The 123263-nt window shown below is 37.2% G+C and overlaps 2 protein-coding genes and 3 long non-coding RNA genes across 11 annotated transcripts; 2 read left to right on the plus strand and 3 right to left on the minus strand.

Annotated features, from left to right (window-relative positions):
- Positions 1-252: 252 nt before the first annotated feature.
- CEP55 (centrosomal protein 55) lies at positions 253-11783 on the minus strand. The gene is made up of 8 exons (XM_068197663.1): positions 11437-11783; positions 9339-9626; positions 7042-7086; positions 6145-6283; positions 3941-4254; positions 2839-2910; positions 2057-2182; positions 253-1596 (listed from the first exon to the last, which is right to left on the minus strand). The coding sequence occupies exons 1-8, from the start codon at positions 11617-11619 to the stop codon at positions 1390-1392; spliced, it is 1374 nt and encodes a 457-aa protein (XP_068053764.1). The 5' UTR covers positions 11620-11783; the 3' UTR covers positions 253-1389.
- A 1255-nt stretch (positions 11784-13038) lies between these two features.
- Positions 13039-75826, plus strand: MYOF (myoferlin). Of its 7 annotated transcripts, XM_068197664.1 has the most exons (54): positions 13052-13321; positions 19141-19196; positions 20056-20147; positions 26436-26544; positions 27809-27893; positions 29988-30148; positions 30641-30769; positions 32043-32105; positions 32218-32268; positions 33770-33800; positions 34243-34358; positions 35476-35602; positions 36072-36175; positions 37089-37157; positions 37282-37325; positions 37706-37788; positions 39986-40024; positions 41716-41840; positions 42312-42428; positions 42792-42969; positions 43837-43961; positions 44473-44579; positions 46858-47050; positions 48101-48256; positions 49248-49379; positions 50663-50826; positions 52468-52582; positions 52699-52804; positions 54335-54477; positions 54803-54976; positions 56174-56285; positions 57545-57622; positions 59381-59562; positions 59655-59813; positions 59963-60061; positions 60349-60510; positions 61021-61186; positions 61797-61873; positions 65231-65242; positions 66037-66135; positions 66763-66888; positions 67662-67817; positions 67928-68019; positions 68971-69141; positions 69661-69809; positions 70027-70166; positions 70442-70530; positions 70612-70707; positions 71289-71430; positions 71743-71842; positions 72719-72912; positions 74131-74240; positions 74563-74710; positions 75161-75826. In XM_068197664.1, the coding sequence occupies exons 1-54, from the start codon at positions 13234-13236 to the stop codon at positions 75194-75196; spliced, it is 6177 nt and encodes a 2058-aa protein (XP_068053765.1). In that variant the 5' UTR covers positions 13052-13233; the 3' UTR covers positions 75197-75826. The 7 variants fall into 7 exon arrangements, 5 of the variants coding, with proteins under 5 accessions (XP_068053769.1, XP_068053765.1, XP_068053766.1 ...); XM_068197665.1 differs by lacking the exon at positions 65231-65242; XM_068197666.1 differs by lacking the exon at positions 39986-40024.
- On the minus strand, positions 55677-74674 carry LOC137478107 (uncharacterized). The gene is made up of 3 exons (XR_011001397.1): positions 74547-74674; positions 70817-70911; positions 55677-56071 (listed from the first exon to the last, which is right to left on the minus strand). It is a non-coding gene; the product is annotated as an uncharacterized lncRNA (long non-coding RNA).
- A 22603-nt stretch (positions 75827-98429) lies between the features above and the next one.
- Positions 98430-103399, plus strand: LOC137478109 (uncharacterized). The gene is made up of 2 exons (XR_011001399.1): positions 98430-99914; positions 102768-103399. It is a non-coding gene; the product is annotated as an uncharacterized lncRNA (long non-coding RNA).
- LOC137478108 (uncharacterized) lies at positions 100591-111199 on the minus strand. Its single transcript, XR_011001398.1, has 3 exons — positions 111121-111199; positions 110044-110125; positions 100591-102310 (listed from the first exon to the last, which is right to left on the minus strand). It is a non-coding gene; the product is annotated as an uncharacterized lncRNA (long non-coding RNA).
- Between the last annotated feature and the right edge of the window lie 12064 nt (positions 111200-123263).

Below are 123263 nucleotides of genomic sequence, written 5' to 3' on the forward strand. Positions count from 1 at the left end.
AGAATAACATCACTTGATACTATCAGTTATTTTCAATAACTTGGAAAACACCTTTATATTTAAGAATAAGATTTAACCATCAGGGATTAAGGTGAACATTATGGGTAAAAGTGCAGTTTTGCAGCAAAGCACAATGGAGAAAGCTGACACCAGCTAGCAATCAGAACCAGCAGGCCAGAAAAAGAGACACCTTGGGCTCCTGTGTGTCCTCAGCAAACCACAAACTTGAAAAATGCGCAAATTTATTCTTAACTAGTGTATTTTTGTAAAATTTCCCCATTTTAATAATTGCAACAGAAGTAACTTCTTGTTGGGACTTCACTACATATGCAAGGAACAAAACACTCACAACACATTCAAGTTTACAGTAAGTGCTAGAGAAAAATAACACTGCAATTGCAAATCCATTAGGGATTTTTTTTTTGCCAGTTTCTAATTTGTTGCCAGAATTTGTCATTAACTCGTGTTTTGTATTAATACCAAAATACAGTGACACTTCAAATACACTGGAGCAATTTGTTAAAAACTGCACTGTGGGACATTTGTCAAATCTAAGGTTGAATAACTGACATTGCCCATTTTTAACCTCTAAAATACAGAAGCAAAACAAGTTTAATTCAGCGTAATTCTATATGCAAAATTCAAAAATGACATCTGATGTGGTCTGAAATATAAACTTTCTTCATCACCAAAGAAGTTTTTGTTTGCTAGGAAGTTGGTTTTTCTGAGGTTAAACCTTGGTCAGCATTTTAGTCACTCCTGATGATGGTTCAGGATAATCAGCTACTTAAGATTGATGGTTTGAACATCAATCTTAAGCAGCAAAGATCTAACATGGCCCTCCTGAGTTTTTATGTATCAAGATGTTGATATATTCCACATATATATGATATATAATATATGTATGTATATACTATACACACTACACATATATACACGCACCATGTATAAATAAATATATATATATAGTGCACCTATGAGGGCCAAAAATCTTTTGCAGCTATTCTTGTCAGTTAAGGTACAAGCACAATCATCAGGATTCAACAACCAAGAACTGGGTATGCCAAAACTAAAATATAGCCTGATACAATAATTGTGCTTTTACTACTCTTATATTTAATAGTGCAAAACAAAAACAAAGTCAGCAGTTTACTATTATAAATATTCCTAATTCAAAAATATTTCTGTTTGCAACTAGAAAATGCAGTAGCTGTTTTGCAAAAACATGAGGTAAAATACTGAGGCCAAATTATAATGTTAATACTGTTTTTGTGGAACTGAATTACATAATCAGCAGTCATTTATATAACTAAGAAAAAAGCTTTAAAAGACTTTTGCCAGGCATATTGGCAGCATATATGAAGCAAAGATAGGAAGTCCATTTGGAGCTCAAGCTGTACAGAAGTCAATGTGTGCTAGTAATTCTCTATGCCGGCTCGTTGGATATGGCACTTTACATCTGGGACACTCGAGAAAACTTTCATCAAGGCAGCTGGAATGTTTCAGGGGCGGACTTCTGTCATATGTGGTCAGCTTCTTGTGAAATACAGCTTGCAAATCTTCTTGTGATTCTGTATGTCCAGATTCCTGCAGTTCCTGGAAAAGGAGGAGCTTCACTGTAAGACTGGGGCATGCATGCACTGATCAAACACTGTAGGAAAATATATTAAGGCTTGATGGCAGACAAGCCTTGGGTGTGTTACAGCCCTAAGGACTGTGCCCTGTTCACTAGCAACAAGTCTGAGTGGAAGCACATTGCATCTTTGTCATGGTGCTGCAGACAAAACTGGGTCACACACTGTGATACAGAATACGGAGCGTTCCCTGCTCAGCACCCTGACTGCTCTGGAGCTCCTGCTGCAGTGCTCCTGCTCCGTGCTTGCTGGTGAGCAAAGCAGTGCCTGCCTGGCTTGCACAGGGCTCTGCGCCTTGGGGAAACAGACACAAAGGATGGAGGGACACTTACTCAGTGTTTGAAACAAGATCCCAAAGCAAGAAGATGTATGTTTATGCAAAATCCCTGACTGAATTCACCTGTGAGTTTTTCAGTACATACCAGAGGTTCCAGACGGGTTATTTTCTCCTTGGCCTTGCGCAGCTCCTTGAGAACATGGTTTAACTCATGCTTCAAGTTCTGGCGATCAAGCTTTCCATTCTCTAAGTCTGTGGTGCATATCTGGATCTGGCAGCCCAACAAAGTGAAAAATTAAAGTCAAAGTTAGTATGAATTGGGAGGAATATTTATATACATTTATATATAAACATATATAATTTATATATTTAAAGTCAGTTTTGCTCTGCAATAACATGTTAAAATGGATTAAAAGGAAAGTTTAAATGAAAAATTAAAAATTGCTGTTGCTTTCATTACAGTGAAATTCACACATGCCCAATTATTAAAATCTCCCTTAGAAGAGGTACAGTTTGAATTTATTTTGATTGGAGGGTGTTTCAATTTCAAATAAAGAAAATAGAAAATATGGCAGTGCAATTATTTATATAACTATATAAAGATATATTACAAAACTTTAATTAGGTGATTAGTTTTAGGATGTTTCTTGTGCCTTATCTGAGGCTTACCTGTTGAACAAGTGATTGTGGAGAAAACAGCATCAGGTTTGATCTGTACAAAATCTTATCAGTACAAAATTACAGATTTTCCTCCTGACACATGTCAAAATTTTGAAAGCACCAAGAGGTTATGTATGTACAGTTGAATATTCATGCCTAGCATTACTTTATTTGATATACTAATCATTGTTAAATGTGAAGTTAGTCTAGAAAGACTTTGTGCCTAACACAGATTAAATATCAGCCCTTTAGCACATAATTATGTACCTGTTGTTCCAACAAAGCTATTCTTGTGTGTTCTGCCTCCTGTCTGAGCAATGATTTACGAAGGAGTTGCACCTACAAGGCAGATGAACACTTGTAACAAACAACTTCCATATACAATAGTTAATAAGCTTAAAAAGAATTAATTTATAATGAGATGGAAGCAAACTCTTACATTCCAATGCCAACAAAAAATGTATGTCTGTTATGCAAGAAAAAAACTCAATTCAAATCACTACTTCCCCAAGGAAAACCCTAGTGAAAAATTATTATTGCATTGAGAAGGGGGAATGCAGGATGATGTTATTGTTAAAAAAGAAACCAAAAATGGAAGCCTCCTAGGTGATTGTCATGATGCTGACAAAAATATACTCACAAAACCTATGTTTGCACTAACATGGTATGATGTTAATAAAAACAAACAATGCATTTTTTTAATATAAGAGAACAACCTTAAGGGTGAGAAACTACTATATTATAATCATTAAGCAAATGCATACATTAAAATATCCTCTGCTTTCAGCATGTATCAACTTTTATGATAATGCTGTTGTTCAGCTTAAAAAAAACAAAACAAAATAAAATAAAATAAAATAAGCATATTTTAATCATCAATCAACCAGCGAGAACCAGTCTGTCTTTGGAAAGCTTAAGTGTTGTTCTGCTTTTGGCCTACTTTGGTGTCTAGAAAATTTTATTCTTGTATTTCAAATATCAGTTGTATTTTAGCTGCCAGGTGACAGCAAATATTAGTGGTATTCCATAGTTAGGAACACATGATAAAATTAATTTTTAGCTTTTTTGTTCTCATTTACTATTAGTCTTACTATTAGTTTCTTGTTCTCATTTACTATTATAGGATGAACTATATTAGAATCAATTCAGTATTTTCTCCCTTCTCTTTTGTGTCCCTTAAGACTAGGGAAATAAATGAACAAAGAAGATTCTTCTTTAAACAATTCCATTTTAACCACAAGGACACGAGTCTAGATCTATGTGAAGAATAGTTACCAGAGAGAGGGCTGGTCCATTCTGATTAACTATGAATTTTCCTATCTCTTGATTCTTTGCTAATGATCTCAAATCTCCAAATCCATCCACTTACCTGACATAAAAGATCTTGAGACTTTTCTTTTTCTTCTCTGAGCTGTTCTTTGATAGTTTCATTTTCCTGTTTTAGTCTTTGTGCTTTCTCTTTCATTTTATTTTCATTTTCTTGAGTCTTCATTTCAGCAAGCTGTTGTGACTGCAATAAGGCATTTAAACTCATCATTTCCTCTTGTGCCTCTTTGTATGTCTTTTTAAGTGTGTTAAGTTCAGATCTCAGCTGGGTTATAGTGCATCTTTCAGTCTCAGGATCACTCTTAGCAGTTAGTAACAGCTGGTCATAGTATTCTTCCTTTTCCTCTTGTAGATGACCTTCATGAGTCAGAAATAATTGAATTAGTAATGTGAAAAAAAAACCCACTTAAAAATCAGAACACTAAATCTTTAACAGCATTTTAAGGATTATTAATAGAAATCATCATAGTAGGCTATTGCACAGCTCAGATCAGAACCAAGCTTTGGTTGAAACAGCTTTCAGTATTTATAATACATTAAGTCTCCTTACCAATATACTTACTGGAAAACACAGTTCTTCTAAGGCCTCATGCATTATACTGACGCATGGGAATCTGACCCAAAGACACTGGATTCCTACTTTTATTTTTAGGCTCTTTAGCCAAACTGCTGGCATTACTCCCTCCCCAGAGATACCCTTGGGGAGGTGATAGATTCTACTTCAACCTTTTTGACCAAAGCCAGACCTTCCACTGTCTTTTGCAGACCATCTTTTCCAAAAAGTATGCCATAATTTACTTCTAAATAGTAAATAGAAAGGACTAGGATAGTTCTTTTGATTAAAAATGCTTTAGGTTAGAAAATTTCTGCTTGTTGACCCAAGAAAAGTAGGAAAAAATTAAGAGGCAGACTACAAAAATTCAGGAACAATACAAAATATATGCAGAAGCAGAATGAGGGATGCAGAATTTAATGGGCTTTGCTGATTTTTGGCACTGTAAGTTTTGTGACTTTGATACCTTTCCTATTGAAGACTTACCCTAATTATTCAAAGTGTAATTTACTAGGGAGAGTTTCCTGCTTGAATGTTCTCCCTTCTCTCAGCTATGAATTAAGCCCTATCTTCTCATTAGCAATACTCCTTTACAGGGCAGTGACATCCTCAAAGACAGGCCAATTTTTTCCCTGGAAAAGGTTTTCATATATATACTTTCAACTTGTATAGCTAGGTTCTTAGAAACTTGGATTTCTGCTACTGCCTAGCTTCTTGAAGAGAGGAACTTTCTTACACCCTGACTTCAAGTCTCTTGGTTGCTCTTGTGGCAAAGCTTTGAGTGCAGTAACTCTGCAGAACATTTTCTGGTGAGCTGAGTCTGCCTCCCTCTAAAAATACTGTCCATAGATTTCTGAACAGCAGCAAAAGGAGATTATGATGATATTTCACTGTTTTCCAGAAAGGTTCAAACAGCAATGCAGAAATCAAGCCACTGCCCATGAATTACTAATGGCAAGCCTGTGGATATGCTCTTACTCCACATGGTGCCAGTTTTGTTTAGTGAATTTACCTTGCAGGCCAGTTACAGCGTGTATGAAACCAATAATTTGGTAATAAGAAAAGCAAGTCAATGCCTTCTGGTTCTTCTGCTTAATATGATTTTAATTTTATTAATACTGAGAGGGTGTGCCTTATTGAGGAACTGCACAGCAAGGAAGTGAGCTAGAGGTGGCCAGATCCTTATTGTGAAACATTGCTTTGGAGAGGTGCCAAAACCTATCACAGGCTTTCTTGCCCTGTAACAACTGTTCAGGTGAGTAAAGAACATGGTAATCTTGAGTCATTTTTATAATATTTATTTTGAAAAAAGTAAATTTGAAAAAATCTGATCCACACCTAGCTAATAAATCCTTAATGCTTCCATTATGTCTACTGAAAGTGTACCTTGAAGGATGGGAGACGTACATCTATTTGCCTCAACACTTTCCACAAACAGAGAGGTTGCTAATAGAGTGTCAAGGCTGTTAAAACCATCTTTGAAGTGGATAAGAACAGGAAGTACTGTTGGTCAAGTAACATAGCTAGATAACAGGAAGCAGAGGAATATTATTTAACCAAGTTGTACCATTAAGCAGCTAAAGCATTGAGAACAAAGTCTTGATTTTAAGTGTGCTATAATTTGTTTTCAGAAAATTTATTCTATACATAATTATGGTTTGGGTCACTTGTGGGGGTAAAAATGAAGTTGATACCTTCTGAATTTGATTTAGATTCTTGCTTGCTAACTATTTCTGCCTTCTGTTCCAGTTCAAAAATCCTTCCAAGCAATCCCCTGACATATGCTTCCCGTTGCTGATCATACAGTAGCCACTGCTGATTTTTCTCAAGAGCCTTCATAAAAAGAAACAGAAGAACAACAAAAAAGCCTTTGGTAATTAATCAGCTTTTAAAAGTCTTTGTCTTATGTCTTCAAAATATTAGAAGTTATGTATTAGACAGTTTAAAGATAAGCTAGTTAAGTCTGCTGCAAATTGTAGTAATCTGTACAATAAACAAATAAATCCATCTTCATTTGGAAAGTTAATTCAGGATGCTGAACATAAGTTAAAACTGCAGCAATGGGAAAATTACTTAAAGAACAAAGGCTTTCATGAGTCATGCCTAGATTATGAAGAATTAACTTTTCAATCTCAAATATAAAATAAAATATAACAGACCATGAAAATGGAATAAAATAAAAGTGTATAATTACAATTTAATTTGTAAGAACGAGGACATGGATTTTCTAGCTGCTTGACTCATAGACTTATTCAGTTTGGAAGGGACCTCAAGAGGTTTCTAATCCAACCTCATGCTATCCTGGGCAGTGTCAGGTTCCTAGAGGCTTCTGAGTTGTAAGCAACCATTTTGTTCTGATGTTCCAAGCAAGGTCTTTCAAAGATGATGGAAATCTTAATTTTTTTCTTTTGCAGGTTTTTGAGTTTTTAAATTTAAATTATTGCCTTGTCACAAAATCATTTTAGAGATTACATTTTAGAGAGCAACATACCCTCTGAGGTCCCATACTACCCCAAAATGTACATGATGATAATACATTCTTCTGCATCTCAATACAGATGGTATGTGCTTGAAATTTACAGGAAACTTACATCTTTCAATTGTCTTTCAATTTCAGTGCTGTTTGTTGCAGCTTCCTGTGGACATAGAACAACTTGTTAGTGTTGTTTAAAACAGATGGCTGAAACAGCAAAGCTACTCCTGTACAGCTATTAGTCTTACATGAAGAGCATAAGAATATTTTAAAAATTAAATCAGACACATTTAAAAATTAAAACAGATGTGCCTTTTGTGTTTAAAGATCTTTATATTTGGTTGCTGGGGTTTTTTTTGAAGGATCCAGGTTATGTAGAAAGCCATTTCATATATTTAAAATAGACTCTTCTGCAAAATATGGGACAAAGATTTACATGGAATTTATTCCATAAGTCTGTAACTCATAGTTACATTAAATATTTCCTAAGGAACCCATAATGTATTTTCTGCTGAACTGCTGTCTTGGAAGTCCTGAAGGGTGTTTTACAAAGAGGTTTTGAAAAATGAAGATATTTAAGAGTATTATTTAAGTACACAAGGGGAGGTAAATGTTTTTTTCTATTTCTGTATCCTCATACATTTGACAATGACCCAGAGAAGCTGGGGAGAAGCCAGAGACCTCAATGCTTCCCTGGGATAACAGGAAGACTGTAAACATCTGGGAAATCGTGCAGGCCTATCTGCAGGCACAAGGACAAACTGCCTGATTTTCAGAGCCTGATCCCCAGTACAGCGAGTATGACTTAGGCACTTGTAGGAGACTTCTTGAGACCCATCTAAAACTGGAGAGCAGTTAGGCAGTCATGTTTCTCCCACTCTGACATGTATCTTCTCTGCAGGGTACAAAGTGGTTATGAAATTGTGTAGATATAAGTCAGAGGGAACTTCAATGAGAAAAAAAAAAAAAAGTAGATTATTACCCAAATCCAAACTACATTTTTTCCAACATTTTTCTATGGATCTTGGAATATGATTTATAACAGAATTTATAGCTGAAAAATACAGAATTTTGAATATAATTATTAAACTTAAACACTTCCTAATAAAAATAGGATTTAGAGACACTGAACTTGTTTCTATGAACATCAGAGTCCTGCCTCAGTAAAAATTTTCTCAAAATTGTGTCATAAAAGTGTTGTTTCCATTTCAGAGCTAGTATGCCACCTAGCAGTTTCAAGCAGCATTGCTAGACTTGTTTTCAAGTTCTCCAAGACATCCAGTAAAACATCATTGTCCTCTGTTGATAAATCAGTTAAAATTTTAAAAGAAAACTATGGTTTTAAACTAATACATATTTTGGTGGTTTATTGACAAAAATATAATGAAAACCTGTTGACTTAATACACATTTTAACACCTCTAATGAAGTTCAAAGTGTCTTAAAATTTAAAATAAATATGTTGTATTAAAAGTGGTATTTCTCAATAAACTGCATTATTAGAAGTACTATATATACCTGTGTTACCATTCAAAAATAGTAGATGAAGATATTCTGTTATGTATTTGGCTATAGCAGAATTTCTAGAAATTGCTTAACTCCCTTGTAGAGTGTAGGGAACCAGCACCATCTGCAGGTCAAAGGCTGGAAAAGAAAGACTTACAGCCACCTATTTTTAGGCACCTGTACCTAAACAACTTCCCTGTGCCCCTCATAGAGATATTACTGCATTTTCCAAAGAACATTAGAACGGGGCAGGGGTGGAAAAACAACTGTAGAATCCTAAATGGACTTGTAAACACTGTCAAGGATTGGCACCATACCTATTGACCACTTCACATGAGAGGAGAAACTCATCATTCCTGTCCTATCCTATGCCACACTGAAGAATTTAGCATGTGTGATGCCATAGAAAATAAAGACAATTAGTTTTAACAGCTGAGACACAAATGAGGATTCATAAGAGCAGAGAGAAGAAAGATACTCTCATGACAGAAGCTGAATTAGGTGAGGAGCTTAGTTTGTCTTTATTAGTGCCCCACATCACTGCTTATCACTGCTGCCTTCTCACTCTGTCTAATCACTGAGCATGCAAATCTGAGAAGGGCACAGTGCCTGCCTAAGCAACGGTGTATCCCAGTAGTATCACAGGTCACATTACCTGATGTAATGTGAACTAGGGACCTTGCAATACAGCAGGAGAGAATTCCCTCCCCAGCTATGTTGCCTGAAGTGTGCTCTCTAACTGTTCCTCATTTAGAGTTCAATCTGGATACCATCTCGCTTCATACAAGAATACTTCAGCATGCAACACAGCTTGTAAGAAAATTTAAAAACCATCCTATTTTATAACAGGCATTGGTGCTTAGTGAGCACAAATTCCAATTTGCAATTGCCGTATTTCTTCAGTGCTTACCTGGGATGCCAGAGAAGTACTACTGGCTCCATTCTCAAGATCAGAGCATTTTGCCATGACTGCAGATAAATTACATTTTAACCTTTTAATTTCTTCTGATAGAGAACAAAGTAACTGTTCTCTCCTTTCTGCTTCCTTTGTTTTTTCCTCTAGTTGATTTTGTAGTAAGTACACTTCATTATTCTTGGTTTTGGACCTAAGTTTGTCATTCAGGTTTTGGATTTCTCTGTCCTTCTCTCCAAGAAGATGGTTGTATTTTTCTTTTTCTTTCTCAAGCAAAAGTATTTTCTAAATGAAACAGAATAAAGAGTAGGTGTTAGTCTATGCATCAAATGCAGTAGCAAGTTTACAGTAGTTTGAGATGATCTGAGCAGCAGGGTCTAGTGGAATGTGTCCTTGCCCATGGCAGGTGGGTTAGAACTAGGTGATCTTTAAGGTCTCTTTCTACCCAACCCATTTTATGACCTTATGATTCTATGATGATCACTTTCAAAGCTCTCTCTTAGCCTTTAATTAGCTGAGAAAATGAGTTTTAACTCCAAAAAGACAATACTGGAGTGATCATCTGAAATATTTCAAGTGATAGTAAAACCAGTCTGAAATAGATGAAACAAGGAGAGAATGCAAAGAACCAAGTTTCACAGGATTGGTAGGTACTCAGCTTTGCCTATGAATAAAGACCACTACAGTATATGAGCCTTAAAACAAAAGCAGTACAAGAACTCCAAAACACTTCCAGCAAAGAGGTTGGTGCTACATTTCTTAGTATATTTCTTAGCATATTTGGTAGCTTTTGGGAAGCAGCAGAGCCTTCTTGCAAACTACATGACAGTGAGTTACAGAAGAGTTATAATAAAGCATTCAGGAGAAGGATCCTGTTTTTCCATGTTATCTGTCCCTGTAGTTTCAAAATATGCTTTAGTAGATATTTTCAACGTGCACTCTTTTTCCAGTAGGCCTCCAGCACAGGTAATCATTACACACAATTAGCACTGCATTTAAGATGCCATGGGGCTCTGCATGAACTTCAGACATGACAGCATTTAATTCTGCTGAGAAAGGCTGATGTTGGAATCCTGCATGTTGACATCAAGTCATTAGAAAGAGAAGCTGAAAGTGAATTTGGGAGAGCCTCAGTTAGGGAGTGGTTGAACACCACTGCTCACTAAAATTAAAATAGTGACAGCAAAGAGTATCCGATGTATCAAACACGATGGTCATTTTGCACCTGTTTTTTCTAGTTCATAGGAAAACGGTATTAAGTAACCAACACCATGCAACCACCAACAGACTCAGCAAATACACTAAGAAATCTAGCCAAAACTGCGTGAGCTGCTCAGCCATAGCTCATCCTTGGCTTAGGACTTCTCAGCTGGCTTTGTGGCACAGACACATGACCTTTTGTTAAAAAAAGTGGCCTAACAATATTAGTATGCTAGTCCACATTAGTTGTATCCTTTTCTAGTGTCCATCTGGGAATCCCCGTCCTTCTGGGAATCCTGACAGGCTGTGACTAGGTCACCTATTAAGTCTTGAACATCTCTCTCTGCAACCACAGGTTTACCTCGAGTGGAACAGTCATATAGACATACAGATGCTTCAATACCTTGCAGTGTCTTAGTTTCTGCTCTTATCTGCAATGGAAGAATAATGTAACGACCCAATTGCAGTTTCATTTACCTATAGCTGAGTGGGAGCTTGACAATTCAATTCAAACAAACACTGCACTTTTTGGCACGTTCTTAATCAAATGTTTTCAAATGTTAAGTTCTTTGCAGGAAGTGCTTAAAATACTTCTCTGAGACGTGTTCTGTTGGACACATGAGGACAGGTCTCAATGGACTAACTGGCACCTCTGACCTCAAGTCTTTGTATTTACCAGCCTTGTCAGATGAGCGTGATTTTATTAGCTCAGCTGTCATTGAAAAATATCTGAGAATGAAAGCGTGAAACGAAAAGTTTGTCTGGACTGTCTAACACTAGTAAACCAGTTGTGACATCAAAAGTTTTGAGAGGAAAGGTGGGGCTCCTGATCCCGAGGCCGAGTGCCGTATCCGTGGGACCGGGCCCGCGCTGGCTCGGGGAGAGCCCGGCTCACCTGTAGGAGCTCGCTCCTCTCCGGGTCCGTCATTTTGCCTTTGCCTGTGGCCACTTCCTCCATGGATTTCCGCGGGGCAGCGCCCTCCCTCTTACCCTTCTCGAGCCCACTGTCAGCTCTGGAGATGCCCGACTTCAGGCCCCCCTTGCCAATAATTCGATCTATGGCGGTCTTGGCGTTCATCGTCAGTCGCCGCACAAACCGAACGAGGCGCAACGGAACAGCGATCCCTTCTAGCGGGCAGGACAAGGCTTCCGACAGCTGGAGGCGAGCGCGGGCGGCGCGGGCCTTCCCGGACCCCGCGGGGCTCAGAGGGGCCCGGTGCGAGGCACGGCCCGGTGCGGGGCACGGCCCGGTGCGGGGCACGGCCCGGTGCGGGGCACGGCCCGGTGCGGGGCACGGCCCGGCGGCGGCTCCGTCCGGCCCCGGCCCGTGCCGCTTCCGGGAGTTTGAATGCCGCGGCTCCGGGCCGTCACTTCCGGGCTTTCCGGATGGTCCCTGCGGGGCGGTGGCGGCAGGGGCGGTGGCCCCTCGTGTCGCCGCCCCCTCGTGTCGCCGCCCGGCCGGTGCCGTCCCTGCCCTCCGCTGCCGGGGCTCCCCGCCGCGTGTGGGCGGCGGTGCCTGGCCAGCAGCGGGGTGCCGGAGGGGGGTGCGGGGCGCCGTGGTGCTCGGGTCGAGTCCGCAGGGCCCGCTCAGTGCTGTCTCTTCCGTGTCCGTGTCCTCGTTCCTCCCTGAACACGTGGGGTTTTTCTTCTCCAGAAATCCTCTCCAGCTACCCCAAATCTAGTAATTTTAGAAATTACAAAGTAAGTTAGGATAGGTCTCATGTGACCGTGTAAAAACTAGGCTGACCTTGTGGCTCCTTTTGCTCCCTCTTGCTGGCTTCCCCTCTCCTCTGTCCTTGGGGACGCGGGGACATGCGTGGCAGTGGCAGCCTGAACCTCTCGTGTTTTTACTTGTGCTCACAGCTGAGAATAAGCCTGAGCGCGGGGGAGCTCAGAGCTCTTTCTTCTCATGTAAGTGTTACCTAGTTCTTGTTACCGGAGTGCTTGTGCGCGTGTTTAAGACAAAGCTGTCATAAGCCTCCAAACTAAAAAGAGAGTCTTGTCACTTTTAATTTCCTTTTTGCATGCATTTCCTTAATGCTTTTTAATTTTAGTTGTGGATACATAATTCAATAATTCTACTATAAATCTCTAGCCAAGGTGTTCCATGAGGAAGCTGCAGTGTCGTTCCAGAATGCAACAGGAGGGGGAGGACTTAAACTGTTTTTTGGGATCATCGCCAGTTTCTGACTAGGCTGGCACGGAGACGAACCAAAAGCATTTGCGAACAATGAAGTTCTAAAAATTAGGGGGAAAAAATATAAGCCATCGTGAAAGTTCATACCTTGGTATACCGAGAGGCAGATGTGGTTTAGATCGAGTTCTAGAGTCGTGCTCAATCTTCATGTTGCTTAACGCTTATTCTTGCCTTGGTTTCTGACGAGAAATTTATCACGCAGCTTAATAAAAGCAGCAGCAAGAAACCTGCGTTTTGCAGCGTGCCCCAGGATTTCACTAGCGAGAGCTCTTTCTGTGCAGCAAGACAGAACCTGGTGTCAATTTACAGGGCTGTTGTTTTCGCAGAGCTTTGAGCAGCTAGTCCGTCATAGATCCACCCATAGACCTCCTTTGCTGTAAAGCAGTAATTCCCTGCCTCCTCTTCCTGCTAGCAGTTCAGTCCAGAAGTTAAGGACTGTGAATCTGAGGATTTAATTCCTTCGGTAGTAGTCAACATTTAGGCAAGAGGGAAACAATGCTTCGGGTGATTGTGGAATCTGCTACCAATATCCCTAAAACCAAGTTTGGGAAACCAGATCCTATCGTTTCTGTTTTTTTTAAAGGTAAGCAAAACTGTCATAAATGTAGCCAGGGAAGAAGTTTTGTAAAAGATAGTGTCTATGTAAGTGTCTGAAAATCCTGGAAATCATGTTTTCCTGGAATTACATTTGATGTAATTTTAGGGAAGACTTTTTAATTAGAGACAGGAGTTACCTGAATGAAGTTTGAACTGGGTGAAGCACATTGGTCTGTTCTGAGCAGCTGTTCTTCTGTTTCAGGATCCACATTTTACAAGTTTTTCCAAAGGAGTAACCTGTTTCTTTAAAAACAAATCTAATTGCGTAAATGAACCCACTTTTAATTCTGATATTGAAGATTACCTTGTTTTCCATCTGAAAAATCATTCCTGTCTTGATTACTTTGAGTAGGCACTGCTGACTGTCACACACATACAATAAAAATGTGATTTATTGTTGTTACAAGTAGTATATTGAAAAACGATAGTACTATTTCTGAAGGTGCTTGGTTTTGTTTTAGTTTGGTTTGGAGGTTTTTTTGTTGCTTTTTTGTTTTTTTTTCCCACAAACAGAATTGCACATCAAATTTTTGCCTATTGAGATTATTTAATTACAGGATTTTGGAAGGAAACTGTATTTTTCACTTTTATTGCTTATCAGTTATATATGGGAGAAGGAGAAGACTGTGATAAAATTAGCATTTCTATGTTATATATATAAGCTAAGTATATTTTAGAGTGTACTTTACCTGTTGCCAACATTACCCCACTTGGCTAGTCTAGAGGAACTTGATTTCTCATATTGATTTATCTTTAAGGTGCCAAAACCTTTAAGCAATTTTGGATCATGTAATACATCAAACCAAACTGTGACAAACAGGCGTCTTATCTCCTGGTGACCTGGTTTCCTAACTGTGCACTGAATTCCAAATGGTATTTTAAAGTGTGAAAAGTCCTTGCAGGAGTTTGTCACCTTTAGAAACCAAATCTGAAATAATGACAGCTGTAGGCTGAAAAAGGACAAGGCACTGCACATGCAGAATCTTAACTTGCAAAGTAACAAGTTTTCAGATGCATTTATTTCAGCATCAGAAAGATGTGAAATCATTCTATTTCCTTTAGTCTCCTCCTTTTTTTAAAGGTTTGTCTTTTTTTTTTAACCACCATGTGTGTTAGAAGTGGCAGAACCTGTCTCAGTACCTTTTGAACTTCATAATTCTTAAAATATTATTTTACTTGCCCTGCAAAAAGTGAATGTACTGTCATTTCTCTGGTTTGTTTCACATTCTGCTAGTTCTTAAGTATCCATTTTCTCTTTCCAGTTCCTTGTCTCTCTTTGCTTTCCTGCCAGTTTTGCCTTTCTGTGTTGCCTCTGTTCCTGCAGTTTCAGACTCCAGAGCTGGTTTATGCCTTCCCTTCTTTATGCTTAAGTGTCTGTTTAATCCTTCCTTGTAACCTTTTCTTCCTTCTATGTGCTCTAAAGCAGTTCACTTTTACCTAGTAAAGAGAAGTTACAGGTTTTTTTTTTTCTTCATTGCTTGATTTGTTTTTCAGTCCTTCAGTTATCCAAACACAGGAATTGGACAACAGATGTTAAAGGAATGAATTTATATTTATCCTTTATGTACTAGAATAGGGATTTTTAAATGTTCCCAAACATGCTTAACCAGTGTCAGCTCCATGATTGTGACAGGTTTTTAGTGGGATATTTAATTTTTCATTATCCTGCCACTTCTATTTATGTGATTTTCCTACATTCCAACAGTCTGATTTTTTGCTTCCCATCCATAGTGATTCAAGTGGGACAGAAAATACCAGGCTTTTACCAGCTATTAGCAGCTCTGATTTAATATGTGAGTGAGTGCCTGGTTACCAAGTGCAAGGACAGAGTCATATCTGAAATATGTTTGACTTCTAGCTGTTTATGTTTACAGATGTTTTTTTATATACACTGCTGGTTCCCCCCTCACCCTTTTAATGTGTAGAGATAGGAAACCAGTCTTATTTTGGGAAGAATGTGTCAAAGGGCATTCCTCTTTACCTTTAGTCCCTACCCAGTGTAAATCCTGGGGGACATAAAAAACACATTTGGGAGTGCATGTTCTAGACTGGGAAAAACTTAAGCATTTGCAGGACTATGGCCATGGTCCTACAGGACATTTTCATGTTCTTGTTTGGCTCTGGAGTATTCTTGGTGAAGCCTTTGTGAACTGCACTCACTTGACAGAAAACTGCCGTGGAAGGTGGAAGTTGGCATTTCATTAGAACAGTATTTGGTCAAATTTTAATTTACAGGGCCTTTACTGATGTCAGGTTCAGTAAATTTAAGCCTCCCATGAAAACAGTCTTTCAGTCTCAGACATTTACACTCTCAGACCTTTACAGCCATGCTGTGAATAAAAAACTCATAATCCTGCAAATGTTAGTATAAAAGGACTGCAAGTGTTTTATATGTTAAGACATGTATGTTAATATGGTTTAATCTATGAATAGAATAGGTTTAATCCAAATTTTTAAACTAAGCTGGTTACAAACTAGGCAGTTAATATAATTGTTACAGTGATATATATTAGCTGCATACTAGGAGGAAATAGGCAGCTGTTTCTGTTCTGATATAGCAGAACAGTTTTGTGCAAGCATTTCCCTTTTTTTTTAACACATTTATGTCCAGTCCAATGGGATGGAACTTCTATTTACTTTAAGAAAAGCTCACAGTTCAAAGAGAACTACACCCTGAGAGTAAACGAATATTGCTATCTGGAACTGGGTGCTGTTCTTGCAGAATTCTGAGTTTGTCACTCAATTTGAGACAATTCATTGTCAAATTAATATTAAAAAAAACAGTTGCCATTTGCTAAATCGGCACTAGGTGATGATTAAATCAGTATAATCATTCTGGTTTGTTAGATTCTCGTCTCAGTGTGTAAAAATTGATTCAATTGCTTATATGTGCAGTCAATGCTAGGCTATTTAGTGATTTGACCATTTGTTTTGGCTGCCTCATTCCACTTTATGCAGTAAAAACTGAGGTGAAATGGCATTTAATTTGATTAATCCAACTTGATTCCATTTGTGCTTAATCTAAGAGCTTTCCAGCAGGCCTGCAGACCTGCAGTAATTCAAAGCTATTTTAGTTTATATTTCAGTGTGTGAAAGAAAATAGTTTTAGAGTGTAATTATTTACAGGATTTAAATTTTCTGTTTTGCAGAGAGTTAAATTATCTAAATTTAATTTCCAGGGTTTTGGAGGTCTGCCCATTTGATCCTGCAGTTGCTGCCATCATGCAATCTTAATTCTCCTTTGACAGAAGTTTTATGGGACACTTAGTTAACTGAAATGTGATACTGTCTAAATCTTAGACTTAGGACTGTTGTAAAAGATAATGTTTGCTTCTGCTATTCCCCACATGCTCACGTTGATTAAAATGCTAGTTATAATAGAAAAAAAAATTAAGATGGAAACATTAAGGGTTTTGCTATACTGTGGTCTTTTAAATGATCAACAGTTATAGTTTAAACAGCTCATCTTAATTTTTTTGGACACTGAGCAATTAAATTCTTATTACAGTCATTTCCGCCTAAGAATATTAACTAGCATGTTATAATATAAGGTAGTGTGGTGCCTCCATCAAGATAAAGCAAATAGTGATTTCTTCTACAGTACCACAGTTACTCTAGTTAGTTTTTAAAGAAACAAGTTTAGAGTGTTTATCTGTATCCTCTATAATTTCTTATTTCATGGTAGGGCCACAAAAAAATGGTGACTGGCCCTATTGCACAGTTTATCCTGATGTGGTTTAGTCTTGGTTGCTATAGCTGCAGTCATTACCAGCAGAGGAAAACAGCCCGAGGAGCTGAAACTTTTGTGAGCTCCTGGAATAACTGAGCAGTCCACCTCACCCGGCTTGGCAACAGGGGTTTTTGATTGGAAGAAGAAAGAGCTTTGCCAAGAGCTTAAAAACAAATACTGCCACCACCTAGTGCATTAAAATACTGATAAAAGTGTAATAAAAAGGAAGTCAGTAAAGAGATGAGAATATATGCAAAATATTTCCTTGAGGAATGGGAATGTTGTACTCTGACTAAAATTACAACTAAAACCCAAGGTAAGCTGAGCTTCCCAGTGTTTTTTCATCCAGCTTTCACACAGATGCATAACAGAAAGAGGTTTTATTCTCAGTGTAAATTAGAATATGCATATTAGTGGAAACATAAGTCTTGCTTTTGTGAAAATGGATAATTCAGAGTGGAAAATTTAGCACCTTGTCAAGAGTGGTTCTGACTGTCGTTCAAGCCGGACTCACCTTAGAGAGTTACATTTTAGCTTTGGCAGGGATCACAGGACTTTATCCATTAGTTCCATCAGAACTGGGTGTGTAATTTACTATCCTCTTTACAAACAGCTGTAACTGTTCTTTTTTTTCACGGGCAGTGAAAACATCTTTTCATCTCCCATCTTCAAGAGGGACTTGGAGTATCAGTGCCAACCCCAGATATTCTGGGATACCCAGTTTTGAAAATGCTTTGTCTCCTATTAGATAGCATAAAGTTGAATTTGTCTCACTAGCTTGGTAATTAATGCTTTGTTCTGCAAAATGTCAGGCCACAGTATGGTATGTTATGAAAGCTCTTTCCTTTGTCCTACAACGTGAGTCAATATCCTGTATGAATTGTAGACAATTCCTGTTACATAAATGGGAGTCAGTTCTTGTAATTTGCAGCATGGGCTGATTTTTTCAGTACATCCCACTCTCATCCAATAAAAAGAGCCACCACAGTCAGCAAGCCTGACTAGTGGGTATATGAACTTGCCCATTTGGCATATCTTTACTCTTCCTTCCCAGGCTAAGTACAGTCATAACTTCAAATATCAAAAATGCAATTATCTTTACTGGAGTCGTTAAAGATGTGGAGTGTGTCTAAAGCTTGGACTTCTTGTGGTGGCTGAGCACTTTGGAGATCAACAGCTGCTTTACACCCTGTACTTGAATATGCTTGTTTGTTATCACTAAAATATGCAGTCTCTGTTTATAGAGCTGTGTGTTTTTCTGTGCTCTTTTGTGCTTCTGAGTGTCAAAAGACTTGTCCTCCATTGGAGCTAGGTATTGTAACTGAACAGGAAAAATAATGCCAGGCTATGTTTAATTTGCACCACAACCCACATTCTCACGATTTGCAGTTTGCCCAAGTTTTACCAAGCCAAATTTTACCATGAAGTATGGAAAATTTGCAATTTTTGTAATTTTTAGGCTACAGTAAGTTCAGTGAAGTCATATCTACATAACCTCTGGAAACCATTTTTTCGGGAAGGATTTCCTCTTACATGGTTGTGTATTTCTTCTAATATTTGCTCATTTAAACCAGACAGTGCTGTAAGCACATCTGTAGCACATCTCATAAGATTTTTTTCAATGTGATTTTATTCCAGAGCTAAACATTCAAAAATATTTTGTAACTCAAATATGGTAAATATGTAACACATTTTTTCTGCTACTTTCAAAAGTAGTGCTTTACTTCTATCACTTAAAGGTTACTGTTTGGTTTGAGATCTCCAAGTCTTTTAGTCTGTATTTTTTCATCATTATTGAAGGTGAAGCTAAGGGTCATAAAAGGTTGTGAAACCTAAATATTTATTTTGTTTTTTGGAAATACAACTAGCTATGCTTAAACAAAACAATAAAAAGCCTCAACTACTAAAATTGCCCAGGGGACTTCTTGATTGTAAAACCTACAACTTCTGGAAGAGGTAAAAAGAATTGAAATATTTGGTTTAAAGTTCAAGCCTTCTTTACAAAAGTGAAAGGAAAAAATATTTTTGTAGTGCTTTAGCAAAAACAAGTAATCACGCTTTCTTTGTATTTGCAGATGAAAAAAAGAAAACAAAGAAGATTGAAAATGAACTCAATCCTGTTTGGAATGAGGTAATTTTTTAAAAAATAAATCCTTGGTCATTTTAAGACAATGCTTGTAGAGTCGTTAATTCAGTTTCAGCAGCTGAGCATGTTGTTGGAAAGGGGATCTAGTGCTATGTGTTCTTCCAAGGTCTCAGTAAATGCAGGTGAATGGATCCATCTTGCACCGTATATTACAATTTATTAGCAATGTGTTACTGTAAAACTAGATGGATAACTGATGAGTTTGTGGCCTGGTTTTGTTCCCACTTTCTTTCGATCAAAATGATACTCAGCCATGGGAACCTAATGGGATAATTTATTATGTACCAGGAAGAACCATACAGAATTAAAAGAAATTATGTATTGGAAGTCCTCATGGTTTATTTGTAGGCCTAGTCTTATGTTGCATCTTCAGGAATATTTTTCTTGGGGAAAATGTTTTCTTGGCAGTGTTTTTTCACAATGATAAATGAAAGTTAAAGATTTTTCTTATACTTTGTAATTAGAATTATAAAGAAAGGGAAAACACAACTATTTGTTTAAATTCAATAGCAACTGAGTTCAGCCAGTATTGGAGTGGATTAATATCAGATATTATAAATGACAAGACAATATGTATGCTAGTGTGAGGAAGTGGAAATGTAAAAGAAATTATGGTTCACTATGAAACAATTTACTTGTGCTATTGTTGCTAGTAATTAGCTAATCAAATACATGCTATGAGCATTTTTTACTTTACTTGTGCAAATGTAAGCTGGATTTGGTCTCTCACTAAATGCAAAATTTATTTCTGAATAATTTTGTTGTATCTGCTACTCTGCTGTTAATTTTTACATAACTTGTCATTATATTTTGGGTTTGGTCTATTTTTTTTTTTTTTGTTCAGATTGTTGAATTTGACTTGAAAGGAATTGCTCTGGATAGTTCGTCTTCCCTAACAATTATTGTGAAGGATTTTGAAACAATTGGACAAAACAAGTATGTTCCTTCTTTCCCTCTCCCTACCCACTCCCACCCCAGTATTAAACACAACTTTCAATGCAGAAGTACAGGGGGAAAATGGAACTGATAGCTGATGTTTGCTGTGCTCTCTCTTCTCTGTCAATTACTTTTCAAGTACTTCTGCCAAGTGGTGTTCTCTGTTGCTAATCTGAAAGGAAGTATGATCATGTCATCTTTTCTTTTTATTTCATGGCAGATTTCATGTGGCTTAGGCAAACATTCATGTTTACTCATAGTAGCCCAATTCCATTGTTAGCTTTTCTTTACTGCTCTCTGCCTCCTCCCAATATGTGGATTCTGGTTTTCACAATACTCTAACAGCTCTGTCATAAAATCACTGTGAGTCAAGACAGTGCCCTCAGGTCTCTCATTCTTGAGATTCCTGCAGGTCAGTTAGGCAGGAATATATTGCATGCCTCTGACTTTAGGAAGATCTCGAAACTTGAGATAGGAAAGCTTATCAGTAGTCAGAGTTTTGTAATGGACTTTATAATGCATCAGAAAATAAAGGAAGGTGATTATCTGAAGCACCTAAAATGTTTCATTCTGTACATGGATTCAAAGTTAAGCAGTCATGTGGTTGGTTTTCTTCAAATTGTATTTTAAAATATCATCTAAACTCATATTTGTAACACTTAACCCCCAGCTTGTGCAAATGCCTGTTTGTTTTGCTTGGGTTTATGCACAGAAAGTTTTTCACATCAAAGGCAGAGTAACACCTTCAAAGTAATGCTCTTTGAAAATAGACCCTCAATAACATCCTCATATTTGCAATGTGTGATGTGTTTGGAAGGGATATTGGCAGGGAAACAGGAGAAGGGGGTGAGAAGTGAGAAACACATGAGCAGGCATTCTGATTTTAACATGGTAATAGGAAATAGCATCTTGTAGTTCTTTTAAGGACACAAAGCACTGTAACAACAAGAGATTTGATATTTATGAACATTTACATTTAGATGAAAGGAGGGAGTGTGGAATAAGTTTCTCACCTACCAATTGCATGTATGCATAACCTGTATTTCTGTAGAGTTACTGATTCTGTTTCCTGAGTTGGGAGAGATTTAGGACTACCATATCATAGATTTGCTACTTTTTCATGGTATCCTCTTCTAATACTTAAGAAAAAGTTTATAGTTAGATACATGTCTGAAGAGCTGTAGCATTTCAAAACAGTGCTCAGTGGAAGAGTGTGCAAATAACACTCCCATGGTTTGTCTGCATGCTAGTTCAGGATTGAAAGGTGGAGCACAATGCCTATCTAAGGTCCTTACTAGAGAGAGCTATTCTAATAACAGTTTAAGAAACCCAGTTTTTGCTTCTGACATTCACAAGTAGACCCATTAACTTGGGAGGTGTATTAGGTGTCTAAGCTAAGTGGGATTTGAGTTGAAATCAACAGTCTTCCCTTTAGAGATTCATGGTTTTATATATTTTATTTTAAAATCTAGATTTAATTTGGATTTAGTTTTTGAGTATAAAGAGGATGTCTAGGGGGCTCTGTTGCCTGAGAATGAGGAATAAGAAGCTGCTACACCATGTCTTTGGCTCTATTTTCTTTCTTCTGGAGGAAAATAAGCAGTGGGGATTGCTGTTGTTACATTCAAGGTAGTGACACCTCTTGCTCAAATGTTCTGCTACTGTCTCTCCATAGGCCAGAAGCAGAGCCCTGTGTTCCTCAGGCCAGCCTCCCTCTCTGGCTGCTCGCTCACAAAGCTCCTGGCCAGCACACACTCTGCTGGTCCATGCACTCTGAGTCCTGACTGAGTTGCAGACACCTGGTCTGTCGCTATGCCCGATACAGAACCTGTAGAGCAACAGAGCAGAAGATTGCTATATAAGACATGATTTGTTCCTGTTCCTAAAAGCCGATGTAACTGTTCATCCAGTCTGTTTTTAAACATGCTGGAGGAGGAGTACAGTGGATGTTATTCTGCTTTTGCACTGTGCCAAGGCACTGAACTCATTGCTTTGGCATGTTTCTGTAAATTAAGCCTGAAAGAACATTTGGATATTTTTCCATTTCTTTGTTTTCCAAAAGAGGAAATTTACTGCTTCATTTACAGGATCACTAAACTTTTGTAGATAGGTTAATGAGTGCTCTTCATGGAGAAAAGTCACAATCACTGGAAAAGATAAATAAAGCAAACCAATGTATACAGACAGAACATCATAGGAATAAAGCAGAGGACTCGTATGATTCATGCTTAGTTAGATTTTCTGGCATAAAGATGTTTGAAAAGAGAACACATCTGTTATCTATTACATCTAATACTGTTAGTAGAAAGATTTCAAATTCTCAGAACACAAATCTTTCTGCAGTTAAAAAGTCCCAAAAACCTCACAGTAATGTCAGTTGTCCCTGTGAAAGTTAAGAAAATGAGCTGGGATTATGTGTTTCCCCATGTCCTTTGTGTAGTTAGTAACCTAGTGAGACAGGAAAAACAGATTGGGCACACCCTTTGCTCTAACAGAAAAATGCAGCTACGAATGAGCAGTGCAGCAAATTATTTAATCATTACTAAGGATTTCTCATCGTTAAATAATTTCCAGATTGTTTAAATCCTCCTACAGCTGTACCCTTTTGTGTGGATTATTTTCCACATCAGTGTGACTGTACATAGTTGCAGGATTGCCTTGCATCCATTGTATGGAAGATCTAGACAGCTTAAGACTCAGTTTTGGGCTTTTCTTCCTTGTTCAAAACAGTATCCGTGTTTTGGAAGATCTAGACAGCTTAAGACTCAGTTTTGGGCTTTTCTTCCTTGTTCAAAACAGTATCCATGTTTTGTTTCTTTTTTAAAGTTTGTTCTTGCAAAGAGTATTATCAAATAAGTAAAGATCAAATAGAGGGTTTTCTCAATAAAAATATGGAAACATAGCAGGAATAACAGAAGGTGGGTGTTGGGTCTTGTAGCATACTCTATAATGAAATATACACACTGAGAAAGATAGGTTGAGTTTAGTAATTGTAACTGCAGCATAGAATCAAGTTGCTGATGAGAATAATAAATATAAACCTCTGCCAAAATATACCCTTAAAGATAGATGAAAATAATTTAAATGCTTGACTCTTCAGTAATTTAAACCTTGGGGCTTCCTGTAGAAGTGGCATGTAAGCAGCTAGAGGACATGATAGGCTAAAGAATTTACTATATATTGCTACCTTCAAACCAAGAGGAATAATAAAATGGTTGGAACTGTGAGTTAGCACTTCCTGATCCAGACATGGGTGTGAAGTTTCACTTCACTTGGTTTTTTAGGCAGCTAACAGGAAGTTCTAACCACAGCACTAACGGATTAATTAGCTTTGGCACAAATGCAACTCAGTGTTTAGTAGTTGGTCATCAGTAGTTCATTGATTTCATGCTTATAAACTAGGTGTTTTCCTTTTATCAGCATGGGGAAGCTGTTGTAGGCCTGCTAAGGTTCAAAATGAGCTTCTGATTAGGGATTTTGCATTTAATTTTGGTGTCGTCTCCAGTGGTAGGCCAGAATGTTTAAACTGCTTGTAGAACAGGGTTTTTGCTTTACTCCTGCAAAACTGAAAAAGTTTAAGAGACCAGACTGATTGGGCATTATACCTGTGGAAGTCTTAGGAATAGCCAAAAACATTAAAGAAACAATACTAATTTACTTTGGTCTTCTACTAAAACAGCTGATGAAGAAAGGTCAGAGGATGCATTAAGCTATTCCAGTAGCAGAAGCTGTCACACTTGATGGTGTCACAAGACTAGTGTGACCTGGAATTAAATGGGCAAATGTTGATCTGCTCAGGCAAGAGGATGAAAGCTGGAATAGGTCCAGCAAAGAACAGTGTCCTTTGATGATGTACAGGCGGTAGAAAGTCTTTTCAGCTGTGCTGGAAAGAAAGGATTCCTTGTCATCTTGTAAATCATGGCTTCAGATGGAGGTCACATACAATCCTGCGTGAAGGTAAAAACTCTTCAGAGTTCAGAGGAGCCCAGCAATTTCACAGTAGCCGTGCAGAGAACTGGGGTCTAGTTACCTGTCAGAGGGAAGTATAGGAGCAGACCTTGCAGTACTGCACTGAACATCAGTGAACTGGTGATGGACATAATCTCGCAACAGCTCCTGAGATCTGATGCAGCTGACTTAGCCCAAAGATTAGAGACCTGACAGAAACATGTCAGAAAAAAGTCTTTCTCTAAGACTTGTACAAAAGTGACAAAGATGAGACCTACAGACGACTTTGAGGCATTCCTTGGCACTTTGGAATGTATTACTTCAGTTGTTGAGTAGCTGTATGCTCAAAACCAGACTGGACACAGTCATGGGTAACCTGTTCTAGCTGACTAACCTTGAGCAGAGGCACTGGACTAGATGATCATGAGTAATTCCTTCCAACATCATCAGTTCTGTGCTTCTGATAAGGGAGGGGTGAAACATCCCAAATCCAGTGAGCGGGACAACTTTTGGAAAGGCAGAATAGTGTCCAAAGCTTAAAATTTGGCTAAAGTCTAGAAGTGGACTAAGAGAGTTTATAGATTGAATATTAAATTTCTCAGTCTTGTTAGAGTGGAAAAAGACTGGAGACTGTTGTTGCCCAACCTGCTAAAGGGGGGGAAATAAAGGCATGTAGTTAGAGAGGCAATATATAGAGGCAACTGGTTGCAAGCAAGAAGTCTGTGTAACTGATTCCCTCTTCAATCTGCTGAAGGTGATCACTGTTTTAAAAATGGCTACTGTGCATTCAAATGTGTGCAGTTATCATTTGTGCAGGGCAGATGAGGATGTAGAAATGGAAATGTACAGTGGAAAATTTGAAAAGCTCTACAGGTGAATGGCAATTCTTGAGTTAATGTCACCAGATAGGAGGGTGTGGTTGCTCAAACATTCATCCTGCTGATTTGAGATTACTTTGGGTGGCTTCTGAATTGTTTTGAAGTCACTTCATAAGCTCCAGTGCTTATATCAAATCAGAAGGTCAAGTCTATATAAATTTTCTACGAATGTGCATAGAAAAATATTTTGTTTCTCTTTTTTCCCCTTCTATGTCATCTCAAAACATATAAGTTTCTGCAGCTGAACAGAAGTTGTGATGTGTAATACCTGGAAGGTGTATTTGGAGGAAATAGATGTTTTATACTTATGTATCCTAATGCACTTTGCAAAAAAATAATTTATGTTCTCGTAACAGAGTATGCAAGAGCAGCTATAATAGTGCTCTTGCTCCATGTGAAAAGATACCCTTGCATCCTTAGCTGCTCCATGAATAAGCTCTGTAACTTCAGGGGACCTCAGGTTCTTTGTGTACAGGACTTTTTTCCTCTTTGGCAGCAAAGCTGCTATTTTATTTGTGACACATGAGCTTTGAAATATTTACAGGCTAAAATTATCTTGGTTTTTTCCATTGAAAAAAAATCACAGTTATTCCAGTAATCCACTCCAGTATGGGAGTAAACTGCTACTACATACCATGGGAATGAAACACAGTGCCAGGTATCATGAGACCAGTACCACACTCAGAAATTTTGCCTAAAAGTAATCGCTTGGGCTAAAAGTATGTGCAATTTTCATCTTTCTGGGAGAGGGTGGGAGTGACAGATGCAGTCCCAAAGTAGGCAGAAGTAGCTCAGAAGAGTCTACCACATGTCTGATCCCTCTGAAACCTTCCTTTGGTAGACTGCTCTAGAACCATTAGAAACATTCTGAGAATTTAGAAGGGAGAAGATGAACCTGTTCCAAAATGCAGAATATGAGCAAGAAGAATAATTTTGTGATTCTCTAGTAAACACATTGATTGCATTTGTTCTGTATCACTGTTTTCATTACGAAGACGTGGATTTATCTGGTTTTATGTCTCTTTCTGTGTAGTACAACAGCTGTTGTCCCTAGTCCACTACTTCTCACTTGAGAGTTTGCAAATCTGTAGGGAAAGAAATTTTTATATTCTTTAGTTTACCAATGAGAATTCAGTGGTGGAAATAAGTGACATTGCTATTGAAAGTTATACACACAGGATTATTTTCAAAAATACATGAAAAATAATTTATTTTTTTTACCTCTTTTAGGTTAAAGCTGTGGCTGCCATAAACAACGCCAACACATTTGAGTGTAATGAAGCAGAAATTAAAAATTAGCAGTACACAATCATTACATGGCGTTTGCAATGGTCTTTTGTTGTACTTTGTGTTTTCAAGTCATGGCTGGAGTTACTTGGTTGACTAACAGATGGTAGCAAAAGAAAAATGGGAACCTCTGATGTATATTTGCATTCTAATAATGATTTTTATTTTATTTCAGATTAATTGGCAGTGCATCCGTAGCACTTAAAGATCTTGTAGGTAACCAAAGCAGATCTTTTCCCTTCAAACTCATACCTCTACTGAATGACAGGGGACAAGAAACTGGAGTGAGTGACTTACATTTTCTTCTTTTACTGTATTTTTGATCAAAATGCTACAGCAATATCAGTTTAATTCTTGGAAATGTCTAGCAAAAGCTCCAGACAGAGGAAATTTATAACCAGAGATAATTAATTTTGTTTTCTCTGTATATATTATGTATTTGTATATATGTGTAATAAATATTATGCACCACAGAGTATGCATGGAAATCAGCCCGATGTTGAAAAAGTGCATTTTCCAAGTACCAGATGGAGTTCCCACATGCACCTTTTTGCCATATGCTTTGTAACAGCTACCTGTGTCATTGCACTGACTCTGGAAAGCACATGATCATGTACATGTTCACTGCCAGCTCCCTTCAGAAAGTTGCACAAGAACTTGCTTAACTTGATTTAGCACATGCTTAGATTTAAATGGTTATTAACTTAGTTATTAATTAAGTAGGTTTTAGAATCTGGGACCTTACTGTGTTTGTGCAGTGTAGCTTTTAAGGCACTTCATACTGCATTCTAGTACACTCAGTCATGGGAGACTCTAAGCGTAATTTCAGTCTCTCAGCAGCTGCAGTTTAATATCATGATTAGTTGGTCACAGGGTTGGGCTTTTTTTGCTGACTCCTCATGTTACTCTGGCAACTAGTAATAATAATGGTTTGTTCAATAATCCAAAAGCACAGTCAAGCACAAAAAAGACAATTCTATAATTAGAATGGAAAATGATGTATTGTTTTTCTTCCAGGATGGAGATATGAACAAGCAATTAGAGAAGCCAGCTAGGAAATATTACTTATGGTTCAGACTTAAGTTGTTGATGAGATAGTGTTGTTTCTCTACTGCCTTTGTTTTCTGTCTGCAAATTTAGGATGTTACCTTGTCAGCCATGAATATTGTGGAACTAAAACTAGAATTTGTAGGACATCTTACATGCTTGTATTGTGACAGATTTTTCTAAATATAAACATAGCGACTCCATTTCTTAAATATTATTTTAGAACCTAGTCCATTAGCTGAAAATTGTGTAAGCTTTATTGTTTGTGTATATATATATATATATATATATATATATATATATATTGTTTGTGTATATATATATATATATATATATATATATAGATTAATAATAGTTTATTGATTTACTAGTAGCTGAAACATTACAGATCTGTTGTGCCCATGAATAGTTAACTGTTCATGCACAGTGTTAGAGCAACGTACTGCTTTAAATCAACTGTTGTGAATACTGTAGGCTACATAAAAAACTTTTTCTCTATAGGCAACAATTGATTTGGTAGTAGGATATGAGCCACCAGCTGGACCTGCAAATCCAACTGATCCAGGAGGGACCAGTGCACAGGAAGGTATTTCATCCTTTTCTCAGAACATTTTTTGTTAAAAGCTCTAGGAGCTGTTTTAAGGTGAGGCAATAGGAAGATTCAGCAGCACTGTTCACCAGAAGCAAGCATGTCAAGACTGCCAGATAGTTATTTCAAAGAAATTAAGGATGATTCAGAAGCTAAGAAAAAAATTGGCATTTCCTGATATAAAACGGATTTTAGCATAATTTTCTCTGTTTGTTTAAAAACCTTTCAAAATTACTTTTGTTTAGGAAAGAAAGATTTTTGAATGCTCAAGGAAGAAGCAATTATCTGCTGCAATTCTAGGGCTAAGCAAAAAGCAGAGACATTCCATCTATTACTTTCAATGTCAGGGAGCTTGGTGAAAAAATTTTCTTGATTAATTAAACCTCTTTTCCCTTGTAGAACAATTAAGTTTTGGAAGACACTGTTTTATATTAGGTTGATATTTGAGTAGGCAATGAAGTACTATGATCAGTAGGGAATATTCTTTAGTCTCTCTGTATATCGTATTAACCAGGCTTTTTCTGAGAGTATTTTTGAGATCTGGTTTTCCAGACTCTTAAAAGAACTGTGAAATAACAAGCTTTTGCAGTTGATTGGAAAATAATAAACCTAATATCAAGGCTGTGTTTGTGAAGAAAGAAGGAAGTTTAATAAATGTTTTGTGGTTGAGGAGAAGTAAATCAGTTTGACCATTATTTGGTGAAAGATAGTAACATAAGAAGAAAAATATTGAAATCAGGGGTCTTCTGGAGGGAAGTTTTGATTACACTGACTTCTCTCAGAGGTGTTCTTGGAGAGTGAAAGGATAATTAATATAAACACAAAAGTTGTGTGTTAAACTACTGCATTTCGAAGTAATTTAATAGAAATGTGCACTTGAAGGCTAAAAATGCAAATTCACTTTTATGAGATTATTTGATTTTTTTTTTCAATTATAACATACAGATAATATAATAAATGGCAGTTTTTTAGCTAGCACCCAGAAACTGCATGAAAATTATTTCAGTGTGAATTATCAAACACACTTTAGTTAGTTATAGCAAATACCTATTTCCCATGAAATGAAATCACTTTCCCAAAGACAGCTGCAGCTCAAATTCAGGAATTAAAAGTTAAGTGCTAGGGTATGTAATCAGTTAGCTGCATGGATCCATTCAGGCAAATGCATTTTGAGAGATGTTAGAAATGTGGGTGGGGTCTTATGTCTATAAAATTCATAGTATGTCAGTCTCTCTGGTTTTCTACATCTCTTACAAGGACCATGACGGACTTTGTATAACGAAGTGATCATCAGCCTGTAATTTATGAAGTTAGAATACATTCTGTTAATGCCAACCACCAGAGACACAGCTCATTCTCCTTCTAAATTTTACCATAGTCACCGTCCAGTTAAGAAAAGCTGGAAACACAAGGAAGTGACCACTTTTGTGGTCTAGATATTTATGGATCCTATTTTGCAATACTGGAATCTCAGGATATGATTCAGTATTACAGTGTCATGTGGTTGTAGAACTGTCTTCCACAGAGGTATGATGATTTCAGAACTGTCAAAGAGCCTTACTGAAAATTTATTCCACACTTAAATGTTGTGGAGAAGGATTCAGTTTTATTTTGGTTGGCAGGCCCTAAATGTATTTGTGCATGCAAGGTTCTGAACTAAAAACCAGTGCTGTGCTATAGCCTAGTCTTGCTGATGGGAAACAGCAAGATTCATTGAACAGCAATGTTTATTCAGCTGGAATAAAATGAATCCCTTGTGGTGAATTGTGAACTAGTTGGAGAATGATTACAGCTCATCTTTACTTGAATTGGTTGATTTAAAAAGTGTATGGGAATTGTATTAGACACTCTGCATCCAGAATAGAGACTGAGCTAGAGTAAGTTTGGTTAGGATATAAGTTGTTCTTAAGCAGGCTAGAATGACTAGCTTTCAAAAGGAGTTGGAAGAATGTAGTTGGCAAAAACATTGTTGATGTGAGCTAATAATAGAATTTTAGTGGAACTCTTGAATATCAGACTCTTACTCCTGTAACTTCAACAGCAAGTTCTGCTATTTATTTATTAATTGCACTGGTTTTTTTGCTGTATGAGATGGAGAAGATGATGGAGATTATGAGGATGGGTTGGATGGTCCAGTTGGTGGTGTCACACCAACAGTTCCAAGTGGCACAAAGGAAGCCCAGCTAGCTAAACGCATCACCAGAGGAAAGAAAACTCGGAGAATGCTCTCTAACAAGCCACAAGATTTTCAGGTACTAGATTTATTAGATACTGCATTTTTCCTTTTTCTGCTGAGCTTAACACTCCTCCTTTTACACAGCCTGAGCATAATTTAATGTCAGCTTATCTAATGCAGCACAGAGATAATTAGCCTCTTCATTTGAAAGCCAGTATTTCAAAATTATTCCTCAAATGTTCCTGTTACTGAGATGTCTGATTTTGTACAGTTCTGACTGAAATAGGGATGAACCTTATTTACTTTATAGTTGTAAATATTTCAAACTACTGTAGCAGTTCTAAAAATAAATGGTAAAGGCAAGTGAAAAAACTCCAGCGAAATAATTAACTCTAACTTGTCTTGTAAAATTAGTTAATGTCATAATTAAGCTTGCAAAGTCTGCTTTGTATCTGTCAGCTACTTCAGATGTTGGCTAACATTTTTGGAGGTATAATAAGGAATTGTTGTGATCAGGATCACAGATAATATAGAGAATTAATTAGTACAAGTATTTGATTTTTTTCAGATTCGTGTTAGAATCATTGAAGGTCGTCAGTTACCTGGAAATAACATAAAACCAGTTGTCAAAGTTCATGTTTGTGGTCAGACACACCGGACAAGAATCAAAAGGGGAAATAACCCATTTTTTGATGAAGTAAGTGTAAGAGCACTCTAGCTGATGTGTTGAGGCTATCAAATGTTGAGAAGTAGCTAATACAGCTTTCATTATGATCAATTAATAAGAATTTACTAATATTTGTGGGTAATTATGGCTAACATACATTATGCCATTCCCAGTCCCTTTCTTTATGCATTCACATCACTAAACACATCTCTGTCACTGACAGTCTTAGCAGATAAAACTAAGTAGAAGGAAGTCAAACTTTATATGAGACATACGGAATGTTTTCTTTGGTGCAGTTGGTCTTGTGGCAGAATCACTCTGAATAGTTGTGTTCAGGTTATAAAAATCACAGAAAAATTAATTTGAAATCATTGTAGACCTCTGTGGTGTGTGCAGACAAGTGCTTAGCATGCAATGCCATAGACTGCCACAGAGTCTGGAAATGTCACTGCCTTGCTACCCATGATTTGTAAAAGCACAACTAGATTTCTCTGTCCAGACGGGGGGTGTGTGCATCAAACACACTGAAATACAGGAGAGAATTCAAAGCCACCTAAGGGGCAATAGAATGATCCCACAGCTGGAAGACTAGTGTTGCAAAACTGAAGTGTAATAGAGAGAAATCTGAGGATAACTGATTATCTGGGCATGTGTGAAAAATTCAGAAGATTATGGAATTGCATGGCAAGCATGTTTAACGCACACAGGCAAGACCAAGGAATTTATAAAAAATTGAAACTTGAACTAAGCTGTAGGTAGCAGTCAATATTTCTGAAGCCATGGAAAAAATAGGGAGGGCAGAAAGCCGGTTGTACCTTATATTGAAAAAATTCTTTGGCAGTCTCAATATCCATAGTAGTCTAAAACTGGAATAGGAATCACTTTCACCACTAACCCTAAACAAGGTTTCTTTGACTACTACAACAGAGATGGTTAGACCAGGATTTAATGTTCTGGCAAATGAACTTTATAGTTTCTGAAGTTGTTTCGCTGAGAAAAATATGAAGTGCAGAGCAAGGAGCAAAGGGCAGTGCTGGAACTTTGCAGCACAGTTATGCTGACAGTGTTTGTTCAAATGGAAGTTGTGGCTGTCCTGTCTGTGTTGTACTGAGTCAATTTACTAAATTCAGTTTTTCATTCTGCACTGTTACCACATAATATATCCAGCAAGGAGGTGGGGCAAAAGTGCTGTATCAGGCATGCTTCGCATGCCTCTTAAAATAATGCTTTTGCATTTTATTTTCAAGTAATTATGTCTTTATCATTTTAAGACAGGTTTTTTTGTTTGTTTTTACCTTGACAGATATTTTTCTACAATGTCCACATGACTCCTTTAGAGCTGCTTGATGAAACCATTAGCATTCGGGTAAGAAAAACCAGTGCATAGTCACAAGGCTGCTGGATACCTGTAGCATCCTCTGGCCATTTCACCAGGCTGTTTAGGAACATTCCTGTTTCATGCTCCTCTGTCTTTTTAGGTGTATGATTCTCACTCTCTACGAGCAGACTGTCTAATGGGTGAATTTAAGGTGGGTATGAAGAAAGTTCCATATCTGGACTAAATTAAATAAAATGGGAGAAAAATTTTAAGTACTGGTTTTAAATGTTTAAATTTATACTTATTTTTCATGGGGTCATGATGATGTCTTGCTTCTTAAGCTAGAGACCATATGCTCAAAGCACTAATAAGCAGCTTTTTGTATTTGAGTAGAAGAGTACTGTTAAAAAAATTGTGTGGTTTATATACCAAGTTCTCTAATTTGCATCCAGGTAATTTTTTCTTCTTTTGTGGTCAAGTGATTATTTGGTTTGAGGTAGAGTTTGAAGAGATAATTTTATTTGGTAGTTAATAGGCAGAATAGCGATATGTATGGTGGCATAACACATTCTCAGATATGTGGAGAGGTCTTCCTTTGGTCAGAAGTTAAGTAAAAACAATGGTGGAAAATTCATGTAGTTGAAGTAGTTTCTGTGGTGCTGATGATATTAATGAGATGGTCTTTATTTGGATTTGTTATGGTCAACTCTGGGAAGCAGACAAGAATTACCAGGGCAATTGTAATGGCTATTGGGGTCCACTGTTACAACATTTCCAGTATCAGTACTGGCTGTCTTTTCTGCTCGCTGATTTGGTACTGCATAAATCCGATAGGTCTCTAGACCAGCTTTTTACAAAAATATGCAAAGAGGGAAGAGTGCTCTTTTCTAAATGAAACACTTTCTGCCACAAAGCTGATTGCTTTTTGCTTCTCACTGCTTATTTTCTTTGTGATTTCTAGTGATTCAGTCAGTGGTGTATTGCTGTGTGGAAGACTGATTATTCACTAAGCAGGTGGCAGCACGTCACTCAGCTACTTTCTGTTCCTGCAGGCACACATTCCAACAGGAAACCACAAGGGTAATTCTGTCTAGAAAGACTTCACCTGCAAGGAATACTGGCCCCAACTGCCATGAGCAAACATACTTACATTCCTGAACATGTTTAAAATCTGATACAATGAATGAGGCAATCTTGTCCAGATTTGACACAATGGGGAAAGAAATGGTCATAATTCTTAATGAATAAGAGGAAATTATTCATTTTTTAAAAACCAAATTTCACTTCTGGAACTGAAGGATGTAATGTTGAGCAGGAAGAAGGAACAAAAGTGCTCTGAAAAGCCTATCTGAACATAAAATAATGAATGAGCTTAGGGAATTCAAAAAGCAGTAAGCCAGCCCCCTCTTGTGTCTCTGGTAAATGAAAAAGCTGGGGATCCAAGAGAAGAAGAAAATAACTACATGTGTTAGTTCTAATCATATTTTCTTGCATTTTCTTTTTCTTCTTGGCTTTTCTATCCCTTTGAAATCCCTCATTTTTCAACGTAAGGCATTTTCTCTTTTTCCTCCCAGTAATATTCTATGTAAACTGCCTTCTGTTTGTGACAAGAGAACAATGTAGTACTGCCTGTGAAAAAATGGGGGGAGTTGCTCAACCATTTTTCTGTTTTGATATTTCTTCAGAGGTAATGCCTTTGATCTTTATTTCAGATTGACATTGGCTATGTTTATGATGAGCCTGGTAAGTAATGGTTACTTCAGAACTTCTTTCCTTGAAACTACAGGTTGAAATGTTTCCTTAAATTTCTCAAGTAAAAGAAGAAACTTTACATTAAGTTATTTAAGTTTGTGGCTTTAAGTATTAATTTCAAAAAATCCAAAAATATATAACTCTTTTCAGTGAATTCACAACAAGCTCCTTTTTTATCAAAGACCTAAAATTTGAAAAACAATGCAAAAATATTTTATAACTATGTCCCTGAATTAGTATACCAAAATAGTTTAGCACCAGATTTCTTGTTTTGGATGGCACTATTGAGACCTGTCTAGGACAGGATTATTTTGTTAAATAATTCGGGTAATTTAGGATAAAGCATATTTTGAAATAGCCCACTGCTTATATGATGTCTGCCATTTTGTAATGGACATTACTGGGGCCGGTGGTGATGTTTGTTTTATTTTAGGCCACGCAGTCATGAGAAAGTGGCTTTTGCTGAGTGATCCTGAAGATACAAATTCAGGAGCCAAAGGCTATATGAAAGTCAGCATGTTTGTCCTGGGAACTGGAGATGAGCCACCAGTAAGTTTAATTTAAATGTTTTTCTTCCCCTCTCCATCCCATGTATACTTATTTGTATCCCCCCAACATTGTTTTAATACAGTGTAATTTGCTCTATGAGCAGTATTTATAAGTAAGACAGAATTTACTAGTGGTTTCGTCCTGTACTAAGTGGCTAACTCAAAGCTTGTTTTGTTATTCTGCTCAGTTAAGCAACCTCTACCATTTGTGGATGCTCCTTGACATACTGGAAGTAGAGATGTGTTAGCCTGGTTTTGCATGCAAGCTAATATGTAACTCTCCTTAGTGTAGCTAAGCAGGCAGAGTAACACGGATACCAGTTCCAGGACTAAGTCAGGAATGTCTCCACTATACTACCAAACATAGACAAGCCCATAGAGAAGCCAGAGTACCACCAAATTTTTCCTGGTGAAGATTAGACCCCTCAATCATTACAAGTCAGGCACAAGTAATTTGATGCAGATGAAAGCACAGGTAGTTTAAACAATCCAATCCTTCACTGTCTGCTGTTCAGTCAAGGTGAAGACAGGTGATTTTTTCTTGTAATGCTTTTCTTAGCAGACCATTGCCTGTAGTTTTGCTTTTCTTCCTGTCTGATATTTTTGCATACTGTTCTCCTTAGTTAAATATAATGTGGTCCTCAGAACCATGGGAGATTGCCTTTTAGTTTTGTATTATCTGTTCCTCTCTGCTATCCTCATGATTCTTGAAATCACAAGGATATGTCTAGTTATTTGTGGTGTGTTTATTTTGAAATGAGGAAGCATATCAGACTTGTAAGCCTTTTCTACTTGTAGTAATTGCCTTCTCATGAGATGAGTATGAAATTTGCATGAAGTTGGCATTGTATATATGCCAAAATCATCATTGTCTGATGATGGTGATTTTAAAAGTGTGATTGTAACGGGCTCCTGCAATTTAGTGCTTTAGAGATAAAACTGAAAATAAAATAGTTTTGCTAGAATTAAATTTTTGTGGCTTGATAATTTGATACAGTCTCATTCTTCATCATGAGACTGACACCAGTCTTTAGCTAATCAACAGTTTAGCTAATCACCCTAATTCTAATTCTGTACATTGCCTTGTCTTTTTTGTCTACAACTGTACCCCCCAACAGGTTGAAAAAAGGGAGAGAGATAATGAAAGTGATGATGTGGAGAGCAATCTTTTATTACCTGCTGGGATTGCACTTCGATGGGTCACTTTCCTTCTCAAAATCTACAGAGCTGAGGACATTCCACAAAGTCAGTAGCTTCTCCCTACTTGTCCATTGGTGTTTGAATTCTGTTAGAAATAGTTATTTGTGTTAGCTGTTCAGAAAGGAATATAGATGACTTTTTATCCCTTACTAGCATATTTTCTCACCTGTATCTATGCCAAATAGCAATGTCTTCAAATACATGTAGAATGCAGTGATGCCTTTAAATTCAGGAGCACATCAGCACTTCTTATGATGTTTGAAAAATATATATTCTTAAAATTGCTCCTAAGTCAAAATTCTCAGTTTTTATCTGCAGCATTTTGAATTTTGTTTATGAAGTTAGACTTCACCCTTCCTAGATCTGTGAGCTAGTTGATTTTGGTAGATTGCAATGGGCAATTTGTTATTTAGGAATAGTAGTAGTAGTAGTAATAATAATAATAATAATAATAATAATAATAATAATAATAATAAAAACAACTACCTTAATCTAATCTTTGACACCTCTCCAGTGGATGATGCTTTTGCACAAACTGTCAAGGAAATATTTGGAGGAGAAGCCGACAAGAAAAACCTTGTAGATCCATTTGTAGAAGTTTCTTTTGCTGGGAAAAAGGTAATTTAGTAAACATCTGTACCTTTGTATTCTAATTGTAGTCCTGAGAATAGATTTCATAAACCAACATGAATTTTTACGTTTACTGGAACTATGGAAATAAAAAAATGAAAAAATAAAGTTAACTTTGTAACATGACAAACTTCAAGGTACAAGAGAAAGGGTGTAAAACTGATGATTAATGAAAGGAATGTATGACTAAAGGGTAGAACTAACATATGCCAGATTGCTTGCCTACTAGTTGTTGCTGATTGCTTTTAGTAATTGGTGACACGGGTCTTTCTAGACAGATTAACTGCATTTGTACATTTAAATAATAATGTGTTCCTTAGAATGCCAAATTTGATCTGGAGCACAATTACACAACTTATATTCATTACTAGTCAATTTTTTGTCAGTCATTTAATGTGCTATATAGTCAGGTTACCACACCCAGTAGTGTAGAAGATCTTTAGAAGACATGACCAGCAAATTATGCAGCCTCTCCCCTACTATTCATTCTTCATCTGCCCTAAAATCTGCATAAAGAAAGCTGGAATCAAGTAATTCCTTCATCTCATTTCTCTGCAGTGATAAAAGCAGGTTAAATTGTGGCTTGTGGAAATAACAAGCTTTAATAATTTAATAATTAATAAAGCAGGATAACCCAAATCTCAAATTTAAACGCTGTTTCTACATTTTCTTTTTCTCTAAAAGTCATTAATGCTGCATATGCAGAATACTCTAACAGTAGTTATCAGTGGAAGACTCGTTGAGCATCAATGGCTCATTGCAGCATTAATCCAGGATTCATTGACTACTATCCCTAATTTTTCCAATCAGATTATGATGTGCCCTAAATCATAGCTAGTAAATATTTTTTTCTGTTTTATCTTTGATGTTCTGTTGTATATTTGATTTCATTTTTTGGCAGGTTTGCACAAATATAATTGAGAAAAATGCTAATCCGGAATGGAATCAAATTATTTACCTTCAAATCAAGGTCAGTTTTTTTACCCTTGTTTCCATAGTAAACAGCCTTTTTTTTTTTTGAACTCAGGGCATTAACATTACAGAGGTGAAAAATGTAAGGAGTTATTTTACTTTCATTGTTTTTTTTTTTTCAGTTTCCCTCGATGTGTGAGAAAATAAAACTTTCAGTTGTTGACTGGTGAGTTATGACTTTTAATCAAATTACTTAAGCTAAATGATAGTAAGCAGAGAAAAGTCTAGTTCTATAGTTGTCAGGTATTTTTACAGTGCATGAGAGTACTAAAGCAAGTGTTTAAGTACCTTTATGGTTTCTTTAGAGGGGATCTGATTAGTGTAACATGAGATTATTTTTAATTGTGTGCAGTGAGAACTGAGTACTGTAACTGATTAATGATAGTGTAAAAGTCAGGTGACTTATTCATGGTCTACAGCCCACTCTTGTAACTTAATGTTGAAGCATTTCAGATCATAGAAAATGTGTGTACTAGTAGCTTGCCACTGTATGTGATGACCAGCATTATATTTAAATAAAATCTTCTTTCTTTTCCTTTTTTGTAGGGATCGACTTACAAAAAATGATGTAGTTGGAACAACATATTTAAGTCTCTCAAAAATTGCTTCTTCTGGAGGAGAGATTGAAGGTGATTGCTTGAGCATTGTGTAACACACTGTCTTCTCTTGTGTTACACAGAATGGCAAAGATCAGTGTTCTAAGAAAGTATATATTTATCTAGAGTTTCTCAGTTCCCTGGCAACAGGATTGTCTTTTCCTTTTAAAATTTTCAAAACAATGCTCCTAGAAAACATTCCATGGGACTTTAAAAAGTAAAGTATTAAAATTTTAATGACTAAACCACATCATGGTGGAAATAGAAGTAATTCAAGATTTAGTTTTCTGTTACATATATATATATATATACACACATATTAATGAACCAAGTAAATTTATGAGTACTTTCCCAAATTCAGAAAATGATGTGATATCACAATCTACCATGTGTAAGATATGCAAGTTTACTTAGATGCATAATAAGATATTTAATTTCAAGACAATCTGGAGTCGCTGCTTCAGAACCTTTTCTTCTTTAGACACTGGAAAAAAGACTCCTTTTGCTACCTTATAAGAGTATCTGTTCTATCTTTGAGACAAGAACCTAAAAGCTGTTGAATGTTCCGGGGTAGTTAGACTAAAGAGACTCTAGAACCACATACTCATTTCCTGGACACCACTGGGCTGTTTGCAGATGCTGGGGAACTTGGGACAATCACTGCTCTGATCAGCAGCTGACTAGAAGCAGGCACTGCATCTCATTGCACAAATGCTCTGTACTCCTATTTTGTAACTCTGATTTTGACTGCACTGCTGTGATTGCAGACAATGGATTTATATGCTTCCATCAGTAGAGATGGCTGGATATGTAATTTCACACAGCTAAAACCCAAGACCAATTAACTACAAGCAAACAAGTTAAGCAAGATATGAGGTGCCTGACATGTTGTGCCCATTGGAAAATAGCTTTGTAATAAAACTCTTCTTTAAAATATTATAAGAAATACTTTTTTGCCAATATTTTGGACCATATTAGAAAAAATCCAGTTACATTTATATTCTAATACAGTCTTGTGATTATTTATCATTTCTTTGTGATCTATATCTGTAATCACCTCTTTTTGTAGCAAGATCTTTCATACAATTGGGCCAGCTCCCACACTAGGATTCTGTGTTAACTTGCCAGAAAAATTGCTTTATCTTTTTAGTGAACATGATTTGCATGTTAGTTATCCAAACAGCATTGTAAACCTCAAGGTTAAACAGGCTTAAATATGTATTTATCTGTCTACAGTAGTTTGAAGGACACTGTCTCAAAATCATTTTCACCATTGTCACAATAAGAATCTAAATTACTATTTTTTCTGTTGAATTTATAAAATCTGTATGATATGTACTTGTCTGAGACAGACCAATTTGTCTTTAGGTTGGTGGCTATATCAGATGTTTAAAACCAAAGTTAGTGGCTCCAATCCTATACTGACGTGAGTAAGGAGGCAAGAATTGGATAGAATTGTATTTTCAGTCACATAAAAGCTTATAAAGTAGTCCTCTTAGAAGGACTGCTGTTGAAGTAAGACTTCATGCAAACATTTTCTTTATATGCACAGCCAGAAGCAAAAGCAAGAGGCAATGGGAAAGCCAAGACAGAGGGGTTGGGCTGTTGGGGAGAATTCAGCTCTGGAGAGATCACTTGTACTCCCCTATGAGTGTGTATCTTGAACTGCAGCTGAGCCACAGAGCATTTACACTTCAAACCAGACACTCAGTAACTGGGGAGATTAGTTTGGTTTCTCTCTCTGCTGAGGTACTGGCATTGGAATAGCCATTTCTGTTATCTTCTCTTTAGTGCTGTGCCTGAAGCCTGTTCTGGCTTCTAAAGGATTGTGAAACTGAACTAGTCTATTGTCTTCAGTAAATGTAAATGTAGATAGTCTAAGGGGCCCTGAAATGTAGTGGGGTTTTAAAATGTCCTTAAGATTTTAAAAGTTGTTTTAAAAATAAATCTGTATTTTGTGTGGAGGAGAATTGTACAAAGCTGAAAAATAAGCACTAAAACAAGATATTTTGTCAGATACATGCTGGTTTTTTCCCCTTTGGAATTTGTGCAGGAAGAGTAATACCTTCATATATTAGCCAGAACCAAAATGCTGGCCAAATTAAATATGAAATTTATTTTCTTTCAGGTTTTCAACTTTATTTTCAAAGGAGATTGCTTTGTGGTGTGTGGGGTTTTTTTTAAGTGCTGTTGTTACTGTCATATAACTACTTCTCTTTTCATAATACAGATTTTTCATCTTCGGGAACAGGGGCTTCATCATATGAAGGTTTATCTCTTCACCTGTTACTGATTTTGTGTTCCATTGCCCAAACTGAAGAGTATTGCCTAAGATACTCCATCAGCTTAAAAATATTTTTAATAATTCTTGTTGTCTAAAAGATTTCACCATTGTGATTACAGAGTATCAAACATAACTAACTCTATAAACCAGTTTTGGCATTGGAATTGGTTTGAAAATATTTCTGTTTGGCTGGTGCTTCAAGCTGTGTGTTAGAGATGAGCATGCAGTTGCTTCAATTACAGAGTGCTTAGTCTAACAATGGCTTGAAATTTTTAACTATGAGATCACAGGTATATTTGCAACTGCAGAGCCTTGCAGAAGTAAATAACTGCCTAAAATAATTAGTGGCTGTTTTGCTTATGCTTAGCAAGCTGTATAAACAAAATCTGGAAAAAAAAAATCTGATTCTGTTACTACCTGGGGAGGTGACTTTTCCCAGACTGACATACAGCTTTGAAAGACTTTCTGGTAAATATTGAAGTAGTGAGAAAGAAATACAAGTGGAGAGCAGTTGAAAGGTGATCAGCATTCATCCACATGGTACTTCATTTACTGTCCTCCCTTCTCAATAAAGTAATGTTAAGTTAAAGGCTGAAATAATTTCTCAGAGTCACTTTCTATTATAGATATTATAGATGATCATTAGCCTTCTAAAAGTAAACAACTGAATTTTAAGTTTTAAAAATAGAAAACAAATTCTTTTTATTCCAGTTTTGGGAGGGTTTTTTGTTGTCTATATGTTTCTAAATTTATACTCTCTTTAATTTATTGGCATCAGTAAGTAGTGAATGGATTAATTTAACACATATCTGTATCTTAAACCTAGTCATACTGAGGTCTGATGTGAGCGGTTCAGTCTTAGAATTTTTTAAAAATTGGACATTATTCAAATGATTTTTTTCATTCAGTTTTTGAACTGTTTCTGATTCAGAGGTAAGGGTGTGAAAGTAGCCAGCTGCAAAATAGAGAACTGCAAATCTTTATTTTATATTGTGCAGGTTATGGGTGACTTTTTGTTGACAGCAAATTACATCATCACATTCACTTTTACAGTCCACTCGTGTCACTCAGTAGTGGCATAGCCACACAAAGCATAACCCTTTACTGCCCCTGTCTAACCTCAGCCTTCTTTTCCCCTGAGAAAGAAGTGCATCCCTCTCTGTGCTCCAGATCACTCCAGGAAATTTCGGTTGCAACGTTGACATGTTTCTCATCTCTTTTTTTGCTGCTAGAGAGTGCATCTTTTCTGTGGCTGTTTAGTTTGATCATTGGCCTGTCCATTTAAGTGATTGCAAATGTTGTTTTACTCAGTTTCATTTTTTCTAGAAAGCATATTTTCTGTTAACATAAGAACATATTACCCTTGTACATAAATCAAAGCCATATATTTGGAGTGGGACATAAATTCTCATTCTGTGGGATTTTTGCTGCATGAAGTGTTTTGCTGCATTTAGTTTAAGTGTTGTACAGTGAAGAAAGAAGTTAGGTACAAGTACAGTCAGTGGTATAATTACTTTAAATTCATATGGTATATCCAGAGAATAAAGTGTTCTTATATTACTAATACCTAACTAATATCTAACATTTCTTCTAATGGATTTGATAGTAATGTTATTTGTTTCTTTCTGGCTTAATATGGTAATTAACAAAGGTATAATGGTCATGTCTTCTGTTAGTAAATTCTGGAGAAACTGAAGTTGGCTTTTTACCAACATTTGGGCCTTGTTACCTAAACTTTTACGGAAGTCCAAGAGAATACACTGGATTCCCAGACCCATATGATGAATTAAACTTTGGAAAGGTAAGTTTCTTTATTAATTTTTTTCATAAAATAATTAATGCAATTCTTTTTAATCATTTTAACCATTCTTTTAAATTCATTTTAATGGGTTTTTTTCACACTACACACCTCTTGCTCTTTATTTTGAATAATATTTTATATTTAAGATTAATAAAGAAGATGATTGTATTTTCCATTCCTATCTGGTTTTGTTTTAAAGGTATTTTTGAAGGAGCAGCAATGATTTTGACAATTTTCACTAACTGCATCTTTGCATGCATTTTTATTTCTTCTTTCCTTGTTTGCATAAATGTGTTTTTCACTTCTAGCGTTAAGCCAACTGCTTTATTTCACTCGTTCCAATATATACATCCATGCCTCAGCAGGAGTTTTGAGAACACTTTAGTGAAGCCAGAATCATGTACAGCTAAAAAAAAATGCTTCTTTAGGGTAAATATATAAATTTTGATTTGATGTGTGTTCATGTTACAGGGAGAAGGAGTTGCGTATAGAGGGAGAATTCTGGTTGAACTATCTACATTATCTGAAAGCAAGCCTATTAATAAAAAATTAGAAATGATTCCTAATGATGACTTACTGGTTGTCGAGGTAAATCCTTGTTTTATTGTCACTGTTGGTAGCAGAGATGTGCCTTGTCTGGTTGTTTTTAGAGAGTGATCTAACTCACTAAAATCAGTACAATAGAGTTCAATCTCCAAGTTAAGAGAGGCCTTTAGTGGTGGCTGAGGATTAGTGGCTACAAAAATGTTGTTCCCTTGTAGCAAGAACTGTTAATCTGAAACATTTTATAATATCAAATACAGTAATTTATTATACACATTATATTTTTTGGTTTCGTCTCAGAAAATAGTACAAATATTGAAGTTATTATTTCCATGTAGATTTTGCTATAGTTTTTTTAATAATTGTGCATCCTGGTTTGAAGTACAACTGAAAAAGTTGTTTTGGTAGAAATACCAGCGCAGACGGAAGTTCTGCTTGGCTGCTGTGTTTCATTCTGCCACAATGCTGCAAGACACGGGAGAGCCCATCCAGTTCGAAGTGAGCATCGGCAACTACGGCAACAAGTTTGACACCACCTGCAAACCCTTGGCATCAACGACTCAGTACAGCCGCGCCGTTTTTGATGGTAAGGATGCTCTGGTTTGGGGATGAAATAATCTAAAATTGTCTTTTGGAAGTGCTATTTATGGCTTTGGAATGTCAGCCCAAACTGCACTGAACACTTCCTGAAGATATGACAGGAAGTGTGTGGCTGAAGATATGAACCCTTCCTGAAGATATGACAGAGTGTGTGGCTCTTCACAGCTTTTGAGATGAAGTTGCATGTATGGAATACATGCGGCAAGCCCCTACCGAGGTTATGAGTGAAATTTTGGCAGAATTCAGTGAAATCTTTTGACTGTGTACTAGATATTCACAAGCTTTGCCAGGAGAAGGAATCGTGATATTTTAGAGGTATCTAGAGTTAAATAGGGAAAACACACTTTTAATATTCTGATTTAGAGTAAAATAATAACTTGTTTTTAAACCATACATCTCTCAGCCTAGAAAAAAACAAATTAGCTAGATTACAGGAAAATAAATTTTAGCTATATTTTTTAATTAACTGCAAAGAGTAGTTGTTAGTTTTTTTCCTGTGTATGAAATGAAATAATCAGACTTACTCTAGAAAATTATTATTTGAATATTTTATTTCAAAGATAAAGCTATATTAATGTGCCATCTACATCAGTATGTTATGGGAAAGAATATGTTAACAGGTAATTTAGTTTTTAAAATCTGTTGTATTTTGGAACAATTTGAAACTAATGGAAGTGAACATTTACCATTCAACAGGTGCTATAGTGGCTGGAAAATATAAATCCTTTTGTGAATTTGGAGTAGCTTATATGTTCTTAATGATTTGTAGATAAATGATATGAATGTAGCAACAGTGTACAGTATGTATTCCTGCCATGAATTCTAAATCTTACATACAAATGTTTCACACCAGGTAATTACTATTACTACTTGCCATGGGCAAACACAAAGCCAGTTGTAACACTGACATCTTTTTGGGAGGACATAAGTCATAGATTAGACCCTGTGAATGTAATCCTAAGCATGGCTGAAAGACTGGTAAGACATTTTAAATCTTTCTTTTTGTGATAGGCTTTTCATTTTTACTCTTTTTCATTTAGAGGTATAATCAAAAAGTGGCATTTTAAGCACATTATGGAAATTTTGTGATACTTTCTCTCTTTTTTTCTTAGTCAAAATTAAAAGTTGCTTGGTGTAACAAATGGCACTGTTAATCATAGGCCTGTATTTTAGCAAGGCTCAATACGCTCCTGCTTGAATCCACAGGGAATTCCCACGGGAAGGGAGAGACCTCAGTGTTGGTTAGGTTAAGTCTGTGGGACTTAAGCATGTTAAGTCTGTGGGACTGTTATTTGCATGTTTTGTTAAATACACTGGGGGAGAATATCAGAATAGTCCTGTTAAATACAAATTAATTTTAAACATGAGTCCTTTTTTGGTTTGGCCTTTACACACATGAATAAATAAGATCAAAGTCTTGAAACTCCTACTGACCGTAAACCATACAGGAAGTTTATAAGTGCAAATTCTTTTCTTTTAAATTCTTCAGCAATCCAACTTAGCCACCTTAAAATCAGGAATGCAGGCTAAAGTGTCTGAAAACAGATTAGCTGAGATGTGGTTGAAGCTGATTGATGAACTTACAGAAGATATAAGGTAAAAGAACGTTTTTTATCATTCCATTGTTATCATTCCAGGCCTGCTCAGAATCTTCGTTATTGCCTCTGCTAAGTCAGAAAACAAATTCTGAGGACTATAAAACTGACTAATCCCATGAATTGACCTAAGAACTGAAATTCCAAAAGTGTCTGGAAGTAGTAAAACATCATGGATATTACCAATCAAACAATACATCTAGTTGTGTAATTCTCCATTATCTCAGGATAGTTTTATTACTGGCAGTGATAAGACAAAACAGTATCTCTTGAGAAAAATCTGAGGGAGGACTGTTCTGAAAATGGATATTAGGTCTCTCTGCTGCCTTTCTAGCATCCACCCTTCTTTAGAATTCCTCATGTACCTTTGGTTTACCTGTGTTTCAATGTTATTTCTGAATCTGAAGAGTGATGAAAGTCTAGTACTTCACTGGTAAGCCCAAAATAAAAAATTAGAAGGTATGCAGGGATTATGGGCCATGAAGGCCATATTTTTGAATAAGCTTTTAGTCAATGTGTCTGTATGTATGGGGGTGTTCAGAGAAGGCAACAGGAGTCAGCATTTAGAGTTTTGAAAGAGAATAAATTCTAAATAGAGAGGAAGGAATTTTATGAGAAAGTGACATTAAAAAAGGAGATATTGAGATGGGGAGAGTAAACAAGTGGGTAATAAAACAGCACAGGAAAAGTAAAGGAAAAATGAGAGAACAGTTATTATCTGTAAGAGGAAGTAACAAAGAACATGAAATTAGAGAACAAATTCATCATGTCGTAAAGCCAATATAAAAATAAGTAGGGAAAAAAAAAACAGTGGAGATCAGTATATACTAGCAAAGAATTACATGATAGAAAGCTTGCACAAAAATATAAACTGGTAACTTCATAGAATGCTGTGATCTGAAAGAAACAGAGAGAAAGGACTGACAGACTTGAGGAAAGTAAAATGTGAAGGGCTAACTATTGTAACATGGAGCCATCTGGTCAGTGTGGAAACTTCAGGTTGTTTTCTCATCCTGACACATATTTGCACTGTTATTAATTCAGACCATTATTTTCTAAAATATCACTCAACAATTATGGAGCAATAGCACTTTGATATAGCACCAAATGAACTCATTGTGCTCATGGGATACAATGCTCTTTTGGGGCTTCTTTCAGCAAAGTCAAAAAACTTCTGTCAAATACATAGCTCCCTGTGTTGAAATCATAGAAGATTTTTCCTTGCTATGCTAAGGTTTAAATGAGTTAGCAGTTTGAGAGAGTTTTCAGTGCACTACTTAAACCTAAAATGACTTGACTTTCTGAAGGTTCTGGTCTGGTACATGTGATTCATGTCAAAGTAGCTCCCAGGGCAGAGAGCCCTTGCATTCAGTTTAGTAGAACTCTAGTGGAAGGTGCAATAGTCTGTATCAAGGTTTTACAGAATCAAAACCCTTAGAAGTTCACAGCATGTCACCAAATGTAGGTCAAAGAAGACAAACTAGGCAGTGTCTTTGGAAATTTTTAAACTTTTTGTAAAATATCATATTAAAGGCATTTTAATGAACTCTGCTTAAGGGATACAGTCATTGGTCTTTGAAAAGCTGCCTTTTCCTCAAATCTCCTCTCATTTTTCGGACAGAATTGGACAGCACAGTCAGACACGTGTTGTGATTTTTTGGGGGTGTTCTGTGCAGAGGCAGGGCTCAATGATCCATGAGAGTCCCTTCTAACTCAGGAGTCTACGGCTTCTTGGTTCCATTGAATAGTTACTCTGCCCTCTGCTGACTCAAAAGTTCTGTGTCACAGATTTCTTCTAGAGTTCTTTGATGTTTTCTTGCCAGAGGGTTAGATAAATCTTGTCATAGCCACAAACCATATTTGTATATTGAGTTTCTGAGAATATACAGTTTCCAGTGAAGGAAAGGAACCTAATCTTGGTCTGAAGGCATTGGTTTCAGTTTTGAGATGAACATTTCGAGACGATAATTTTTTACTGTGAGTATATAGAGAAACTGATTTTCCTTGGTTTGATTGGCAGCAATTACATTAAAGCAAACACCTCAAGGTGTTCTACCTTGGTGCTTGTTATGTAAGTACAGCCTTCATCTTGTTTACTATAAATACCTTGTGAGGTGAAAATCTCTGCAGAAATAGATGTAGTAGCACTGTTCCAGTGGTTGTCAATCACAGGAAATGATAGCACTCAATCCGTTGCCTCTGTTTGCATGTCTGCATTTAGAGTGTAACTAAATAAAAGCCACTTAGATTATTAACCATAACAAATATTCTCTTTTCAGTAAACCATTTCCCCTCATTGAAGGCAAATCTAATATTACAGTCCTTGACACTCAGATAGAAAAACTGCGCCTCAAGTCTCTCAAACAGATTGGAGAAGCAGCAGCAAGGATGAGAAGTGAAGCTACTGAGGTGAAAGCTACTCTGACAGAAATTGAGGATTGGTTGGATAGATTACTGCAACTGAGTGAAGAGGTTAGTGCTTCACAGTACTGGTGTTTGGTTTAGCAGTACTGGTTAGTTTAGCAATACCTGTCTAACACAAATGGGTGTAAACTTCACTGCTGATCAAGCAATATCCACTCTCTGTAGAATAGTAATTTTAGATGCCATGAAAGTAAACATGTTCCCCTCTGTAATTGCAATTTACTTAAACAAAACTCATTTGTTAGCTGTTCTCACTGGGAATGTGTGTTGGGTAATGTGATTGGTAGAATAGACCCTATTCTGTTTAAGTGACTGTTCTGTCCTCTCCTTTCTTCCAGAGGTGTAAGTCACTTTTCTGGTTGAGGGACTGCAGGGTATATGTTAGATTTCCACAGCTTGTAGCCATAGTAATCAACTTCTAACAGAGTTCAATCTGTTTCTGTGGATTTTTTTTTTTTAATTTTCACCAATGTTTTCTGTTTTCATCTTGGCCATCTCATAACTGGTTTTCAAAACATTTTAGAGTTTTTTTTATTTTCAATTTGTTGCTTCTGCTCTGTAGAGCTACTGATTAAAAAAAAAAAAAAAGAGCAATTAATTGGCCAGATCACAGCTAGATCACAAAGGTGGGCACAGAACTCCAAAAAGGTAATAGGTGGTTTCTGTCTTCTGCTAAAAGTCTTACAGTTACATGCCCGTAATGTGGAAGCATCACAAGCACTGTAATGTGTAGCAGGTCAGTCCAAAGCACCAGAATATGGCATCCAGTCACTGTCATCACCATAAGGGAATCGAGATACAAAATGTCTCTAGAAATATTTATAAAATATTTAAGGATTTTTTTTTAAATAAAACTTACTTTGCTTTCCAAAAATCTCAATGGTAGTTTTTTATGATTCTTTAATAACTATATATTGGTTTTCTTGCAAACCAAAGCAATTCCCTCTCTTTATCATAAATTTGTTGTGATTCATGATTCTAAATGACAAATCCTTTGACATAAGCAAGACCTTATTTATGTTTCTCTTTACTCAGCTCTAGATTAGTTTATTGTTCAATTAATTACTCTTCTTAACTCTCCCCACAAATAATCCTCAGCCACAAAACAGTATGCCTGATGTAATCATATGGATGATCCGAGGGGAGAAAAGACTGGCCTATGCACGTGTTCCTGCACACCAAGTGCTTTACTCCACAACAAGCCCCGAATCATCTGGTAAATACTGTGGAAAGACCCAAACAATCTTCTTAAAGGTACTATTTTTTTCTCCTTAACAAATAATTAACTCCCTGAATTGACATGCCATCTGACATGAATATGAAACATGCAAACAAACTATGAACAATGAGGTGTCAAACTCAGGACAGATTAGAAGCTAACTGCATATAATTTCTTCAAAATATCACAGAATTTTTAAGTTTATCATAAGCCACTTAGAACCAGTATTGGCCCCTATCTCTGAGAATTTTCTAAAAGAGCTCAAAATTGTGATAGAACTTTTAAAGTGCGACTGGAGTTGATATTTGGGGATTGGACATGAATGGAAACTTTCAGAGGGAATAATAACTGTAAGTCAGAGAAGTTCCAAAAACATATTCAAAGTTTTGGATGGTTTTCTGTGAGCAATAGAGCATGTTTATACCTAGAAGTGTTCTCTCTGAATTGAGTCTTACTCTTGAATGGGAATGCCTTTCTGCATCTAAGTTGATATTGTATTCAACTGAAATAAACTTAACCAGAAAAATGGCAAACTGACAGTAAAACAAGAGCACTTATAGAGTTTGTCAGTTTAATAGTAGTTATATAAATGAATGCCTCACTGCAGACAAGCCAGTACCTTCATGGTTTTATTCAAACCCCACTGATTGTGCTTTTATTAAACCATCCCTGCTAACCTCTGCATTTCCAGAGTGTCCCAACAAGAAACTCAAATATCAACATTGAAGTTTTAAGTTATTGTCAAAACTGAAAACTCATTGCTGATTGAAACTTGGGAGAGAATATACAGGAACAGGGATGGTACTACCATTAATTTGTTTGGTTTTTACATGCCCTAGGCAGGTATCATTTAAAGAATGTTTTCCTCCTGTGCTACTTATTACTGGCTTTTGAGAAAAAGCAGTACAGGAAGAGATAAATAAATATATATTGCTACTCATAGCTCTTTGTTAATATACATCTTTTACTGAAAGCTGTGATACCTCCCTAACATAGCAAAGAATAACATTTTTGTTTGTGTGCCAGTACCCACAGGACAAGACGAAAGATGTCAAAATGCCTGCAGAGCTGCGAATTAACATTTGGCTGGGGCTCAGTGCAGTTGAAAAGAAGTTTAATAGCTTTGCAGAGGGAACATTCAGTGTTTTTGCAGAAATGGTATGTCCATCATTGCTTTCTTACTTTAAACTTGGATGTGAGTGTTGGGAATTCAATGCAGCTGGAGCTCGTTTGAATTTCTTTGCATGCTGGACAGAGAGAGAGAGAGTAGTGTTTATTATAAGGAAACAAGTAGAACCCATTCAAGGCAATTAATGATCAAGTCCATTGTGCCTACGAGATGAACTTCAGCAGACCAGATTCTGAACTGGTTAGTCAGCTACAAATCTGGTTAACTCCAGTGATTTCAGTTTATTTTAGATTTTTATTCAGTTTATTTTAGATTTTTATCAGTGTAATTAAGATTGAGATCTAAACTATTATGTTTTGGCATATGAATAATCCTTTTTTGTTAATTGCTACTTCACTTCTACAAATTATACTTGCATACAAGTGGTTTTGCTTAATAATGGTTCTTTTGTAGTAGCAGAAAATTTACTGTTGCTGACAAAATGCTGTAATACAATAACATTTCATTGAGAAGAGTTAAATTCATAATTCAAATGCTTGAAATAGTCTACCTTTTGGAGGGTAGTAGCAGGTGTGTTTTATATGCCGCATCACCTAATGGTGCATATAATGCAGAAGCTGTAAAATAGCTAATAAAAAGACATTTTTACAGTGATGTGACTGTTGCACCTGTGCTTAAATATTTAGTAGTGCTGTACTAAGTCACTTAAAGCAATGGGTGTTCAAAGCCATTATTTAAGTATACAGTTTAAGAGGCTATTGACTGTCTCTGTTGGTCTTCAACAATCCAACAATTTTACAAGAATAAGGGCAGAAAACTCAAGACCATCATAAACTACAAATAATCTCAGAAGGGGAAACAGACTGGGCTGACATCAGAATTATGGCCCTGGTAGCTACTATGATTAGATTTTGATTCAGTTCTACATGTTACAAAAGAAAAGATTTAAATAGGAGATTTGAGATAGAAACGAATGACAGAATCATGCATTTAGGGAACAGAAGGAACTTCTTTGAATAATTTAACATAATTTTATTTAACAGAGCTTTAATTTAGATAAATTTTTACTGTAGTTGTAGGGAGGCATTATATTGAGAAGATTGTTTACCAGGCAGCACAGAAGAAAATGAAAGAAAAAACTGATGATGACATTTCAGAGTAATGTGGAAAGGGAGTACTTAATTTCAGAGGAAGTAAATTTATAGTAAAGTTTTTCAGTTATAACAGTTACATAAATATGTAATTTTTTTCCTCCTAAAAGCTGTTTATTATTCCTAAATAATAATTGGATTTTTGCATTCTTCCCATACAGTATGAAAATCAGGCTCTCCTTTTTGGAAAGTGGGGTACCTCAGGACTTGTTGGTCGCCACAAGTTTTCTGATGTTACAGGAAAAATCAAACTGAAAAGAGAGTACTTTCTACCCCCAAAGGGTTGGGACTGGGAAGGAGAATGGATGGTTGATCCTGAAAGAAGGTCAGATTTTTAAAATTTTATTCAGATAGGAATAAAGACATTTGTGGTGTTGAGTAAAAGCTCCTCTCTGTTTTCTCAGACGAGAAAGGGATTTTAAGCTGAATGTTCTAGGACAGCAAAAACCAACCAATAGTCAAAGCTAGTTAATAGTGCTAAAATTAACATCACCTTTTTTAAAAAATAAAACGAAACAGGCTAGAAACTAAACGAAAGAAAGTATAAATTTCTAAGAACTAGCTTATGGTTTTGCAATCCCCATGTTATGATGGCTATACTGCTTATATTCTCTGGGTCTCAGTGCTTCATCTTTTAAAAAGGGATAATAATAGTATTTCATGCCTAGGAAGCTACTAGGTGGCTTACATGTGTCTGTGTGAGATTCACAGATCCTGCTGTGATGGTTTCAGAGAAGACCCTTGGATTGGTGGATCTTCCCTGGATAGAAACTTAACCCTGGCATCCAGTATAAATCTGCAGTTCATGCTGTGGCAACACCATTACAGCATTTGCATGGGCATTCACGAACACTGGATGGTTTTTTGTGTTTATTTCATTAAATGTTGGAAACTTCCATTGCCATCACTAAACTGACACAGCTTATTTCTCAAACTGACTCAAGGCAGACACTGATTTCAGTAGACCAAATTCATGAAGTGTCAGTCCTTCCTCAGCTCCAACAGGTTCAGTCTTGTTCTGCCAGAGGTTTTCAGCTCTGGAACTGTGCCAGTCTGACTGTGTTGCCACACTTTAAGCCAGACTGGGAACTTCATTTGTTTCATAATCAAAAACCAGCATGAGAAAGAGACTGTTTTCTTTCTTCCTAAAAGAAAATATTTGACCAATTTTAAATTCTTATGTTCTGATGGTGGAAAATATATAGAACTGTTGCTATAGAAAAACTGTGCAGGAAAAATATGTGCTATTTTAAAATTTTATCAGTTATAGGCACGAATGGATGGGATTTTTTTTATATTAAATCAATAGTTTTTATTAATAAGATGACATGAAGAAATTGCATCAAATCCTATTGAAATGCATATTTTTGCCATGCAGCTGTTTCCACTGGGAGATGATCTGTGGCTCGATTTGGCCAGCAAATGGCAGTGTGGAACACACTTTGGTGCCTTCTGAACCACAGTGAACCACTGTGCCTGATAGCAGCAAGCTTTTATCTGATTTCATGTTTTCCTGTTTATTCTACTTGCAAATTAGAAAAATATTAGCCAGTTGATTGCTTGCCTTGTCAACAGCATAAATGGAAACCAAATTAAATACATTGCCATATTTTAGTATATACGTAGATGCATGTACTTTAGAGATGCATATAATTCATACACAGTCCTTGTCTCCTACACTTAAATTTATTATGTTTTTTCTTTTTCCAAGAGGATGTATTCAAAGCAGATCCTGAATAAAACAGTAATTAAACATTCCTGCTAGTCACTCATATTTATGAGTAATGTTCCTCCTACTGCTTACTACTACTGGAGTTTCTTCAGTGTTTTTTTCTAAGTTTCCTTTGTATAGCTGGACAATGCAGAATACCCCTATGTGTGCACATTCTGTACTATGTTTCTATATGTTTTCTGTAGTGAACTAAGATGGGTTTTATTTATCATTGTATTTTTTTTGGACGTGCAGTCTGTTGACTGAAGCTGATGCTGGTCATACTGAGTTTACTGATGAAGTATATGAAAATGAGAGTCGCTATCCTGGAGGGGAATGGAAAGCATCTGAGGAGAGTTTCACAGATGTGGTGAGAGTTAAATTTTTCACTGGATAAGTAAAGGTTTAAGAGGAGTACTATGTTTTGCTGCACAGTGTATTTACCCCACTAATGCAGAAAACTGTTCTATTTCCCTTACATAAAAGAATGGAGAAAAAGCCCCACCCCCACGTGAATTCACCTGTCCTTTTGGATGGGTGTGGGATGATGATGCTTGGAAATCCGATTTAAATCGAGCGGTGGATGAACATGGTAAGATTTACTGTTTATCTGCTGATATTAGGACAACCTGCTGTAGTTCATAATGAAGGAGGACACATGTCAAAACTGTAGCAATATTCTGGGCGTGATATTGGTAGCCCTATGGAAAAATACCAAGGAAGTATTTGGATAAAGTTGCTTAAGGAGTCAGATGATACGACACTGAGAAAGTGTTCACTGTCTGCATCTATTTCCATTTTAATGGATTAGTAGCAGCAATTGAGGGGTTTTTAGAGAAGTCAGAAGGTTGAGACCTGAAACCTCTTAATTGCACCAAGAATATGTGGCAAAGCCTGGTTTGGATCTGTCTGATAATTTACCTGTGAGCCTTTAGCCATGGGATGAGACACCAAATAATTCTACAAAGTGAATCAGGAAGTCTGGGCACTAAAGGAAGTGGTGAACCAGTTTGTGTTGGTCACACACCACACAAGTGTAGGAAGGATTCCTGTTTTGCTGAGAGCAGAATAGCAGCACTGAATTTGTGGGAAGGGAGCCATGCAGGACAGATCAGGATGAAACCCTGGTTACTAGGCAATTCTGAAATGAAAAAAACCTTCAAAATCTTTCTGTGAAGAGTCAGGTGCTGCTAGACAGAGATTTTTAGATTATATATATTACTAGTATGATCAGGTTAGAAAATCCTAATATGCATATTACTTTCAATAAATTAAGACTGTTTTCATCACAGAAAGTTGTAAACAAGCTCACTAGACCATAATTTGGATTCTACAGGAACAGGAAAAAGTAGTCAATGTCTCATAGCAAAGTACAGGGCATTGGTTTGATGGTTTGAATACAAAATAAATCATTTTTACAAAAAGGGAAGATCATGGCAGTTAATGGAAAACACAAAATTTTGCAAAACTATAGGAAATTTTTGTTTTGTTCTAAACCAAATGAAAACTCTCAAATAGTTATTGCTTCTTAATAAAAAATAGCTAGCTATTAGAGTAGAAAAAAATATTTATCTAGAGTACCTGGTAGGAATCTGCAGTAAGTTTTTGATGAGATTAATTTAAATTAAAATCTGAGTCTTGGATGCTTGGCAACTGAAGTATACATAGACCAAAAATACAGTAACAGGCTTAAGCAGTTCTTAAAGTTTTATGATCAGAGTTCATGTGTTTGGTGTTCCTTTAAATGAAAAGCTGCTGGAGTCAAAAGAGTGCACAGAACATTTCATTCTTATTTAAAATTAAGAGTTAAATTTTCCTGCAGTGAAGTGTGAAAATGTGATATCAACATCTGAGAAAACAAAAATGCAAAGAAAAGAACTTGAAATTATTTTATCTGTGTTAATGTTGAGATTTTTATTGTCACATATATTACAACGCAGCATCATTATAAAATGTCGTCAGTGGCCCGCTGGCTATTAGGCTGTAAGGGTCTGCAATGCTGAATAGTCTTGTGTGATAAAGCTTCATCCTCTGTAGGTACAGTCACTCTATTACTGTGCTTTTCTTCTTTGTATCTCACTTGTGTTTCTGAAAATATACCAACTAATCAATTCTGCTTTAGGGTGGGAATATGGAATTACTATTCCTCCAGACACTAAACCCAAGTCGTGGGTTGCTGCAGAGAAAATGTACCACACACATCGACGACGACGGCTGGTGCGGAAACGTAGGAGGGAACAGTCTGAAGGAATGACAGCAGGAAGGGTAAGAAAGAGAGATGCAGTCAGGGACTCGTACATTGTAATGGTTTGAGGATTTTGGTTTGTTTGTTTTTAAAACTGCATGAGACTACTCATTACCTGAGTGAAGAAAAATTGTAATAGCAAGCAAAAAAAACCTAGAACAACCTTTTGCATCTTCATTATATTCCCTTTCTTTATCTTTTTGTATCTTTATCTTTTTGTATCTTTTTTAAACTTCTGATGTTTCTTGCTTTGGTTTATGATGGGGTTTATCGGCTAGAGGAAACGCTGCTTTTTTTCACTTCAGTTACACAACACTGTAGATAACAAGAATTTATATCTTCAAGGGAAGGTCATCATATGAAGATCAAGAAGGATGGGAATATGCTTCCTTGATTGGCTGGAAATTTCACTGGGAACAACGCAGTTCTGATACTTTCCGTCGAAGACGATGGAGAAGAAAAATGGCTCCCTCAGAGACACACGGTGCTGCAGCTATCTTTAAACTTGAAGGTGCTTTGGTAAGAGACAGAGTGTCAAACACATCTTTCAAAGGTCAACCTGTTAATTTGCAGTAAATAAACAAATATTTTGGACATTTTAGCCCCTGAATTGTTAAACTGGTGTATAACTGAGAAGTTAACACAGTGTATATTGTTTAAATTACTTAGTCAGAAAGGGATCATTAAAGTTGGGGTAGAGATTCTGTATTATTACTTCTTTTTTATATTTTTATTACATATGCAATGCTATATATCACATTATATATAATTTATTGTTTATATCTTTTTAATTTTACTTTATTTTTAAATTATTTTTATTTTTGCATTATGTGAGATTTAGCTCAAAAGCTTTACTTGTAAATAAATGAAAAGATAGCTCAAGTTTATCATGCATGTAATTTAGATGTTTTAACATCAGCACAAGAGTCAACAGGCTTGGAAAAAGTTTTCCCTGATAAACATTTGCTTGTATAAACAACCAAACACAAGAAAAGATAGCAAAAAAAAAAAAAAAACACAAGAGAATAGTGTGTTGGAGAAGCCAGAATTACATATGACGCAGACAGATGAGCAGAATGCAGTTATTCCTCAAGCTTTGAGGTTAACACAGCTTCACAAATAACCTCTATTTACCAAAATACAAACTGTAGCAAATAATGTGAGAAGGTTCCTTTGTTTTTATAAAATATATAATAATTATTAGCGTATAGCATTAACAAAACTTCACACTTTTTTCTTGGTTTGTTTCTCTTTTTCACATCAAATGTTGACCAAGGATTCACTGATAGCATTTTCTTTCTCCAGTTAATTTGGCTGCTCTGAGTAATAATTCCTATTTCAGTTTTGCTTACAGCTATAGCTCCTGGGCTAGTGCTGGGATAAAGCCTTAGAGCAGTTCTCTGCCACAGCACAGTGCAGAAGACCTGTGAGCTTTCCTCCACTGTGAGCTGCTAGGTAGCTAGTACATATCCAGAAATAAAACATTCTGGAAGTAAGATGAAATGACTGCATACGATTTCTGCAGAGCTTCAGCTGGCAACAGGAAATGACCTCTGGACATGAGCAAACATCTTGTAAAGTACATTTACTCACAGAAGTAAATTTCTCCTTGTGCTGGAAGAGAGATGGAAACCCATACATTCCCCCACATAGTGCAGTTCTGTCAAGTTCCTTGTATGTTTGTAAATAATAACTTTTCTCTATATGTAATTTCAGGGAGCAGACAATAGTGCTGATGATGGAGAAGGGAAGAGTTCAGACAAAGCCAAGGAATCAGCTACAACAGTGTTTGGTGCCAATACACCAATGGTTTCCTGCTATTTTGACAGTAGGTTCTTTAACAATTCCTTTCTCAAAAATGTTGTCTGTTTCATTTTGGTCTCAAACAGAATCATAAATCTTTGTGGTTTACCTCTAGCTTTATGTGCCTTCTGTAGTAATTACTATCAGACCCTTGACTGGATCCTGTTTAAGTTATTAAAGAAAAATTACAGTTAGTCATTTTGATATTTCAGTCTGCTGTCTCACAGGTATTTTTAAAACCTGTATAGGACAGGAATTTTAATGCTAAATTTAACTTTTTTGTTGCTTCAGGTCACTTAATCAGCTCAGTGCAGGATCAGACAATGCCTGGCCCAGAGGAAGCAGTACCATGTAGTTGAGCTGGCAAAGTGAACAGAACTGTAACTTTGCCAACCTGGATGGGTTTTAAATTCTTTGTAATCACTCTAATGTGAATCACAAAAGCAGGGATGTTGAGATGGGAGCCACCAGTGTTAGTTAACAGGAATAGAGGCCAATCCTGGGACTTAACAACCTTTTTGAGGAGCTCTGACTGGAACACTCATCTTTATTTGAACTCTGCCGAGAATGGATGCCTAAATCTTAAATATTTCAGAACCTGGGGAATATTTTAATAATGACCATAGCTGGAGGAAAATTGCACTTTTTCATGCCAGAGGTCAGAGGTTTCAGCCCAATGAGGCTATATAGTGGCTCAGATTTTTTTCAAGGGCTAGAATGGTTACACCTGACATCTTTTAAAGAAAAGCTGTAGTAACTTAGCCCCACACGGTCCTGGGTTGGGGCCACTCACATCTTCTTTTTAAGCTATTCCACCTGAGTGTTTTGGGGTTTTTTTAATATTTTAACCAAAGAGACAGAGTTGTAATTGGAATAACTTCTAGGCTAAGAACTAAAAATGTGAAGGACGCAGGACCTTGAAAGTGATGTAGTGAATACTTAAATTAAGCAAAGGAGTGCCCAGTTCTTGATTCTCTTTGGGTGAGCTAGATTATCACACTGTTTCAAACAGCAATTTTTGAGTATAAGGGTTTTTTAAACGATCGTATGGTGAAAAAAACCCAGATAGCATTCGTGATTTTTTTTCATTTCGGTTTTGTGTTGGAACAAATGTTCTCAGGTGCTAAGTCATTGGTATTAATACCCTTATCATGTGAAAAGGAAAAATGTTACTACTGAGCTTGTGTTAAAATATGTAAGGCATTTCTATAAACTAAAAATATCTTCATCACATAAAAGAAGCCTGTATAATGCAGTTGAACTGGTTTTATTTATTTGATACAGGAGTATATACTTACCACCTTCGCTGTTACATCTACCAGGCAAGAAACCTCATGGCTTTAGATAAAGACAGTTTTTCAGGTATGGAAAAATCCTTCTAAAGGTGCAGAAAGCCCACATTTGCCATGAACTTGTAGCTTGATTTATTTGGATGTGGAATATCTTAACTCCTTAAGGTCGGTGTGTAGGTCCCAGCTACTGAAACTCTGCCAAAGAAAGTCTGAGCTTTATTAGGTATGATCCGAATTTGGTTACTACTGCCCCAGAGGCTGCTGCAAACTAAGTGCTCTGTATGGCCTGTACCAGTTGCTACCAGTGAATTGTCAGGGAGGGAATTGGATTTCAGATGAGGTCTGAATGTCCCATGACCAGGCCCTTCCTTTTGCCTTGGATTCTCCTTCTAACCACAGCCTACATGCAGTTTTGTCCTGCAGGAGGCTTGCACAAAAGCAAGGATGAAGAAAGCTGGATGGTTCCTTCATTAGTTGTGTCACCAACTGCCTCTCAGTGTTCAGTGTTTTATATTAATTCATTACGGAAATGAACTTGCAGAAAAGTACACTGTGCCTTACTGATAAGCACATCTTTTATTTGTTTATACATGTTTCTTTCTAACTCTTAGCTATTCCAACAGTGTTGTGTCTGTCTGGCATCTTTGTAGTTAGGCTAATACCCAGTTTTCAAGTTTTGCTAATTCAAATCAAAATTTCACTGGAAAGTCATAGAGCAAATTGAATTTAGATTCTGTAAGAATATGACTTTACACTTCCTTTAAGGAAGTTCAGCAAAAGACAAAGCTGAAATGAATTTTCTTTCTCCATTACCCTCCGTTTGCATCCTTCTTTTTCCACCTATAACTGAGTAAGTGTCATGCCTCTGTCACAGAAGGTACAGTGCTTTACAAGTTTTAGTGATACTTTCTAAAATGAGGAGGCTTTTGTACACCTGCCTGTGTGAATTTGGTCTTATTTCAATATGCAGCATTTAAAAGCAATGCAAAGAAACAATTACAAATGCCTCTAAATTGCATTTGGATAATTCAGGACAGGCACCTCAGATGCAGTCATACATAAACTAGCTCATCTACATTTTATTTTCCTCTAAGATTAGTTTGAAGAATTAGCCAAATTTTGTAAAACTCTGATTGTGTACCTTGGCAGAATCTATTGAAACTGACCTAAAGATAACCTTTAAAATTGCCTTTAGTCCTTAGTGATTGCAATTTGTACAGGAAACATTAATGACCATCATCAGATACCTTCTACAGAGCTCTTGATGGTTTAAAGGCCTGCCAAGTACTGGGCCTAGACCACTTGAATCATTCAGCTGTTTCACAAAAACAGGTTGCTATGAATGAGCATGTTTGAAATCTAACCATGATCTGAGCAATATAGCCTGGGACAATTTGTTGTTTGGCAACTAGTCAGACCTTGAATTATTTCTTTCTATTATTTATGAGGTTGTACAGTTGTATATCAATGGAGAGAACAAAAAAGAGTTTCTACAGACAAGATTTAAGACAAGATTAGTATAAACAGTGTTTCATTTTGGTTTTCTGGTTCTCTTTCTGCTTTGCAAGATATTTTATCATTTTCATTTATTGCTTTGTTAATCAAGCCTTGTATAAAGGAAGTGATTTAGTCATCAAATGGAAGTTGCTCTATTAAATGTAAATTATGTACATGTGTTCATTTTTATTTTACAATCGCTTATAGAACTGGTAACAACAGTAGAAAAATAACATTATATTTGATAAAACATGTGCTTGTGTGTCTTATGGCTTGATGTGGTTTTGTTTGTCTGTAACTCTGTGCTTTCAATCTCTGTATGATATTTCAGATCCATATGCTCATGTTTCTTTCCTCCATCAAAGCAAAACAACTGAGATCATTCATTCAACTCTAAATCCTACATGGGACCAAACTCTCATATTTAATGAAATTGAGATCTATGGGGACCCACAGTCAATAGCCCAAAACCCACCTAATGTTGTTATTGAACTTTTTGACAGTGATCAAGTGGTAGGTGAAATCTTTTTACCATGATTGCTTTTTTATTTATTTATATTACTTGACAGTACATTTATGGTTATTTTTGCTATTTTTGTTTGCAGGGTAAAGATGAGTTCCTTGGAAGAAGTGTCTGTTCCCCCATGGTCAAGTTAATCCCAGAAGATGATATCACACCAAAACTGCTCTGGTATCCTGTAACAAATAATGGCAAAGCCAGTGGAGACATTCTTTTTGCTGCAGAACTTATTTTGAGAGACAAGGTATATATTTATTTTTTGTACATATGTGTAATATAAGATAAAGCATATATTCTTACACGGTGAGACATCATGGGAAGAACCGTCTTAGTGTTTGCAGGGTATTTAATCTAAGATGAGAGAAACTAATACTCATGTTTGTGTCTTAACAGGGTGGTACCAACCTTCCAATTCTTCCATCACAAAGGGCACCAAAGCTTTACATGGTCCCTCAAGGAATCAGACCAGTAGTTCAACTCACTGCTGTTGAGGTATGGTTGCTCTTAAACTAACTGAATACAAGTGCAGTCTTCTCATCCTCTAGACAGAAATTTTGTGAATTTACTTAAAGAAAACAAAAAAAAATCCATAGTGAGAAATACTCTTTTCTCTGTTTGTGAATTTCACCATTTCTGTAGAACTAGAACCTTGAAATTTTTTTGCCAGACACATGCTATTATTGAAAAGATTTCATTTATTCTTTCCTACTTTTTGAGTATTATATTAAACATATTGACATCCCTTCCCACTTTTGCTTATATTGGATTTTATTTTACAGATTCTGGCCTGGGGGTTGCGAAACATGAAAAACTACCAACTGGCACCTGTTATGTCTCCAAGTCTAATTGTGGAATGTGGAGGTGAAATGGTGGAATCTGTGGTGATCAAAAACCTCAAAAAGACACCGAATTTTCCATCTTCTGTTCTCTTCATGAAAGTTGTACGTTACAAAAACCTATAAGCCAGCTATCTATAGCAAAATAAGTTCCTCCATAGTTTTAAAGGTCAAGGATTTGTTCTGAGTAGAAAGACTCATGCATCCTTTTTTGATTTACCATGAGCAATTCATGAGCCTGAAAACTGTAATAAAGATCATGTAAACATGTCTGTACAGTCACTGGTAGGTTACACAATTTTATGCTCGCAATCCAGTGCAGTATATATTTTTTTATTTGAAAAGACATCAGTTTACCTATAGATGTTTGGCTCCTTTCCTGTTGCTAGGATGGGTGCTGTGCAAGAGTCAAGAAAATTCAAGATTTGGGGCAATTGTTCTTACTGATTTTTATTGACTGATAAATTTAGAAGTTTTCATTCACCATAAAGCCATAGAACATAGTAGTTCAATATTAAATAAATGAAGTAACAGCTCTAATTTAGGGGGAAAGTATTTATTCTTTCTTTTTCTTCTGTTTGCATTGTTAAAAAACCTCTACCTTTCTATTTTTAGCTTTTACCAAAAGAGGAGTTATACAGTCCATCTCTTGTTATTAAAGTAATAGACCACAGGCCATTTGGACGGAAGCCCATCGTGGGCCAATGCACCATTGATTTACTGGAAAGCTTTCGCTGTGACCCCTACACTACTAAACAGGACATTGCACCACAGCTGAAAGGTAGAAAGCTGGAAAATGAAAAGATCTGCTTTCTTCTGACATGCTAGAATTACCTGTCTGTTTACTCTGCATGCTGTACTGATGAATAGCCATCTTGTGTTGTGTACGTAGGTGGAGAAAATATTATCTGAAAGGAAAAACATCTAACAGAGAGTATTAATTAGAGTAACATTCTAACGCATAAGAGGGCATAATGCAAAGGCAAATCCATTCTTGGACTTGTGCTCATTCCCTGAAGTTCCTCTTTAGTATCAACTTGGAAGTTAACTACCTGCAGATCACCGCAGCACTAGTGCCAAAGAAATGAGGCAGTATTCCAGCAGATATGGCCTGAATACAATGGTGACATTTCCTCTACATTTTTTCAAGTTTTACTGTTACTTTTAGTTTTAATTCTACATATTTGAGAAATGCTTGCATATCCTGCACAAAAGTATTTTGTCTGTTTTTAGCAAAAAGTGGCAATGAATTGCTTTCTTTAGAGGATCAAACATATAGCCAGTGAATTATTTTACATCTTCAGTAACTGTCTGGATTTAAATCTGATGAAACTGTTTAGTAAGATATTTTTCCTACACCATATTGCCTTAATAAAACCTTTGGCTTACAGTTAGTCTGCTCTCTGCTGCACCTCGCCAGGATACAGTAATTGATATGGAAGACACACAGCCACTGCTAACAGCTCAGGTAATCTTTGAAATTTGATGCTTGACTTTGTTCTTAAGATCTCTGATTTCTGAGGAACTATCTAGACAGCAAAATTGTCAGAAACATATGCAACCCTCTGGAAAGCCAGATGGGAGAAAGTTACTTGGTGACAGGCCACAGAAAGTGAAGGAAATTTGGTATAATTTTAATCTTTGTTTTCATATAGTGAATGCCAAACTATAGCATTTTGTCCGTGGTCAAATTCACCACTAGCTTAAGAATGAATTCAGTTGTTCAATAGCTACTGAAAGTATGTGACAGAACATCACCCAGTTCCCACTGGTGGTGGTGAGGCCCACCTGATTTTGCAGAGACTGAGCAGTTTTAGATGAAGGAGTTAGAAGTAGGGGTATGCTCTGCTCCTTCAGCCCTTCCTTTTATCGCAGTCACAGCTTGGCCTCTCTTAACTTGAAGCCATCGAAACCCAGTAACACTGAAACATTTTTTTTCTGCACTAACACTTCTTTTCCTTCTCTGTTGTGCCTTGTCTCTTTACTGCTCTGATTCTTTTGGGACCACCACAATACAGTTTTACTTTCCAGGTAAAAAATAATTCTACTTACATAATTTTACTCTTGAGTTGAAACATGACTGAAGACAGATTCCAAGCAGTACATTTTTGAGGAAAAAATATTAATTCTTTTAGGACTGTAAAATGTCTCCCTTGCCTAGAAGGTGTTTTCATAGATATCTGTTTCATAGATGGCCTGTTTCATTAAAGGAAGAGGATAAATTATGCTCGTTAATATATATCAATTTTGCAGGCTCTTAATCCACAGTTTTGACTTTTGAAAATGCAAAATATTTTACATTGTTATAGCAGTCCAAAAGTGAATAATCCTGAATTTGAGCTTTTGGACTCTTACTGCTATTTGAGTATTTTAATGATTGCCTTGTTCTTCCTTCATCTCTTCTTCTTATTGTCATCATATTCAGACTCTAATTTAAGTACATAGATAGACCATGATCTTGTGATTACTGTCATCATACATGTAAATCATCACTAATATTTAATTTACAAGTCTCTAACTTTCTTCTGAAATAGGTTTTCTCTTCTAATATAAGTAATATATATTCTAATACAAGCCGGAACAGAGAACTATTATTTTCTTTAAAAATTATAAGGAAAAATATTCAGAAAATAAAGAAGATTTAGCACTTCAAAGTCACCAGTAAAATTGATTATACTTGTGCAGTTTATTTCAACTAAAAAGGGAAAAATTTAAATGCTACATAAGCAGAAATACAATTTGTTTTAGTTTGACATCACCCAAGCCAAATATAACATTAGATACAGTGAAAGCATCCGTATTAGAGGAATGGAAACTCAGAACAATCTGAATTGAAATAAGCAAAACTGTGGAAAGTCTAAGTGCTATGCAGACAACACCCTGAGCACACAAGATGCCACAATTTTATAAATTACATTCCGATTTCCAGTGTTTAAGCAGTATGTCAACAGCACTCAGCAAAATGGCTTCTCCAACAACAGTGCATGTATGTACCAAGCTGATGCATGCATGTGACCAGGATGGGCTGGGTGGGGAGGAATGTTAACCTCTGGGGCCTTGGGGGGTACTTCTCTGGGCAGCTTTGCCAGAGAGAGATTTTGGAGGAGATGATGCTCACAAGTCCTGTAGGATTAGTTATATTGAAGTACCTTTGTTCTGAAAATCTTACTATGCTTATACAATATGTATGAACTACCGAAAACTTCTTTGTGTGCCAACGTACTTAAAATCTCTGTGATAAAAGCAAAAAAATAAACAGGAATTATTTCACTGTCTTATTAATATTTAAACTTTGTTTAGAAGTCTACTTTTTGGAAAATAAAATTACAGTTTAAAAGATTCTTACTCTGACTTTTCTAGGGATTCACTTCATCTCTTAGATTTTTTTCATAATTCCATATTTTTCAAAAATATAATAGTTAAATGTTACTGTCTTGACAATTTCATGTATAACAATGTATGGTGAAGTGACTGGGTGCATTTTTAAAAGGACAGTAACATTACATTGTTTTTACCATGTGAGTATTTCACTCCAAAATCTCTAATTTATCATATGGCATTTTATTCTGTGTTTTGGCATTCTGTGAACACATCCTGATTACAACTATTAGTAACAGTAATATCTGAATGTTGAAGACTGTTATTTGCTCTGGGAATTTTTGAAGAAGATCATAAAGTTTTGATTTATTTTTCTTCTTAACTACTTCTTCCCAAAACTGCCAAGTGCATTATTTGAAGAGACATTTGGAAGTATATCAAGGGAAAAAAAATACAAACCCAAAACATAACCCCTGACTTGAACTCTGCCAACAATATGCTTTGATGAAAGAGTCAGAGTTCTACAAAGTACATTTCATGTAAAGGTTTCAAATTTGCTCTTTAAATTATGAGTAATTATGCAAGCTAACCTTTGCATTGTCAACATTATAAACCAGTATTTAAACAAAGTGAAATTTAAATATAGCAAACTATTCAAAATTACCTCATGAATTCTGCCAGTAAGTTTTGCAAATCACTAATGATGTTGTTTCCACAAAAAAATACACCCCAACTGTCTTTAGAAAATGACAGTCCCATGCTAATCTGATAAGAATATGCTGTATTTATTATTTGAAGATAGGCAAGTCTAGTAAAATATGATAGACCTGAACATCCCAACAAAATAATTACTTAAGAGAACAGAAATGGGAGTAAATGAAAATTATGTATCAGAATGATGTCCTGACCCATTGATGCATTTGGCTTGTATTCAAAAATGTTCTGCATATTTCTTCTGCTTTGCATAAAAATTCATTGCTAATGCTTTTAAATGAAAACACGAGGTATAATGTATAAAAAGTAGCAGAAATGACACTTGCTAATCATGGCTTCCAGATGGGATGCATGATGCTTGCTCTTAATGGACTAGCGGGTCATAATTACGGTATCTGTGATTTAACAGGTGAAGAATTTTGGATTGTGCACATTGTTTTTAAACTTATATGGATAAATCTATAGACAATTTTTTTGGTTATGTGAAGAACAAAGCACAGGGTAATGACGTCTTACAGTCCTTTCTAAAATGTGTGTGTATATAAATACGCATGCTCCAGTTCAATATCTAGAATATTCTGCTTTTCTAACAGCACCAAAAAAATTAAGTTAAACACATGGTATCTGAGTATTCTTCAAAAACATTTCTAAATGTTTGTAACTTACTTTGCACACTTACTATATAAAAACTCCTAAACATTTAAAGCCTATTTAACTGTATAAAATTCTACAAATCATATCCTCACCATTGATTTTATTTTGCTTTTTTTTATGACTTGATCTTCATGAGCAGCTCACAGAAAAGGTAATGTATACTACTTAAAAAACATTTTCACCAATTGAAAACCAGTATATCAATACTGCCTAAAAATAGCATTTTAAGCATGTGGATGAGAACAGTAATCTCTGAAAGTGTTTGATATAAAACCTACAGTGAACTTGTAACATGGTAAATTTAGGAAAAATATGAAAGAGTGAAATAGGAAGCCATATATATATATATAAAAAACCCCAAGAAATCCTAAATAGCCCCAACAAACCCTCACTTTTAAGGATCAGCATAATACTTCCAAGATTCTGTGTAAGTCCAAACAATCTTAAAAAAAAATTCAGATTTACACAGTGGATGAATACTATTCATTCCGTTCATTCATAGACAATGAATGCTATTTATTTAGTTTGTTTTCAGGGGCAAACAATTATATTATGCAAACCCTGTGAATACAGAAAATAGAACTTTCTTAAACAGTGATTATCAGACTTAAATAAAAATACAAAACCCCAACAGAAATACTGTATTAGTAGAATGTATAGATTGCTAGTATCTAGGTGACATGAGGCTTATTGAAATACTATTTTTAAGGGGCAAGACTCAACTACTTTTTGACTGCATTTGGTTAACAGTGAGGTAAATCTGCAACTGCCTTAATTATTCTAATTCTCTTTCAGATAAATCTTTAATATTACCTAACTGATAATAAGTTTTAGAGTATATTATTTGTTACTATGCTTAATTGTTCATTATTTCTGCTGTACAGGATGATAGGAGAGAGGCTTTATCTCCCAATAAAAGCTTTTTTTATTTGCTTTTCTTTTAAGGAGGAAGAAATTGTTGATTGGTGGAGCAAATTTTATGCTTCAATAGGAGAATATGAAAAATGTGGACAGTACATTAAAAAAGGATATGACACTTTAAAGGTATTGCTCAGGATAAAATAAGTTAACATATTTCAGAGTTTATAGGCCCAAGACCTGATCAAAACTGTCCCTTTTTTTCTTTAAACGCGTTTCAAAATGTGACTATACATGATTTTCTATGAAGGTTCTTTCCTAATTCATACAATTAAATGAAGGTTTTAAGAAGATATCTTAGTTTCTCTTTTACTTACCTACACTTACTAAGAGATGTATTAATAATTTAATCTCACCTTCAGTCAAAGGGAATTTTACTCTTGACATCTTTGGCCACCAGGCAGATCCTAAATAAACATACACATTAAGAAAGTATGAGCACAGTAAAAGAGAATCTTTTACTGTTTGTTGCTAAAATTTGAAGTGAGACTACTTTCATTTCTTATCTAATACAGCTAACAAATAAAGATAAGCTTATGACATGCTACTTAACTATGATTTTAACCAAGCATAAATGAAGCTTTATCACATGTTCTCCAAAACATTGCATTTGCTCCCACTTCGATATAAAAATAATTCCAAAAACTTTGGTTCCCTAAAATATTCCATCAAACACAAAATACTTTGCAGTGCTGCTATGGTGGATCTGATAGATATGATAATTTCTAAACTTACCTTTTTTCTTTTTTTAAGGTGTATGACTGTGAATTGGAGAAAGTACCTGAATTCAATAACTTAACAGACTTCTGTGATACCTTTAAACTATATAGAGGCAAATCTGAGGAGAGTGATGATCCATCAGTGGTCGGGGAATTCAAGGTAAATTTCAAATGATGGGCAACAAATGCTAGTTGCGGTCTTTTGAATGTAAGTGGTTTGGTTATTTAAGTAGATCTACATGCAAGCATTTCAGCTTAAATATGGGTGTGTACATTAGTAGGGGCAACAGATACTCATAGCTACTTAGCTACAGGCCCATCTTTTTCAAGGAAAGTACAGCTACACATTGCTCACACTAGATGTGCTACATGTTAATTGAAAATAAATGTAATTCCTGCTCATGTAACCTTCCCCAGTAACCATGGGACTGAACCTTCCCAGATAATCTCTCAAACAGGACTAAAATTCCAAAAAGCACATTTTTAGAATGATTTTGGAAAAGGTATTTTGTACTATTTCAGTGTTTCTGTGACTTAAACTATCTATAAATTAATTTATAGATTAAAATAATTCTAATGTGTAGATAAAACCAACCAACCAGTCAAAAAAACTCCAAACCTTAAATGATGTTTTTGGGGAGAGAAACAAAGTATTCGTTACATATTCTTAGCTGGAGCAAAACTGAGCAATTGTGTTGACATCAAAACAGCTGAATTGAGTTAAATTGGCAAAAGATATAACCTTGTCTTCTTAGTCTTATCATCCAAAACCCACTAAAATAAAACAAAACACTTCTAGGTCACTGTGGATCAGGTTATAATGTTGCTATTCCTATATAAAACTGTGTGTGTATGTGTAGGATAAATAAAAAACAGACTTAGCAGAGTGCCTTTTCTACATTCCTCTTGACAAGCCTTCACACTGTTTTTCAGGGCTCGTTCAAGATCTATGCCCTGCCGGACGATCCCGCTGTCCCAGCGCCTCCTCGGCAGTTCCGGGAGCTGCCGGACAGCGGGCCCCAGGAGTGCATTGTGAGAATCTACATCGTGCGAGCCCTGCAGCTCCAGCCCCAGGACAACAACGGGCTGGTGAGGCCGTTTGCTTTCCTCCGGCACCTAACTGCTCTCCTCTGCTTTAAATGAAGTTAGACTTGATAACTATTTCTTAACGATGTGGTTTTTTTTTTTATTTTAAATAGTGTGATCCTTATATAAAAATATCTCTAAGTAAAAAAGTAATTGAAGACAGAGATCATTATGTGCCTAATACCCTCAACCCAATCTTTGGCAGGTAACATACTGTTTTGTATTTTGAATTTACTGTATTTTACAATGTTTTCATTTTTTTTTAAGGTAAACCATTACTTGAAATATTCAGTGCTCTATTCATAGTTATATACTGACAGTTAATTGTGAGTAAAATTCCATAAGGTGATTTCCTTTGAAATCATTGGAAAACACAGATGTTTGACTAATCCACAGATTTGCTTTGTCGTGTGGGTAAATTGCACAAAGTAAAAGAATGTATATATCTTAAAACCAGCCTGTCTTAGGCGTATAAGAGAAACTAAATATGCTTATGGAATATGGAAGAAGTTTTAACTCTGAAAACTAGATGGCTCTCACAAATAATCAGCTTAGCATGTGTTCCCAGTACACTGGTCTTTCCATCAAAGGTTAATGAAGCTATTGAAATATATGAATAAAAAATACTAGTTCGGAATGAAAAGTTACACCATCTGCACAATTACTATGAAATTCTAGGTCTGGTTTAGAGTTGGAGGAGGATTTTGATAACTTAGAAGTTAGGAGGACTAGAAGGATTATAAAGGGTTTGAAAAGCATAATTTGCAATGATGCTCTACAGGTTTTCAATTGTTCAGATTATGCAAAGAAATAGACAGCAAAGATACTTGATTACAGGCACAAAGTAACCTCCTTCCTCAGTCCCAGTTCAAGCTGATGCACAGAAAACATCTAAGTGATACATTGTGCAGAAAGGAAGGAGGTAATATCCAGAGGAGTAAAAATGAAATTATTTATAAGTGCTAATAGAAATTGGAGCATGAAAGATAACTGCTGCTAGATTTATCAGCACTGGAAGCATCCTTTTAATACCTTCTAAAGGCTGTTGCTCAAAAATAAACTAGTAAGTGCTTTTTTCAATTTGTATTTTTAAGTTTAAAAATAAGAAGCATTTCTCAAAAGAGCAACAGCCTTAATGGGCAATTTTTATGTTTAGAATGTATGAACTCAGCTGCTTCTTGCCTCAAGAAAAGGATCTGAAAATTTCAGTCTATGATTACGACGCATTAACTCGTGATGAAAAAGTGGGTGAAACCATAATTGATCTGGAAAACAGATTCCTTTCTCGTTACGGATCTCACTGTGGCATCCCCCAGCAGTACTGGATGTAAGTAACTTTGTCTGTTGAAAATTTTAATCTGTAAGACCTAGTACACAATCTCTAAAAAAGCCTTCATTCTATGGTTAAAAAACAATGCTGTGGCTTCTCAAGGGTATTTCTTGTGCTTGTTCTATCATCTAAATTCCAAGTGAAGCTGTAAATCTTCAGAACAGCCTTGACTGAAAACAATGGCATCAAATATTTTAATATTTTCTTAATCCAGTAATGTATGTTATTTCTGTCCAGAGAACTCACATTTAACAGCATTTTTGACCTACTCTTGCAAGTAAATATGAAAGCATCTGAGAGTGTGAATTATTTTGATACATAAAAAAAAACACTCTGTCTTGGAAGGTAATTGAGCTGATATAAAATTATGTCACTGTATCAAACTCCAGAGCCCTCAATCTAGGCAGTTCTGCTGCTGCCCTTTCTGGGCTAGTTTAATAAATACATTTTACATGATGTGTAAATGTCCTGAATGGTGAATAATTTTAGGATATGTTTCTTTCGCTTTCATAAAAGTTCAGGTGTGAATACCTGGCGTGATCAACTAAAACCCACCCAGTTATTGCAAAATGTAGCCAGGTTTAAAGGCTATGCTCCTCCTGTCCTCTCTGAGAATGGCAGAAAGATTAACTACGGGGGTCAAGACTATACTTTGGAGGATGCTGGTGAGTTGGTTCACTTATTTTACATGTATGTCTTAAATTCACATTGATAAAATAGAAAACTTTCCAGTTATTTATGGAATACTAGAAAAATATCTTTGATTTTTCTCCAAGTTGAACACACTTTTATGCTCAATTTTAAGTATCTGGTTTTAATTTTTTTTAAGTTCAAATGCAAATTCTAGTTCATAAGCCCCTGTTTTTTCCCCATTTATTTCAGAAGCTAACAAAATCTTGCATCAACATCTTGGTCCAGGTGAAGAGCGGTTAGCCCTTCATATCCTCAGAACCCAGGGTTTGGTACCTGAACATGTGGAAACAAGAACCTTGTATAGCACTTTCCAGCCCAATATCTCCCAGGTACTGTGAACTGGCTTGGTTATGGTATCTTGAAAGCAGAAATGGAGCATTCCAGAATTTATGTCATGTTTTTAATGGTGTGGTAACTCTCAGGGGGAAGAGAGCTACAATTGCTTGACTTAAAATGTAAAGCGGGTTAGTCTAGAAACATAATAAAACACAGCTTTTTAAAGAAAGTTTCTGTAGGAATGAGAAAACCTACCTGAAAAATTACGGAGCCATGACAAACCTATATGCAACAAACAATCCCTCATCCATCTTCTTCACTGCTACAGGGAAAGCTGCAGATGTGGGTGGATGTTTTCCCCAAAAGCTTAGGACCACCAGGCCCTCCGTTCAACATCACTCCCCGAAAAGCCAAGAAGTGAGTATCCCCACATCCTACACACCCTCTGGCAGCTGTGACAAAGCAATCCACACCTGTCACCCCAAACATCTCTGTTAGGTACATCTTGCGTGTGATCATCTGGAACACCAAGGATGTCCTTCTGGATGAAAAGAGCATCACAGGAGAAGAAATGAGTGACATTTATGTGAAGGGGTAAGAGCATTCTGTCATGTAACACTTAAAATTTATAACGTTCAGAATGTCCTGGGAATACCTTGACCATGGATTTCAAATATTTAGTTCAGCCAAGTCAAATGCTAACCTCAGAGAAGTACAGAAGTGTTATGAGATAAAGCATGACCAGTTAAAATGTGTGGTGAAAAATTCCAGAATTTCATCTCTTGAGACAGACAGCAACTGAAAAGGCAGAGAGGTAGCTGCATAACTTGGATTCTTAATTTTTACATTCCCTCATCTTAATATAAAAAAAGCAATAGAAATCAGAGAAATATACTACCAGGCATATCTAATTTCTCACTAAAAAAAGAACTCAGCAACTCACCACTGAGTTCTAAGACCACAGCACTGGTCTTAGATCAGAAATTCAGTTCAGATGTTCCTATTTACAGTGCTACATTGGAACCAAACTGCAAAGGGGCTTGAAAAACTGCCAGCCCTCTGTGAGCAATTCTTACAGCTAGTCTGCAACCCCTTAATGACACAGTTCCAGTACAAACAGGCACCACTGCAGTAATCCCACTGCAAACACCAGACACATCTCTCCATATTTTCAGATGGATGCCTGGTAATGAAGAAAATAAGCAGAAAACTGATGTTCACTACCGATCATTAGATGGCGAAGGGAACTTTAACTGGAGATTTGTTTTTCCTTTTGACTATCTTCCAGCTGAGCAACTCTGTTTAGTTTCCAAAAAGGTAAGTAATCCTAAAGATTTCAATTCTTAGAATACAGATTCTAGTTAACCTGGTAATTTGTACCTACATATTGAAAGAGACTATTTGGCTCAGTTCCGTATACTTTCTCACAGTGCTGTTGTGAACAGATTAATTTTGCCTTTGGGCCAGAAACAACACACTGGCAACAACAGCACTCTGCTTTTAGCAGAGCAAGATTAGATCTCTTAATACTTCCACCAGCCCCAGAATTCACAAGTACTACCAGACTCCAGCTTTGAATTTCCATAAGTAATTTTAAAGGTGTTTGGTATTTGTTTTTTAAAATTTTAGGAACATTTTTGGAGTCTTGACAAGACAGAATTCAGAATCCCACCCAAACTGATCATTCAAATATGGGATAATGACAAGTTCTCCTTGGATGACTATCTGGGTAAGATTTTGAATGAAAAGAGTTACTGTTCTCTCAAAGCAGGATATCAAAGTGAACAAGTTTAAATTATCACATAAGGATTGCATTTACAGTGAGACACTGAGCATGGAAAGATACTCCAGCTTTCCTTCTCAGTACAGGCTCACTGAATGAATAAGTATTCACTCAGTAAAGGCCTACTGGCAGGTAAACCAAGATACTTTTCACTCAGGTAAACCCCTTCACTAGGCACATGAAATAATAATGTGCATGAAAATTTACTTTGCTTCTTTCTTTAAGTAAAATTACTTAGACAAGGGCACTTCAGTTCTAAATATGAGTATTGACAATAGCACGTAATTTAGGTTTAAGCAATCTACTTCACACTGTTATTATTCCCCCACTTTTTCTAGAGATAGTTCTCTGCACGGGATTCTCTGCCCTGTATTAAGACTGCTCCAAAGTCTTTAGCTTACATACAAACTATACAAGCCTCAAAATCTGAAAATAAGTAGTTGATTTATAACCATCAATAATGTTTGCTAAATTATGCACTTAACTGTCAGAAATTACTTATTGCATTGCTGTGTTTGGGTATCTTCCATTCAAATGTGTGGGAAAAAAAAACCCTCTATCAAAAAATCAAACAATCTTGCATTAAAGAAGGGGAGTAAAGCTTGCTAAATCAGATTTATCAACACCAGCAAGAGGGGCTTAAACACAATGTGTCCCACTTACCTGCCTCACAACGTCTTTAGACAAACAAGAATATAATGTGTCTGTTGATTGCCTTTCCTGTATTTCCTGTATGTTTCGAGATAGCAGGGTTGATGCTGAGCTGCTGTGCTGTATGGTTGGTTGTGTTATGCAGTGTTTATTTTTGTATCTGCCTTCTAGGCTTTGTGGAACTTGATTTACATAAAACAATCATTCCAGCAAAAGTTCCTGAGAAGTGTAATATAGACATGATTCCAGAATACAAGGCAGACAGTTTTCAGAAGGCTCCCAGGACTGCCTCTCTCTTTGAACAGAAATCCATGAAGGGATGGTGGCCGTGTTATGTTGAAAAGGATGGCTCACGTATTTTAGCGGTAAGGGTATTGCTTCTTTTAAAAGTACTTCAGACATGCTCACCTTTCTTTGAAATTACAAAGAAAGGCTGTAAAGAGTCTCCCACTTAGCTGTTAGCTTTCAGTGGATAGACAGAGGGGTAAATAGAACATTCCATGCACAAGTTCAGGAATTTGGTCCAGCAACAATTTTTTGTTTTAAAATGTGATTTTAATGCTTTATTTATGTAGTTTGTTGCTAACTTCGTTTAACCTGAAAGACTGTGGTGCCAGTTGAGTCATGCTATCTTGCCAAAGCAGCTGATAAAGTCGTGAATGAATGCATAGCCTCAAGCTGTGCCAGGGGAGATTTGGCTTAGACATGAAGAAAAATTTCTTCACAGAAAGGGATGTTAAGCATTGGAATGGCTGCACAGGGATGTGGTGGAATCACCATCCCTGGAGGTGTTCAGGAAAGGACTAGATGTGGCACTTAGTGCCATAGCCTGGTTGACAAGGTGGACTTGGTGATCTTAGAAGTATTTTCCAACCTATATAATTGTGTGATTCATTAATTTATCACATTATTGCTCAGAAGAACATCAGAGACATCCCAAATGCATTAAAGACGAAAGGAAAATGTTTAAATCCAAAGGATTTTTGTACAGAGCAAACAAAATCTCTGTATTGAAAATCCAGACTAGCTTTGTGATTATGTATGCCATCAGAAGACCCAAAGCATTCTAACTTGTTCTACAGGGAATATAAATGTATATTTATCATTTGCAGAATATGAAGCCTTTCAAAGGTGTCTTCTTGTTCTTCTTTCTAATGTTTTTGCCTTAAAACTTTATTACTAGAATTTAATAAATGAGGAAAAATATTCAGAAACATTTACAAGCCACAGCAATATGAAAAATTAGATGCATGGTCATTTGGAAAATACGCAGTCCTTGGGCTGCTCTTGAAAGTAGAGAAGAACTGTATTTGTTCTGCTAAATTGGAAAAAAATATTATGGCTTAGAACTATAGATGAATTAGCAGAACAACTTTATGCCCAGTGATTTGATTTTTTCTATGTGTCTTTTCCTGATACTGTTGTGACACTGTCATAGTACGGAAATCAGTGTATTTTGAGGAGCAAATCAGAAACACAGATGTACACCATGAGCTGGTCCCAGCTATTCTGTATAAGTACCAAGCAAGTCCTACTAGTGCAATTTCAGTAAGACGCTTGTCTTGTGCCACTTTTTTCTGAAGGGTAAAGTTGAAATGACATTGGAAGTTGTCAATGAAAAAGAAGCTGAGGAAAGGCCAGCTGGTAAAGGAAGAGATGAGCCCAACATGAATCCCAAATTAGATCTACCAAAGTAAGATATTTTTATCCCACTAGCTTTAGAAATACCCAGTATCTAGCTACTGTGATGCATGCAGTAATATATTAGCCATCAGTTATCCTTTGCAAAACTCCATTTATAAAAGCCAATCTTGTTTCCTCCTGCAAGCATTAGGATACAATGCAAGATTGTTTCAGTACTAATGGCACATGTTTACTGCAGCTACTGTCTTGCATTTCAAAACTGTTTTCTTCAACCTCCATGTTTTAAAGTGCTTTAAAACATGTTTTAAAGTGTTATAATCTCATGCTTAAGTTTGAGACTATAAATAATACTTACTTCTTTCAAAATGCAGCCGGCCAGATACTTCCTTCCTTTGGTTTACAAATCCCTGCAAGACCATGAAATTTATTGTGTGGCGCCGGTTTAAGTGGCTCTTCATTGGCCTCATCATCTTGCTGATTCTCCTCCTGTTTGTAGCAGTGCTTCTCTATTCCCTGCCGGTAAGAATTTCTGAATGTTACTCTTCCTCAGCTGTGGGATGAGCTTAGACAGGAGTCATCAACAGGATACACTCCTGACTCAGACAGAGTCTTTCACCTCTGTTTCAGCAGGAGATAAGGATTATAGCCTTACAGCTATAAAAAAATTGAACTGATTGGTATTGAGAAACAATTAAAATTTAGGTTAAAACTAACCTATTAACTAAAGATGGAACAAGGAACTGCTTTAGAAGAGTTAATAACCTACATAATTAAAATAGGTAATAGTTGGCCTAGAGTCTATGTTAGTCTGAAAAAAATGACCTATTTTCACTGTATTTTAATTCAAATTGCCACACCCTAAATACATTTTGGTCCATTTTAATATTTAGAATGTCTTTTTCAAAACTACGCTGCAGTATTTTGTGTACATCATTTTACCTCTCTTGTTTCTTCCTCCTCCCCCAACAGAATTATTTGTCAATGAAGATCGTGAAACCAATTTAAGGAAGATTTTTTTACCTCATCTTTTTAAATAGTGCTGAAATTTCGCCCCAGGCTGTGGACCAAAATCAGCAAGGCTCTCCATCCTTTGTATCTGCTTGTATTTAGAATGGTAAAATAGATAATTAAGACTTTCAATAAGGTTAGCCAAGGTTCAAGAGGTCATGGAAGCGGTTTTTTAAAAACAAGGAATAACCCACAACCCCCATTTTTTTTTTACTTCCGTGGTATTTATACATAGTAAAGTTCTGACTTTGCTTTTGAAGTGGATTTTTCATAAAAATCACTTAGAGGAGCTGCCTGCTTTTGCTATCTCTGGTTTTTAATGAATACTTTCTTTTGAGAATCCTTTTCATTGAGCACACATTGAAACTCTGCATTTTAAATAAAAGGAAAACAATTACTACTTACAATTATGTCTGCCGAAAAAACATCACAGTGCAACCAAAGGATCATACATTGTTTCTAGTTCCAAAGTTTTCATCATCATGCTGCTTAAAATTATTTGCCATGCTGTAGACTTGACAACACTACACATGTATCCTGACAAGTTCATAAACATAGAAATTAATTATACTTTTTTTTAGTATAATTACAAAATTTTAAATAAACTTATCCACAAGTAAAACACAAGTTTCCAGTTTTCTTTAACTATTACAAAACTACAATGTATTAGGACTTGTGTAGTGTCTATCAGAGGATATAATGTCACAGACCTGGAATTTAAGGTATTCTACTGTTATCTGCACAGTGAAGAATAAGGAAATACTTCAGCACAAAGTTCTCATTCATTTATTCATTAGTTAGGAAATTAATAAAGAAATCTGTTGACTAGTTTCACTATACTCCTTGTATTTAGAGATGATCATGAATTAAAACACAGGAGAATGCATGACCTAGAATCAATCCTGTTTGTAATCTGATCTGCACATGGGAAGTATCTCATTTTGCCTCAAACTACTCTCCCAAAGCAGAGTAAAATATAATCTGCACTAAAAATCAGGTTATAGTCTGGGATTCTATCTCACTTTTACGGAGGGCTGATGTAAAAGCACCTCTGAACATCCTCTGGTCCTTGAAAGGAAAATCTGCAGCAGAACCTGAAATCAGTATTTGGTGTGATTGTCACATTTTGACTGGATAAAGACTTCAGCTGTCTTTAAAAAGATGTCAAAAATAACTACAAAAATTAGTCTTTAAAAACTTCTGTAATTGTATTCAGTGACATACTTAACACTTTCTTATAACACAGTACTGTAAAATAATAAGCATGTAGTTTCTGGGCAAAATAAGGAACCTTAATCTGTTGGAGGAATTAGGGTAAAGGTCTAATATTAAATAGTTTCCATTATGTGAAGTCCCAGTAGCTAGAGTGGAGCAGTCACCCTGTCAAAAACATAACACCACCCTTAGTTTTTTGTTGTCAAGAAACTCTCAAGCATCTTGGCCCTTGAATGAGAGCTTAGAGCTGGAACTAATCACTATCCAGATGGATTGTCCCTCCACTAATGATGAAATAGCACTCCAGAAAAAAACAGCAATTTGCATGAGCTAATGTTTGATCATCCACTATTAAAATCTGTCTCAATCAATGCCATAAATCTGACAAACGGTAAAAATCACAGCAAACTTATTTTCATTCAAGACAAGAAAGTGTGTTGCTTCTAAGGGATGTAATTAGAAAGCATTTAACTTCAAAGGGCGTGGAGCAGAGATCCAAGCAAGCCTGTTCACAGAGCATTTGAAGAGTGGCAGGTACTGCCCTTCTGAGTGGAGTTCACCCTCTTCCAGATGCCTTTTTGTTCAAGCATGCATAGGCTTGATCGTTTCACTTCAATTAGGCAGTGCTATTAAAAACATAACTGAAAAGTCAGAGAAGCCATTCCAGCTGCCAGCCTGCCCCAGTATCAAACAAAAGACAGCACATCTTCACAAGAAAGAAAAGGTGATCATTTATATTTACATACAGTGCTAGTCAAATCTGTAATCCCTGGTGCAGCTGCTGTGCATGACTCCAACATGCAAGAGGTTTTTGTCTAGCTGGAACAGTTACCAAAGATTTAGCCCTGTGTTGGGAACAACTTGGTGCTGCTCTCACTGTGCACCGATGACTGGGATGTTCACTTTGGCCAGTACAGCTCTGAACCACTCCAATTACCAGCAGCTGAGGCAAATGGCCTGTGAGGCCACAGAAAAGAGGGCAGAATGTAGATGTTCCTGATACCACTGCTCCTTATTACAGGAAATTACTTAATCCCAGGAATTCCTCCTCCGACGAGTTTGTTTTGCCAGCCAGCTGGAACAGCCAGGAAAAGGCTAAAGCTAAACTGAAAATGCTTATAACATAAAATGGGTACCTAGCAGCAGGATGTCAGAGTCCTCCTGCCTCTGCCACCACACAGGTTCAGACACCAGTGGCTGCACTCTTTGATGCACTCAGGTATCCAAGCATTCCTATCGATGCTTGCTGTAGTCGCCACAAACCCTGACTACTGGAATGGGCTGTAAGGAAGTTAACAGCTACTGTCATGTACTTTACAAAGAGCCATCGTGTAATTCAAGATAAAATATTTGGAGAAACTTGCATCTATACCAGCTCAGTGTAAAGAGGCAGCAAACTCAGGCACACTTACAAGCTGTTCTTGCATTTCTTTGAACAACCACAAGATGACATCCCAAGTCTCGTGTGTTCACAAAGGCCTTCCAGTACTTCTGTTTTATTCCTACCCTAAATACATCTCACATATGGAGATGAACATGATACATTTAGTAATCAAGGGAAACTAGTCCCATCAAGTCCATTGCTTCTAAGTGTATTTGAAAAACACAGCTGTAAGCACCTTTGGGACCTACCTGTTACATACAAAGTGACTCCAAGCCTGGCCCTTCTTGACCTCTGCTCTTGTATCCACACCCTGAGCCTACATGCTTAAGAATCTATTTAGCAACTAGAAAGCAGTACTAAAGTGTGAAATGGTAGCATTCAGTGCTGCATCTTGTGTCAATGCTACCTCAGCTAGTAAATACCATACAGCTTTTTACATAGTACTTACATTGCTCAGAGCTGCCATGTCATGTATACAGACAGGGACATGAATTAGACAATTCTTTAATGGAAAATTATCAACTTTAAAAATTCATGTGCAAAAAAAAAAAAAAAGAAGAAAATACACATTTTATCTGTTGAATCCGACCATGCTCTGACCACAAAGTTACCCTTTGAAAATTTTATTTCCCTTGTAGCCTTTGCTGTGGCTAAGAGACTGCATTCACTAACAAGTGCAAGATGAGGAACACTGTAGGGAAAAAACACTTTCCTAAAGCCTGCAAAAACTCTGAATGCATAGCAGGTGCTGATAAAAGACTCCAAGACAGTTCTGTTCCTTTCCCAGACCTACAGCAGTCAGGACTTCCAGCAAAAAGCACCGGGGCATTGAGAACACAGCAGGAGATACACGAACACCTGGAACGAGCAGTGGGGACCAGCCAGCCACGGCACAGGCATCCCGCAGTGCCAGCACAGAAGGGAGTGGTGCTCACTGCATTTCAGAGAGCTACCCAGAAGTGGTCAGTGAGCAACACTGAGCCTGCAGCATGTGTTACACAGCACCGGGCTGCTGCAGGGGGCCAGCATGCACCGGGGATCTGCAGACCAAACCCCTCCTGTCCACTGCTTTCTGCAGCAGTGGTGCTGCCGCAGCAGCAGTGCTGGGCAGTGACCGCAGCACCACTGCTGCAGTGCTGGGCAGTGACCGCAGCACCGTGCAGTGACCGTAGTGCTGTGCAGCAGTGCTGGGCAGTGACCACAGCGCCGTGCAACAGTGCTGGGCAGTGACCACAGCACCATGCAGTGACCGCAGCGCTGTGCAGCAGTGCTGGGCAGTGACCGCAGCGCCGTGCAGCAGTGCTGGGCAGTGACCACAGCACCATGCAGTGACCGCAGCGCTGTGCAGCAGTGCTGGGCAGTGACCGCAGCGCCGTGCAACAGTGCTGGGCAGTGACCACAGCACCATGCAGTGACCGCAGCGCTGTGCAGCAGTGCTGGGCAGTGACCGCAGTGCTGTGCAGCAGTGCTGGGCAGTGACCACAGCACCATGCAGCAGTGCTGGGCAGTGACCGTAGCACCGTGCAGTGACCGCAGTGCCGTGCAGCAGTGCTGGGCAGTGACCGCATGCCATGCAGCAGTGCTGGGCAGTGACCACAGCACCATGCAGCAGTGCTGGGCAGTGACCGTAGCACCGTGCAGTGACCGCAGCGCCATGCAACAGCGCTGGGCAGTGACCGCAGAGAGGTGCAGCAGGAGCAGCCCGGCACACTCAACCAGGCACCAGATTTAGGTTTAAACCTTTTAGGCAGCGAAGTGAACCGAATCTTGGCTTCCAGTCTCCTGTGTAATTCTTGTCACTGTTAAGCAAATTCTGTAAAACGAAAGACACGCTGGGCACCACCGTCTAGGAGAAATTGTGGACAGTCAGCAGCACAGACAGTTGTATGAGTGAACCTGTCAGCCCAAGTCTTTAGAGATACTGAAACTTTTGGTCATGATGCAGGTTCAGTGCCAAGCTGGCTGCCTGTAAAAACATACACATACTTCCAGAAAGGAAAAGATGCAGAACCAGGAGAGACTGGAGAGTTTATATAAACCTGAAGTGCTGTTAGGCAGTAATGGAACAGTTACAGATTTGCACCTAAGCACCTGAACTCCCAGCAGTGCCTCTTCACACAGCTGTGTGTCTGTTGGGTCATGTCACTGCTCTGTATAAAACAGCAGTTAGGAAAATTAATGGAGTTAGATGCATCATCCAACAGGAAACAATTAATAAACCCAGGATATGTTAACAGTGTTCTATCAATCATAATCCTCTTATGTTCAAACCCTGTATTTTATTTTTCTACAGATCTCAAAAAAGGCACATTATAAATGAATAAAGATTCAAATGTGGATAATGAAAAGAATCAAAAGCAAGCAAGTAGGATAAGGCTTCCTGTCTCAAGAAAATCTTGAGACATCAGCACTAGCTTGCAAAGTGGCAGAGCAACAAGAAAATAGCAAGTGTCTAAAGTAGGCTACAGAGAGGTAGAGGACATCAATCAGGGACTATATTAAAAACATGCATATGCACACATGAAGACTCCTTCTCCCCTCTCAAAACCTCCAAACTAAAAGCCAAAAAATTTACAAAAAATTAAAAGGGTATGTTTTAGGGCAGATTTTAGGTGACTGTAGGAACATACTGGCAGAGCATATTATTTAGTTTAATAAGGACAGAGAACACCTGCAATGCCTCCCTGCATTTACATGTTAGGACAACGTTATGAAATAAGCTAGCTCTGATACTTCACTGCATCCCATTCTCACTGGAATCCCCAGAACAGTATTCCACTCTAAAATAGATAGCACTGTGCTTCTGAGAGGAGGATTATGCACTCACAGCTGTGAAAGATGTCCTTCCCCGTTGAATTCCCAAGTTTTCCAGCCTTAACTGCATACTGCTTACTATTCAGGTTATCAGATCAAATACCATGAAGACTGATCATGAGCCAGCCTCAGAGTCACTGTTCCAGTTGGGCCATGGCTTCACAATGCATTGGCACTGGTGGCATGACTAACTTCAGGTATTTATTCCCATTCACTACTGTGCTCTTGACTAACAAAATCAAAACAAAAAGAAATTACCAACCTTCCTACACCCTTTCTGAGTTTTTGTTTAGTGTGAGACAATCCTCTTATTTGCTTCCAGCCATAGTACTACGGTGTGTTGAAAGAAATCATGGGTTATGGCCTTGAGAAGGATATCTTAAGCTGATGTAGTCATCAAACAAAATCTTCTCAAACTGAGGCGTCAGCAAGTTCCTTTGCCACAAGACTCCATTTCAGGACTGCAGGCAAACTCAGGGAGAAAAGAATACATCAGCAGCACAGAAAAGACCTTCAGAAGAATTTATTTGCTCACAGGAGGACAAATATTACAAAGAAAATAAAACTAAATAAAATATAAAATTAAGGTAACAAAAAACTACTTAGCCACCAGCTCTCATAAGTATCAAAAATGAGGATGGACACTGCAAAGAGGACAATTTATCAGCTGAGATAAAGGATGCATAAGAAGGCCAAGACTTGCTCTAAATGTAAGAGACACATTAACATGCATTGAAACAATGAAGACTCCAGTTAGCAGCAAAATATTAGACATCATCTATCTACCTTGGAGAAGAGCACCAGGCTTCTACAGCAAACTACAGATTTCTTAACACTCCTTTCCATGTTTTCAAGGGGAGAAACCTTGCAGAAGTATTTTTATACGATTCTGCTCTGCTTTTACTCCCAGAAACACGAAGCCTTTGTTTTAACTGAGATAACGCCCTGGCTGAGAACTGATAGCACAGTTAATTAGCACCTTCACTGCAGCCCAAACACCTCCTGTGCAGTCTCACAGCAGCCTCCAAAGGCAACTCGCAGCCTCAGCACCTCTGGGACCAGCCATGAGCTCCTGCCCAGGAGCCCTGATGCTCCCTGGCCTGGCAGAGGAGATCCATTTCAGTGGGCTGCTTTCAAAGCTGAAGAATTCCTGTTTTGGAGTAGGAGTTAGTCAATTAAACTTTTAAAACTAATCCTGCCCACATTAGAACAGACTAGCCCCAAATCTACACATTCTTGCACCTGCATGCATCTATATGAATAACTGCTACTGTTAAAATATTAAGAAAGTTTAAAAAAATTAAAAAAAAAAAAAAACCAAACCCAAGAGACAATTATTTATGCAAGAAAGACAGGAACTGGAACACCTGGCAAGATCTTCTTCTGGTGTTGCCACACAGGGACTTTGTTACAGAGGACTTATTCCAAGTTTTTGTTATTTCTTGCCTTGAAACCTGAAACAAAATGGAATAGTCCCACTGTGCTGTGAGCTTAAACACACACACACTACGTAGACAGGTAAAAGCACTAAAAGCAATCAGTTCTGAGAAAGGATTTACTTTTACCTCAATTGCACAAGTATATGTGTGTGTGTTTTTAAATAGAAATAAGGTGTCTCCACTCATCTTGCTCTGATCCGTGCTGTGCCAAGTTAAACCCTGCCAATGCATCTGAATAGTCAAACAAACGTCTGTCCCTCCCCAAACATCCACCATTCACATTAAATAAAACACATAACAATGGAGGGAAAATAGACCTGAAAAGGGCTTATTTCCAAATGCAAAGGTCTAACCTGAGGATAGCTATTTTCATGCAAATCTCAATTCTTCTTGCTCATATACATGAACCCAGAATTATCTGTTCAGTTAACATTCTTAGCTTCTCTTATGCAATTAACAAGGAGGAGAAAATTAAAGGAAAAGGGAATGGAAATCCCCCAAAGCAATGAAAGAGAACCATAGCTGTGGTGCTCCCAACGAGCAAAAGACCCTGAAAACAAACTACTTCGCTCAGGGCAATAAGGAGGGGAAAAATGGATTGAAACCCCAAATCTCTCTTGCACAGCAAAAGCCAGGCCAGTCTGCCACATCATGGGAGGGTCCTGCTGTCAGCACCAGGTTAGTGACTGATCTGCTCCTAGTCCCTTCTGGAGCATGGGGGAAATGCCTTCAATTCAGCCAGCCTCCAAGTCAGTCTTACCTTTACAAAGGTCAGGCAGTACAGATGCTGATGCACCACTGAAACACCTTCCCACAGCAGTTGTTCAGCGTGTGGCCACCTGCTCCGTGAGACTTGCACTCTATTATACATGCCCACTGCAGCATGCCACTACTGGCTCAAAAGCTGAGTTTCCAGTTTGGAAACTGGAAATACCAAATTTCACCTCTGATTTTTTTTTTTTTTTTTGAATGCAACAAATGTTTTTGGTTTTGTTTTTTTTTTTTTTTTAATCCTGTGAAAATTTGCTGTGAAAGCAATTAAAAAGGGGTAAAGAAAAAAAATCATTGCCCATCTGTGAAAGCACACACTTTTTGGTTTTGCCATGAACAGCAGTGACAGTGAAAAGCAGGAGAAAGCTACCAGAATTGCCTATGGTAACAGAAGTGACATCTAGACAAGCTCAGGGCAATGCTGGAGCTGTGACAAGCTCTCAGAGATACAGGCCAGGTTGTAACAGACCCTGTATCTGTATAATGAACAGCACCTCAACTGAAATGTCAAGATCAATGAACTTGTGTTTTCTTTTTACACATAACGAAGTTATTTAACTTTACCTAAAGGAACTAAGAAATGCAAGTGGGGTAAGTACATGTCTCTGCAAAATGCATGTCTGACAAAGATGACCATTTTAAACTGATTTTAAAGCAAAATGGTGAATTTCAAACAAAACTCAATTCTAAACTTATTTGTCTTACCTCATAACGTAACACAGAATTACCCCATTAAAATCAATTATTTGGCATAGGATAGAATCATGAAGCAGCTGAAGGATGGATGTGTGGTTTAGAGAGGACTTGAGGAAAAGGAAGAATTTGACTAACAAGCATTTGTTAAAAGAACATTCATAAACAATGCTGCCTTTATGCTACCAGAGAAAATAAAATGAAATTAGCATTTGTAAAAAGTGTTATTAATTTCCTCCTTTTTCCCCCCCATTTATTTCACAGAACAAAATGTCTAACTCACATAAAGCTAGGCAGAAAAGGTCTAAGGAGGACATCGTTACTCCTAAGGATGTTAAGGGCAGGCACAGTCAGGGTAAGAGGAGTTAGCAGGTCCCACACCCTCCAGTTAAAACACCAGAGTGGAAGAATGAGCTGACCAGGTCCCCTCATGACCAGGCTTGTCTCAGCACCTCAGCTCCCAGGCAGCTCTGTTAATCCACAGAGCCTTCACTTCCCTACAGTCTTTGAACAACAATTCTCTTGCATTGAATGCAGAGAATAACAGAAGTAGCCCGATGTATACCCGCTGAGAACAAAGAGCTGTGTGGCTAAATTTAATCAGCATTTTCTCCAAATGTGCCAAGCAATCCTGTGCTTTCATTGTGTAAACCATCTACAGAAAGCAGTGTTACACCAGGTAAGGAATTTCTTAAATACGTTGCAAAGTTATCAGTAGATGTTACCTTTACTGTGCTAGCTGATGTTCACAACAAGCAAGGTTACTTCAAGCTCTGTGTGCTTCAGTTCACTTACCTACAGAAATTCTTCCTTCACTTCTCTGTCCTCTGACATGAAGACTGGAAGGGTCACCTTCATAATAAAACACAGCTAAATACACATTCTTGTGTAATATCTCTCAAAAGTTAAAAACACCTGAATTGTGAACTTTACTCAAATTTTTCAGGAAATAATTTTATCCCACACAACCCAAAGCCAGTGAAATTTTAGGAGACCTTCTTTTACAATGGATTACCTTGCCTCTAGAAAATTTGCAACAGAAGAGCTAAACCATGTTCATTAGTTCTCCTAGTTAGGCATCTGTTGAGTTTGGAAAGGGACTTTTTATCAATTCAGAATTCTGCCTGTGAAAGGCCTGAAAGGACTCTCAGGATCCTTTTGGTTTCATCCTGAGCTCAAACCTACAGGGAGACTGTCCCAACACCAAACTAATATTCAAGTATTTTAGCTTTTTGTCCCCAGGGCTCCATCTGCAAGCCCAGTTCCTTTAGTCTGGAAGAATGGATCACTGGACCCATTCTTATCAGTCAGGTGTTCTCTTATCACCCACCTACCTCTAGATAAAAGCCTTGCTGTTTAAAATGTAATCAGCATCCTTGTTGAGCCCAGTCTGCATTCACTAAAAAGGGTCTGAACTCTAATTAGTGCCAAAAGCAGTTTCAGACTTTCAAGTAGTTATGGCACATAAGCAAGTGCTTATCAGTGAAGATGGAACATTCAGACTGGATTCATCACCTCCTACCTCTCTGCAGTAAAATTTGTCTGCAGCCTCACCCCGAGCATGTCAGGCACAGCTCGTGATGCCTCACTAAGCACCCTGGGAAATTCTCATCAACAGCTGCCTATGGCAAGCAAAGGCTCATCTGCTAATTTTGCTCCTTCTATACAAACCTTATCTATGACTTCTGTTCCACAGGATCCACCCTGCATTCTCTGGATTTTAGAAAGCTAACAGTCATTCCATTTTGCCATGAAAGGAAAGCATCATTGTTAGATTGTGCCAAGTGCTTTGCTAACAGGTATCTGCAGGCTTGATCTCACTGTCAGTGGAAATGGGTAAGACCCTCCTAGACAGCATCAATAAATAGCTTGATATGTGTATTTTAAAACAGTATTTCCAGACACTAAGAGCACTATACTATATATAGAGAAATATATTGTGCTTAAAAATTCCATTATATGTATTTTAAGGGAAAGAAATTTCACTGCAGCAAATATACTACTAAAATGTTACTGAGGTGCAAATAACTCATCCCTGGTTCTTTCAGAAACTGCAAACAAGTAATTAGCCCTTCTGAACTCCAGAGTCTGTAGTCTGTAGCTAATGTGATGTTACTAATGCATTTATAAACATCAGGCTCCAAAGCCAACGCTGAGATATTCCATCATAATTTAGATCTCTCATTAACTTCACCACCCTGACCAACATGCTGTCACTGGCAAAGTGTTTGACAGTTTACATTACCTGCAGACATGAGTTCATGTCAATTCAATTAAGAAAGATTAATTCCAGAACTGACAATGCATAAATATTTTTAAATTACACCTGGCCTTGTTGGCACTGCTTGTTCCAATACTGACTTTAGAAAAGAGAACGTGTCTTTAGCCTCCTGGGCAGAAAGGAAAACTCAAAGGAAGGTGAAAGAAGGAATTTATTATGAATTCAGTATTCCATCATACTGTCCAATCTATCTTTTGTGAATCCCCTCCCTCTCCCCCCTACCAGTAATTAAACAAGCTTATCTCTCACTGCCTGATACAGAATGAAAGGAAACAGGAAAGATTCGATGCAAACAGGCACTGCCAGAAAATTGTCAGCGACATCTCTATGATGATCATTTGCTGACTGGTTTAGATCTAATTTGTGTACATCACTGCTTTGGAAGGCATTCAGACACCATGGTGATAGACACCATATAAGAATGTAGATAGATAATATTTGACATTTATCTTCACAAACAAAGATCTGGGTAACTCCCCACTGATTGCACTTCTGATGAGTGAAGATAAATGTCACATCAGACTAAGCCATCCAGCATTCTAGTGAAATACTCTTACTCTTGGCTCTGATGTGTAAAAATATCCAGCTTCAGTGCATGTGAACAGGTTTAATTAGGTAAGCATCAAGCACACAATGATAAAATTATTGGCTCACCGTTATCAAACTGGTCACGATCCCCAGTAGCCAAATTTATTAAATTCTGGCCAAAGGTTTAATCTACTAGAAGAAGCTTTCTCTGAGATTTCAATGTAACAATTGCACAGCCATTGCCTGAAAAGTGCATTTCAATAAAAAAAACTCTCCTGCTCTAGTCAAATCTGTGCCATGCCCAAATAAACAAACCATTAAGAAAGCAAGCAGTCCCTCATGAGCATCACGAGGATCCTGCTTTAGGGACCAGAGCCTTGTACTAAATTATGCTGAACCATGCAGACACACCAACTCCAGTGCTATTGTATTGGCTGATGCTAAACAAGGCAGATGTCCTTAGCGCAACAGGAGTGGGAATCTCTACTAAAACATTAATTGGGAGCACAACGGGGAGCATTCAGACAGCAATGGGAAAGGCAGGGAGAGGTAACACACTTTCACTATTTATAACCTGATGGCCCATCCCATGGACTATTTTTTTTTGTCCTATTGAGTGAGCTTGATATTAGGTTTAAATGAGATGGAAGTAGTCATGGAATCCAGAGCTACCTGACATAAGCATTCAAGATTTTAATGCTTTGACATGACTTCCAATTTTTCTGCACCCACAGGTTGAAAAGCTGAATTGAGTGGCTTGCAATGTTCCTTAAACTCATCATATTTGAGTACTTCTGTGCTAGCCAACATGAGGCAGCATAAGAAAGAGACAAATACAGCAGGAGAAACAAATCCAGAAAGTAATAATGTTTTCAAATCCCTTCTAAGGTACAGGTTTGAGTAGATATTAAAAGACTGAACCAAGTATGTAAAAGTGATGCTCTCATGGTTTTTTTTTGTTTGGGTATTTTTTAGTATTTTGTTTGATTTTCAAATCCTGGATTGTATTTGCAAAAGTATTAACTGTTTAACACTTCTGTTATCACAAGTTATAAAAACAACAGATTTCTAGATTTTGTCATCATCTTATGGGAGAATTCTAGGTTTTAGTTAGAATTTTAATTTTTTCAAAGGCTGAAGATTTTTAGAATGTGCAACAACATGTTTCAGAGGCTAAACCTTTTTAAACCCCTTCAAAATTAAAAGGGAGAAATGCCAAAACCCACAGAAATAAAAAAATCCCAAAGTATTTTCATGTCTTCAACCTCACTCCCACCTCCACAAAACCTAACACAACTGGGGAGTGGGGGAGAATAGCAGTTCATATAGGGGATCTTTGTTTGAACCAGAGATGCTTCAGGGTGTCTGGAAAACAACATATATAGACACATATTACTGTTCTCACTTATCCAGTCAAGCTTTACTATCACATACTACATCTGACCTGGTCGCTGCACACATCAAAGCTTTTTCACCAGATTCTGTTATCCTGTCTGACAAAGGCACCCACCTGTGGGCTTCCTGTTTGTGAGGAACATAGATTTGGCCTTTTGAGCACTAAAATTCATTAATCTTAGCAAAGCAGAGAGAGCTGCAGCTGAACACAATTTCTTTAGAGGTCTTTCATTTGAGCAAGATTTAATTAATTTGTATTCTTAATTCCAGAAATGCACTAAAGAACCTGGTCTTACTGAAATTCAGTTAAAATAAATTTGAAAACAAAACCACCCAAGCTAAGAGGTAGTACCAAGTCATTAGAAATACGTAGCTGTATTAGAGAAGAAAAACAGATACTAGGAAATACTGTCCTTCCATGGAAATAACATTTCTATGTGGAGTGAGAAAAGACAGTCATAAACTGCACTGAAGCCATAGAGGGCAATGTTTCAGCTGCATGGAAGTTATTAGCCCAGGAGTCACATTCCAGAAAAACAAATGACAATTTCTGCAAGAATTTCTGGTTCAGACACAGATAAATTTGTATTCTTTCATGTAATCTCCTAGGTTAACACAACAACTACTTCAAAATAAGCTCTAAATTAAGTTGAATTTCAAATCTCTCTAAATCACCAATTTGTAAACTAACTGTTGCTGTTTTCTCTGATATCAGCTTTGGAGGGAATGAGTTTCAGATTGAATATAATTTTGATAATATGCTGAATAAATATTTTGCCTTGCTTGTTTTTTCTTTTTTGACTTTTTAACTTTTCTCCAATTTTAACTAGAGCACCTTATTTTTCTTTCTGTCTCTTTTTTTTAAGTCACCTTTTTTAAAACCACCTCCAGTGGAAGGACAATAACCTTGGGAGCCAATTCACAAACAGTTGAGGCCACTTTTGAGGGAGTCAGAAGAACTATGAAAATAACACCTTTTTTTTTTTTTTATTTGAGAAGACATTCTCTATTCTCATTCTTTCTTCCTTTCTAACACAGCCATTTTTAGACAGCTGACTTGCTCAGCTATGCTATCTTTCCCTGGAATATTGCCTTTGCTGGAACAGAGCCAACATCATCACTTGATGTCTCAAAGTAAGGGGTGCTTACACTTGATTTCTGTCAAGGATCAACAACAAGGCAGAACCTGCAACCTCAATGGAGTTGAAAACCTTCTGTTCAGAGCTTTGGCCCAGAAGTCTTGGCTCATACCAAATTTTTCTTATTGCTAGTAAAGTAGGATGCTGGATAAATCTCTTATTTGATTCAAAATCTTAGGAAGTGGGGTTCTTTAAGGACTTCTGAGTTCTAAGCCCTTCTGCACGTAATTTCCATTTACAGTGCTCCATCCACTGCACAGTCTGTGCAGGCCACACTGTTACTGTTCTTGCAGCCAAGTGAAAGAGGTTGCAGGCTGCAGAACCCTGGGACAAGCAAGCACAGAGCAGACCAGAAGGAATAAGGACAGCACGGTTTTCATTCTCACTTCAGGGTTATCTTTCATGATCACAACGGAGATACCCAGTGGCCCTGGCATAGCAAGATCACCCGCAGTCTAATCAGCATTTTCAGCAGGAGCCTATGTGCTGGGAATTGGTTCCTCCAAAGGCCTGTGGCAAGCAGTTTGAAGCAGAATACAGACTAATTTTGTTTAACAGCTGATAGAAATGTAGGTGTGATTAAATTATTGTCTCACCATTATCAAAATGGTCATGATCCCCAGTAGCCAAATTTATTCAATTCTGGTCCAAGATTTAATCTACTAGAAGAAGCTTGCTCTGAGATTTCAATGTAACAATTGCACAGCCATTGCCTGAAAAGTGCAATGACAAGTGCAAAAGTGCAAAGACAAAAGTGCCTGACAAGTGCAAAAAACAGAAGAAAGCTCAAATTAAATGGAAAAATTCATAAAAGTTGCATGATAGCTTATGAATGAGTTACACAAGAAACAACAAAGCCTGTGTGAGCAGTGAAATCCCCAGTAATAGCAGGAAGCAACTAGAAAACAGAAAACAGAGCAAAATGGGCAAAACAAAACAGTTTTTTTTTAAAAAAGGGCAAAATATCCTCTTGCCTACTTGCTTAACTTTAGGATCTTTAGGCACAGTGCTACCTCCTTATATGCTTTAACATCTATGCTATAGCCCAAACTTTCCGACGCTACAGAAATAAACACTTCATGAGAATCCCAGTGCAGAACGAGGCAGATGGTGCAGTACCAGAACAAAGAAGGCACTGAAAGGCCAATACACTTCAGGTGTCTTAGAGTTTGGTTTCGGTCATAGAGGGATGGCTTTGTTCTGACTCTCTTTCAAAAGAACCTAACCTGCATTACTGCATGAGCAACCTCTGCATCAGGCAACAGAAGACCTCCCTCTGAGATGTTTAGATGCCTCTATGTTTTCCTGAGTCAATCCAATACAACCACAGGGAAAACTAAGTTCTCTAAAAAGAGGCCATAAATGACATTAAGCAGCATACTTCACTGCTAGCTTTGAAAGCAGCTATTTAAATGCTGTATAGGCTTTATCCTAATAGTTTGGTTTGGTACACATGTTTTTTATTTTTTACTATTAACAAATTACTGTGGATTATTTCTTGCATTTATGTTTTTAAAAACTCAAAATATGAAAAAGTTCCTTAAATTAATACTGTCCCTCACATTTTAAACTACTTCTCATCTGCATGAGCCATATCTAAACAGCATTTTCCAAACAAAGACTATCTTTGTCATCTTTTTACCAAGTCCATTCTAGGCTATGTTAAGATAACCAGTTTTTGGAGTTTTTAAAAATAAGAAAAATAAGTATTTTGTTCCTTGTTCTTCTCAGTTTTTAGCAATTTTCTTTCTAAACTGCAGGCATGTTGTGTGTTTCTAAACATGCCAGAGCAAGAGTCAAATGTAAACAGGTGCCTTATTTAATCAGTGTGATATTTTAACACCAAATGACCTGGATTAAATAATGCCAAAAGACCTGGCCTAAAAGAAAATAGGCAGGAAATTAAAAGCCACATCTGACACTTCATTTTTAACTTAAACGACTGAAAGAAGATTTAAAGGACAAAGGTTCTTTTATCTATGAAATTAATCCGAGACACTGAAGAGTGAGACTGAAGGTAATAGACTGTCTGCAAGTTGTACCATCACAGTCACCTAAATAGTTTACTGTCAACCTGGACAGGCTGGAGAGCACACAGGGCAATCCAGGGTGCTGTAAGCCATGGAACCCTACACTCAGCTACAAGAGGCACAGCAATATTCCTGATCACTTAGGCCATTAAATGTTTCAGGGCATTCAGAGGGGTAAATATATCTGTTCCACTGCACAATTCTATTCCTTCTTCTACTCTCCTTACAACACCAATGAGTGCATATCCTTCATGCCCTTTGTTGGAAATGGCATGGCCCCATTTTAAGAGCAGATGAAGTGACTTCAAATGAATTTATAAATCTTTTCCAATTGAAAAGCATTGTCCTACTCAATATCCAGCAATTTCTGTCTGACGTGTTTTGATGTTGTTGAATGGAAACTCAAAAACTTGGTAAATTTTAACTGCTCTTAGAGAAGCAAAAACATAAATGGAAATTACAAGACAATTGACAGTCCAAGAGAGATTCTGAAATTATCTGGAGCTCTCAAACTCCACCATGGTATCCTTGGTTTCAGTGAGCGAGAGATTTGGAAGGCACTGATGACCAATGAGCTGGTGCTCAATGAATATCCAAACGTCCTGTAATCATCCACTCACACCAGTCCAAGAGAAATGATCACTTATCAAAGGCAACTAAAAAATGTGGGTCTTTATGTTAACAGCTCAGATTTCATAGATACTTCTAGCTGAGCAAATAACCAAACAAGAAAACAGGCTCCCCAGTGGAAAGCTGATACTTTCGGCTGACTTGCTTCATAGTGAGGTGACAAGAGGACAGAATAAACCACAAGATGTTGCCTTGAACCATAAAAGCTTTGTTAAGTAGAAGCGTTGCCCTAACAGTTAATGGACTATGAAGAAATATCCAAAAGGGTATGGGTGAGCTCAGCTTTCTCCTTAAGTGGAAGACAGAAATCAGTCTTCATCTGCCTTTGCACTTTTCTTTTGTAGGAGTTCCTTGTCCAGAGGTCTAGAAGATTACAGACACATGGATGACATTAAACAGTGGCAGTGGATGCAATGGACATGCTTCTGTGGGAATGAACAGTCACAGGGGTGAATAGGGAGTATCCATAGGTGCTCTTACACTGGTGTCCAGAGGAGCCTGATGATTGCTGGATATGCCCAGCACTGAGTGGTGTCCTCTCTAACTGGGCAAAGGATCGTGATGTGATGCTGCTGAGAACCACAGAACCCAGTGCTCCTGAGAAGCAGAAAGTGCTGTTCTGGGACAGAAATGCATCTACCCCAAAAGCAGAGCACTTGGACTTACCTTCACCAAAAATGAAGTAAGAAGACTCAAACAGATGACTGACACAAGAGAAGATTGACAACCAAAGCTATTAACGGGATTTTCTCCAGGTTTTGTGTTTGGGTTTTTTTTTCCCCAGCAGGAATTTACATGAGCTGAAGACTGATCATAAAACAGCAGCAAATAATAGTAGGACCAAATTCTTCATGATTTCTCTACATGAGACTTATTCAGCAGAATGTTTTATCCTGCAGGCAGCTGAGAGGAAGTAGAATTGTGATATACTCCTCCTGCACAGGTACATGAGGGTAGCAGAGCATGAAAAAAACCACTACTTTCATGTGAAGGCAAAAAAAAATAGTCAGTCTCAGGAACAACAGCACTGCACACTTGCAGTGTTAATGTACTTACAGACTATCACTTCAAAAAGAACATAGTTGGGTCCAAAAATCAGATATGATAATGTAGGATCCTGTATCATGTAGCTATGACCCCTGTTAGTAACTGCCACTTAGTTAAAAAAGATGAAATATAAAATATTATCACTCATAGAAAATATGAAATGAGTAATTAGTAGCACTGTGAGCAGACAAGAAACAAAAACAGAAACTCCATCTTGTAAACAGAGAAGTCAGAAGTTCAAAAGCAGAGAAGAACAAAGGCCTGTTAAGAGTGAAGACCTATAACACAACCAAGAAGAGAGGGCACAACTGTCAGGAGTGAGAGGCCAGCAGCTAAATGAAAACAGGCTGAGTAAAGACCAACTGAAAACAGGATACGTGAAACATTTGAAAGAGTTTCATCCCCAAGAGCCCAGAGAGAGAGAAGAACAAGAGGCAGCTATGGTCTGTGTTAAGCATGACTCCATGTCATACAGCAGAGTCACAGCTAAGCAGCTGCCCAGTGTCTCTTCCTCTCTCTTCTCTGCTTAGACTCTAACTGAATTTGCACCATTTGGGCAGTAGCTCAAGAAAAGAAAGTTTAAAAAAAAGAGGTAGTCTAGTTTAGTGGGATTCTGACCTCTATCACATAAGGCTCCTTGATGCCCTGGGAAGCAGGCATGAGTGATCTAACAGGGTGACGGGATCAAACCAAGCATTAGGAGAACTGAGATGTCAAGTTGAGTGGCCTCCTTTGGGCTTCTTTACAGGAAGGGCAGGGGCAAGACCTGAATAAAGATGACATGAAATTCTGTGGAGTAGGGAAGAAGACACTGAATGCAATGCACATGTCATGAACAAAGAAAATACAACAAATTTAAGAAAATATTTCTCAGAAATGTAAAGTTTTAGCTTTTGAATTATCTTCCCTCAAAATACACTTTGACAGAAGTACTTTTTGCTTTCCTAACATTCAAAGCCTAGATAATTTAAACAAACCTCATCTTCAGTAAAATAATCTCAAAATCTGTTGGTAAAGGAAATCAACAAATTTTATGCAGATTCTAAGTTAAACCCCACAAAGGCTTCAATGAATGAATAAGGTATAAGGAAAACTACCAATGGAAGATAGTATCAGTTTATCCCAGAACAATATTACACATTTCAGCCAGCAGATTTCTAAGCATAGGAGAACAGGTTTTTTCTTTCTTTTTCCCACAGCAATTTCTTAAGACGCTCCCATAATGCATTTTAAGAGCCCAGAGACACATTCCCATTACTAAGTTTTTAAAAACCCCACAAGAAATTTAGGTCAGAAAGCAAAAGAAATTGTCTGAACATACTTGTAATATGAGGAAGATGTCTGGTTTACTGAACAAGTTATCAGTAATGTTGCTGCTACTTGGTTCATTTATGTTCCACTCTGACTTAAAAGATTTTTGCCCCAAATCTCTGTAATTAAATGTATCATGGTAAGCACACACACAATCATAATCTCCTATTTGTATTTGATCATGAAATCTTGGGGACTCTGTGTAGCCCCCCAGTAAATGGTAAAGGATCTCATCTCTGAGTCTTGTTATATGGGTCATGAATAATACTAGAAAACAGTGCTGTGTCTCAAAATTGGACAACAACAAACAAGGGAGCTACAGAAGAGGAATAACAAACACAATAGACCAAAAGAGAGAAACATACATCCAAGGCACTATGTCACTGCCCTACTTCATTTATAAAAGAGTTGGCTAGTAATGAGCATTAATTTAGTTTACATCTTTTAATGGTATGACATTATTCTAGACATACATCTTCAAAACTGGGTACTAGCACGTTGGCTGCTTTTGTTACTTTCACATCCAGTCCTAATTCCAAAATTAGCTAAAAAGCAAAACCATTTAGGAAAGATATGAAACTCAAATAAGACACACACAATGAGAATCTGTTTTAATCACATGGCTTACCCAAAAAGAAGTGGGAAATCATCATAAACAAGTCCATTTTCATCTTGACTCTCTGTAAATGTTTAATGTGAAAATATGTGATAATTAACGTTTCTATACTCTTATGCTTAAGGAGTCATTACAATCAGCCTTTGTTTGCTACAGAGTTGGCAGCACAGACCTGCTGCATTTGAGAAGGGAATGTTTTAGGGTCATTTAACATTATATCACTCTTGGTGATCCAAAAGCTGCTATAATTCTGCCAAAGAGTATAGAGTGTTTCCCAGTCAAGTTTCATCCTGATTTTGATTACTGTTTATCTCTACTCCATGTCTGAATAGTTGTAGTAAAATAGAGGAAGTTTTACTCCTGAATTTGGGGTCAGCTTGTAATGAACCATGGTTTCAATCGCATGAACAGCTGCTTCTTTTATAAGCAAAAAGGGTTCACTTACAGTTCAGGGTAACACAGTAATAATTTAAGGAACAAGGAAGCTTCTATTCATTTCTTTATTTTTTATATGTTTTTGAAACATTTTGACATCTGAATGCCTATAGTGGACTTGTCTGAATAGAATGTAATAGTCACACTATTCTGTTTTACAAAAAAAATTGAACAAAGTGAATTTTAAAACCAGAAATACAGTAGACCTATCAATCACCATATAAAAGCCTTTTTCATTGAGAACTTCATTTTTCATAGCAAGAAAAACTATTATTGATCTTCTAAAACTTTGTAACTCAAGTTAAAAGGGAGCTAGTAAATCAGATATGCTCTCTGGAAACCAGACCAAAAATATCTGGAAATGACAAGAAACCAAAAGGGGAAAACATCCTAAAACTAAGACATAATTGAAGTCAGTGGGACATAAAATTTCTTACAATTAAACAAGATCTCATCAGAAATTAAGGGGTTGTTTTTTTTTTCCTTAGCTAATTTGTCAATGTCCTTCTGGATAAGCAGAAATAATTTCTACAAATTACAGCATTAACAGAAGAAGATTAACAATGAATTTTTCATTTGTTGTCTATTGCTCACTTCTCCAAGAAAACTCACTGTCAGACAGACACAGGAGTAAGCCATCATCCCAACTCACAGCTGTCCTGAAGAGAACTTTACTTGTTCTTCTTTCTAACCTTTACAAAATATTTGACCCTCTCTGCTCCAGCCACTGTGACTTCAATTCAGCTTGGACTTTTCCAAGTTATTCTGTACCTGTGCAGCACTGTTCAGTGGATCAGTTCTTACCTACCTACCAACCAAAAGGTGAAGAAAACCTGGTGTTTTTGCTTTATCTGGCACATTTCATCACTCAGTCATACACATCCTTTTTCCCAGTGTTATTTTACTGATATAGCAAATGCCTTGATTTCCACCTGTCCTTTTAAACAAGATTCAACTTGCCAGTACCAGCACACTCACTCACACCAGGCTTGCTGGCTTAGGGGTATTCATTTAAATGTATCCAATTGCTTTGCAATGCACTTCAATTTATGTTCTCTTTTCTGTTTACTAAGTAACCATCAACTGTGGCATATGATTTCACAAATTATTAAAGTTTTACTAGAATTTAGTGGTGATGGGATTGGCTTCTTTGTAATGCATTTTAGCATGATGATAGCAAGGGGAATCCAAATCCAAGACTCAAAGTTTTATTTACCTAGGAGAAAAAGCTGTTCCAACTCACCTGAAGGATGACTGCCACAAGGAATTGTAAAACCTCAACTCAATTCTAAATGATCCTATGTCCTGAATTTAGAGGTAAATTGCTTTTTTTACCACTTGGTAAATACTCAGCTGTTCATAGCAGAATTAGCTGATGGAGAGAGTCCCAGGAGCAAAGCAAGGAGAACTTCAAATATACAAAAGGGTACATGACTATCACACTGTGCCTTTAGTCCTCTCTCATGGTTGCTTCTTCGATAACTCAAACAGGCTCTTGGCTCCATTCTCAAGTGGTTGAGGTAGAGATGAGCTAATTCAGGATTTTTGTGACCCAATTCAGAAAACACATAGCTATTTCACTTCAGCATGCACTGTTCTGCAAGTCTTTTTATACATGCCTATGCATCTCCAAGGCTCTAGAACCTGGAAACTTACATTTCTGAAACCTGCTGCTCTCTACATGTCCTTCTTCCTCCCTAACATTTCCTGTAACTCACCTCATTCTGGTAGTTAAAGATATTTTACTTTACAACCTCAAACAAACAAAACCTAAATCTAAACCTATGGCTGACCCCTAAATAAGTAATTAACAAACAAGTATAAACAAAACAAGAGGGAAGAAAGCAGTAGCTAATTTAATATTGAAGTAGGCCTACTTTGTGGTCTGAAACAGAATAACCTACATTTGTAAGGTTGGTAAACAAAATAAGAGAAAATTTCACCTCTGGTAAAGGCACATTAGGTGTCAGACTCCTTGAGAGACTTGATAAGATTCAGGTACACGTTTTTCTTAAGTCTTTCAAAGTCTCCCTCAGAACTTGGTTAACAAACTGCTCTGCCATATCTCCCAGCAGTAATACAAATATTTTTGCCTCTGTCTTCCCATAAAGAAATAAATTCAAGATAAATTAGGGAGTGTACCAGGGCCCAAGCCTAAATTCTGGGAAAAAAAAATAATAAAATCACATTTTATGTGATGCTGCTTCCTTTCTAAGCATATTACTTGTGCTTCAGGAGCTCATTGCTCTTAGGCAGCAAGACCATGCCCTCTAAAATGTTCAGTTCTCATATATGTCAATTTCTAATGTTCTGAAAAGGAGAAATATAGAAAACACAGGGCATCATGTAGGAGATGCATTTATGTGTCACAGCAAGGAGAGATTTTTTAAATAATCATAGCACTTTAAACAATATTTAGACACAGAATATAATCCCAGAGGAAAGACAGCAATGCTAAGATGTAAGGGTGAAAAGGAAACTTTAATTATGTTCTGTGTGTATAATAAGAAAGAGTGTCAAGCACTTCTGCACCATGCCAAACATGGATTCCTCTGGATTTTTAAGAAATGGACAGCAAACATACACCCACATAGAAGCATGAGAATGTTTTAATCACGTACACTTAAAAAGGTGCTGAAGACTCAAACTTATTGCAGAGAGTGAAAAAAAAAAAGCACTGTGCAGAGGGATTCCTTTCTAACATTGGAAGTTTCTGTCCTAGTTGCAACTACCATTTGTGTAAAACCAGAAACAGCAGCTCGCTGATTTTCTGAGTTTAAACCCATAGAAGAGTTAACAGGAGTTCCAGCAGCCTAGCTTGTAGTACCTTCAGGGACACATGCTAGTTCTATAAAAAAACATTTTAAAACAAACAAACAACCACGAAACAAAATTTCCAAGTATTACAGAGGTTAGTTTTCTTACTGGACCAATGTGAACATGCAGACCACTCTTGGCCCAGTATAAACATTTTTTCACTCAGATGACATTTTATTTATATACCTCCAATAAAGAGGAGTTTCCTTTCTACAGATAAGACTGAAACATGCACACGTATGGATGTTTGCATATGCTCAATGGAATGTGTCTCAGCCATGGAAATCCCATCAAACTGTAAAGGTTTATGAATGGAATCCAAAGGCTACACAGAATACCATCGATGATGAGCTATTTTATAAACTGGGAAATAACAACAAGACTTTAAAAACCCTGTAATCTGTAGCCAGAAACTTACTAATGTAAAACAGATTGCTTCTTGAATTGTCCATTTGATAGAGTCACTCAAACTTTCTCTTGATGGATGCATTCACAAACTATGCTCAAAGTATTACAGCACCTGCCAGTATGCCATTATGTATCTATTACACTTAAAACAAACAAACAAACACCTCCAAAACAAACTAACAACCTTCCCCCCCATCCCTCCAAACTAACAGCAACAAAACACCAACACTATACCAGAGGTACTGGTATTGCCATACTTTGCCCTCCCAACCTAATACCATCAAACTGTAAACTATGAGCAAAGATGAAAGTTCAGCTCCTGTGGATACACTCAGGTTATCCAGACCCAGTTTTTTGCCAACATATTTGAGGCAGTATTGTGTAAATTCAAGCATTTTCCCATCACTCTGATCTGTTTTAGAAATACAAAATTACTAAACCAGGACTCTGCTACAACTGTCTTCAGGATTGTAAAGTTACATAAGGAGGAACAGAGACACTTCATGTAACTAAATACTAGCTGAAATAAACGGCAAGCTGCTTTGTTTAAACACGTCAAATCCCATGGCCAGCATTCAGAAAAAAAATCAGAGTGAAGTTAATGGGATCCCTCCCCAGACAACTGTAGCAAATTGGCCCCATGATAATGAAAATAAATCCCATGATTTCAAAGATTTGAAGCAGATTAGAACAACCAGGACATGATTTTGTATTTCCATCTTAATACATATCTGACTGCATTATATTTAGAGAATAACTGTTTCTTCAAAGTTATGGGAAAACATGACAAAATTGCCTCTTTCAGTCACTAGTCAAGTTACTACGTTCTACATTGTTTACTGGATCACAATAATCATATCCTACTTTTGACCCCAAGCCTTGAAAAAATACCACAAACTGCTAAAATACTTACAGTAAAAGCATCCATCTAATCTTTCTACTCGAGCAAAACAGTATGGTCTATCAGGAATGAAAAACTGGTTTCACTGAGGCTCACTTGACATAGGAATGAACCCAGTGAGTATGTAAGTTAAAGACAAAGGGTGTTAAAATAGGAGTGAAATGTTGCAAGAAGCGTTTCCCCTTAATGAATTACTGGGAGATTTGTAGCAGGCCAGCCAGGGTAAGTCTTTCAGCATGTGTATCCAAAAGTGTCATGGACTTGCTGCACTATATCGTTGCTGCCCTTTCCATGAACTGGGCAGTTTCCTTTCACCAGTTTATTTTCACTTCTATTCTGGCAGCTGTCTACAGCAGTAGGCATTTATCTTAAATAATTTGCTACTTGTTGAAGAATTCATGGAGGATGGGGGGAGAGGGAAATAGTCATTCTTGGTGCACCATGTCATAACTGATTAAAAAAAAAAATCAATAAGAATTAAAGAGATTTCCTACAGATTTCCCCCCTCATTTCAGAGGAAATCTTACACATATAGGTACCTTCCCCCTCCCCCAAAAAAAACACTACTAGAACTAGCTTAATTTAACTTTCCAATTATTCAAAGTAGAAAATTTTTGGAAGATGTGCTTCCACTTAATTAAATCAAAGTATTTTCCTTACCAATTAGAAAAAAAAAAAAAAAGCTCAGTGATAACTGAAATAAAAATTAAACTTGGAAATAAAGTGAGTGTTCTCATATTTTTAACCATTTTCAACAACAGGGCAGACCCTTTGATGCAAACTACCTCTTCCTGTGTTTGGCAACTAACCTCAAGAGCAAAGTTTCTGGAACAAAAAGATTGGGTAGTGGAAATTCAAAAGGTAAAAGCGTCATTTGATGGGGAACATTACTAATATGTACATTATCTTAATCTGTGTCATGAACAAAATTATCATTTGCCAGTTAGCAAAGTACTGTAGTACTGTGGAAGAAAGAAAAAGTCATTGTTAAATGCCATATAAAGGGCTAATAAAAAAAAAATTAAAAAAAAAAAAAAAGAAAAGTAAACATTTTCATTCTCCTTATTGGATACAGTTATGGGAAACTGACAAAGTACATAGCAATGTAGACCTTACAAAATATTTGGTAATTTTTATTAAATGAGAGCGAAAGCAAAATGGGAAAGAATGAAAGTCAAATTGTATTCTTGTGTTGAGTATATGAAACCCAAGGGAGCAACTGGTATTTCAGTCACTGGTTGCTACCAATGATTTGATGAAAGACCAGTAGCTGTAAAACTTAATGCTTTTCTAGGCTTTACACAAATTCTGTGAAGTCAGAAGTTCACTGCAGCAGGTGAAAAACCAGGCAAGCCTCCCTAGCCCTCATTTTCTCTCATTTGAATGCAAGTTTGCACTGCAAGTTTGCATACTACAGCCCCACAATAAAGCAAGCAGAACTGTAATTTGCTATTTAGAGTTACCTATCATTTCAGACAAGCTAGCACTAAACCAAAACATTTTTCAGTTACAGAGACAAAAAAAAAATTCATTTGCATAACACATTCATCTTATTTATATTTCCACCACACTATCCCAGAAAAGTTTCAAAGGCAGAAAAACAACAGATAATGTTGAAAACCAAAATATTTTCTTTTCACCATAAAGTCTGAGTAATAACTAAATGGCATTCTTCAAATGGAGATTAACAATGTTGAACCAGATGTTCTCCATTTTACAAGTGTCTATGTCTCAGAAGTACCCAAGACAGATATTCTTTGGAAAATTCTACATGCAGAGTTCAAATTCAAGCTTAAACAAAACAAAATCAAGTGGAACCAACACTCCCTCCCTTCTGCAATATGTGACACTTCCTCACTCTGCATATATCAGTGCAAACTGATAGACAAAATGAATTTAAAAAGTTATGTGTGCACATGATTACATGAAGTTGGTTAGAGAGGCGTTATAATAAGAACCTTGACTCTAATGCCCTGATTCATCTAACATTTCAGAAAAAAATTAGCCTCAGCTATGAGAGTCAGTCTCCTCAAAGTTGTACAATACTGAAAGAACAGCTTTGACTCCAGTTAAAATCAAAACCAGACAGATTTTCTTCAGTTTTAGTCTGTTAGGAGTTGAAATTTTCATGAGAATATGAATTTCCATAAGGATCAAATTTCAAAGAGCAGACATCTTATAAGAATTGCTAACCTTTAAATATTTCCCTTGGAATCTTATGGCATGTGGATGTCCTTTCATCTGTGCCCATTTTTTTTAATGTAACCTTAAATTATGCTGGGCTTAAACCCCTTTACTCGGTATTTTTAGGAAGCAGCAATGAGAATGCCATTTGTATCTCCCCCTGTATAGAGACTACTCAAATTTTAAATTCAAATTTAAATTTAAACTTAGCTGGTTATTTTGCATGTATGGAGGAAGGGTCTCAGATTTGCTACAGTGATGTTTACCTAGGGGAGATAATCTAAAGGAAAATTAATATCAGCACTGTGTTACAAATTCCAGTTGTCAATAACATTTGACTTAGGAACCAGTCATCTCCAGAACTTGCTTAGCTGACCAGAAGCGTAGAATCATAGAATCATTTTGCACTCTAAAAGTCTCTTTTCAACTGCCCATAATTTCACTACTCTCTTTAACCTGAACATTCATGTTCCTCAGACATGGGAGTTAGAGAAAGCTGCAGTGCAACTCTACCACTGCTCCCTGAAAGAATACCTTTGCCCCATCAATACATTCCAATGATAATGCCCAGCACTAAAGTGCTTGAGAACAAAGGCTTAAGACTTGGTTTGGGAGACCACTATTTCACACTTGCATGGAGTCAGCTTGGGGATGAGGAGCAGTGGATAGGGAAAGAAAACAAAAAGATTTGATCAGACCTCAGCAAAAGATTTCGTGTCTGCAGAAGATTTCATGTTGCCTTCACTGAGCTAGACAACAAGTCAGAGGGGCTTATCAGTCCAAAACCTGTGACAGAAGTTTCTGTGGGATCAGCTCTATGAAATGGCATCTTGTGGAAACACAGATCTTGTTCACGAACAAGTAATTTTTGTATTCAGTTTGTATTGAATTCAAACAGCCAATAACAGCCAAAATCTTTTAAATCATAAGCAACAACTTTTCTTTTTGCCAGTGAATCAGGCCTAAATATCTCAGACCGGAGTCACAAACTTAGCAGAAACTCTTGAACCAACTTCCCTGCACTTTTGTCATACTTCATAAGATGAGGGCGTATCCTCTACACACTGGAGCTGCTGTGAAAACAAAAATGTCTTAATTAAGGTATTAGCTAAGCATTCCAGAAGGTACCCTTGGGAAAACACAATATATATCACAAATAAAGAGCAGAATTTAACCTCAAGTTATAAACAGCAGTATTCTCTAATTAAATGGAGGAGGCACTCAATTGCAAGCAGCTCCAAAAGAGCCAGTCTGCCCAAAATATCTGTTAAATCATGGCCACTGTTAGGCCAAACATTTCTAGATTTCTTCCCTTTCACATTTTGCTTCCTGTATTAGCTGCTGATAAAAAACATTTTGCCACTACTTAGCTGGGCAGAGAAACAGACAAAGCCAAAACGCAAAAAGCTGTTACATGGTTTATTTACTTAAAAAAAACATGTTTTCATTGTAATATGAACAAGGCTCAATAACTACATTCTGGGAATTAAAGATTCAAACTCAGTATTCTTAATTTGTATTTTTCCATAGTGCCAATCCTTTCAGAGATGCTGCATGGTCTAGTGATGGTCAGAGGAGAAGACTGTGAGCCTTTAGGATACTGGGTACTTATCCAAATTCACAGCACTGACTCATAGTCTGGGACAAGTCACTTGACCTCCTATGCCTCAAACAGTCCAGCTGGAAAATACAGAAAGAAAAGCAGCAGCCCTGAATGAGAAACAGTTATTATGACTAAGATCAGCTCCTGGATAAATCCAACATCAAATAAAATGTGTTTTCCATATGGAAGCTGCTTTCCTAAAGTGGAATAAAATGTAAATGCCTGTCATTTATAATCATCTGAGAGGCAAGTGGTGAGAAAAGCAGCTCTGAAACAGACCAACAGGAAAGACTCTGCTAGGAATGAAGGACAGTTCTTGAGGTGCAGAGAGAGGGGAGATGGAAAGCAGTCAGGCATCTGGCAGCAGCAAAGGTGAAGCTATGATTTGAGGAGGTCAGAGACAACAATGTGTCTGAGTCAGAAAAGGTCACTTATTCAATATTCCAGCTGTAAGATGAAAGAATGCAAGTGGAGATTTTTTTCAGAGCAGAGATCACAGATGCAAGAACATCTAAAAGGTGGACTGTTTGAAAGTGCCACTGACAGATACGATGAATCCATCTTCTTAATCCAAAAATTTCTCAACCCTTGATTTTACCTTGTCCTTCTCCTCTGTGCACTTCTCTAAGCAGATATCCCTGTATCCCAGAGTTTCCCTCCCACTTACATTCAAGCAAGCCTCCTGCAAGCACTCCAAGTCTGTGTGAGAAGATAACCAGCCCCCAAAGTGGAGGTAGAAGAGGACATTCCCTGTGTTCTTCTCTGCCTGAGCCGTGCTTTCTGTGCATTTTTTGTGACAGCCAGTCCATTAAAATACAGTGTTACTGAAAAAGCTTATTTCCTATACTAACAGAACAGCTGAGGTAGCTGTGTCATTCCCTATTGGTATTTATATGAGGCTCACGTGAGAAAGAATAAAAGAAAATACTATTAAAGCAGATAAATTTTAAGGAATTATACCTTATAGATTAAGAAGCACATGGAATCCAAACTGGAAAATAAAGAAGTACAGCATTATTTGACCTTGGAACAGATACTGATCTCCAGCATGTCCACAAACTTTCAGATTCACCAGCTGAGATCTCTTTATTTCAGAGAAAACAAAAAACTACAAAAAGGTCATATGTCCCTGATGTAGGCTGAAAAATTAGTCAGTGACAGTAGGGAATTGTGAACCAAGGGAAAGAGATAGTCTGAAAGGCAGTCATCTACTGATTGGACAGTGAACTGCTTGAAGAAAGAAATTTATTTCCTTGGACTGATTTTACAAAGCTAAAACCAATTATGGAAGTGTTCTATGAACAGCACTCTCCAGTTCAAGCTGGAAACATGCCATCAGAAAGTCCACTACTTCCACAGCTCCTGTGGAAATGGGTAAAGCTTGTTCAAAGCATTAAAACCAAACACATGCAGAACTTGAGTTTAAAGAACTGGCCATATCAGACTGCAGCAGTGGATGCCCTGACTTTCAGCAGCATTGTCATTACACTGAAGTAGTGAATCCTCTTGAGTTTTTAATCGAGTGGGATAACTTCCTCGGGCACAGGACAAGCCAGTGACAGTTCTGGCATCCCAATGTGGAGACAAACAAACCAGCAAGGAGGCCACTGTACTGTGTGGCCTTGGGCAGGTCCACAGGGTACAGCTATGCACCCTGGACGTTTCCAACAATAGTACATTTTCCAAAATACTGTGGTGAAAACTATCAATAGCACAGAGTCTTTTATGGGCTGTGAAGCCGGTACTGACAGTTTCTCACTTCTACCTAGCCAGGAGAATATCTAAGCTAAAAAAAATGCTTTTAGCAGTTATAGTAAAAGCAATTTGAAGAATAGGGGAGCAGAGCTGAACAGAGCAGCTGAGCAACTGTCTGAGAGGAGATAGTCCTGAAGGCTTAGGCAACCTACAGTCTTGCAGTCCACAAACAATGCAAAGAATTGCTAACCACAGCTTGGCCAGGTACCTCATCTGATGATGACGAGCATATGAAACATATGTTAATATATGGCTAGCCTGCTGTCAGTGACTCTTCTTTGACAGGAAAAAGGGAAATAAGTTCAAAACAAAGATGTCTCTTGACAGTATCCTTAGCAGGATGTCAAAGTACTTGAGAATCCTAATGCAGACAAAAATGAAGACAGAATTCTTGTTGGAATTCTTACAACTAACATTCTCATTTATTCCCTGTTTTTTTCATAGTCTATTTCCTAGCCATTCACAAGTATTCTGCTGTGTATTTCATCACTCCTGTTAAGGCAATTAGAGACATAAACTCTTGGGCAAGCCATAGAAGTAATATCTCTCCGCTCCTGTGGACCAATGGTAAAACTGGAATTCCTGCAGGCACTGACTCTTTGCCCAAACTAGTGCAAGACTGACCACACTGACTTAGAGCTGGGACTGCAGTTTACCACTTCCCTTCTGGGAAGGCACCTTACTACCAAATTATTTTCAGACTTCTGAGCAGTCAGAGGATCAGGTTCCTGCACCTTTGATGTACTTTTTGTTAACACAGTAAAGACATACACTAGTGCACTAGCCTGGTCTCTGTGCTGTCAGTGCCAGTCTCAGCTTTTTGTTGTTCAGCCCTTAGTTTAAGTGACTTCATTTTAAACTCCATGTCAGCCCCCAGAGGACCAGTAAATCTAACAATTAACCAAAGGAACAATGCGTTTATGAAGTAAAAAGGTAACACTAATATTTACTCTGAAAGGACACTATTTGAAAAAGAAGTTCAAAGCCTCTACTGCATTGTATAGATAAGACCAGGAACCACTAAATTAGTAATTGTTCAACCACTCTGGGAAAAAGTGTACAAATTTTCCACCATTGTCATCCAAAAATATTTTAAATGTTTTTATGTCAAGTCTAAACAGAACGTTTCTGAAATCACCTTAATGGTTTTTCAATATTACTTAACTTGCAAGCTGAGCCAAAAGGATAAAATACCACTGAAAATTCTCTTTCCCAAATATGTGCAAAAGGACCAGTAAGAGGTTAGTATCTGAAATCCAGTTTTTGTTTCAGGTTTTCAAGTCGACATTTGAAATGTCAAGAAGCTTGAGAAAAACTGACACCATTTTAGGTGCTTAAATCAACAAACCCCAGAATTTCATCATTCTCAAAGCAGGCAATGTGCTTTCTTTCTGTGCTGATCACAAGTAACCTAAATAAAGTTATTGATACAATTATAATTAATAGCAAATCTTAGTAAATGTCATAGTTGTTAAAACAAAAAACAAATTATAATTAGCTAGAAAAGCTAGTAATTCAAGCCTTAATGAGCAATACAATTCCTATGCCAGTCTTTCTCCCATCCTGGACTTATTTCCAGTCACTAAATAATTTGATCACTCCCATTAAAAGCAGTCTGAATAGAAAAATGTATTGCATTTATCACCACTATTATTCTACTTCAGTCAAAACAATATGAGATGAATGCAGTCTAATTTATGAATGGTACTAGAGGAGTCTGACCTTTTTCACATAGCTTTCATAATTAATCTCAGTGACTATCAGTTTTTTGCTAATCATACCCACACAGAACTGAGATGACCTAGAGGAAGAAACATCTAACAAAAAAGTGAGTTGCACTTTTTAAAAAATATTTTTATTTTCTCAGCCTGACTCTAAAATACATTAAAAGCACTGCATTACAATTACTACACATTTAGGGGAAGTGATGATAAAGACAGGAGCCCTATTTAGCTTTCACCTGTTAGAACCCACCACAATGAATTAGATCCTGAACATCTGTTTGTTGCAAGAGATACCTAGAAGTAAATAAATGTTGTTCTATCATCTCACTAAAGCTGAATAAAAGAGACAATACAATGAAAAGTATGGTGTTGCATTAACATTATTAGTGTTGCAGCCTGGTTGCAGTAGAATATTTTTCAGTAAAGCTCATGTTCCCAAATGGAAAAAAGAGCACTGTGTTTACAGTCACTGGCCATGTTCAGAATAGCAGAAAAGCAGCCTATCCTTCCTAGCTATTCTACTGCTATGCCACTGCAATCAGTGAAGGCCACCTCATCTTTAGTTGACTCTCCCTTCAGCTGAAAGCTTACACAGGACTCTGGTCTAAACTGCACCTTGCAAAAACAAACCAACCAACAACCACCACCACCCCTGAAATTCTCTCCAGCTTTCAAGTTAGACAGCAGTTTAGGAAGGCTGTCCATATGTTGTACCTCCTCTACAGTGAGCTCTCACAGAAATTACAGAATGCTCAGTTGGCTTAAAGCCATCTCTGAAGCCAGTCTGTATCACAGTTTCTGAGGTCACTTGCTGACCATGTTATGGAAGGCTGCCCAGATGTGATAAATGACTTCCCTACTACCAACCCACCTCCAGGAATGCTGGAAGGCAGGGCAGGAGAGCTCTCAGTAAACAGTCTTCCTCACCTAGATCTAAAATCCTGAAAGCTTGATCTACTGCTCTGTGATTTTTACCCAGCACAAGGGGACTGAGGAAAGACTTACATGCATATAAAAAATTAGGTTATAATCAAAACTTCCGAGTAGGTTTGTGGCTCATGCTGAAAATCACTGGTGCATTACATAAAGCTTCCTGCCAGCACTAGTAGGAAGCTATTGCTACAGAAATGCATGGCTTGTATTCTGGAAATTCTACTTTTGTTTCCCTGGCTTTTTCCAGGACAGCCTGCCAGCAGGAAGAGAGCTCATGCCTGCTGCAGCAGAGGTAGCTCACGAGTTCGGTGTCACCAGTCCCTGAATTGGTGCACCTGGTCAAGATGCTGCAACAGAAGTGCCTGAGAAAACCAACACTGGCAACTATCAGACAAGACAGGCAATGCACTCTCTCACAATGTATAATTTTTCCGTTCAGCAGACACAAACCTTCAGAAAGAGGAAGGAGGTAGGGTAATGACGCTAGTAGTAATCACAGCTCACATCACAAGCTCAGTCACAATCTCAGCTGCAAGTATGGGCATCGCAGCACAGCTGGTGAACTGTTGGCAGATGTCCACTAAATGTGATGTTTCCTCACCCTCTCTCTGCTGTTCACAAAGAACATGATTGCTAATTTCTTCTCTATGTCCATATCTGTTCTTCTCTGAGTAACACAAGGATACACAAATTATTTCAAACAATTAAATTACTCCTTCTGCCAAAAGCATGTGCTTCATACAGAGACCAAATTATATCAAGAATCTGTAATTATTTTGTGTTCCTTAAATGAGAAGTTCCTAGATTGTTATAATCAAATGATAAGCCCCCATATGCAGTCTCAGGCCTTATAAAGCATCACAAAAAGTGGAAAAATTAGAAGTTATTTAATGCAAAAATCAGAAAATATATTTCAGATAACATCCTGTTGGGTTTGGAGGTTTTCTGTTCTGGATTACAACTTAATGAACAGTCTGTGACAACAGCCTAAATTTACTTATAATTCCAAATTGAAGTCTGGGAAAAAAAAATAAAAAGAGCAGCTTCTTCCTGATAGATTGAGACTCCAGACCTACTAGGAGGAGGAAGAGAGTATGCATAAGGAATTCCTTTTCATGGAAAAGAAGCTGAATTTATTACAGACTCTTCAGTTTCTGGTAAATTTCCACATTTATAAAATAGTTTTGAACAAACTGGTTTTGTCCACACATTTTTATATTCTAGCAAGTAGGTGAAAATTGCATTGACTGATTTTTCATTCCTACCAGTCTTATACTTCACATAGGCTTGTAAAACCTTCTCAATTCAAGACTATATCATGAGATGACATAGATTCAAACTTTAAACAAATACATAAAGCCATGACCCATTTGTTTTGATATTCTGCAATGTTCCAGACAGGGAGAAAAGCCACCACTGAAACCATGAGACATACAAGACTTCACAATTTATTAAGAAGATTAGCTGGGTTTAGTTTGTGCAGTAATGATTAGTCACTGAATATGTGTTGGTTTGAAAGCCTAAAAGGTCAGAGATCAAGGAATTATTTGGCTTAATTGTGTTTAGGTTTTTTTGTCTTTTAAATAGTTAAAAGGTTTTTTTAAGTCGAGCAGAACGCTGCGAATGCAGAACTCCAAGTATATTCCCCACAGAACAACAAACGCACCTTAAATATACCATGTTTTTTCACTTTCGGATTATATTTGTAGAACTGCCTGCTGTGAAATGACAAAGTTCATGGTTCATCTGAACTTTTGAACTCAAGTGACTATTTGACACAGCAAAACAATCTAAATGAACCTAACACAAAGTTTTCATAGTTTAAACCTAGCTTTCAGGCCTTTGTCTGGGGCAATTGGGTAGGAAAGTTCTTTATTGATGTTGTAAAAACTACCAGTTTAATAACAGGCAGAGAGAGTGGAGCGATCAGTGGAAAGAGCACCTTAGCATTTCTGAAATAGTGCTGGTTTGGTAGTTCATTGAACTTTACCTGACCCCATTACTAAGGCTTCCCCAGGACAAGTTGTAGCTGCATTTGTGACAAGACTGAAGCTTCCTATCTTATTTCAAATAGGCTCCAGGGCTGGGAGTTCACAGATAAAGTTAGTTAAAAAAAAAAAAAAAAAAAAAAAAAAAAAAAAAAAAAAAAAAAAAACTCTGCACACATGAGTTCACTTGGCTCCTTGCACTGCTATTTCATTTTGATATTTAGGTTGTATTCCTTTTATTATGGAAAAGTAGAAATACTTTTTTTCCAAAAGGAAAAAGCTTGTTACCTTCATTGCCAATATATATCAGCAAAAGCCTTTGAAAAACTGGGAAAACACAGCACATTTAAGATTCCTATGCTGATGCTCCTCCTAAATCTTGGCCTGCATCCACGTGACTACTATTGTCCCTTCTTAATGTTATTAGAAATTCTACAGCAGTCTCAATTCATGCTTTATCAGTTTTGGACCTATCAACCAACAAAACCAGGAAAATATTTTGAGGCTTTTAAAACTACTAGGACTACAAGATGTTCTGTACTTCCAAGTTCACAAGCAGTCTCATAACACACTGGTGCATATGAATTACAAATATTTCTGACCACATTAGAAATGCTTACTACCTAGGGGTTAAACAAGCCTTACAATATCTAAAGAAGAGCGATAAACTCCTACAACTGTGTAAATTCCCTTTGAAAATAATCATACCACACAAAGCCCTGTATTTCACCAGCCTGTAAGGCTAGAGTCACTCATTACTTCCATCCAAAAGAATGAGGAAAGGCAACCCAGAGATTACTTACAAAGAGCAGCTGTAGCAATCACTATAACATCGCCCTTCTGTTGCAGCTCACTAATGCCGTTGTATGTTTTTAATCAGCTGAACTATGACAGGAAGACAGATTCAAGATTTAGAAAATTCTAAAACAATTTCATGACAGTTTGCATTACTAATTTTCTTTTCTAACTAGATCTTCCGAATTTACCATTTAACACCAAAGCCCACTTATACAGCTCTCTTTCTAGCCCTTGCACTTCCTTTCCTGGCAAGTTTTACGTCCAAGATACCTGCGGAGTCTTTTTTTTTTTTATTCACCCACGAGCTGAGCATTCAGCAGGAATGAGGAAAGGAAATACCAATCTCGCTGCATTTAAAAAAATTAAATTTAAAAAAAAAAAAGTGAGAGAAGGGTGAGGGAGCCGGGCTCCCACAGGGTCGGCGGGGAAAGCGCAGCCCCGGCCGGGCGTTCCCGTTCCCGTGGCCGCTCCGGGGACTCCCCTTCCCCGCACATGCCGCAAGCGTTACCCTCCGGAGCCTCGCTGCGCTCCGGGCCGGCCGAGTAGCCGGTACACGGATGCAGACAGCCGTGAGGAAGCGCCTCAGCCGGCTCCCAAAGCCGACGGCGGACCCGCTTCGTCCCAAGCAGCCAAACGCAGCGATGGGATGCCCTGAGGTACCTGCGAATCACGGTCCCGGCATCTTCTCACGACACTCGCAAAGGCACCGAACCCACCAGGCTTTGGCAGGGGCCGGCCCGCGGGGCAGCGGCCGAGCAGCGGTGCCGGCACCGCCAGCCCCGGGACCCGCTCCGGCACCGCCAGCCCCGGGACCCGGGCCGGCACCGCCAGCCCCGGGGCCCGCTCCGGCACCGCCAGCCCCGGGACCCGGGCCGGCACCGCCAGCCCCGGGACCCGCTACGGCACCGCCAGCCCCGGGACCCGCTCCGGCACCACCAGCCCCGGGGCCCGCTCCGGCACCGCCAGCCCCGGGACCCGCTCCGGCACCGCCAGCCCCGGGGCCCGCTCCGGCACCGCCAGCCCCGGGGCCCGCTCCGGCCGCCTCTGCGCGCCCGGTGCGGGCGAGGTCTGAGCAGCGTCACCTGGAAAGGATTGTGCCACCTGCGCCTTGAAACCAGCCCTCCCTCATAGCCAGGGTGATGGCTGAGGATCCTCTTTATTATTATTTACTTATTTTCTTTTTCAGAGCCCACCTGTGCTCCTAGAATATGCAGAGTGGCTGACAGTGAGGCACTGTTGAAGGGCAACACTGAGCTGAAATTCCATACAGGGATGTGGTCTAAAACAAAAGCATTTGTGCACACCACGAATTATATTGTTACCAGAGATCAGAAAAATAATCACCTGAATCACCACTTGATTAATTCTATATACTCTCCATGAAGTATGTAAATTGACTCCCCAGATGCTCTAATCTTCTGAACTTTCCAAGGGATAAAGTTAGGTTTCTCCATTGCCCTGCCCAATTGTTGACACCCTGAGCATTCCCTGTCAAGAACCACAAACCCTACAAGGCCTGGCCCCTAGGTGCAGTATGCACACCCTGCAACTGTGCCACCACAGATTTACACTATGGTTTTCAAGCTGGCTCTGCTAAGTGAGCCTTGCTGGGCATGGCTTTCCAGTCAAGCCTTTTGGCATGAAAGAAGGAGAATTTCTTTTCATCTCAAACATATATTCTCTCTTATATATATGGGAGTGATTTTGCTGCTTCCTGCCCCTCTCTGAACTGGAGGAGTGGTTGTTGGCATCCATTTTGTGACCCAAGGAGAAAGTTAGCTCTGGCATCTGGAATGACAACAGATAGGAAAGATTTTGTTGCCAGCACCCCTGAGGCTGCTGTTACCTTCAAAATGACAGGTGTGGATGACCAATATGTGTTTAATCGCTCAGATCCCCACATCTTTCTTCTGGGAAGTTCAGAACAGTATATCAAACCCATTCCCCCACTGAAACACTGAATCCTCTGTGAGACTTAGGAAGTTGACCCTTGCTCTGTAGACCCTGTGTGTGCCCCTGCTCTCCCATTTCTTTCTAATTTGTTGTAGGACTTGTACTGGCAACCTATTACAGAAGCATCAATCAAATCAGCTCCTAAAATGTTTTGTCAGACTGCTGTGTTGATTCATGCATTTTTAAGAGATTTGGAGGGACAAAGTTAGAAGCAAACAGTGCCACTGAAAGGTTGGAACCGGTTTTATTGATTCTGGAGTAAGCAGAAGCAAAGTAGCTAATGTGTGTAGAATACAGTGTTTGGAACTATGCAGCAAATGGCAAAGGCTTTTTAAAAGTCTGTGTTTAGACATGACATCTTTAATCAAACAGACTCTCCCTGCTTGATGCTGAAGAAAGGTTAGGTATGCAAGACAATTCAAGATAGCCAGTAGATCATAGAAATGTTAGTACTTCCATTTATGGGCTGTTGTGTGTACAAGTTTTGTACAAGTGTTATTAATTGTTCTGTTGGCATCGATGCAGGCCACAGCAATGCAGCATAAATGCAAAGCAGAAAAACTTCCCAAGTCCTTGCCCCAAAGAGTTATACCATTAAATAAAAGAGCAAAATTATAACAGAGCTTTACAAAAGAACACCAGAACAATACTCATCAGCTTGAAGAGTAGTCATCTAAGGACCCAAGCAGTCTGTTGTTGGTAATTTTTATAGGCATTGTATCTAAGGGCAATGAAGATAAATAGGTTGCATTTCTTTAGAAGTTTTCAATGGAGCTTCTGCCATATATATGGATGAAAGCACACCAGTGCTCTTTTGGAAATGTAACAAGTGGAAAATAGACTGGCATCATTAACAGGTTAAAAATAGGAGTCAACCTTTAGATGCTGAATGAGAAGATTCCATAAGTTATGAAACTCCTAAAGCACAAGTCACTTCTGCTGACTTAGATTGTGGAGAGAATGATTGTGAGACAGGTGAATGAGCTAACAGTGTAAGAAAACAGTATTTTAGTTATCTTTCTGAGCAGAAATTCATGGAGAAGAACTGAACAAAAAGATGTGTTAGAAACTGATATGAGGGGGTGAGAGTTTCAAAGGTTTTAGATGTGTAGGCATCTGGAGGTCACAGATCAGGAAGAACCTGTAAGTTAAATAGAGCACCATGGTCAACACTGGTATTAATTTGAGCATGTGGTGTTGTGCAGATAAATGGGTGAGGGTTGATTACATGAAACTCCGCTGTGTAAATGGTCCATAGACCAGTTCCTTGGACCAGACTCCAGCTGTGATAATCTCTGGCAGCTAATCCCAATGATTTGTTCTTCAGATTGTATGTTGCCCTGGGCATTTGTTTCTTCTCTACCAGTTTTGAACTATTTCAGGCAGTAGTAGAAGTTAAAATGTTAACACAGGTAGAAATACAGACTTGGCACTGAAATAGTTCAAGGCTATAAAGTCCAGGGCAAAGAATATTATGTTTTATAACCATAATGATGTTTTTATGGTAGGATTTGAAAGAATGTGTGTTAGGTCTGTGCTCAGACTTTTCTGGAATATAAAACTCTGAAAAATATTGTGTGGAAGTTGATTATTTGCTTCCTCCCACTGATCTCATTGCACTTCTCTAATCTCCAATTACATCTTTTATTCAGTTAGGTTAGATATACCTGAATCATGCTCTAAGTCAATTATTCTAAAGCACAGAATCAATATATTAAGAAAGGTGTAAAGAATTGCACTAAAACCATTCACAGTTACCACCATAACTACAAAGATGTATTTTTCATACACTAAAACCAAAGGGTATTTTTTTTTCTACTCTTTCTGGTATTTCCTGTGGTGCTTTTATGTAATCAGTACCAGCTGTATTGTTAATACAAGTCACAGCAATGTAGATTTCCAGCTCAAATAATTGACAGCTTTCTCCGCTGACCTCATCCTCTATTGAGGCATCATCTCTAAAACACTTTCCACAGACACAAGTCTACTGTTTGCATGTTCTTAACTTCTGCCTCTGGTTACTGTACTGTCCACTTACACCTGGGCCTCTGTCCATTCATTATTCTTCTGAAGTTTTTAGAAAATTAACAGAGTGATGTTGATAAAGTATTATGAAATATTTTCTTGGTCATCCTGACATCCACTGTAAGAACATGATTTTTGCAGAGCATCTTTTTTATTTAATGTTCATGCTTTTTTTGTCGCTGTCTTTCTTCTGTCAGTACCTAATACTGCTCTTGCACAACAATCTTACTAAAAACTCAGGGATCTTTATAGGTCACTAAGTTTCTGGTGAAATGACCATTGACTTGAGCCAGTTTGTGGTCTCCACTACTGATTTTGTTCTGTTTTCTACTTTCTTCATTCTCTCAGGAAAGGGTACCACTGGGGTCTCTTCAAGCCCTCTATTTGTGGTGTCAGCCCTGCCCTTGCTGTGACTGTACTGCTCTGATATGCTCTCAGGTAAAACTCTTAAAAATAGATGAGGTAGCACAAATAGTTTCTCTGCCTGATCATTCAGCAAAGATTTCCCACAAGATGATCTTGCATCTTTTATCCGCACTGATACAACTGCCTACCTTTATTGTAGCAGTAGCTTTTCTTTTAGGGCCTTTGGCTTATACATTTTTATCTGTTTCACATTTCTCCATCTGATCACGTTTGTTTTCAAATCTGTGTGCAATCTTTAGAAATTGTCATTAAAAGCAGCTGGTACCAAACACTGTTAACTGCTGCCTCCTTTTGCAATGAGCCATGCTGTGCTGCTTCTGGATCTATTGCCCCAATAAACATCACAACTGTGACCTCAGCTCATTCTCTTCTATGGACCTCTGTGTTTCTCTCTTGGGATGCACATTCTTTGCAGAGGGGTTTTCTTTACCTTTTGAACACAGTTTATCATAGTTTACCCCATGCTGGCAATTTTGATTTTAATTGCATGATTGGTGCTCCATTACTTGCACCAATTCATAGTCATACACCAATCAAATTAATTTAGGGACTACTGTTTAGCATAATCATCCACCTGGCCTTTTTATCAGATATCACCCTATTTGACCTAAGTGAATCCTGGATTGGACCTCTTAATATTTAGTATTTAACCTGATCAAGTTAGAGTGTACCTTGCAGAGTAGTTGATGACAGAGTTTTCAATGTTTTTTTCCTATATAGTGGAAAAATAAGTTCTTTTTTAAGAGGTCTATTTCAAAAGACAGTTGTAAAATCAAACTTTATCCTACATCTCTCAAAAAGACAACAAGAAAAAGCAAACCAAAAAAAAAAAAAAAAACAAAAACAAAAACAAAAAAAAAACCAAAACCAACGGAAAAAAATTCCAATCCTTCTGTGAACTGACCTGTGACAGCTATACTGTTCATCTGTATCATTGCTTTTCATGTAACAGAATTCACTTTGATCCAAGGATTCTAAGCTGTTTTGGCACAATTGAAGCAGGACTTTGTTGTGAAATCAGTGCCTGAAATACAGATTACTTTATGCAATAGGATGAACATCTTGCCTGACAACGTATGCAGTGTTGCTTAAAGATAGCAGGAGTACATTATGCCATTATCTAGGAACTGCTACTTGAACTTTTGCAAACTTCCACCGAAGTAAGTGGGATTATTCACCTGAGTAATATAGGCAGAATTCATTACCAAATGAATGTTTTAAACAGATCTGTATGTAGACATCACAAAAGACTGACTATTGCAACACTTTTCAAGAAACATCCATCAAAAACTTTACATATTTTGCTGTTGAATTTTCTGCTTAATTTTTGAAATTTTGTCTTTAGTATTTTACCATTTTTAGTCTATCCAAAAAGTAAACAAAGGAAGAGGTGAAGGTGTTTCACAGACACAATTGCTTCAGGCAACTGTCAAATGTAAAATTCAGTGGAAAACTTCAGCATGTCTCTAGTTTAACTAGAGAGGAATGCTGCAAAAACAGGTGTTGTCTGACACAAGTAATAATTATCTTTCACCTTGATGGATGTTAGTTTAATCTGTTTTTTACATGGTAGCTAGGTCTCAGCTGGGTTAATGCCAGAAAGCAGATGAGATATTTTGCGTACTTTGTGTATGACAATGTCCCAGATTCTTTTTACTCCCTTTTTTATTTATTATATGGAACAATTTTAATAATCTCAGTGGTTTATCCATTAAATTTTAGCTCTAGATGAATTTTATTTTACACAATCAATGTATTGTAAATGAGCTTCAAATTAAAACGCTGGCTATTGAGTATTTTACTGAAAGAAAAGAGACTAATGAACAGAATATGCTTCTAACATATAGATGGTTACCTATGCAATATTAACAAAGTAAAACAGCTTAAGGAACAAGATTAAAGGAAAAAACCTAAGAAAAACAAAGAAAAAAACCCTGACTTCTTGTCATTCCTTTGCATACATTTAAACTAGAAAATAAAAACATATAAGTTCTACCTTTAACCTAAAATGCTTTATTACTTTCTAGTATCCAGAACTTATATCACATGCTGCCTCATATTAAGTCACTCCAAACTAGACTACACCCTTCTTATAGCCTTGGGCAGAATTTCTAGCCCTGTGGGCATGGGAATAGTCTGTAAACCATACTAACATTGAACTTGGCACACAGTATCAGGGATTCTCTTTGCATAAACAGTGTTTTAACAGTTTCTTAAATGTGTTAGACAATATATACAGCAAGTTAAACAAAAGGCATGCGGGGCCTCCTGGTTTGGCAATGTTTTTTGCAAAGCTTGAATTAACAGATATGTGGTAGACCACCCCAATATAAGGTTCTTGCTGGTAGTTCTCACTTGTGCAACATGCGGTGTTGAAATTGTTTCAAACTAACACACATACTAGTCACTAGTGACTTCTATCAGAACATATACAAGTAAATTTCTACCAGCTCCTGTTGTTAAGGTTGCTTTTAATAGCTCTTGTCTGACACAGAATTTCAGCACCACAGGAGCCTTGTGCACTGAAAATGGTGGGTTAATATGATCAGCATTGGTTTCCTCTGAACATGCACTGTACTTCCCCCAGTGTGCAGAACAGCCAGTGGTTTAAGTACATTCCTTGGCCTACATATTCTCCTCTCCACAGCCTGCACCCGAGAGTCTCATTTATTTCCTCTTAGGGCAACTACCATTACTCTTCTGTTATGGCATTAGGCTATAACAATAGGAATAAACTCTTTCAAAAGCAGAACACATAGCAGGATTGAAAGACATGACTGCCTGAAAACCTGTGTTGAAAGCAGACTTTGTTCTGCAGAGCTTACAGATACACAGGGGAAATTTGTCTCAAAGTCACATTTCTGAAAGAGACCATTAAAAAGGATTTCTTAGCCCCTACAAAAGGAACGTGGAGACTTTCTATTAAGAGTTACCAGTAAATCTGAATGCTCCAGGTTGTTGGTAAATTTTGTAACAGTGCATTTTGCCTTAGGGAAAACAAAAGTCAGGTAATACAGAGTAGAAAATGAAAAAGTGCAGAGAACATTACAAAAAAGACCTACACAGAGAGAGAGATAGAAGCCTATCCGTTCACCATAGAATAGAAAACCAGAAAAATAATGAAGCAATCTTCAATGTTGCTGAATTCGATTTCATTTGGGTACCTCTATGCAAAAAATATGGAAGTACCACTGAGTTATTTAAAAATCCTATCCCGTGTATGTTTTCATTCCTTATTATTAAAACATGGGTAACACTTATTCAGTAACATACTCCAGCTGGAAATTATTCTATAATTATGTTTTCATTTCTAGCGAGCAGCATAAGACAAATGAAAGAGAGTGCCTGCATTTTATGTATTGGATATACAAACATAGTTTCATAGTTTTGCATCCATTTTTTTCATCTTTCTGGTTACCCATTTCAACATGACCCCCAAACCACAAACTTTGCACAGAGTACAATACTTGGCAGATGATTTTACACTCTATGGAAAAGAAACAAAAGATAAAAAGAGATGACCATATGTGCTTAGGTATTTAATAAAAATACTTATGGATATCTTTTAATTAAAAGTGAAGAGTAAGTCTTATAACAGGTGCCCAGGAATTTCTGCGAAAGACATTGATATGAAAGATTGGCCAGCTTTCAATATGGAATCTGGTTCTATTTTGTCAATGTTTTTAAGATGGCATTATGATTTATTTAGCAGCAGCTGGAGATATCATTACTAACATGTGCGCCCCTCCCAGGGTAAGTGTCGGAAATGCTCAGCAGGCACCTCAGATACAATATTAATGTTTATGGATGTTGCTACAATAGACAGAGGAAGTCCATACATGTAAAGCCAGAAAAGAAAAAAAACATGCACCTGTGTAGATAGAAAATATGACAAAGCAGAAGGACTAAAGTTTGTAATCAAATTTGTAAAATGATGCATAAATATTTTTCATCCAAAAACTCAGGAGTTTCAGACTGTGTAGGATTCTGTGTTCTTAGGAGTTTTCCTTTGAAAGGTTGAGTTAGAAACCACATGTCAAGCACAGTAAGCATACTAAAACTGCAGCAGTTAGGACACAAGTTGAAGAGTTGAAAATCTGTGTTCAAGTATGCAGGCAGTCGTAAACTGAAGCATGCTGAACTATAGGTGAAACAAGAATAATGACAATTCCTTTCCTCCTTAATAAAAACATAAAGAAAATGTATTGAGACTGCAGTACTCAGTATTGATTTCCTAGTGGCTCTACACAGGACAGACCAACCTAAATCTGCATTTTAAATGAGGCTCCTCAGGAAACTTCCTAGTTGAGGAGTGAAAACTGCAAAAGGATGATTCAGGTCTGTGTAGTCATCACCCAGAAACACAGCCTGCTCACGAAACTCAGCCTGAATTAATACATCTCCAGGTACAGATGGCAAATGTGAACAAGTTGCAAACCTCTCAAGAGCATATAAAATATTTAACTTCAAAGAGTTACCAAAAAATTATTCTAACCCTGGAAAAATGCCACTCTTTGTGGAATAACTGATGAATAAAAGACAGAGCGGAGTCAGTGAACTTTGGGTAAAAAGGTGAGTAAGAAATGAGTCAAGGGGACAAATACAAGAACATGAGGCACCGTTTCTTAAATGTTTTTAAATTTTTAAAGACCCAAGGAAGAAAGAAAATCAAATACTACTCAGAGATTGGCACCACACAAGGAGCTCAGAATTTATGGTAGAAATACACAGCCATTAAAATTAATGAAGAGTAGGAAAAAACAATGTGAGAGAGATAACCTTGCATATATATGAATATATATGTGTGTATATATATATATATAAAAAAATATATATAGCCACAAAGAACTAGAATATGTTGTCAAGCTGATCCTACTCTGCACACTGTTTAAAGGAAAACGCAAAAAAGCCTTTATTCAAAATCAGTGAAATTAGAATGGGGAAATAAAGGGGAGAGTAAACATTATTTATAATGTTATTGTAAACAGTATGAGAACCATAAAAAGTCAACAATAACTAACATTTGTGACAAGAAGCCAGAGGTTTTTTTGTAAAAAGAAGTTTATTTCTTTCCCTCTACCTCTTCCTCAATCAGGCCAAAAGGAATGGTAGACATGGAGATTACTGCTGGGAAATGGGGATGAGATAAACCTTCCCAGAGCAGGAGCAGCAGAGGTATTGACCAATCCTGGTTGCTACTGCATATTTGGATACGCGTGCCTTGGGAAAAGCTGATCACTATTCCTGATTTTATCTTAATATAATTTGACTACTGAATATTCAGATTTGAATTAAATTTTATTGATTGTAGATCACTCCATAAATTGAAGAATGTCATGTAGGAATGAAATTTATCTATAATCATTATTTTTAATAAACATATTCTAATGTTTCCTGCTTTTTCTGCCTAAATAGCACATTTTTACCAGAAACAAATTATTTGCTTATTTAACAATCTTCATCTATCTAATTAACATCACTGGCATTTTATTACTGAAAAAAGCATATAATACAAAAGGAGAAAGATTTTTCACTTAAACACAAAACCCCAAGGGGAAATATGCCTTATGTCATTTTAAAGGAGGAGCTGCAGCATTACAAAAGGAACACAAATGTGTGAAATTCTTTTAGTCCCTTGCCTAGCAGCTGATGAACCTGAATCAGTGAATTTGCCTATGATTAAGGGATAATAAGAAAGGATGTTTAACCTTTTTTTAACCCAACTAACACATTAGTGACCATCAAGATTTTTTACCCTTTCTTGTTAGAATGACAGACCAGGCTTTCTATTATTTAAAACAAAAAAAAAAAAAAACCTTATCCAGTGTTCTTTGACTTGAAACACAAATGTGTGCACAAACACTAGAACAAAATATAGAGTCTATCTGTTTATGCTACATGAATTTACCAACTATTCAGAAATTACTTAGCAGTGATTTTTGTTTTATTGAGAGAAAAACATATGTGCAAAATCAAATTGCATACCTGTTAAACAGGAAACACATACACAGCTGAGTCAAAAACTGTTACAGCTGTGTTATCTGTAAGAAGTAATTTGCTGTTTGATTTTTTTTTAATTTCTCATTTTGACTACAAAATATCAATACAAAATTAATATGAGGTACTATTTTACTAGAGGTGCTACCAAAAAAAAAAAGTATATTCCATTTTTTCATGTTTTGCCCATATCCTGACAATTGCTGGCAGCTCCACTAATTTTGAATCCACTCTACTGAGCTCACCCCATTATGGAACAAGTTTATATAGGCTCACCCATTGTGCAATTGCTGAATATGATGTGTACATAAGAGTTTAAATTATCTGAAGATTTTCTGTGATTTAATTTCATATATCTATTACAGATCCAGTTGCTTCATGCTTTTAAAACACTTGCGGGAAAACTTTGTAAGATTTGAAAAGATTAAGAGGACAGTAGCTCAGACTGAGCTTCTAGGAATCACTGAGAAACTATTTCCCTAACAAATTTTGATATTAAATGCTTGCATTGTAAAACATGCTGATGACTGGTTTTGGATGATGACTTATGAGTCACATTCAGCAACATGTAACAGGAAAAGACCAATTTTCCTTTAACAAATGCCTAAGAAAGCTAAGGATTGGTCACTCTGGAAATTGATTATGTAATTAATCCATTAAGAATTATGGAAAAAGATAACTATTCCTGCAGCACATGCAGGTATTAAAGATTAATAGTAAACAAGATGCTGTTATACAAATACTTATTTCCTCAAGCAAGGCAGATGTTTAATAGTGCTATTAGAGCATTGATATACTACATGATTTCTTCTCCCTTCTTTTTGGAGAGAACAGGCAGACTGAGCAAACAACCCCAGAAGGCCTCGTCTGCCTTTTATATTATTTGTGTTCAGTTTGACTGTGTTATTAAATATACTGCCTCCTGGAGAAAGTGAGGCTGGGTCAGGCAGATCTAAAACCTCACGACTGCTGTTTCATAGGCTTGGTTTCAAATGTCCCTGAGTTTCAGAAGCAGGACATTTTAAAGAGAACCACTCATTCACTCCATACTAAAGGCATAAGACTAATATTTTGAAAACCTCTAATTCAATGACCTGTTATCTTTGCTTGACCTTATTTCCTGTCATTGGCAAGAAGTGAGCTGCTTCTATTCACTCTAATAGCCATATAGTATAACCCTTGCTGTGAACAACTGCTATTTATGCATCCCTTTGTAGAGAGCTCCAGCCTTGGGAAGTCATAGCCTGCCTCAGAAGGGTCATATACAAACATCTCTTGTTTGACTTACGGGATACATCGCATTGCCTCGCCCTGTAGTTTTACCTTGTGTACTGTACTTCCTTCCTCTCGTGTTTAATGCTGCACAGGTGGTTCTGTGCTGCAAAACCAGGTGTCTGACTCTGAAGTCATCTGCAAAAGTGTTTACCTTCTTATAGTTTTTTAGCTGGATTTCAGTAATTATAAATGCTGTTGGGGTTTTTGTTTCTTTGGGCTTTTTTGTGGTTTGTTTTTTGAGAAGGAGAAAAAAACCTATTTATCATGGGTTCTTTCCATGCTGTAAAGAAAAGATTTTGGTGCCTTGCTACATGTATTTGCCATCTGACCAAATAGGAGTACAAACCACCTACTTATTCCCTTTTCAAAAAAATATTAACGAATAAGTAATTGATTAAAAAAAATATGGGAACAAACAAGAACTAGGAACTTATATGTGATAATTATAAATCTTTTCCACTATTACAAGAATGACTAATATACACATTACAGAAGGTATTTTACAAGAGATTCCAAGGATGAAAACTTTTTGAAGCTTCTCTGCATTTCATTTCTATTTTTTAAATAGTATATAAATAGCTTTATATAGGTAACTATATCTGCTTGAAGTCGTCCATACCACAAAAAGAGAAAATCCCTGTTCTTCTTTCTCTATTCCATTGTGCTTCACAAAGACCTATATCTCAAAAGAATGTAAAGTCATAAAATGGTACAGAATTGAAGGCATTAGTTTATACTTTAAGAAGTTAGTATACACATAATCTTTGTGTAATTAGGAGAATATTAATATTTCTTGAATCTTGTTTTTCTATTAGGACAGATCAACTATGCCAGATCTGTATTCTAAAGATGTAATCAATCAATAAAGTTGATTTTGTGCACAACTGTAGTCACAAAAACGTTTTTCACCCACTTTGAAAGAATTTAATAATTTTGATTCTCAGTGGAGTAAAAATCAGACAAAAAAAGCAAGTCAGACAAGAATTTAAAAAGCATAATCCTGCTTCTTCTGCATTCTATCCCCTATGTTATGGGAGGAATTAGCTATTGAATATTGCCCTCATGTCTCACAAAGCTGCAGCTGTTAACAATATCATCTCCATATTTTAAATGTATACATTTTAAATTCTTCCTGACAAGTTAAGGGTTGTTTCATAGGATGTTGTACAGAACTAACATATGAAGCTCAGTTCTACCAGTGAGAATTCATGGTAAATATGTCAGACTGGATGAGGCATTTCATGATTGTTTTTTTGAAGAAATAACAGAATTTCTGGGCACAGAAAAAGCCTGCAGTGGAGCACTCGGTGCTGTGTTTTGTAGGTGTCACTAGTTATGGTAGAGAAGGTAGGAATTGAGAGCTGTGAGGTGGATGAGGATTTTGCTAGGGAGGAGGTTCTAAAAGAAGTAGTATTTGGTCAGAGGTGGTTGGGTGAGAAATTACTACTGTAATTTCACAGTGATCAGTTTTGTGATCATCTCATTTCATAAAACAGCAAAAAGTCAAGAGGCTGGTAGTATCCAGAAGAGAATGGCGCTTAAAGAGTGT

This window comes from Anomalospiza imberbis, chromosome 8 (assembly GCF_031753505.1).
Source record: "Anomalospiza imberbis isolate Cuckoo-Finch-1a 21T00152 chromosome 8, ASM3175350v1, whole genome shotgun sequence".
NCBI lineage: Eukaryota > Metazoa > Chordata > Aves > Passeriformes > Viduidae > Anomalospiza > Anomalospiza imberbis.

Bases quoted from the DNA above. Each gene is read 5' to 3' on its own strand.
- CEP55 (XM_068197663.1), bottom strand. From the start codon at position 11,619: ATGAACGCCAAGACCGCCATAGATCGAATTATTGGCAAGGGGGGCCTG. The intron at 7,087-9,338 runs GTAAGCACTGAA...CTATGTCCACAG, and splicing joins GTACTTCTCTGGCATCCCAG to GAAGCTGCAACAAACAGCAC. The intron at 2,911-3,940 runs GTAAGTGGATGG...TCTGCCTTGTAG, and splicing joins CTCAAGATCTTTTATGTCAG to GTGCAACTCCTTCGTAAATC.
- MYOF (XM_068197664.1), top strand. From the start codon at position 13,234: ATGCTTCGGGTGATTGTGGAATCTGCTACCAATATCCCTAAAACCAAG. The intron at 56,286-57,544 runs GTAGGTTCTTTA...TATTTGATACAG, and splicing joins GGTTTCCTGCTATTTTGACA to GAGTATATACTTACCACCTT. The intron at 74,711-75,160 runs GTAAGAATTTCT...CTCCCCCAACAG, and splicing joins TGCTTCTCTATTCCCTGCCG to AATTATTTGTCAATGAAGAT.